This window comes from Meles meles, chromosome 3, assembly GCF_922984935.1.
Source record: "Meles meles chromosome 3, mMelMel3.1 paternal haplotype, whole genome shotgun sequence".
Lineage (NCBI taxonomy): Eukaryota > Metazoa > Chordata > Mammalia > Carnivora > Mustelidae > Meles > Meles meles.
In genome coordinates, this window is record NC_060068.1 from 86,587,690 (window position 1) to 86,731,868 (window position 144,179).

Here is a 144,179-nt window from a genome sequence, read left to right on the forward strand (position 1 = left end):
AGGAAGTGTCAAGGCTCAGAAAAGCTTCAGGAATGCTGAGCCAGCATTGTCTCAGTCAGCCTTCATTGGCCTGTCTTCAGACAGAAGCAGTGACAAACTCATCTTGAACCAATAGTTTCAAATTTCCACCCCGGTAGACCTGTAATCAGTTTTGCCGACAAAAGGCAAGTGCAAGTTTGACTTCCTGTGCTATGTCCTAAATGGTTGGCCAAAGTGGCCAAATTGGAAAGTGTTAGGCCCAGCAACCTCCCTTCTGCTCTGAGCATTGCATTTTTTTTTCTGTGATAGTGAAATAAAATCAAATCTTGACAGAATTTCTCAAAGGTTTTCTTTCACTTTTTGTGTCTCAGTCAAAATTTAAAAATATAAAATGTCAAAAAAGGACATTTCTTGATGGAGGATCCATTCCAGTACCTTCTCCTTGCCAACCTTACACTATAGATGCATAAGTGAGGTACTTTCTTTCCTGGCCTCACCGGAAGCTAGGGGTGGCCACGTAACCCAGTTCTGGCCAAGGAGGTATAAACTCTGCTGGAAGCATTTGGGAAAGTTTCCTTTTCCTTATAAAAGGAACAGGTGTAAGAAGAGGGCTCATTCCTTCCTCTCCTTTCTGCCTTTATTGGAGATACGATGGCAAGAACAGGGCAGTTATCTTGTGACCCTTAACCAAGAAAGATGAGCCCCAAAACTATCTATGCAAAGAGAAGCATGAAAGGACCTCAGTCTTGGATGGCATTGTTGTGCTGCCCACTGCCGGCTTCTAGATTTCTAGTAGTAGTTATCGAAGCCACTTCTAGATGTCTTTTCTCTTATTTGAAGATTATCCTTGACATGGAAGATAGAACTTCAGACCAAATGAGAGTGTTAGGATGTATAGACTGACAGATCAGTGAGAAATGATTTCCCTGGGAGTTGAAAGGCAAGGGAGGGCTGGTTAGAGGAGTCGGAGGCAGTGAGGAGTGCTTGGATAGATGGAAATGGAGCACATGGGTGACGGGCGGCAGTCTAGAGTGGATGTACCGAGACTCTGTTTACTGTTGTCACCAAATCTGTGCTTTTAAAGACAATGTTGTTATGGGTCCCCGTTCCCTAAGATGTGACACGTGGCTGAAGACATTTTATATAATTGGAGATCATATAGGCTTCCGTGTCTGAACAGAGGCTCGGGCATCAGAGAGACCCGGGTTTGGGTACCAGGTCTATCACAAATTAGCTGTGTGATTTTTGAACACTCTGCATAGCCTTATTAAATCTTCAGCATCTTCATTTGTAAACTCAGGGCAAAAAAAGAAAAAGAATAAGGTAACATATTTAAGGCATACAGAGCTCAGTACGAGGCATTCAATAAAGTGAGTGGTAATTATTATCACCATGACTGTGACCAGATATTAATTATGTTGTCCATCTTCACATGTCATCATAGGAATGCTTTCTTAACCCTCTGGAACCCAAATATTCCAGCTTTCCAATAGGAATGTCATCTTTCAAAGGTGTTTTAAATATTAGTGAAAGTCCCTGTGAAATTGTTTTTCTTTGAAGCAAATTTGCTTATAAAGCACATATGTACTTTTCTTTTATTTTATTTTGTTATATATTATTTTGAAGCCCTTTAAGTAGACTTGTGAGCTAAAAATCACATAGTGGTTTTTCTTCCCTAGCAGAAGATATAAGAGTTAGACAAAAAGACAAAGATTAAAACTTTAAACAATGACCTTTAGGTTTGGTGTAGGTTTCAGGGTTGATATAGTCTGGAGTAAATGGTCTTAGATTTTAACAGTTTCCTAAGAAGTTTGGACCTCGGGGCATGCTCTGGAAAATTCAGGGTCATGAAGTAGTCTCTTGTAGTAAAATTTTCTTGTACCATACATCGTCTTCACCATTAACAAAATATGAAGGATAAATAAGCAGCTTGAGAGTAGGACAATGTCAAGAAGAAACCTGGAAGCTGCCGTCTGAATATGCTTTTGAATTCTTGAAAACTCTCCTATGGTCATCCAGATGTGGTGGTTCCTCACGTAACTGAACCTCGTGACTGAACCCTCTGAGGAGTAATGTGAGCAAACACATACACACATACTTTTTCTTACCTCCACACATTTTTTCATGCTTCAAACTTCATGTCTTCCAGAACTTTCTTTGATTCACAGTATCTCTTACACGCCTTTATGACACTCCCAATCAAAACGTGCTACTTTTGCTCTCCCTTAGGTATTTGCTTTTACCATTTCAAAATTCCATAGGTGTTCCAAACTCACTGAGGAAAAACAAATAGATTAAAAAAGGCAAGAGACACAACATCAAAAGTAGGACCCTCTCAAAGAATTGATAAATTAGACTTCATTAAAATTAAAATAAAAAGATAAGCCACGGACTGGGAGAAAATATTTGCAAAAGACATATTTGATAAAAGGTTATTATCCAAAATATACAAAGAACTCTTAAAACCCAACAGTAAGAAAACAACCCAACTAAGAATTAAGCCAGAAACCTCATGCACATCTCACCAAAGGAGATCTACAGATGGCAAAGAAGCAGGCGAAAAGATGTTCCACATCACAGGTCATCTGGGAAATGCAAATTATAACAACAATGAGATGCTGCAACATATCTATTAAAAGACTCTTTCCTACTGACAGGGGTGTGCTGGAGCTGACTCAAAAATCAGCTGGCTGTATTTTCAGTTATGTTGCAAGTTGGTTGTTATACACAGTTATTATTTAGAATTAAGTGATACCAGCTTAAAATCAAATAAGTTATAATCCTAAGTACCATTAAAAATTAACTTGTTTGAACTTATAATCAAGTAAATATCCCAAACTCATCACTCCCCAGTTGTTTTACTGTCTGTTATCATATGTACTGTTGAGGGCATCGTTCGTGTAGTGTATCTGGACGGGTGATACTGGGCTGTCTTCCCTCCTCCACGTTCATTGACATGCAGGATATCTGAGGATTGAACACTTTCCATCATACCCCTGCTGGCCCTCCCTTACCTCTAGTGTCAGTTTCTCTGAACTAGGGAGGCACCGGGGAATCTGTTATGGAGTTCTGCTGAGGTTTAATAGCCGCTTAATTTCCAGAGACACCTTTTCTTCTAATGCCTTTAATCATAGGCTTCTCAGAACCTCCTTCTATCCTATCCCGTCCTCACAAATTTTGGCAAGGATTTCTTTTTTTTTTTTTAAAGATTTTATTCATTTATTTGACAGAGAGAGAGATCACAAGTAGGCAGAGAGGCAGGCAGAGAGAGAGGAGGAAGCAGGCTCCCTGCGGAGCAGAGAGCCCGATGCGGGGCTCGATCCCAGGACCGTGAGATCATGACCTGAGCCGAAGGCAGCGGCTTAATCCACTGAGCCACCCAGGCGCCCCTTGGCAAGGATTTCTAAAAGTTCTAATTTCTAAATGTACTCAAGGCAATTCTTCTTCTCTTATCCCCCTTCACAGGAAAAGGCCAGAATACTTGGCCTTCCAAAGATTCATGAGGGGTATTTAGCTAAAATTCATCATTGACATCTATCTTTGAAAGATGAAGTTCAAAAAAAAAAAAAAAAAGGTGACATTAGAAATGAACTGGAACGCGGAAATCCCACGAAACAATGGTGAACAGAATGTAATGGCACGTGAAGGTGCGCTCCAAACCAGACCGAACTGATGTCTACATAAGAAAATGCAGTGTCTGGCTCCCCGTAGCTTTGAGATTTGGCCTTGCCAGAGAGGTCACAAGGACCTCTTGGAAAGTTGCATTAACTTTGATTACCCACATGCCAAAAGTAACGTTAAGTAGCAAAACAGATTTACCACTAAGATTCTGGCCCAGAACAGTCGACCCTATGAGCTGTGCTCTGCAATTTTGTTGGCTTTCCTCGAGAAGAACTTGCAGATCAGCTTTCTCAGGCATGTTGAAGTGAGTGCTACTCAAAGAGTGCTAGGAAATGGACAAGTACCATGAACAGGGTTTTAGAGCCAAGCCACAGAAACTTCTTCCTAAATCAGTACTCGGCTTCTGCCACAGTTTGAATGAGAAAGCACTATATGGAATGTTCTGAGACATTTTAAAATTAAGAGCTTTGTGTGAGAGCTACTATCATTTACAAAGACCCCTTAGGCAGATTCCTCTCAAGTATCTGGACAAAGGAAATGCTTAAGTCACAATGAACTACAAGTTCCTCCTCTAGCAGCATTAAGACTATGAAACAAAATGTAGTGCTTTTTAATTAATTATTTATTTATTTTTGCCTGACTGATAGGAAGCGCTAGTTTTCTTTATTAATTGAAACTTTCCTTAGAAAGGATTTGTTTATAACTTGAATCCAAGTCAGTGCTGGTCCCCAATCACAGGGCACTTTCGTATTGGGGTATTACTTTCCAGTGGGTTGCTTCTGGTGGCTCCCTCCTGCTTCTGTTTATCCTCCAATATCAGTCCGATCATTCGCAGTACGCTTTACCTGTCCTCATTCCCAGTATGCTTTACCTGTCCACTGGCATCTTCTGCCCCCGTAGAGATCCAGAGATCCATATATAATCCTACATCTCAGGCTGGTTTCATGGGTGTTCAGAGTGTTCTGGTAGATATTTAGCTCACTTTAGGGGACGGGTTCAAACAGGGTCTCTTACTTCTCCACCATCTTGCCCCTCCTCCGGATTTATTTATATTTTTAATAACTTCTCCCTTCCCCTCCTCCTTCACTACTTGTTTTGTGTCTATTTTCTGTTGATCTTTTTAAAAAATTTTGTTATACTTATGTTTAATAAAATGTTACACAATTTTTTTTCAGAATAATTACATAATAGAACAGTCGATGAATCCATGATTTTGGTGTATTGGATTGTGAGTAATCCAACACTGTGTACCTAAGATCCGATAAAAGTTAAACAGTAACATAATTTTTGGAAGACAGTGGAGGTGTAAATAAATACTTAAGAAGTTAAATACCTTTTGAAAGGTCTACCATATGCCCAGTGCTAGGAATGACAGTAAATCAAAAGTTGTAGATACAGTTTATTGACAATCTTACCGGATGGGAAGACTCACCTAAAGCCATAATCATTAGCTTCCGTTTATTAGACACCAGCCATGTTCCAGGTGCATTTTAAACATTATCTCATGATCTCACTTAATTCCACCTCCCCTTCTCCACTCCCCCACCCACGGGACCACCAGACTCTAATCCAGTAGGTAGGGTTTCCTATTAAATCTTTACTCAGGTGAATCTAACCTGAAGGCGGTGTTGAGAGTTTCTAATCCAGAATAAAAGAATGGTGCAAACATATGCAGTTCACATCAAATGCCAAGCAGAGGCAAGTGAGGCCCTCACAGTCTGTCCTTGCGTGGAGGACAGCAGCCTGCCTAGAGCGAGGGTATGAGGTCAGCTGATGGAACCACAGATGGGACATTCAATCTGGAGAACTTGTAATGAAGATAATACCTATGACAGTACTTAAAGAGAAAAACAAAACCACTTCACTTGAAAAGTGATTGTATTAAGAGACGCAATAGCTTTACTACAAAGATACTAGCTCTCCCAAAGGTAGGGGAGGAGTGTTAACGGGCTAAAAGTTTCTTTCCCCTCCATTTCATATGCTGAAAGCCCAGCCCGCAACGTGATGTTTGGAGATGGGAGCTTTGCTAGGTACCTGGGGTCAGATGAAGTAAGGAGGTACTCAGGTGTTCCTTATACAAAGACACACCAGAGGGTCCGTTCCCTACACCCACGCATGCATGCACGCATGCACGCACCTCAGCTCGCACCCAGACACAAACTCGAGGTCACGTGAGCTCTTAACAGTGTCTGTCTACAAGCAAAGAGAAGGGGGAACCTGGCTTGCCATCACGTTATCTTGGATTTCACGACCTCTGGAACGGTAAGAAATCCGTCTCTTTTTTCTCTTGTTTACAAGCTACCCTGTTTAAGGTGTTTTGTGATGGCAGCCAGAATTAAGACAAGGAGGGACCAAGAGCAGAGCCCATTTTTCTAAACTAGGTAACATTTTAAGGTATCTCCTCTCTGAACCTTTGCGCATCCCCTCTCTCTGGCTTTTTGAAACTGACTCTTCATTCCCCCTCTCGACTCTCTCTCTCTCTCTTTTTTTAAAGATTTTATTTATTTGACAGAGAGATCACAAGTAGGCAGAGAGGCAGGCAGAGATAGAGAAGGGGGAAGCAGGCTCCCTCCTGAGCAGAGAGCCTGATGTGGGGCTCGATCCCACATGACCTCAGCGGAAGGCAGAGGCTTTAACCCACTGAGGACACTCAGGTGCCCTCGACTATATGTCGTGATGAAGTTTGCCTTCACCATGAACAGAGAACTTTGAAGGCAGCCGCCTGTCTTCTTTATGCATGGGCTTCCAGAGGGAAGCACAATATCCTGCACATAGTAGGTACCTATAAAGTTTGTCAAATGAATCAGTAAGCTATCTTTAGACCTCTCCGCCTCACCGCCCAGGGAAACAGATCACCCCCACTGTCAGCAAACCTATTTAAAGCCCCAAACCATGTGTTATGGGGCCTCTCATAAGATGGCAGTAAATAGGAAGTAAAGTGACCAGCACGTTTTCTCCATTGTGATGAAGTTATCCATATTTTTTGGTTTGGAAAGGCATGTACTATAAATCACTGAACTCTGAAGTAAGCCCATAAATAAATTGATTCCAGTAGGTTAGTCATGGAATGTATGGTGTATTTTCCAGTCAAACCCTTAATTCTAATAAGCAGTCTTGGTGATGAATGGAACGGTCTTGTAACTTGGCTCATAAGGTGATGAGTTGAGGTAGTTGGAGGTTGACTGTCCTGTTCTCCTACTATGGGCCAAACCTTTACATGTGTCAAGCCAGGTGCAGCTTTAGAATTTTTTATTTAACAATGAGCTAAGCCTGGGGTCATGCTTCAGACGGTTGTGACTGAGAGCTACAGAAAGCAGAGAACTGCTATATTTCCTTCTGGAAAGCAAATGCAGATAAGCATGTTGGTGATGACTCATTCTACACCTCCCCCACCCCAACCAGCCCCCAAAGCATCTTAGCACTTTTCTGTTGAGTTGATTTATGACATCAATGTCCAGCTGGAGATAACAAAGAGCTGTCGGTTTTTATCTTAAGTGTAAATGGTTAACAGTCGATTATATCTGTTTACACTTAAGATACCACGACAGGATTCTCATTTTATTTTGTTTTGTTTATTGAGATATAATTGACGTATGGCACTGCATAAATCTAATGCATACAGCATAATGTTTTGACTTACGTATATTACGAAATGATTGCCACAGTTTAGTTAACAAGCATCTCTCACAAAAATAGAAAAAAATATATTTTTCCTTGTGATTTACTCTTAGGATTTATTCTTAGGATTTACTCTTTTGGCAACTTTGAAATATACCATACAGTGTTAACTCTAGCAGTCATGTTGTAAGTTACATTCCTCATACTCCTTTGTCTTATGGAAGTTTGTAACTTTTGACCACCTCCTCCAATTATCCCTCCCCTTCTGTAATAACCATTCCAGCAGGTGTGAGGTGATCTTGTGGTTTTGATTTATATTTCCCTAATGACTAGAAATGTTGAACATAGTTGCATGTACCTGTTAGCCACTCATGTATCTCTTTTGGAAAAATGTCTCTTTCGGTAATTTTGCACATTTTCAATTGGATTATTGTCACTGTTATTTTGCTATTGAGTTGTGTGAGTTCTTTGTGTATTTGGATATTAACTGGTTATCACATACATGGTTTGTAAACATTTTTTCCCATGTTGTACCTAATTTTTTCATTTATTGATTTCTTTTGTCTGAAGAAGCTTTTTAGTTTGATGTAGTTCACTTGTTTACTTTTGACTTTGTTGCTTATGTTTTTAGGTGTCCTATGCAAAATTCATGGCCAACCTCACAGCAAGGAGTTTTTTTCCCCATTCTAGGATTATGATGATTTAAATGAGTTTAATATTAATGGATTTAAATGGATTAAATATTTAATCTGTCTTGAGTTAATTTTTTGACCGCCTTAAGATAGGGGTCCAGCTTCATTCTTTGACATGTGAATAGCCAGTTTTCCCAACACCATTTATTGAAGAGACCGTCTCTTGAGCATTGGTTGTCCTTGACTCTCTTGGGGTTATTTCTGGAGTTTCAGTTCTGTTCGATTGATTTACTTGTTTTTGTGCCAGCCAGTGCCATACTGTTTTGATTATTATAGCCTTATAGCATAATTTGAAGTCAGGAAGAGCAACACCTCCCATTTTGTCCTTTTTCAGGAGTGCTTTGGTTCTTCAAGACCTTTTGTGGTTTCATGTAAATTTTAAGACTGTTTTTGTTCTTCCTATTCCTATGAAAATACCTTTGGAATCTTGATGAGATTTGCATTGAATGTATATATGGCTTTTTGTAACATTAATTCTTTCAATCCACGAACACCAACACCTTTGCATTTATTTTTGTCATCTTTGGTTTCTTTCATCAGTAACCTGTAGTTTTCAAAAAAGAAATTATTCATTTCCTTGGTTAGGTTTATTCTAAGTATTTTGCTGTTTTTGATACTATTGTAAATAGAATTGGTTTCTCTAATTCTTTGAAAGATCGTTTGTTGTCACTATATAGAAAAGCTACTGATTTTTGTGTGTTAATTTTGTATCCTACTATTTTGTTGAATTCATTGAATAGATACAACTGGGTTTTTGTTTTTTTTTTTTGTTTTTTTTTTATGGAGTCTTTAGGATTTTCTACATGTAAAATCCTGTCATCTGCAAATACAGACAATTGTACTTCTTTTCCAATTGGATGCTTTTTTTTTTTAACTTGATTTCTCTGGCAAGAACTTCTAGTAGTATGTTGACCAGAAATGATGAGACTGGGCATCGTTGTTTTGTTCCTAATCTTAGAGGAAAAGCTTTCAACATTCATTGTTGAGTATGCTCTTAGCTGTGGGTTTATCATTTATGGTCTTTATTTATGTTGAGGGCTATTTCTTCTATACCTGCTTTGTTGAGAGTTGTTGGTCATGAATGGATGTTGAATTTGGTCCAGTGCTTTTCCTGTGTCTGTTGAGATGATAAGATCTTTTTTCATTCTATTAATATCTGTTTCACTTTGATGGATGTGTATGTTGGACTGTCCTTGCATCCTACTTATAAATCCTGCATGATCATTGTGAATGATCCTTTAATTGCTGCTGAATTTGGTTTACTGGGGTTTTTTAGTTTTGTTTTTTAAGTATTTTTGTGTCTATATTTATCTAGGATATGGAGCTGTAGTTTTCTTTCTTGTTAGTGCACTTTCTAGCTTTGGCATGAGGTGGCTGTATAAAATGACTGGGAACATTCCTTCCTCTTCTGTTTTTTGGGAGAGTTTGAGGATTGGTGTTAATTCTTTAAATATTTGTAATATTTACCAGTGGAATCATCTGAACCTGAGCTTTTCTTTATTGGGAGACACTGCCTCAATCTCGTTATTAGTAATTTGGTTAATGCAGAGTTCCTAGTTCTTCTTGATTCAATCTAGGTTGTTTGTATGTTTCTAAGAATGTTGCCATTTCTTCTAAGTTGTCCAGTTTGTTGGTATGTAATTGTTAATAGGGGGCCTCTTAGGCTCTTTTGTATTTCTATGGTATCAGTTGTAGTGTCTCCTTTTTTATTTATAATTTTGTAGATTTGGGTCCTCTTTTTTTTTCCCCCGCCTTGGTTAGTGTAGCTGAAGTTTTGTCAATTTGGTTTATCTTTTTGAGGGAACAAATTATTAGTTTGGTTATCTTTCCTTTTGTTTTCCTGATCTCTATTTTATTTATTTCTCCTCTAGTCTTTTTAATTTTTTTTTACTTTTTCTAACTGGGCTCATTTCTTTTTGTTGTTGTTGTTCCTTAGGGCATAGAGTTACATTGTTTATTGGGCATCTTTCTTGCTTCTAAATATAGGGTTCTTTTGCTAGGACTTCATTTTTAAACTGCTTTTGCTGGATCCTGTTAGTTTTAGTATGTTGGGTTTCTTCTGTTTTCTTTTTTTAATTTTTAAAAATTTTATCCAATATTTTTCTTTAAAGTATGGTTGACATACAGTATTATATTAGTTTCAGGTGTACAGCATAGTGATCAGACACCCAGAAACGTAGCAAAATGATCACCATGATAAGCGTAGTTTCCCCCTATTATATGAAGTTATTGTAATTCCAGTGACTTACTTATTTTATGAATGGAAGTTTGTTCCTCTTAATCCCTGTCACATATTTTGCCCATTTCTCCAGCTCCCCTCCCTTTGGCAGCCATGAGTTTCACCTCTGTATTTATGAGTCAATATCTTTTTTGTTTTGGCAGTTAATTTATTTTTTTTAGATTCTATAAAAAGTGAAATCATATAGTATTTGTGTTTATGACTTACCTCAGTTAGCATAAACCTAGGAGTATCTCCGTTGTTGCTAATGGTAAGGTTTCATTCTTTTTTTTTTTTTTTTTAATGACTGAGCAATGTTGCATTGTGTGTGTGTGTGTGTATGTATATTATATATATATATATCATTTGTTTATCCATTCATCTATTGATGGGCACTTAGGTTGCTTCCATATCTTAGCTATTGTAAGTAATGCTGCAGTAAACATAGGGATGAATGTGTCTTTTTGAATTAGTCTTTTTTTGTTTCTTCAGATAAATACCCAGAAGTGGAATGGCTGGATCACATGGTTCTTCTATTTTTTAATTTTTGAGGAATCTTCATACTGTTTTCCATAGTGGCTGCTTCAGCTTACATTCCTCTCAACAATGCATAAGGGTGTACTCCCTCCTCGTCCTCATCAGCACTTACTGTTTTTGTGGGTTTGATCCTAACCATTCTGACAAGTGTGAGGTGATAGCTCATTGTGGTTTAATTTGCATTCCCTGATGGTGAGCGATGTTGAGCATGTTTTCATGTGTCCTGGCCATCTGTATGTCTTCTTTGGAAAAATGTCTGTTGAGGTCCTCTGCCCATTTTTTAATCAGTTGTTTGCTTTTTTAAAGTGTTCAGCTGTATGAGTTCTTTAGATATTTTAGATACCCATATCAGATAGATCATTTGCAAATATCTTCTCCCATTCAGTAGGTTGCCTTTCCATTTAGTGGATAATTTACTTACTGTACAGAAGTTTTTTAATTTGATGGAGTCTCAATAATTTATTTTCATTGTTGTTTCCCTTGCCTGAGCAGGCAGATAAATAAATAAATATATCTTCTATATCGATATGTCTATCTTCTATATAGATATATTTAAGACCAATGACCAAAAGTTACTGCCTATGTTTTCTTTTAGGAGTTTTAAGGTTTAAAGTCTTAAATTTAGGTCCTTAGTCCATTTTAAGCTTTTTTTTATTACATAGTGTAAAAAGGTGGTCTAGTTTCATTCTCTGCATGTAGCTGTCCATTTTCCCCAATAGCATTGATGAAAAAGGTTGTCTTTCCCCCCTTGTATATTCTTACCGCATTTGTTGTAGATTAATTGACCATAAAAGTGTGGGTTTGTATCTTCGCTCTGGTTACTGTTCTCTTCATCTATGTGTCTGTTTTTGTGCCAGTACCATCTTGTTTTTATGGCTATAGTTTTCTAGTATAGTTCGAAATCTGTAAATGTGATGCCTCAGTTTTGTTCTTTCTCAAGATTGCTTTGGTATTTGGAGTCTTTTGTGATTCCATACAAATAACAGTATGATTTGATCTTGCTGTGTGAAAATACTGTTGATATTTGATAGGGATTGCGCTGAATCTAAAAATCATTGGGTAGTATGGAAGATTTAACAATATAAACTCTTCTAGTTGATGAGCGTGGTGTAGCTTTCCATTTATTTGTGTTCTCTGCACTTGTTTTCATCAGCGTCTTACAGTTTTCCAAGTACAGGTCTTTTATGTCTTTGGTTAAATTTTTTCCTAGGTATTTTATTCTTTTTACTGTGATAACGAAAGGGATTGTTTTCTTAATTTCTTTTTCTGCTATTTTGTTATCACTCTATAGAAATCAAACAGATTCGTGTGTGAGTTTTGTATGCTGCCACTTTGCTAAATTCTTCTAATAGTTGTAATAATATTTTCAGTGGAGTGTTTAGGATTTTCTATTTATAGTATCATGTCATCTACATACAGTGATAATTTTACTTCTTTTTTTGATTTGGATGCCTTTTCTTTCTTTCTTCTTGTCTTTCCAGTATTAGTTGGATAAAAGTGGCCCAAGTAAGCATCCTTGCCTTTCTCCTGATCTTAGGGGAAAGCTGTCAGTTTTTCACCATTGAATATGTTAGGTGTGGGTTGTCATATATGGCCTTCACCGAGTTGAGCTATGTTTCCTCTAAATTCACTTTGTAAAGTTTTTCTCATGAACAGATGTTGAATTTTGTCAAATGTCAAACTTCATGCATCTTTTGAGGTGATCATACAATTCTTATGATTTGTTTTATTAATGTGGTGTATCCCATTGATTTATTTGTGGGTAATTAATCATCCTGCATCCCTGGAATAAATACCACTTGATCTTGGTAAAATATTCTTTTAATGTATTGATGAATTCTGTTTGCTAATATTTTGTTGAGGATTTTTGCACCTATGTCATCAGGGATACTGGACCATAGTGTTGTTTCTTTGTAGTGTCCTTGTCTGATTTTGGTATTAGGGTGATGATGGCCTTGTAGATATTTGGAAGTTTTCCTTCCTGTTTTGCTGTTTCCAATAGTTTGTGTAGGATATGTATTAACTCTTCTTTAAAGGTTTGGTGGAATATAGAAGACTGTATGTTTCTAGGAACTTAACTATTTCTTCCAGGTTGTCCAGTTGGTTTGTATAGATTTTTTTGTAGTAGCCTCATAATCCTTTGTTACTTCTCTTTCATTTTGGATTTTATTTATTTGGGTTCTCTATCTATCTTTTGTTCTTAGTGAGTCTGGCAAAAGTGTTATTAATTTTGTTTATCTTTTCAGTGAACCATCTCTTGGTTCCATTGATCTTTTCTCTCTCTCTTTTTTTAATCTTATTTCATTTATTTCTGCTCTGATCTTTTTTTCTCTCCTCTACAATCTTTGGACTCTTTCTGTTCTTTTTATAGTTTTTAGAGGTTTTTTTTGATTGTTTGTTTCTGGTTACCATGAGGTTCATATATAACATCCTAAGTACATAGTGGTGTATATTAAGTTGATGATCATTTAAGAAGATCAAACACATTCTAAAAAAACTTCATTTTTACTCCCCCTTTCTCCATGTTTTATATATATGTTATCACATTTATTTTCTTTATTTTGTGAGTCCCCTTAACGAATTTTTATGATATAGTTTATTTTACTATTTTGGTCTTTTAATTTTCATCCGTTCATCATTTTATTTAATTTTTTATTAATTTTATTATTTTTATTTATTATATATTTATATATTATATTTATTAATTTTATTAATTAAATTTTCATCCTTTCATCATTTTTAAGTGATTGCTATACTACCTAACTTGTATGTTTGTTTTTACTCATGAAATTATTTTCTTTCATTTTCTTCTAATTATGACCTTTTGTTTTCCACTTTAAGTTTCTTTGGTATTTCTTGAAGGCTGGTTTAGTGGCTATGAACTCCTTCAACTTTTGTTTCTTTGGGAAACTCCATCTATTCTTCAAATCTGAATGATAACATTGCCAGTAGAATATTAATTGTTGTCAGATATTTCCTTTCAACACCTTGACCATATCCTGCCACTCCCTTCTGGCCTGCAAAGTGTCTGCTAAAAAATAAGCTGATAAACTTTTGTGGTTTCCCTTGTACACACCTGTACTTTTCTCCTGCTTTTAAAGTTGCTTTTCTCCTGCTTTTAAAGTTCTATATCTTTAAATTTTGACATTTGAATTAATATATGTCGTGGTGTGGACCTCCTGGGGTCATCTTGTTTGGAACGCTCTGTACTTTCTGAACCTGGATGTCTGTTTCCTTTCCCAACTTGGGGAAGTTTGTAGCTGTTATTTTTTCAAATAAATTTTCATCCCTTTTTAGTTCTCTTGTCCTTCTAGGACTCCTGTAATACAAGTATTTGCTTGATATTCTCCAAGAGATCCTGTAACTTATTCTCATTTACTTATTTATTTATTTCCTATTCAGCTTGGGTGTTTTCCTTTACTGTCTTTGAAGTTGTTGATCCATTTTTCTGCATCTTCAAATCTGTTGATTCCTTCCAGTGTATTTTCCATTTCAATTATTGTAGTCTTCAACTGTGGTTCTTTTTAATATTTTCTGTTTTTCTTGAAGTTCTCACAGAGTTCATTCACTCTTCTCTCCATTCCAATGAGCATCTTTATGAACATGGCTTTGAACTCTTTGCCAGGTAGATTTGTTATCTCAATTTCATTTAGGTCTTTTTCTGAGGTGCGTGTTTTGTTTTGTTTTGTTTTCATATGGAGTGCATTCCTCTGTCTCCTCATTTTGTTTGACTTTTTGTGTTTGTTTCTATGAATTAGGTGAAATAACTACTTCTATATTTGAAGGAATAATCTTGTGTATGATTATCCCTGTGTAGACTGTGTTTGCCTGGTGACTTTGATTGGATGGCTGGAGCTGTGGTTGGCAGGGGCTGGGGGTCCCAGGGAACTTTGTGCTGCCTTGGTGAGATGGCTGGAGCATAAGTAAGCATAGGCCAAGGCAGCTGAAGTTGACATGGGTACAAGTTAGAGGCCCCAGGGCTCTCTGCACAGAGGATGCCCTGGCAGGACAGCTGAAGCTTAAGTGGATATAAGCTGGGGGATCCTAGGGTTGTCACTGCAAAGAACACCTGGTAGGACAGGTGAAGCTTAAGGCTTGAGTGGGCACAGAGCGGGGATTCTGGGGCACCCTACTTGGAGGCACCCTGGCAGAGCAGCTGGAGCCAAAGTGGGCACAGGCCAAATGTTCCCAGGTGCTTTGTGAGGGTGATGCCCTGGTGGATCACCTGAAGGTGAATCAGGCATGGGCTGTGGGGTCCTGGGGTGCTTTATGCTGGGTGTGCCCTGGCAAGTTGTCTGGAGCTGAAGTGGTAGAGGCCTACAGTGCTCCTGTAGGCTTTGGGCCTGTGTCTCTTTGGCAAGATGACTGGAGCTGTAGTGAGCGCTGACTGTGGGTGTCCTGATGTGTACCACCCTGGGGACACCTGGTGGGACATCTGGGTCTGGTATGGGCTAGGAGCCCAGGACTCCTTGAGAAAGTAAGCTGGGTATGGGTTCCTGAACCCTGTGTCTGTCTGTACTGTTAAGGGTGAGAGAAAGCATAAACCAGCCCCACTGACCCACTGAGAGTTTCAGCAAATCCCCCACTGTTTGGGAGGGTTTTAGGGCTAGATCTTTTAAATTTAGTTGTTCTTTTAAACCATAGCTTTTTTCCTATGCCCCCAGGGATCTGGGGCTGGTGTAGGATAGGGGCCAAGTGCTTGCTGGGGTGGGGGGGGGGGTAGATCATCAATGCACCCAGATCCTGCTCCCATGAACACTATTAAGTTGGAGGGGAAACATAAACCATGGAACTCTCTAGCCCCTCCAACCCAAAGGAAGTACAGCAGTTACCTTTCCTTTTGGTACAGTTCTAGGCCTGGTTCTTTTATATTTTAGTTGTCACTTTAAACAGAGGTACAGTTGCTCTGTACCCTGGGGTAGACAGATCTGCTCACAGTCTCTTGGTACTGTTCCTCACCACTGCAGTTCGCAGTGTCAGGGGTGAAGTTTCCCTTCATTACCGTGTGTCTGTCTCGCCACTCTTTTTGTGGTCTGTCTTTTGGTCAGCAGAAACTGTTTGGTTAGCCGTCAGTTCTTCTTCAGGGGGAATTGCTCTGTATAAATCAGTGTAGATTTGGTGTGTCTGTGGAGGAGGTGAGTTCATGGTCTTCGTACCTCACCATGTTAGACTGGAACTCCCCCTTTACCATTTCTTGTAAGGCTGATTGAGGATGATAAACCCCTTTAACATTTGTCTGGAAATCTCTATCTCTCCTTCGATTCTGTATGATAATCTTGCCAAATAGAGTCTTTATGGTTGTAGTTTGTTTTTCTTTTAGCACCTTGAATATATCTTGCCACTCTCTCTGGCCTGCAGAGTATCTGCTGATGAATCAGCTCATAGCTTTATGGGCATTTCCTTGTGTGTAACTAATAGCTTTTCTCTTGCTGCTTTTAAGATTCCCTCTTTATCTCTAATTTTTGGCTGGCTTTCATCTTGCTTGGGGCTCTCTCTACTTCCTCGATCTGGATGTCTCTCTCTTTCCTCAGGTTAGGGATGTTTTCAGCTTTCTTCAAATAAGAATGTAAGCTGAGAATGAAGGGATAAAAATATTTATTTCAAGCTTTTTTGTTGCTTACCATGTGCTTGAAATACCTATTTTTGTACTATCATTGTCAGCGTATGTGTGTCCTTAAGGCTAAAATATGCCCCTTGTAGACAGCATATTATTGGATCTATTTTTTTTAAGTTTGTTCACCTGTTCCATGTGCTTTTATTGGCGAATATAATCCTATGTTTAGTTGTTGATAAGTAGGGACTTACTATTGGCATTTTGTTATTGTTTTATAGATCCGTTGTTCCTTGTTCCATTGTTCCTTGTTCCATCCAGCTGCCTTTTCTTGTGTTTTGATGTCATGTGTTGATCAACTCTTCCTTTTTAAAAAAATTGTTAATTTTTAAAAATTTCAGTGCCAGTATAGTTAATAAACAATGTTATCTTATTTCAGGTGTATGATAGAGTGATTCAGCAGTTCTATGCAGTGCTCATCATTAAGCTTATTCTTAAATGCCTTCACCTATGTCACCTATCTTCCCACACACCTCCTCCCCTTGGTAAATGTCAATTTTTTCTGTATGGTTAAGAGTCTTTTATTGGTTAGTCTTTTTTTCCCTTTGCTTGTTTTGTTTCTTAAATTCCACATATAAGTGAAACCATACAATATTTATCTTTCTCTGGCTGACCCATTCCACTTAGCATTGTGCTGCCTAGATCTGTCCATGTTGTTGCAAATGGTAAGATTTCATTCTTTTTTATGGGTGAGTAATATTTCATTGTACATATGCATATATATTATAACTATTTTTTTTTTAATCCACATATCTAGCTATGGACACTTGGGTTACTCCCATAATATAGCTATTGTAAATAATGCTGCAGTCAACAGAGGGATTCATAGATGGTTTTGAATTAGTGTTTTTGCCTTCTTTGAGTACATATCAATTACTGGAATTACTGAACATACAATAGTTCTATTTTTAATTTTTTGCCGAAGCTCCGAACCATGTTCCACAGTGATTGCACCACTTTATATTCCCACCAGCAGTGTAAGAGGGTGTCTTTTCTTCACATCCTTGCCAACACTTCTTTTCTTGTATTTTTATTTTAGCTATTCTGATAGTGGGAGGTAGTATCTCATTATGGTTTTGATTTGCATTTCCCTGATGTGAGTGATGTGATGATGAATGATATTGAATGTATTTTCATGTATCTGTTGGTTATCTGTATGTCTTCCTTGGAGACATGGTCTTCTGCTCATTTTTAGTTGGGTTAATTTTTTGGTGTTGTGTTGTATAAGTTCTTTATATATTATGGATGCTAATCCCTTATTTAAATATTTTGTTTGCATATGCCTTCCCTCTTTTCAGTAGTTTGTCTTTTAGTTTGTTTTTTTTTTTAAGATTTTATTTATTTGACAGAGGTAGGCAGAGAGGCAGGCAGAGAGAGAGAGAGCACGCAAGGGGGGAACAGGCTCACTCCTGAGCAGAGAGCCTGATCCAGGACTCTGAGGTCATGACCTGAGCCGAAGGCAGAGGCTTACCCCACTGAGCCACCCAGGCATCCTGTCTTTATTTTTGTTGATTGTTTCCTTTGCTGTGCAGAAGGTTTTAATTTGATGTAGTTCTAATAGTTTATTTTTGCTTTTATTTTCCTTGCCCAAGGAGACGTACCTAGAAAAATGTTACGACCTATGCCAGAGAAATTACTGTCTGTCCTCTCTTCTAGGAGTTATATGGTTTTAGGTCTCACATTTATTTACGTCTCCAATCCATTGTGAAGTTATATTTGTGTATGGAATAAGAAAGTAGCCCAGTTTCATTTTTTTGCATGTAGCTCTCCAGTTTTCTCAACTCCATTGTTGATTAGACTGTCTTGTTCCCATTGCATATTGACTTCGTTGTCAAAGATTAATTGATCTTATTGTCGTGGGTTTATTTCTGAACTCTCTATTCTGTTGGATTGATCGCTGTGTTTCTTTTTGTGCTGGTACCAGACTGTTTAGATTACCACAGGTTTGTAGTCTATCTTGAAATATGAGATTGTGATATCTCCAGTTTTGTTCTTGTTTTTCAAGATCACTTTATTATGTGGGGTCTTTTATGGTTCCATTACAATGTTAGGATTGTTTGTTCTAGTTCTGTGATAAATGCTATTGGTATTTTGGTAGGGATTGCATTAAACGTGTAGATTGCTTTGGGTAGTATGGACATTTTAACAATATTCAATTTGTGTGCATTTAACATCTTCCTGTTTATATCATCTTCAGTTCCTTTCATCAGTGTTTTACAGTTTTCATAGCAGTGGTCTTTTACTCCTTGGTTAAGTTAATTTATTGGTATTTTATTCTTTGTGCAGTTGTAAATGGGATGTCTTCTTAATTTCTTTTTCTGCCTTATTATTAGTTTATAGGAATGCAATAGATTTGTTATTGATATTGTATCCTGTGGTCTTACTGAATTTATCAATCCCAATAGTACTTGGTGGAGTCCTTAGGGTTTTCTATGTGTATAGTATCACATTAGCTTCAAAGAGTGAAAGTTGTACTTCTTCCTTACCAATTTGGATGTATTTTATCTCTTTTTCTTGTCATATTGCTGTGGCTAGGACTTCCATTACTATGTTGAATAAAAGTGATGAGAGTGGACATCCTTATCTTCTTCCTGACCTAAGGGAAAAGATGTCAGTTTTTCCACCATAGAGTATGAGGTTAGCTGTGGGATTTTTATATATATATGGCCTTAATATGTTGAGGTATGTTCCTTCTAAGTCTCTTTTATTGAGGTTTTTTATCATGAATGGATGTTGTACCTTGTCAGATGCTTTCTCTGCATCTATTGAAATGATCATATGAATTTTATCCTTTCTCTTCTTTTTTTTTTTTAAACATTTTTTTATTTTATTTATTTGTCAGAGAGAAGGAGAGAGAGAGAGAGAGCACACAGGCAGGCAGAGAGGCAGAGAGAGAAGCAGGCTCCTTGCCGAGCAAGGAGGTCATGCGGGACTCGATCCCAGGACCCTGGGATCATGACCCAAGCTGAAGGCAGCGGCTTAACCCACTGAGCCACCCAGGCGTCCCAATCCTTTCTCTTCTTAATGTGATGTATTACATTGATTGATTTATGAAAATTCAACCACCCTTGCATCCTGTGAGTAAATCCTGCTGGATAATGGTGAATGATTTTTTAAATGTATTGTTTGGTTTGCTAATATTTTATTGAGGATTTTTGCATCTATGTTCATCAGAGATATTGACCTCTAGTTCTCTTTTTTTGTGGTGTCTTTATGTCGTTTTGGTACCAGGGTAATTCTGGCCTCATAGAATGAATTTGGAAGCTTTCCTTCCTCTTCTCTTTTTTTGGAATAGTTTAAGAAGAGTAGATATTTACTCTTCTCTAAATATTTGGTAGAGTTGACCTGTGAAGATTTCTGGCCCTAGACTTGTATCTTTTGGGAGTTGGGTTTTTTGTTTGTTTGTTTTAAGATTTTATTTATTTATGAGAGAGAAAGAATGAGAAAGAGAGGGAGCTGAGCAGGGAGCCTGATGTGGGACTCGATCCTGGAACTCCAGGATCATGACCTGAGCTGAAGGCAGTCACTTAATCAACTGAGCCACCTGGGTGCCCTGTTAGGAGCTTTTTGATGATTAATTCCATTTTGTTGCTGGTAATTGGTCTCTTCAAATTTTCTCTTTCTTCCTGCTTCAGTTTGAGTAGGTTGTACGTTTTTAGGAATTTATCCATTTCTTATAGATAGTCAGTTTGTTGGCATATAATTTTTCATAATGCTCTCTTAGAATTTTTTGTATTTCTGTGGTGTCAGTTGTATTTCTCTTTCATTTCTGACTTTGAGTACTCTCTCTCTCTCTTTTTTGGATTCTAGATAAAGGTTTATCAGTTTTGTTGATCCTTTCAAACACCTAATCCTGGTTTCATTCATCTACTCTATTTTTTTTTCTTTAGTTTCTGCTTTGTTCATTTCTGCTCTAATTTTTTTTATTTCCTTCTACCAGTTTTGAGTTCTGTTTGTTGTTCTGTTCTAGCCCCTTTAGGTGTAAGGTTACGTTGTTTGAGATTTTTCTTCTTGAGGTAGGCCTGTATTGCTATAAATTGCCATCTTAGAACAGCTCTTAGGGCATCCTCAAAATTGTGAACCATTGTGTTTTCAGTTTCATTTGTCTCCATGTATTTTTTGAGGTCTTCTATGATTTCCTGGTTGACCAATTTAGGGTTTGTGTAGCATGTTATTTAAACCTGTATGTATTTGCCTTCTTTCCATATTTCTTCTTGTGGTTGACTTCTGATTTCATGGTGTTGTCAAAACAGATGCATGGTCTGGGGCACCTGGGTGGCTCAGCGGGTTAAAGCCTCTGCCTTCAGCTCAGGTCATGATCCCAGGATCCTGGGATCGAGCCCCGCGTCGGGCTCTCTGCTTAGCTGGGAGCCTGCTTCCTCCTCTCTCTCTCTCTCTCTGCCCCTGCCTCTCTGCCTACTTGTAATCTCTATCTGTCAAATAAATAAATCTTAAAAAACAAACAAACAAACAAACAAAAAACCAGATGCATGGTCTGACTTCATTTTCTTTAAGTTTCAGAGGTAGAATTTAGTGATATATCAGTAGCACTCATTACATCAGGTGCCATCCTTAATACCCATCATCCATTTATCCCTTTGCCTCACCCACCTCCCCTCCAGCAACCTTCAGTTTGTTTCCTACATTTTAGAGCCTCTTATGGTTTGCCTCCTTCTCAATTTTCATTTTATTCTTTCTTCCCTTCCCCTTTGTTCATCTGTTTTGTTTCTTAAATTCCACCTATGATTTCATCCTTTTGATTTTATTGACATTTGAAATTTGTAATCTATTCTGGAGAATGTTCTGTGTGACTTGAGAAGATTGTATATTCTTCCATTTTAGGATGGAATGTTCTGAATATCTATTAGATCCACCCGGTCCAATGTGTCATTCAAAGTCACTGTTTCCTTGATTTTCTGATTGGACAATCTATCCATTGATTTAAGTGAAGTGTTAATATCCTCTGCTATTACTGTATCACTATCAATTACTTTCTTCATGTGTATTTTTAGCTGCTCTATGTATTTGGATTCTCCCATGTTGGTTGCATAAATATTTATAATTGTTAAATCTTTTTTCTCACCTATTTATTCCCTTTATGCTCTATATTGTCCTCCTTTGTCTCTTCTGGCCTGCAGAGTTCCTGCTGAAAAATCCAATGACAGTGTTATGGAGTTTCCCTTCTATGTAATTGTTTTCTTTCCCCCTGCTCTTTCAAAAATTCTCTTTTTGCCATATTAATTACTATGAGTTTTGGTGTGGACCTCCCTGGGTTCATTTTGTTATGTGTTTTCTGTGCTCCTAGATCTATATTTCTGTTTCCTTCTCCAAATTTGGAAAGTTTTCAGCTATTATTTCTTCAAATAATTTTTCTGCTCCCCTTTGTTTCTCTTCTTCTTTGGGGATCCCTATAATGAGAATGGTATTACACTTGAGGGTGTTGTTGAGTTCCCTTAGTCTATTTTCATTTTTTATTTTTTTCTCTCCCCTGTTCAGGTTGATTGCTTTCTATTACTGTGCCCTCCAGGTGACTGATCCATTCTTGTGCTTTTGCTAGTTTACTACTTATTCTGCCTGGTGTATTTTAAATTTCATTTACTGCATTCTTCATCTCTGATTGGTTATTTAGTTTTCTGTGTCTTTGTTGAGGTTCTCCACTCTATATTCTCAAGTCAAGTGAGTATCTTTATGACCATTATTGTAAATTCTCAATCAGACATACTACTTATCTGTTTCATTTAGCTCTTTTGCTGTGATTTTTGTCCTGTTCTTTTATTTGCGAGATACTCTTTTGTTTCCTTATTTTGTCTAACCTGCTTTTTGAAAGTAATGGCCTTATTAAGAAGAGTTCTGTATTGGCCTGCTGTGCAGTGTCCCTGTTCACCCAAACCTGGCACTTGAGGAACGTCTCCTGTGTGTGTTGCCTGTGCCCTATTGTTGTGGCCGAGCCACCTTCTCCTTCAGTCCAGTCTTCTGCAATAGCTCACTTTGTCTCTTGTGGGCAGGGTTTAGTTCCTGGGTTGTTAGTGGGCTAGTCTGGCGCCACACTGGCCCTAAGTTGTCAGATCAGGCATTTTGCCAGAGATGCGATAGCATGGACCAGCAGGGCATTTTCCCTGTGTTAGCCCTTGAGATGCTGTCACTGCTAGGCAGGCCCTGTAGTTAGAGGAGATGCCTGCCACCAGCGCACTGTGGGGGCCACATTTGGACAGGTGTGCGTGCTTATTTTGCCTTCTCCCCAGGCTAGGAGTCACTTCCTAGTGGTGCTCGCCCCTGGTGGGGCTGCTTATGCTGCCAGGCTTATGGCATTGGTTCAGATGGGCTCCCACTAAGGGCGCATTGGATGGGGCAAGTTTGCAGGAAAACTCAGGAGTAGGGTGGCAGTGTTACCAAGGCATTCACAGGTCTGCTGTGGGAGGGGACCTAGGGACCCGGACCAAAGGCCTGGCTACAGGGGTCATGTCTGTTGGAGAATGCAGGGGCAGGGCACTGGTAGCACAAGCTAAGGGGAGAGTGTTGGTGCTGCCTTGGTTCCTCTAGGTGTCCATGTATCTAGGCTGAGAAGCAGGGGAGGAAAACCTCTGTTGTTCTTGGAGAAGTGTCTGGACAATCCCTGCCCACTCCCCACCAGCACATGCTCTTGAGAGCTGTGGCCTCTATGTCATATTTCAGCAGGCCTGTCTGCTGTGCTGTCTCTGGAAGAGCAGGGACTCAGACTCTGTTTCTGCTCACCCTTTGGGTCTCCAGGAGCCAAGACTGCAGATTTTTAAAGTTCCAGTGTTAAGCTTGCTTACTGTAAAAACTCCAGAATTTTGGCCCCTTTAGTTTTCAAAGCTTCAAATATCACTGGGGCTTGTCTTCCCTGTGTAGGTTCCCTATGCCTAGAGTGCCTGGTGTGAGGGTCTGTTTCTTTCACCTTCCTGTGCCCGTGATGTTCTTTCCTCCTGTGGAACATCCCATGGGCCTCTTTAGCTCCTGATGTTATCTCTGCCCTTCCTATGCACTTTGATGTGGCCTCTTCTCTACATTTAGCTATGGGGAATCTGTTCTGTCACTTTTTGCTGTTTTTTTTCTAGGTTATGTACACTGATGTGGGTGTTTTCTAGTTGAATCCATGGGAAGAGGTGAGCACAGGATCTTCATACAATGCCGTTTTTCCTGGGAGTTTCTTGTGAAATTACTTCAGATTTTTCCCAAGTTACCATGAGTTATTCATAAAACATCTCAAAAAACTACAGTGCCTTATTTTAAACCAATAACTTCAATAAAATTCCTAACCTTCACACTATTATTTCTCCTTCTCCTCAGGTTTTAGATTAGCAATGTTACAGTTTGTGTATTTTTTAACTCTGTTTAATAACAGAAAGCTGTATTTGGATTATTGTATTTTTTTTTTTTTTTTTACTTTTAAACTAGAATGGTAAGTGAATTACAACCATTGCCATATTATGGAATCCACCTTTGACTGTGGTTTTACCATTACTAGTGAGTTTGACAGTGCCTTCTTAAATTTTTATGATGTTAAATAGTGTCCTTTTAGTTTCACTCAAAAAACTCCCTTCAGCATTTCTTGTAAGGAAAGTCTAGTGGTGATCTCAGCTTTCGTTTGTTTTGGAAAGTTTTATCCCTCCTCCATTTCTGAAGGACAGCTATGGTAGGTATAGTGTTCTTTGTTAACAGGTTTTTTTCTTCCAATATTTTGGATATATCATTATGTTATCTCCTGGCCTCGAAGTTTGTATTTAGAAAACTGCTGGTAAAATTTATTGTAGTTGGGGCGCCTGGGTGGCTCAGTGGGTTAAAGCCTCTGCCTTCATCTTGGGTCATGGTCCCAGGGTCCTGGGATCGAGCCCCACATGGGGCTCTCTGCTCAGTGGGGAGCCTGCTTCCTCCTCTCTCTCTGCCTGCCTCTCTGCCTACTTGTGATCTCTGTCAAATAAATAAATAAATAAATCTTTTAAAAAATTATTGTAGTTAACTTTTCTCTTGATGCTTTTGAAATTCTTTGTCTTCGACTTTTGACTTAATTACAGTGCATCTTAATGTAGCCCTATTTGGCTTCAGCCTTTTTATGGTCCTTTTGCCTCTTGGATCTTAATGTTTTTTCTCTTCCCATTTTGGGGGAGTTTTCAACCATTATTCCTTTAAATATCCCTTTTGTCATTCCCTTGTCTTGTCCCTATGGGATTCCCATAATAATAATAATGTTTCTTTGTGTTTTCTACATTTTGTAGGCTTTCTTCACTCTTCTTGGTTCTTGTTTCTCTTTGCTCCTCTGACTGACTGAGCAATTTGAAATATAAGACATTTGAAATTAACAGTCTTTCTTCTGCATGGTTTAGTCTGCTTTTGAAGCTCCTTATTGAATACTTAGATTTTTTTTTTTTTTTTAGATTTTTTTTATTTGAGAGAGAGAGAGAGAGAGATTACAAGTAGGGAGAGAGAGAGGGAGAAGCAGGTTCCCCACTGAGGAGAGAACCTGATGCGGGGCTCGATCCCAGGACCCTGAGACCATGACCTGAGCTGAAGGCAGAGGCTTAACCCACTGAGCCACCCAGGGGCCCCTTCACTTATATTTTTCCATTGTAGAATTTCTATTATTTTTTTTAATGGTTTCTCTTTTGTTGTTGACTTTCATGTTGTCCATGCATTTCATTTAGTTGTTCATTCTTCTAATTCCTTAAAATTCTTTAAGAGGATTATTTTGAATTTTTTGTCCGACACTACGTAGATCTCCATTTCTTTAGGGTCAGTTATTAAGAGTTTTATTAGTTCCCTTTGGTGGGGTCATATTTACCTGATGTTTCATGATCGTTGACTTCTTACACCAGTGTCTGTACATTTGAGTGACTGGTTTCATTCTCCAGAATGTAATGGTTCGCTTTGGCAGAGACAGGTTTTCATGAGTCAGTTCAGCTCAGGTTTTGGGACATGTCTGCCGGTAACGTTCTTGGGCAGATGGAGCCTGGTATTAGCGTCTATTTTGGGGTGAGGCAACTGTTCAAGCTCCGAGGTCACCAGGAGGAGTGGGAGGGATGGTATGACACTGACTGAGAACAGCTGGATAGGACTGCTGTTGTGTTCCCTGGCCAAGTGAGGCTGTAGGAGGGGCTCCACAGTTGCCTGGATTTTCTGGTCAGGCTTACTAGACAGTGGGATTGGGTCCCATACTCAGCAGTACGTGGGGCTGTGAATTAATTTCCCTGCCCTAGCAGGGGAGCCGGATGGGTCCCAGGGCCTGCTTGGCTCATTGTTTTGGGACCCAAATTAAGCAAGGTGTACGCTGAATGTCTTGGTCAGATGAGGCTGCTGGAGTGATTGTGCAGTCAGGGAAAGCCATGACCTGTGCCCTCTATGCAAGTCCACCTGTAAGCAAGGCTATTGGATGGGCTGTGTAGCTTCCTGTGAGTTTTGGTAAAGTTCCCTGGTCAGGAGGGCTGAAGATTATATTCCAGCAGTGAGACGGTATATGAATTAGTTTCTCTGCCTAGTGCCTTGGGTGAAGTAGCTCCAAGGCCGTTAATGTTTTTTTGTGGTCTTGACTTAAGCAGACCTGTGCCCCAGGTTTCCTGGTCAAACAGGGCCCCTGGCTTTGCTCTGAGGGAGATCTGCATGGCCTGCAGTATTCTCAGCCCTTCCTGTTAGGTGGGCCTGTGGACCATGCTCTGTAGTGGAAGGGACCGTGACTCAGTCTTTCTCTGCGGGTGGGGGCAGACCAGACTTCAGGGCTGGCGAAGACTTTTGTTTGAAGTCCCTAATAATCAGGTGTCCCTGCACCCTGCCAAGTACCCTGGTCAGACAGCACCCCTGACATGGTTCTGCAGAGAAGCAGAACTCCTGGGTGAGAGCTACTACTTGGGCGCTGCAGGTAGCAGTTTGGTCTGCCAACATCCATGTGTTGGTTGAGGGAAACCCCTCCTCCTTTCTGTGTTACAGTTCGGTTGCCAGTGGCTGAGTCCTGTAGAATCCCCTGTGATCTCTGTGAGACAAAACCAGAAAGAGGCTCTCCAGAAATGACCGACCCCCCAGTGCTGTGAGGGGTGGATGTCACCCATGGCCTCCCTTTCTGCGCTGGAGGAACTGTAGGGTCAGGGGAGATCTCTTGGCCTGGCGTCGCACTGGCCTGAGTTGGTCCTCTCACCCGTGCAGGGCAGTCCGCCTGGTTCTCTGTGGGGGCACTGAGTACTTCAGCCCCACTCCCGGGTTCTAGGATTCTTTCAGGGGTGTGTTGTTCACGAATGGTTGTTACGTCATTCCTTCCCCTCCCAAGAACAACCATGACCCTGTCTCGGTTATGTCACTTGCTATTCATAACCATTCTAACAGGTGTGAAGTGCTATCGCATTGTGGTTTTGACTTGTATTTCCCTAGTGGTTAGTGACATAGGCCACCTTCTCATGCACCTTCAGCTATTTGTTTTCTGAGGAAAATTTTCTGTTCAGGTCCTCTGCCGATATTTAACTTGGATTCTTTAGGTTCTTTTTGCCATTGAGTGGAATGAGTTCTTTATGCATTTTGGACATTAGCCCCTTATCTGATCTATAGTTAGCAACATTTTCTCCCAGTCCGTAGACTGCCTTCTCATTTTGTTGATAGTTTCCTTTGCTTTGAGGAAGCTCTTTAGTTGGTCGAGTCCCACGTTTAGCATCTACTTTGTTGCTTGTGCTTCAGGGGTATGGCCAAAAGATGTTTGTCAAGACCTCTGTCCAAGAGCTTTTTCCCTATGTTTTCTTCTAGGAGTTTCATGGTTTCTAGTCTTACATTTAAGTCTTTTCAAAATTCTTAATTTGTACTCAGACTTTTTAAGGGAGAAGTTGAGAAGAAAAAGTTTTTAATGGGTTGATATGGTATCTGTTCTTAACATGCCACACTTGCTTGCCTCCTGCCATGCCCCACAGGATTTTGAGGGCTACGTCCTCTGGCTCGGTGCCTCATGCTTTAGATAGATAGACAAATGTCATTTCCAAGTATACTCTTCTTCACATTATCAGGAATGTGACTTCCATTTTGACTCACCTGAAGTGTAGCTTTAAGACATCAACCAGTGAAATGGGCCCTAATTCTGCTAATGCATGCTTGGCCATGGTCACTGATGACACAAGGGACCAGTTCTTCTTTTTTTTTTTTTAATTTTAAGATTTATTTATTTATTTGACAGAGAGAGATCACAAGTAGGCAGAGAGGCAGGCAGAGAGAGTGAGAGGGAAGCAGGCTCCCTGCCGAGCAGAGAGCCCGATGCGGGACTCGATCCCAGGACCCTGAGATCATGACCCGAGCCGAAGGCAGCGGCTTAAACCACTGAGCCACCCAGGCGCCCCAAGGGACCAGTTCTTAGTTGCAGTGCTCTGCAGTCACCAGTTATGTTGTGGGTTGTCACTGTGGAGAACCAGGGGATTGAGTAGTCTCACTTATTCCACTAAATCACATCACAGTGTCTGCCACTATTTAGATTCACAACTTTAGTTTTACAGATAGGGAGATAGAGGCCTACATAGGTAAAATGACTTGGCCAAGTTCTCACGGCTGGTTAAAGACAGAGCTAAGACCAACCTAGGCCTCCCTAACTGAAAATCAGTCTATTTTCTATATAGAGTTAATGCTGTGAATGTAAATTATAAAGTAAAATATATTTCTATCACTCATTAATGTGGTAGCTTTTAATTAAAGTACTGGCAGCACTCTTTCAGCAATTAGGTGATCTTAAGTAGTGATCATCAAACTCTGGTATGCATTAAAATCAATCTGAGAGCTGGTTGGAAGAGATTGCTGGGTCCCGCTCTCAGAGCGAGTAGTTGAGGGCTGAGGATCTTGGATTTGCACTTCTGACAGGTTTTCGGGTAGTGCTGGTACTAATGCTGTTTGTCAGGAACCCACTGGCCTAAAGCCAACCTCTGCCAATTCCTGCCATTCATTCCTGGCCTCTCGTGCCCCATCCACCAATGGAGAACCATAGTTAGATCCCCATCAGGAAGAGTAACCAGTGAACTTTTCTCTGAACCTCCTAGTGTTTCCCAGTGGAAGGCTGTTACAGCGTCGGGGTGGAGAGTCTTGGCTTGAGTCAGACCACTTAGGTGTTGGACTCTGTGCTCTGATTGTTGCCTGATCTGAGTAAATCATCTAACATCGAATGGGAATATTTTCTTTAAACTCAAAGCTGTGTAAGGATTAAATGAGATAATGCATGGCACGTGTTGAATGGATACTTACATGTGTTATTAATCAGATCAGCCAGGGAAAAAATTCTAGCTCTTATAGAAGGGACTGACTAAATCAAGAGAATTGCTTACTCACGTGATGGAAGGGCTCAGAGACCAAACAGGTGCTGGTGAGGGAATGCAAAGGATTCGCAAGAGCAGAAGGCTGCTACCACTCCTTGGGCTGGACTGAAAATGGGAGGAGGCATGGATGGTATAGCTCAGAAACCAGAGGCTTCTACTGCAAGGGAGAGCTTCGGGGGATGGCTGAAACCTTGGCGAGACGGTTTGTCTGGCAAGAGGTGGTGCCACAGCAAGACTCAGGACCTAGAGGCCAGAGGGCCACAGATCCTGGGGATTAGTATAGCTCTCTGAGACACAGAACTGGGGGGGTAGGGACAGGGGGAGCAGGACGTGAGTTTGGTATTGCTGCGCTCTGTATGCTAGTCATTGCTGCCCTGACTCTATTTTGGTGCCCTGACTCTATTTTGGTGCCCTGCTCATTTCCATTACTGGACCATGCCTCGCAGTTCGGGACCCTTGCTGTGCTGCCACGTTACGTGAGCCCCATATCCTTGCAAAGTAGCCTCACTTTAAATTTGCTCAGCAGTGAAAACAAATAGGCAAGTTACTTCACATTAAGAATGATGTTTAATTATTAACTAGACGCTACTATGAGAAACCTTGATCTTAAGTGTATTTTAGCTCCCCCTCCCCAAGCCGCATGTCACACTGGCCATGGTGAACATGGCCTCATGCTGTCCCTGTACCGTGGGTGTTCAGTACATGCCGACCACAGAACAGGGACAGAAACAGCTCCCTTAACAAAACATAGTTTGTCAAGAACAATCCTGAAGGTTTGGGGATGTATGGGGGACAAGGGAAAGGACTGACGGACAGTGGCCATTATAGCAAGAACATGCTTTGAAATGACATCACCTAGAGGTATTTGTTTTTGTCATTAAGGATGTAGTGCACTTTTGCCAACAACACTAACCTGTCGTTCTTGTGACTACTTAGTGTCTTTCTCACTTCACAAAAATGAAATAATGTGGTAATAGGATGAAAACAGGTAGGTGGGAGACTATGGGAACTGCAGCAAGAGGAAGAGAGCAGGTTTAAAATACTTCTTCTGTGATAATGGAAATTTCAAACCACAACGTAAGTTTCAAAACAACCTTTATTCTGTTCGAAGACCTAATACAATGCATCAGAGCAACTTAAAACAAGACATAGCTCCACTGAATCTATAGCTTGAACAAAATGTCAAGGAGGCACACTCCCCCCACCCCCCAACCCAGTTGCCTTGTAAAGGCAAAATTACAACTGACCATGACATCCTCCCTCTCGTCAAAAGACCAACTTTATTTTAACAATGTCATATAAACAGATTTGTAAAAACATTGAACAAATCATAGCTTTAAAAAATACACACATATAAATGAGTTTTTTTGTTTTGCATTTTTTTTTTTTTTTTAAATAGCAGCATCCTGGGCAGCTAATGCTATCTCATGGTGACAAGTTTAATGTTAAGTTGGATAGTGTTTCCAATGAACCCAATTCTGTTCCTTTGCTACTCATAATGCTAGTATTTTATACAAGTGGATTTGTAAAAAATAAGAATTTGGCATTTTTGAACTTTGTCCCATGTGAGGCATTGTGCTTTCAACTGCCCCTTTCTTAAAAGATCCTGAACTCAGATTTCAGGGTCTGCTTTCCAACTATTTGGATACCATGCATAGCAAAAGCACAGGTGTTAAAACCAGCTGAATTTTTCTCCCATTAAGGAACATCAGTAGGACTCCCAAACACATTACTAGCTCATAACCAGCTACATGACAGGGCACTTGGTTCCCCACAGTGACAGCTCACAGAAACACGTTTTGACTTGACACACTGAAAATGAGGATTTCCAAGTAAAGCAAGTCATCTAGACCAGCTCACCAAAAGGAGGAACTTTACAAAGCAGAGAAAAGCGAAAGAATTATGAACTTCTCACTTCACTTGCAAACAGTTTTCACCTGTAGGAGACAAAACAAAGCCACTTCAAAGGAAAAAAAACAACCCATACACGTACACAAGAATTGTACTAGACATGTGCTTGTTATGTAATTGAACTCAACGACTGTGGATCTGTTTTGGCTGAAAGGTGTACTGGAAACAGTCCATGCACATATACATATATACATAGATCAAGGGCTGTGACCTTGTCAGATGTTGCAAACACATACTTTTTGCCTTCTTACACGGTTAGGATTTTTCTCTTGTGGGTAGTGGGTAGCATCGGGTCCCCGAGCTCCCACTGTCCAGTCCCCTCACAGCGTTGCTGCAGCTAGCTTAGCTTCTGGCTTTTATCTCTAGAATGCTACAGTGCGTGGGGAAAGTCACTGCGTGCATAAAAGCGTGTTATCAGGAGTGCCTCTGCTGTATCCATTCATACTCATGAGCCAATCAGTGTTATGAGGAGATGACCAATCAAACCCCAAGAGCCCTTCTGGTCACCCGTAGAAGGACGGTTGTGGTGGGCCTGCACCAAATTCAAAAAGGCATTTGGCAGAGGCGTGACCTCATAGCTACATTGTAACTCACTATCAACAGGGAATGATGAATCTTGCCTTCGCTCTTCAGAGAAACCTACAGCATTTGTGTCCGTGTGATGCAGAAACAAGGCAGGTGCCTGAAGACCAAGCCGCCTTGGGAGAGTGGTGACCCCAAAAACATGAACAAAGCTATCTTTCAATGAAACATTCAATCTTAGATCTTGTATTTTCAATGTGAAATGAAAATTATATTTAACAGCATCCATGGGTGTGCTACTAAAAAGACCCCACTGGAACTAGATTCCTATCAATCACTAGGAAAGCAGCGGCGGGCTCACGTGGGAAGTGCAAGGATAGTTTTCAAGACAACACTTACAGGCTACAAGCAGGGCAGTCCTCCGTCATGTGGAGAGGAGAGGGAGACGGTCAGGTCTCAGGGCTGACAGTCTGGCTGTGAGACCAACTCCTGCTATTGACAGGAATAGCCCCGTGTAAAGAAGAAAATAACACATTCTACAGATGATGACGTCAGTTGCTAGACCGGTTATTACAAAAGAATTTTGAAAACTACACTGGAAAACAAAACAGAAAGCCCTCCCCGCAGTATCTGAAATAAAGCCGCGTTTGAATCAATCCTGGCAAAGGAAAACTGCCAATTATGAGATGCCACTGGAACCTGCCAGGGTCGGGACCGTCACACTGATCCTTTATCACTCCCGACACAGGGACGGTGGCCACCACGCAGAAGGGGATCGGCCTGAATCAATCCGGGAGAGACCCTCCCTCTCGCCCCAAGTTGGACAGGATGCTCTAGGATCCCTGCCTTTCTCCCACGTTGAAGTAGAACACATACAATGACTTGGATGAGCCAGAAGGACCGTTGGGATCCCTGTGGTGGCCGTGACTTTCATGAGCTCTCCACAGCCCAGCACAGGAGCAGCTCGGATCATGGGTGCTGGCCGTGTGGTCTCAACTGAATGGAAAGGTCAGAAAATAACAAATGCAGATAAAAATCTTTTTTCAGGTCCGGCTTTTTCTGAAATGAATGTTTATTGGTTGTAACGGGTAATCTCATGTTAAAAAGACAGATAATCTAAATGCAGCAATTATACCTTGCGATCAGCGTTCCAAACAAAGGTGAACACTGCCCCAGGAGGCTGCCTTTCTTCCTACGAATTACGTTCTCTGACCCGCGGCCACACTGCCTTAGAGTTCCAGTAGGTCTGTCCTTGTCACTCATGTCTAATAACAAGCAGATCAGAGTGGGAAAAGACTGAAGTATAAGTTACTCACTTCTCCGTAATCGTGAGAAAGTGCACACCACCTCGTCCCCCGCCCCCCTGCCCCACCTGTACAGCCCTTTGCTACATCCCCCTCCCTAGATTCAAGAAGTTCACAATTCTTTATGAAACATTACCAGGTACCGTATTTTAAGAGTCTGGAAACAACATTGTTGAACTCAGTGATACTTTGTCATATTTATATATCTTTCTCTTTTTTTATTGAATAAAGCAGCTTTGAAGCTTATCAGGCACTGCCCAACAAAACATTTAGTCCAAAAAATCTGTTAGGAACTTTTTAACCTTGGGCTAATAGCCAAGTACTCTGTACAAGAAAAACTGTAAAATATTTCATAGTTTTAATTCTGAAGCCATTTTTTTTAAACTGGCATCCTGTACATTTCTTTTTTAAAAAAGGAAAAGAATCACAAACGAATATTAACAATAACAACAAAAAATCAGGGACAGTATTTTCAGGCAACAGAAACTAGGGTGGGGAAGCTTATTCTGAAGGTACATTTAAAACGGAGATAACAATGACAATTAAAAATTGCATAGCACTGTGAATTTAGCTTTCAGCAAAACAAAACAGAAGCTATTTGGTATTGATACAAATCCATCTAGTTGATAGTTAGTCATCCACTGTTATGTACATATTTTATATAATGAATGTCATTTAAAGTCCTGTTCTCCAAGCTCCGTTTCTCCGTCGTTGGTGGGGTCATTTTTTTGTTTTTTAAAATCTAAACAAAACACTTCTGGCACTCTGCTATGACAGAATTTCCTCTGACTGTCCGTGAGTGGACGTTCTCCTTAAATGTCTCTTGTGAGCCGAAGTGCCTTTCTGCTACATATCGTTCATTTCTTAGGAAATAATCCACAGTGCGACGTGTCTGGGTCCACCGTGCACAGCAAGGCCCAGGCCCAGCCAGCCTGGCGCGAGCATTTGCAGGCTGGGGCTCTAGAGCCAGGCCACCCTCTGGTCTCCAAGGTCCCCACTTTGAGCTGGTAAAGCTTCAGAAAGCATGAACAAGCACCATGGTTAAAGGCCTCTTTGTCCCTGCACGCAGAGATTTTTGCATTTCTTTTTCTCTTTGTGTTGTTGTGGCTTAAATTAAACCAAAAGGAAAAAAAAAAGAAAGAAAAAAAAACCTCCAAAACTGTAAGGAAGGACAAGCGCTCCAGATTAGAAACGTAGGGTCACTACTCGGTGCTAGGCTGCGTGTCTTCCCCTGTACTCTTTTGTCGGAAGCTCGAGTCCCATCTGAAGGCAGATGGCTTCGTTTCCGCAGCTCAATGACAGGTCAGGCTGGAGAGGAGCCCTGTGCTTTCCAGAGGCCTCAGGGTGGTTGAACGTCAGGAGCAGGATCCGAGGACAAGTGCTTCATCGCCTCTGCTGTGCGTATACCGGGTAGGCTAGTGTGACGTTGAGCGAGTCATTGTGCTGCACGAGGGACGTGTGTTGGTAATGTAGCACCAGTTCTTTCAGGGAGCTGTACAAGTTATAGGGTTCGGCGAAGCCATAGCCAGTGGCCGTTTTGTTGATGACACAATGCTTGACCTCGCCGTCCACCCTGCAGCGGAGAGAGAGAACACATGCCTTTGGAGCTGGTCCTAGACAATTCTCGACTCCACGAGGTGCTGCTCATAAAATCATCATCATGGAAAAGTACACTCTGCGGGCCATCCTCCAGAACGGGAAGCCTCCCAGGCTGGCTGTCGACTCGTGGCTCTGTCACTCACTGGGTGAGTGGTGGTGGGCTGCTAATCCTGCCTCCCTGAGCCCCTGTATTTGCATCTTTGACACAGAGGCTTTGTGTAATGGGGCTCTACTATTACCGGCATTTGTAGGATTCTCTCAGGCTAGCCTCTCACTTTGCATTTCCCCTATATACTCCTATTCTCTTGGCCTTAACTCCAAGTAAGAGCAACTTTGAGTTCCTCCTTCCTGTACAACTATTTCTCTGCTGAAGTGGAGGGAGACCACGAATATGTGGCATTTTTGGAACCTTTCTTTCCTAGAGGACACTCTTTTGAAATGATAGGAATGGGGAATCGTAGGAAAAGTAAAAGGAAAATAGGCCCTGTGACAGAAATGTCATCTCCTGGGTGCCCTGATCTCAAGGGCAGTGACATTTCTCTCGTTTTTGGCCTGTTCCTGCTGTGGCCTTGACCTGGGGGTGGAGCTCTCACAGGAATTACCTCATATTCTACTGCTATTAGCCTTGGGAAGTTTAAAAAAAAAAAAGGGGTGGGAGTGGGCAGCGAGTAGGGCTAGTTTCATTGCAAAGATGAAAAGATCTGGACTACTGCTGATTAACCAGTTCATGAATTCGGCCCCAAAGCCCAGTCTCTGAAATCCACAGCAGGTTTCTACACTTCTGCGTGGACTTGAAAAACAGCATGTTTTCTTTCCTGTCCTACACTACTGCACTGTGAGGTTCTTCCACATCCTTGCCCTGGCTCGGGTGGTCAAACGGACAGAACTGAGCACCCCGTCTAGAGCGGCGTGCTCGGGGCCCAGCGGCAGGAGCTACATACACGACAGAGCAGGCATAGCAGCCCTGTTTGCTGCTCTCCCGGACCAGGAAGGTGCCGTCTCGTTTCCCTCGGAGTAGGTTCTCAGCTTTGTTCCTGTTGCTGCTGCCCACATTCCAGGTTTTCTCGTCGTGGTGCGGCAAATCCTCATCATCTTCCACCAGCGAGTATTGGCTAGAGAGCCAGGAGAGAGAGGGTCTCTGTGAAGTACCCACCGGGGAGGGCCTGCCCTGTCTCCCAAGCCCCGTGGGCCAGCAGTTGCTGCTCTGACTCCAGCAGCTTCTCTGGCCTGCTTTCCTCATCCAGCTTCAGCCTTCAATGTGCACCCTCCCCGCCCCGCCCCGGACCAAGAGCACCGGTAAGTTAAACTGCAGTCAGGAGCTCCACTGAGGAACCCGGGCAGAGAGGAAGGTGTCAACCAATCCTGTTCGTCCAGTTCAGATCAGGAAATGTATTGACAAGGATGACTGCCAGTTTTCAAATAATTCAAACAAATCAAACAAAACATATACTTAAGCTTTGGGAGATCCACTGAATGGAACTGTGTTGCTCCCCCCCCCCCACCACCAACTGTTTGAGAAACCCATGGGGATTTTTTTTATCTAGGTCAGCATCCCCCTTCCCTTTCTTAACATTCAGGATAAAGAGACGTCTTTTATAGAGGATGTTCCAAATTCGGTAAAATTGCTTGCTGTTCAGCAAACAAAGCAAGTCGTGCATTTCCCTAAAATGAAAAACCTCCTTTGCTGCCTCCCACCTGCAGTAAGTACTTACTCTTCCGTATTTTCATTGCCTAGCCACTCATTCAGCTTCTTCTGCCGAACACCTTTCTGAGTCAACCACCTGGAAAACAGAAAAGGAAAACGCATTAATAACGTAGCCTTAATTTTTGCAACTATCAGTTGGTGGCTTCCAGGGTTCGGCTTCTGGGACTTACATCAAGTATTGGTCTCTTGTCTTTCTCAGCTGAATGAGGTCTGGTTTAATGCTGTTCATGCGTTTGTCAATCTCCCGGTACTCAGCTGCCTGCTTCTTCAGGTCTTCCTCCAGTCTCCTTCTACTGTCCACAATTTCACTGATTCGGGACTTTAACTTCTCATAGTTATGCATAATCCTACAGGCAAGTGAAAGGCATGGGTCATTACCTGCTTCATCATGATGGTTTCCCAAAGCTTTCCTCAGGTTAAGAATGCTTTCTCGGGCTGTCCTTTTTTTTTTCTTTCAATTATTCAAAGCACAGAAAGCAAGACAGACCATCTTTCAACAGTTCTGGAGGATTCTGCTTATCTTTAGCACAAAGACAACCCTCCTGATTCACCAACCTTTGTATTTCTTTCTCATTGCCTTCACGTTTAAATTTTTCTATGTATTCTTTGCTGTACCGTTCCTGGCTTTGGCACTGTTCTTCAAATATTTTTATGGTTTCATTAAATGCTTCAATAGCTGTTCTTTTCATTTGGATTTCCTACAATACAATGTTGAATAAAACAATGTCATACCTTTCATGGAACAGATAACATGCTGCTGTGAGACACTGACAGGACATTTGATGCAATTACTATCCCACATCTGAGTATTCTGCTACCAAGCAAGGCCCCTAAATTCATAAAACCCAGGAAAATAGTATCGGAAGCACACATTTACTGTGGGAATTTTTCCAGTCCATTGCCTGACAATTTCCTAGAGTTTTCATCATTTTTAAAGTCATTTCCCTTTATCAGCAATTTAAGGAATCCACGTTGCCTTCTACTCCCTCTGGTGGTCCTAGATACATCATAGCCTAGAGAAGATTAAGCCTCTAGGAAAATACTGCAGGGAACGGAGCTACTTTTTTATGACAGGGTATATAATAGTTAAATCTCCATTTTGGAGGTTAGACAAGTTTGTGTGTTGGGGGAGCGGGGGGGGGGTTCAATCAGGAATTATGTCAAATCCACTTAAAACTCACAGCAACCTCTTCAATTAGCATGAGTACTTATTGTGAAATCTTTAAGAGCTTCATGGGAAAGCTTATGGAGATATACTACGGTCTAGAGAGCCTATGAATAATAGTGATTTACAAATATTGATCTTTTCCCCTCATCCGATTAGCAGAAACCGAAAGGACATGTCTTAGACTCTAGTAACTACAAGTTCTGAGCCTACAATGTGACTTTTGCAGAAAACTCACCTGGGAAGTACGGGTATAATCTTCATATAATCTATCATATTCCCGGCTTTTTTCTTGAAATTGAGTGTTATATTCATGTAATTTTTTCCCTACAGCTTCAATGTTATCTTCTTTGACAACTTGATCCTAGAAAAATGAGAGACAGAACTTCAGCTGATGAGGTATTTAGTCAATGTTTTGGCCGATATCAAACTGTAGTAAAAAGTTGTTAAAATCTCATTACATGCAATTCATCTGCTTCACAATGTTTCTGAAACATTGCGAAGTATCTTGTCTGAATACTGTAACATGAGTATTCTAGTTTGGATTACCTGTTGGTATTTGGACACTGGATAAAGTAATTTCACGTCCAGTTTGGGATTATACTGAGCTAGAGACTCATTCCGGTAGTGGTTTATTAGTTCAACCACAGAGTTGAAGGTCAGTGGGTCAGAGAAGCCATATTTCCCATCTCGGTGAAATATTTTGATTAATTTGTTATTTCCTCCTTTCCTGTAGATACAACACAATAAATGGCATTACAGTCTTCTTTAAAGAAATGCGTTTTGATGTCTGCTTCCACAGCTCCAACTTTGCTATGTTCCCTGACTCACCGTAGTGTAAGAGTATAATCCCCGTGCATTTTAGTAGATGCGTCTCGTACCAAAAAGGTCCCATCAGCTGTATCTCGAAGTTTTTCATTCACTTCTTCCCTGAAAGGAAAATGACACAAGACAAAGCTCATTTTGAGGATTCAGTAACTGCTTTCGTTTTTGGAGTTTTAACTTCACAGCAAAACTAAGCACACAGTAGGTAGAGCTCCCCTATATTCCCCTGCTGCGGACAGAGTGCATGTACTGTTTATACAGAAATGTTATAAAGTTCATCTCCTTACAAACTGGGAGCAACAAAACAAAACACCCACTTTCAGTACTGGTAGCTGTGGTACAAAGTTTTATTTTGTAACCACTTATACTGAGTACAGAAAGACATGATCCCCAAAGGGACTCCTTAGTCCCCCTTCAAAAAAAAAGCGACAACTAAAGATGCCTTTGTAAAGTATGTGTCAGATAAAAACACAAACCCTGACAGTTTTCTCTAATGGAAAGTGACTTTGGACCCTGCCTTTAGGCAGTGCCACTCCACCCGGGTGCTTTCCTGACATTTCTGTCCAGAATAAAACTTGTCGAGTATTTAATTTCCCGTGGCATCCGACACCCACGGTCCCCCAGCACTCAGGGATTTCTCTGGTCTTCTCTGGAAGTTGGTTGCAACTATGCTTCGTGCTTATGTTGGAGGACGTCCTAAAAATGGAACTTAGCACGCTGGTGCGTTTCTCTAAAACGAGCTCGCTCTCTCTAGTGAAAACTCAGAGCGCTTATATAGCCTTACCTTGAGATATCTCCCCAGTACCACTCAGCATCTTGTAAGGACATATTGTTATTCATACCGTTGTTGGCTACACTAGTGGGTTTTGGTGGTTTAGGAGGCAATGCTGCAGATGAAAAGAGAAAGAAAAAGTTGTTTGCAATCTCAACTACAGTTGAACACTTAGGTCTAATTTATGTTTCTTTAGAATACTGTGAAATACAGCAGTAATTCACAATTCTATGAAACCAGATCATTATGTTAAAAAAAAAAAAAAGACATCTTTCAGAATATGGGTAAAAAAAAAAAAAAAAAAAAAAAGTGGAAAAAGAGAGAACAGCTTAACAAATAAACCCGGCTGGCAATGTGAATGAATCCAGAGTCCCGGCATTTTCTACTTCTAGGCTCTAGTTATATTAAAGTTTCAGGCCTGATCAAATCCAGCTAAAATAAGAAACCGTGAACATATGAGCAGGAGGAATCACATGGGTTGGCTTTAATTTCCTCCTCTTATTTAATTATAAAAGACAAATTTGGTTTCTGTCCTCCACAAATGCTGTTGCTGTAATAAAACTTATCTACAGCAATATGTTTTAAGAGGAGGAACTGGTTTTCTCTAATCTTAGTATTTCAGGCACTATTCTGCCAAAAGCCACTTTAAGAAACTCATCTGTGACCTAAATCTCTTTAGTATTCATGTTAATATTCTTTTGGACAAATTGTGCTCTATATGCCAAGACTGAGGGAAAACCATATCCCTCTTCTTCAATGTCAAATCAGTATTCATACAGCAATTGGTGACAAATAAAAGACTGCAGTGTTTCTGAATTTCTTAATTGGGAGCAGGGCTAATATTGGAATACAGTTCAGGAAGCAAAATAAGTCTAACATTTTAACTGAATTCTAAGTCATAAGTTTTAAAGGATGAGTAGTACTTCATACAAAAATTTCTGGAGTCTATCAAGAATACTTTGTAAAGCCTAGGACTAAATAAATAAGGGGAAGCCCACTCCTTTTCTCATTACAGTATCTCAATATAAGAGCAGGTAAAGTCCCAGCGTTTGATTTAGAACAGTTTCAAGTCGCCTAGGACTGAGTTGCAATCACTGCTAGGTTTTGCATGCTTTCTAAAAGTACCAAGTGTTATCACTGCAAAGTACCACACTGTCCTCATCCACTGTCAAAAGAGAAAAGCAGCACAAAGGACACATCCTTTTAATTAAAGGAACAGTATGAACGATACACAACACTATAACCCAAAGAGCAAAGGACCCCGGTTAACAAAAGACACCAGTGAAAAACTGGAATTCAATTCCTGTCTGTTCAAGTAAGAAAAAGCATTCACCACATACAGGCTGATCTGCTTGCTTCCACAGGCAAACAATTTCATGTCCAAGCTATGATCAATCTAATTTTTATTAAATTACAATAAGTTAATAAATAGAAATCTATAGAGGATCAGTTACAGTAGTTGTCAAAAAAAAAAAAAGCCACAAAATAAACTAGCTTTCTAAAAGCATACTGCAGTATTACCTGGTGGATCCATTTCTATATAAAACATCAAGTCTGTGCCACAATTTCTATCTGTCTTAGCATATTCTAAATCCAGGTCTTCCATATTCCAAACAGTGTTGTACATTTGTGCGAGAGTTTCCTTGGCTGAGCTCAGTTATAAGAAAAGAGTCCGGCTTTCTTTGTAATGGTGTCTTGGAATTCATTTTAAAACCTATAAGGGGCTGCACTGTAACCTATTACATCACACACCCGAGCCAATCAAGTCAGAAAAATGTCACCAGACCACTCCTGCTTCATCATTTCTCTTCAACATCCAGCCCTAACACAATCCCAATCTTGCCGAGAACCAACATTTACTAGACCGGCAATGTATGTACATGCTCGTTTCAAAAAGGTGTTTAATTTGACTCTTCTCCACCACCAGTGAGTTTTCTAATTCCTTTTTTATTACTCTTTGCAGCATGGTACGCTCCGCTGTTGGCAGGTTGACAAAAGCTGATATGCTGCAGCTTCCCCCCACCCCCGCCAGTGCATCTGGGTTAATAGAGAGCCTGATCATGCCTTGGTTTAAAAATCTTACAAATGCATTAAAATGGTATATTTAAGGTATATTCTACAGTCCTTAAATACCTCCTGTATATATTAAAAGCAGAAGGGATCAAGAACTCTGGATATTTCATTTCATTCCTACCGAATTCACTGACAACTCAGAACTTAAACACTGTTACAAATGTACACCACATGAGAAAGCACAATTAAAAGAAAAATCTCCTACCAAACATAGTAAAGTTAAAACTAGACCTTAGGGAATAACAATGAAAAATCTTAATAGGAATGAAGACATGTATATTCTTAGCAGACATTAAAATGTCATTAACAAGACTAGTCAAGCTAAGTTACATCTTCCCAAAAGAAGCCGTATATCAGAATGCAGAGGTAGCACGATGTTTGCAAACTATTTCTCACCAGCAGCACCAGAAGTCTGATGATGGGCTTAATAGTGCTTGAGGGGGGAGAGTGATGTAATCACTTTTGAGATTTTTTTTTTTTCCCTTCCATCTCAGATTCCTCCCTCTGGGGACCCTTACTCCTGGTTAGCAATATGTAATGTAAAGAAGTCAATTCCCCTATAAATCTATTAATTTTAGTTCTCTAGAGCCATTCTGCATATAATCCTACTACCCTTACTAGAAACTAATGCACATTCCCAGTGTAAACCATCTCTTCACGATTACAATATAAATCAGAGAAAATAGTGGAGCAAAGGCAAGGCATTCTCTGAGCACTGTTCACTTGGACCCCATCTAGGTGAATTCATTTGCCCATTATTGAGGAAGGCAGACTCAACCCATACCCTGCAGCCCGCCGCTCCCGGGAACACTTTTCTATTCCTAAACTCAAAATCACACACACACAAATGGTCAAAGTGGGGGTGTGGGATATGTCCTTCAGATAAGGTTCAGAAGAAAATTTTTTTAATACAAATGCATTTCCTCCCCACAAAAGGAGTCCTGCCAGCAGCTGCTGACAGGCTAATAGCCCCAAGGGCCACTCCATGCCCATGCCGACTTCATAGTTGGGAGCACTTGGTGTGAACCAGTCCTGCTGCTGGATCCCCTGTGGCAAACCAACCCAGGGAGGAGGGGAGGGAGACAGGTGATTTTCCACGTCTCTCCCAGGCCTGGCCCGGTCCCAACTTCCAGCCAAGCACGTTGTAATTACCTCCTTCCCCACTTCTAACCCAAACCCCATCTTTTCCTCCCACCGTACCCCTCCAGGAAAGGGGGGAGTGTCTCCGCTCATCTCTTATCTGCCCTCCCCAGACAGCACTTAATCAGCCTCACTCACACACCCGCAAAGACAAACTACACAAGTGAACCTTTCACGGAAGTACACAAAGCAAAGCGGGGCAGCGGTGAGTGGGGCACCAGGGAGAGGCAACTTACTTTGCAGGTTATGCATGTCTGCAGCCTCCCGCGGCCAGGCCGGTATCCGACGGTGAGAACAATGCCCCCGGCTAGTCCCGCCGTGCCTGCTCCCAGGCACTGGTCGCGCCCGCAGGGTGCAGCAGCGGCGGCGGCGCGGGACCCTCGGGCTCGCGCAGCGCGACACGGACGCCGGGATGGGACCGCCGCAGCAGCGCCGCTCCCCGCCCGCTCCCCGCCGAAAGAGCCACTGGATGCTGGGGCTGCGGCCGGGAGGGAAAAAGCCCCGGCGCTCGCACGTCTCGCAGATAAAGATCACGGCTTCATGATTAACTTGGGCAGGTTCAAATATTTGCTGAGCTAGGGATTTCGGGTGGGGGAGGGGAGCCCGAGTCAAAGTCAAAGTTGTCATCGGCTAACAAGTGGCCACCGCCAGCCCCGAGCGCTCATGTTCGCCGAGGAAATGAGAAGGCCATTGTGGAGGGACCTAAAATAGTCTCTCTGACTGGCTGCGGCAGCGCGCGGGGCTCAAGTGGCCACAGTGAAGCGAGGCACTATGCGCGGCCAAACACAGGAAGTGGCTGAGCTAGTTCAGCAAAAATAGAATCAAAGCCTTGCTTGTAAAGGCCTGAGCCGCTCCGCGCCGCCCAGAACACCGTGCCTTGCTCGGGGGCGCCTCCTCCCACACAGCAGCACAGACAGCCCCTCAGGTGCACCGCGAGACCCCGCGGGGGAGCTCGCCAGGGCACAGGTTTGGGAAAGGCCTGCTTGTGGGAGGAGAGGATCCTCCGCTGGGTACTCTACTCCACCACCACGTGAGCACTGGCCGAAAACCCCCACTGTGCAGCTGCCTCTACCCAGCCGACTTCAACCCACGCTTAACAGGCCACAGGAGTGTCTGACAATGAAAAGGTGTGTCTGCATGAAGTTCACGTGACCGCTAAACGGCGCAAAGGACAGGGCCAGGAGGCCCGTACACCTTCCCAGAGGATCTCTGTCCTCTGAGAAAATGGCAATGAACCACACTAAAACTTGACCTAAGAAAATTTTCACTGGCCTCAGGGTAAGATGGAGGGGTTTCCTGATATCCCCAGAACCCGTAACAATGTAAAGTCACAGAATCACTAACTCTAAAACCAGACAGTAATTCTAAAGAGCACTTCAATCAAGTCCCTCAAGCTACACTCTGGTAACCCTGGTCCAGAGGGCAGAGGGGTGGTTTGCCCGGGATCAAGGCCGGAGCACCACAACCTAGCCTGCAGACTTCTGGTCCTAAACTACTTTTTCTCCACCCACTGGCCCTGGTCTTCACTTCCTTCTTCCAGAGAAAGTTAAAAGTAACACATCAAACTGAGGTTAAATTCTTTTAGGCCACATGTGAAAAATTTCACACCTACAACAAAATTGACTTTTTCTGTTTTCTATTTTTAGCTTGTTTACAGTTTTTAAAAAACTACCTTCTAATTCTCCATGAAGAAACACAGGTCTAGCCATAGTATTTACCCTCAGACACATGACCCCGTGGTCCCATACGGAGCTGAAGGAAGATCTAGGTGCTGACATCACATGCACGCAGGCAGGCCCCAGCTGCAGGATCACCCGCAGTATCTGGGAAGTGTGCTAACCTCATGATGCAAGTGACTTTATAAACTTTCCTCTGGTGCACCTGATAGAGCATGAAGAACCTATTTTCCAATGGAAAGAAAAAAGTCTTTAAGTGGATCTTCCAGCTCCTGCCTGCTGATCACTGAGACATACGGTTAGTTCTGAGAATACCGTTATACCCTGAGCTGCAGAATCTTGGCCTACTTTTAAAAATAGTCTTTCTAAAACTAGAAAACTTGGAAACATCAGTCTCTTCAGCATACCTGATTCTACATGATGTTTCATGTCAAAACCTTCCAAGATGATAGTGTCTTCTAGTCCAAAAGTGTATTTTCCATCTCAGAAAACTGTCCCCTGGAAAGCAGTACACTCTCAACTTAGAGAAAGCAAGTCTTAGATTTGAGAACTTTGCGTCCTTTCTCACAATATGTACAATCCTCTACCATAGAGCTTCTGTTCTATTACTGAGAGTGTAAGCTGAGTCTTTTCCCATTCAGTTTCAGTCTTTGAAAAGTGATGGACAAGACGCTCTCTGGTCTTCATTAGCTTAAAAAGGGAGCCCTCTGCTGGTAGAACAGAATCAGTAACTTCTCTGGGAGAAAACGCTCAACTTTCTGTGTATTTCGCACTATATCCAAAACTTCACACAAATTAAACGGAAGATTCATTTGCAAATAACCAATAAATCAAATGTACAGACATCATATCAACTTAGGAAGTGTTTTTCATCATGTGGCTGCTAAGTTCTTTAAAAACAAAACAAAACAAAACTCGTATTTTAATTTTGGCATGTATCTGAGACCCAAAAAGACTCAGCCACACTAGAGAACTCACGCATATATTTGAAAACTGACTTTACCTTCTGGATTCCTTGAAACAGTATGCTTTACTACTTTTCCTTTCCTCAAAGTTTTTAAAAACTCATCTTAGAGGCAAAAAAACAGACCACACTTCGTTTCTCAGCAGGTGTTATCTAGTCAGGAAAATACTGTTAATCGTGAAAACATGCTTGAAAGGTACAGACTGCCTGAACACTGTCTCACACGTGCAAATCCCCATCAGAGAGTGGGTGTTCCCTACCCAGCTTCCATCATGCGCAGCTTCTTTACAAAGAGAAATGCTGTGACAAGAAAAAAAATAAAGGAACCCAAATCTTCTTTTTTTTTTTTTAAAGATTTATTAATTTTGACAGAGAGAGATCACAAGTAGGCAGAGAGGCAGGCAGAGAGAGTGAGAGGGAAGCAGGCTCCCTTCAGTGCAGAGAGCCCGACGTGGGACTCGATCCCAGGACCCTGAGATCATGACCTGAGCTGAAGGCAGCGGCTTAAACCACTGAGCCACCCAGGTGCCCAGGAACCCAAATCTTCAAGGGTTAAATGAATGCCTCCCTTCATTTTAACTTAAGACAAATTAGGACAGAAGGGCCTTTCAGTATGATGCAAATTCTTTACTCCCTATCCAGTGCTCTTACGCCACACTAAGGAAAATGTCCATTTGAATTTATAAATAAACCCAGACTGACACAGGACACATTCTACAAAATGCATGAAAAGGTGTGACAGTTGCTTAGCAGAAGGCGGCACTGCTCCCCTCTGAAACGCTGTCCCTGGAGAGAAGGGGTCTGCAGACAGTGGCTACCCCACCAATATACGCACCCTGAAATATGCTGCTTTTTCAGAGCACAAATAAAACTTCCTATTTTTCGTTATAACCTAGTATGGCTTGCCTCTCTGTTTATTCCGACCCATCTAAATATATGCATTTTTTTCAAGGTTTCATTTCTCACCTTTGAAACAACCCTCTAATGTCAGACCACATTTTAAACCCAATAAAAAATAAATCAGAGAAAAGTAAAACTCTTTGAAAGTCATTTCCCTCTACCTTAGTGCTTGCTTTCGTCTTGGTTGAAAACCAAGCCCAGAGCATTTAAAATAAGATTTATGAATCGGGCTCTTCAGGAGGAATGTTTTGCAATGCGCCAGTGGTTAAACATTAACTCTGACAGGTGTAGAAGGGCAGGAGGGAGAAAGAGTCATTTATTTTCCACTCTGGGCTTGAGGGTGCAATACTAGACTTCAATTATGCTGCATTAATATTTCTGGATATACCCATGAAATCTGAAATATGTAAATACACTTATAATGGGTTTCATTCAGAGCTACCCTGTGTTAAATGGTCCTGTTTGTCCCTTAGTGGCCCTATAGAAATCTGCTTTAGCTACCCAAGTATCAATAGGGTAAACACAGCACATAATGAGTCACGAAAACCTGCTGTTCAGCTTTAGGTATTTTTAAGACTTTTAGGAACAAAGGGGACGGTAGATTATCCAAGTGCTGAGAACTCAGTGACTCTGTGTTTAACCTTTCAAACCTTAGTTTCCCTCCAAATGCAGGAGATGCCTGCTTCACAGGTTTGCTGCATGCACTAAATGAGTGGGTATGCCAAAGTTCTTTGAAAGTTGCTTAGTCTGTCAAGGAACTTTTGAAAATTCATGTGGATGATTATTATCCTTTGCTTAGCTCTATGCTAGGAGAAGCTCAATAGGAGAAGCAGCCTTTGTCCTTGAGGAATGGAGCTGAGCAGAGGAAAAGAACAGGCAGAACTACAGAACAGTTAAGTCGAAGAGGACAAGGTCTCGAGGGCATAAGCCTATGGAATGGGTCGATCACTGCACATCCAGCATTTCCTGTAAAATGAAGTAGATGGCACTGTTTGGGGCTGTTCTGTACAGTTGTGTGTTTTGTGCACTGCAGAGAGGCACATGGCAGGAGAAGGTGCTACTGAAAACCAGGTCCTCCACTCACCAAGCCACATACACGGGAAGGGGCATGAGACTAAGTAAGGAACCTTCCTTCCTCCAAGCAATGCACCCACTGGGCAGCAACTACCCAGTGAGTGTGTGTTTTGCAGATTAGCCATGAAGCCCATGCAGGCACTTCGAGGCCTGGCTCCGCAGGCTGGCAGTGTGAGCTCAGTGGAGGGAAGGGCCGGATAGGACTGAGGAGTTGGAGCTGCAGAAGGGGGCCTCCTCTGGAAGGTCCTTAAAAAACCAGAGTTGAGCAATGGGTCATGAGTTTCAGTACTTCTCACCTCATTGAAATCTCAACCACCCCAGGAGAGAGGCATTGTTTCCATTTCACAGACTAGGAAACAGTTTAGAAAGGTTGAGTTATTTGATATGACCTTGGCAAATAAGCAGCCAAGAGCTGATTCAAATCCAGATCCATTTGAGACTCTCTCTTCTTACCAGCGCACGATGGATGGAGTGACTGAGTTTTATCCACCACAGCTACGGAAATCGCACTGGGTCTCTTTACTGCAAACTTCAGAGGACTTCAGACTGGACACTAAAAGCAGCCCCATTCCTCATGAAGGTTTCCCAAACCCAGGAAGCAGGTGCAGTGCTGAGACCCCAGCAGGAGTCCGGGACTGTGTCCCTTCCTCAGGGGGCCTCCCTGGGGTGACCTGGTTCTGGCACACACTGGTTAGCACCACATGAACGTGCAACCTCTGGGGGTGCTTCTGTCTCTTTAAGAGCAAAGTCGGTGCTGGGCAGTGCTTTCAACTCTAAAATGATGCTTTTTACAATACTGTCATTTAAAACATTTACTACTTTTTGTATCAAGCCACTCTTTTTGTATTTTGCAATTTATTTTGAATAAACCTTTGAAACTCCTTGAATTGAAATACTGTTTCCTCTTCCCCTTTTCAAACTACCAATTCTTCAAAGCCCATTCAGGTACCATTTTTTTCTCTAAGCCTTTTCTGTCTACTTAATTGCCCTACAGTCACCCATCACATCTAAAATTCTTTTCATATTTAGAGTAAGCACCCTCCCCCAGTACTTAATTAGATACTGTGTGCTAATGGTCTTCTATGAATCGACACACTGCCTCTAACATCATCAGTTTTGCCTAGCGGTTCAAGTTCTACCAGGTAAAAACTATAAGAGGTCTATCTATCCCATAATAGCCTTGCTTCCCTGTCTCTCCACACCCACCCCCCCCCATCATTCAAGCAGTCCTTCTATTCACAAGAATAATGTCATTGTAAATGAATGATTTATGACTGTTCACTGGAGATACCCCGGTGCTGTGCTTCCAGAGCCCTCTGGTAACAGCACGTCCTTGGGCAATGATGAAGGAGTCTAAGAAAATGTCAGATTCCTACCAGGCCTAAGAAATCATTTCTCTAACCAAGAGTGCCCCGCCAGTCATCGGCACGAAGCCATTCCTGAATACGAAGGGGTTCGGCATGAGGACGTTCTTCCTGAGGTGGTCAGTACATTTCCACAAGGCAGACACACTGAAGCATTTATTTTATTCCCAAGGGCCTGAACATTCTTCAGAATAGCTAAGAGATACCAAACAAAGGGAAGAATGGCTCAAACTAGCATTTTGAGATGAGTCAGATACAATTTTCTTAAAGAGGCTGCATGAAATCTCGGGCAGGTCTAGGAAACGTTCAATGCACTGCTCACCATTCAGCATGGCTGGCAGCACTAACCCGCCTCTGACATCAGTTTCTTCGTAGAGGAAAGCGTGGGGTCCATGCCTAGTAGGCAGTCTTAGGTGCATTCAGTGAAAACGGTTGAACGTGAATTTTTTTTTTTTGGGGGGGGGGATGGAATTAGACTCAAACTTGTAAGGACATTTAACAGGTTTATACCAGTCAGACTAATTAAACTCCAACTGATTCTCCTTGGTGTGTAGCAGAAATTCTCAAAGACTCCATGATAAATTCGTTGGCGGTTTATCTATCAAACCCTGTCTGGCTTTTAAGCTTCCATGTCTCCCTGTCTCCAGAGGGATGGGCGCTGAGAAGATGGGGACCACCCTCAGCCCTTTACTGCATGGGGGGCTCAGCTGTCCCTAGTCTCTGAGACAGACCTCCACACCGGCCACCAGAAAGTGGGAGGCAGGGCTCCACCCTTTGGCCCAGGGGCCTGTTTTGTTGTTACTACTCTTCCTTCTCCACTCTTGTATTTAGTCTGGGGTGGGGCGTGGGGGCAGGGGGACACTCAATAAAGGACACAAGTGTCACGTTTCACACCTGCCCCCTGTCCCCTTATCACAGGGTACTTTTAATCTACCATTGAATCTTTTCTGTTGGGCCCAAAGGCAGCCTGTGAACACCAACACAGAGTTCCCAAATCCATTAACAAATGTGCCAAGCAGTCACAGGACCTGAAACCTTTGGGCCGCCCCTGGACTAAAGTCCTTGGCCACTGTTGACAGACTTCTCTGATGCCATTCACCTACAATTCGGAGTATCCCTGCTGAACATCCTGCTCTGTGATCTGCAACATTTGGAACATAACCACGCGTGCCTTATGTACTGCTTCTGCTGCCCCTCCTACTTGTGGATGCCGTATTCCGGTCCTGTCCACAGGAGCCTTTCCAAATACACGCACCGTGAGTGGTTACCTGTACCGTCGCGCAATCCACACCCCACCGAGCCTCGCTGGGTAACACCTACAAAACCCAATCTAATTCCACTGCTCAACGCAGGGGGACCCCATGCCTGTTTGTACAGAGAAAAACTGGGCAGTCTGCATGAGTTACCGATAATAAAGAATAAATTCATGATGTTTTGTTTTAATTCTAGGCATAAATTAAGACTATAAGCAACATCTCCCCCAGTCCTGAAACTTCACTTCACCGACTAGACCCTACTCATTATTCCCAATGACCAGCTTCTGTTAGCTAACTTTTAACAAGCATATAGGCAAAGTGTTTAGACTTTCCACAGTAGAAGAAAAATATATCAGTTTAAATTAAATCCACTGCTAACGTGGTCTACATTTCCTGCTTTGTTAAATGGCTAACCGAATGCCAGCCTGCTTTCAAAGAAGTGTCTGGCCTGCTCTAACTTGCTCCGGTGAACACCCTGGTTTCACACTGCTTGCATTCTTGAAAATGTTTATTTGGACAGACATTTCTCAGCAGACCTCCTTCCAAAACACACATTCCAAAATATTTCAAATTATATAGTAATTATAAATCCCCTACTTCATAAGTATTAGAAAGAAAAACAAGAATGTCAACAACTAAAATGAGCTCCGTAATTTATGCAACAACTGGAAGCATCAAAGTTGAGGGGATGGGAGAGAGCTCCCCACAACCCACGTCTAAAACCAAGACCATCCACAGATACTGAAATCCACAGATACTGAAAAATCTAGATACTGAAATCCAGATACAATTTCCGCATACACTACCACTCAGCCACTCTTTCTGTAAATTGCAAGGATTTACAGGATCCATGTTATGGATCGCAATTCTACCAGAAACTTATGTTCCTTCAGAGAAGGTCTAAAGCCACCATTCTAAAAAAAACAAACCAGGACAGAATTTTAAAAGTTCAAGAAGCCTTACCTGGTGCAGGCTGTCGCTCATTCCACTCAGTTGAGATTAAAATTTCTATAACTTTAATGAGGTGTTCAGTATTCTCAGAGCTACAAAAAAAGAGAGTTTTACTAGAAACTTTTTTTCAAAACAGCAAACTCATGTTCATTTATACACATTACAGTCACTGTGTCTGGTAGGAAGGTGCGCACGCATCTGTGAGCGAGCATCTGCAGAATAAGTTGAATGATCCATCAGCTCAGGACCTCCCCCACCACCCCAAAATACACGGTTCTCCTCCTTTCACCTTACCTGGCTGCTGGGAATCTGAAAAGCAGAGGGCTGAAAAGTTCAGAGAGTACTCTCGCATTCAGGAGATTCTTGCTGGAGGTCTGACAGAGCTTGAAGAAATGTTTTAGCAAATACTGAAGCGTCAGCCAATACTGATGAGGTATGTTAGGTGCCCTAATGAGCTTCTTCAACAGCTGGATGTAGTCTTCAGAGCTTTGTACTTCTACAGAGTTTAAAAAAAACAAAACAAAACAGATTGTTTCTAGATATCAGTAACTAAACACCTAGAACGTTTCTGTTCTTCTAGCTACAGAAGAATGAGTCCCTTTAAACGAAGTCCTCAGAAACAGAACATTTGTTCTTCTCATCAGAAAAGGCACTGTGAGAAAGGAGAGGTCTCAAGTCAAATGGAAATGCAAGAGACTCTTGGTGTAAAAAGCCACAAGAGGATCAGGGTGTGCTGGCAAAGAACCGCCCTCTACTGAGCAGCTTCCAGTGTGATTGGCGGATTTAGAGGAGCATCAGATAAGTATCACACGTTTTGACTTTGAAGGTTACGAACCACAATTTCCTGTCCCCAAAGCACTTTAACTGAGCCTTAGCTCCTCAGCATGAGAGTCCTCGTCCCTCAGCACATTCTGTAATGGCCACTCAAGGAAAATGATAAGAACATCCCCAGTCAGTGGGTCCCGGTCCCAGGTTCCCTGAATCCAAAGATGGCACTTGGAGCACCGTGGCCTTCCCTGACATAGTGAACTTTGTTAATGCTGATAAAAGGTTAACAATTAGCCATTTCAACATGTGGAGAATCTTCCTAAGCAAACGAGAACCTGGGTCTTCTATTGGATGCCCTGGTAAGGGAGGGAGTTGGTGCTAATGGGGAGGGAGGGTGTCGGGGAGAGGGCAGATTCCTACTAATATTTTCTAAAACATCGCTCTTTATATCTATGACAGAAACATTTTAAAAAGGATTTCAGACACTGTGTATATTGGTTGGGCCCATTTTTCTGAATATGTGACATTTATTATTTATATCCTGCATTTAATAGAGTTTACATACATCTGCACGTCTCAATACATGCTCATTGAGGTTTTCAGAACAGAAAACAAACCTTGGGCTAAATAAATCATTTCATTGTAAACGGCTACTGGAATGACGGGATTCGGTAAGTCCATAAGATAGCGTTTGAAAGCGTCTCCCAAAACTTGCACATCGATCATTTCCAAGTCCATGGAGGTGGCATCTGTGACAGAAACATTTTAAAAAGGATTTCAGACACTGTATATGTTGGTTGGGCCCATTTTTCTGAATGTTTGACATAAACACGACACAAGAAAGGAAGCAACAGGAGGACAGTTATAAAATTATTGAGTATTTATGAGCAGTGTTTCTCACAGAGGTTGTTCCTGGCATTGCAAACAGACCACTTTTTCTTTGTGGAAGTCTGTCCCCTAAGTGGTAAGCATTTCGCATGATGTCTTCTGCCCGTGCCACGGGCATGTTCCCAGACGGTGAGACAACAATAATAAAAAAATCATGTCCCCGTTTTGAGCTGAATCATGTCCCCCACAAGTCACAGGTTGAAGCCCTAACTCCCACTGTCTCCAAAGGTGAACATACTTGGAGACAGGGCCTTTAAGAAGGTGGTTTAGCTAAAATGAGGCCATTAGGGCCACGCCCTGATCCAACCTGGCTGGTATCCTTTTAAGAAGAGGAAATGTGGACACCCAAAGAGACACCAGGAGCAGAAGCACGGAGGAAATGCCTCGTGAGGACACAGTGAGAAGATGGCCATCAGTAAGCCAAGGAGAGAGGCCTCACAGGAAACCAAACCTGTCTGGACCTGGGACTCCTACTCTCAAGAACAGGGGGAAAACAGGTTTGCATGTGAAGCCAACCAGCCTGTGCAATTTTGTTTACGTCAGGCCTAGCACACTAAAGGAGCCCCCCAAATATTTCCAACTACCTTCTGGAAGGTGTTTCTGCTCTGAGAAGGGCTCTGTCTAGGGATGGCTAATCATTTAGTAAATGCTTCCTAAAACCTCAACAGGAAAACATGAAATGCAAATCCAGAGATTGCCTAAATTTTGAGTTGCTAAATACTGCATCTCGGAAGTCATACAAATTTAGCTCAAGAGAGTGACTGAACAAACAGTAAGATACACAGAATTTTAACAATCTCAAAAATAGCCATAAAAATATTTTTAACATTTTCTCCCTAATTCTGACAGGGTACTCGAATTAGGATATAACTAATCTAACCTGTGGGCACTGAACTAGCTCCTAGGAAAGATGAACACATCTGTCCAGTAAATCCTTCACCCAGATAAGAGGTCAGGTAATTCAATAATAGGGTGATACTAACGAACTAACTAACTCAGGGTACAAAAAGGCACAGTGTCCGGCAGAAAGAGGGATGCCTGGGCAGGAAGGGCCATGGGCATCTCTGCGTGAGGAGAAGCATTTGGCTGCTGCTGAAGGACGCACTCCAGTGACGTGAAGGACGCACTCCAGTGACGTGAAGGCCAACCTGAAGATTACCTGCAGACTTGTGTACTCGGTGGAGAAGTGAGCTGATGAACGAAATGCTACATTTTCAACAGCTTTATTCTTTTCAGTGTTAAAAATCAGTTGGAACAGGGGCGCCTGGGTGGCTCAGTTGGTTGAGCAACTGCCTTCGTTCGGCTCAGGTCATGATCTCAGGGTCCTGGGATCGAGCCCTGCATCGGGCTCTCTGCTCAGCAGGGAGCCTGCTTCCCCCCCTCTCTCTCTGCCTGCCTCACTGCCTACTTGTGATCTCTCCCTCTCTGTCAAATAAATAAATAAAATCTTTAAAAAAAAAGCTGGAACATAAAGTTGCTGGAAGTGAAGGGAACACTTCTGGTAATTTGAATTATAATGCAGGAGATGTGGGAGACATTGTCAAGAACTGACACAACCTGGTGACCGACTGGATCATGTGGAGGCCTGGAGTCCTCCTAGGTGTGGGAGCCGGAGGAGGAAAAGGTAGCATCCTGGACATCCACAAAGTGAGTGTGATACTAGATATTACTCTGGGTTCAACGTGAAGCTACAGAAGTTTGTGGGACACATCGTTACCATACACCAAACCTGGCCCGCTCACCAGGCAGACCTTACGAAATAATCCCACACACCAATAAAGCTTAGGGAAGTGCATCTGGTAGAGAATGCACATAGGTGAGCTGAAAGAGGAGAATTCTTAAACTCAGAGAGTGAAGGGGCACAGAGTTGTACCCCACAGAGCGAAGGGCACACATCGCATCCCCAGTAAGGCTGGGGGAGGCAGTCCTGGGGCTGGGCACAAAGGGCCCACGTGAGAAGTAATGCAACCACCAGTGTGCCTGTCAGCCAAAACTGTGTGCACCGCTCGAGCACTGCACAGCCACTGACTGCCTGACAAGCTGCTGGGCCTGGGCCCTTCACGCCCTGTATGCTTCATTTACGAGATCTCTTCGCCTGGGGGGATTACTATTACCTAATTTGTGTATCCTCAAGAATGAGACAAACTGTTCAGTGATGGTAAAAAACAACTACAACAAACACACATTAAGATGCTCACTACTTCACAGGCCCCTCCCTCAGGCAGGGTTTCTACTGCCTTCGCAGCAGTACTAAGGATCCCGGTCTCTATCATGACACTTCCCAGACAGTACAGTAATCCGGTGTCTCTCTACTACACTGAGAGTACCTCAAGGGCACGGGCTGTGGCTTTTCCCTGCTCTTCCTGCTCCTCTCCATGCCCAGCACGTGGGATATGCTTGCTAAACGTTTGTGGACTGAGCCACAGCAGGTCCTCAGGGTAATGTTAATTCGCCCAAGCCCTTCTCTAACACAAGAGGTATGTTCCCAAGAGCCTTAAGCCTTCGAACAAAATCATCTCATTTCAAGTCTCAGGATTAGCCTTTGGATAAGCTCACTTTGTCAAATCCACTAGTGCCGATGACATAGTATATTATTTTTTTAATATAGCTTCTAAAGCTCCTTAGAGTTCCTCAATTTTATTGTGTAAGTCTCCTTTTCTTCATTCAAACTATCCTAATGAGCTCTTCTAAGAGCTGTGGAAATCTATCACGTGATAACTTCTGAGGTTAGCTAGGCAAGAACGACACAAACTTTAGGCCTAGAATGGAGGAGTTTATACCCTCTAAACCTCAACTTTGCATGGAGTCTGCTCATGACAGGTCAACTAGTAAGCTCGCCAGCATGTCACCCCTCCTCCCAAAGGGATGGAGTCCCCTCCCCAGTTCACCTCTACCTAAGCTAGCACTTCTCAGTTAGGTTTTTCCATTTTATTGCCCCACCCCGACCCCAACCCCCACTCCCAGGAGACATGTGGCAATGTCTGGACAATTTTTGATTGTTAAAATTCAGGGGCCATGCTATTGTCATCTAGTGAGTAAAGGGCAGGTGTGCTGAGGCTGCTTTGAAGCCTCATTTTTTAAAGTGAGGTATAACTCACATAGAACTCTATCATTAGAGCAACACGATTTGATATTTATATATGTTACAGATGATCACCACAGTTAGTCCAGTTAACATCTATCACCACAGTTACAGAATTTCTCTTTCCTGTAATGAGAACTTTTGAAGAAAAGGCCTGTTACGGGTCAGGAGAAACCAAAAAGAATTAGGAGAAAAATCAATGAGAACAACAAAGATAGAATTCACTCTAGGTCAATACAGCAGAAAAAAAAGAGTAAGGGCTTTTGGAGTGAGACTAATTTGGGTGCAAATCCCAGCTCTGCCATCAGCGGTGAGGAATACTGCTATCACACGGGCAATATGGAGATGAACAAAATAACTTAGGAGGGTGCTAATAAAAGTGGGATGCTGTCCTCCACATCCACCCTGTTTAGACGCTGGTAATTCACAAGCTTGGTCAAAAGCCATGAATTCTCTTCTCTCTCTTTTTTTATCCCTGAGCTTCCTCCAAGGTATTACAGTATTTTTATGGACCGAAAAATCCTCAAGCTATTAGAGTCCTTGAGGACCCACTCCTAAATCTATATAATATTTACTCTTCTTCTGCTCACAAAATTCACTTTTATGACACAAAATCCACAAGAAACCAGTTTTTTACGTATGTGTTTTGATCTCAAGTGGTGAGGAAAAGCTGTCTATCAAAATACATTGCTGACGTGATTTTTGGTTACTTATTCCATCTTAAAGGTGATGTGAAGGTTTTTTTCTAAAGCTAAAGTGCATCATTTGTATTCAGTCACATTTAAAAGCTTAACCGCTGTTTCTCAAATAACTCCCATCTCATCAGTCTCTGATGTCTAAACATTTCCTGTGACTGTTCTTCAGTCTGACCAATTTTCTGACCAAAACATGTATCTCAAGTTCAACTGGCTAAGGACAAAGTTCAGTCTCCTTACCACTCTGGTCAGGCTGTGAGAAAGAAAGGACATGTGTTTCACCTTGAGTTTGCGGCCAGTCAGCTCCTCCTGACCTGCTCTAGGGGGAAGGCAGGAGACCAGCTGCCAGGGCCCATGCCCTGCACATGTGAGAGGCTGGCTTCCATGCACAAAATAAAAATGAAAGTTTGAAAAAAAAATTTTTTTCAAACTTCAAACATTTGGGCGGTGCATTTCAGGTGAAACTATTTACTGATAGAGATAGAATCTTTTTTTCCCAGAAACATCTTTTCTAGAAATTGTCATGAGCTGCCTCGACTTCACATTTTCACTTACTGCATTCTTTGCATAAGTACCTCGTCTAAAAGAGCTTCTTCCCGAACGAGGTTACATTCTTTTGGTTTCAGAAGTCCAAATTTAATTTAAGAACGTGAGGCAGAGAATTATTTTTCCAAAAGAAAAATTCTGAGAGACAGTGAAGAATCTGAGAGATTCTACAAGTTGCTACAGAAGGTGACTGGCCGAATGATGGCCAATAAATTTATTCACGTTTGTAGTTTTATTCCATTTGGCAAAGAAGAGAGGAACCAATAATGAAGGCGCCACTAAGTTGAATTAATTGATGTCATTTAACCAATGGTGCGCTGTAGCTGGCCTGCTCTAAGGGCCACCTGTGCTCAATTCTTTCCAAGTTGGGACTTTGGTGATAACATGCTGGCAGTCTGAAACTGACCACAGCGGGCGTAGTTACACCGTGGAAATGGCAAATGCTACAAACCAGGCTTCCCCTACCTCCCTGAGAGTTCCGCACAGCACTGAATAGAACAGCATCATGGCGTTACTTAATATAAACATGGCATGAGAAAGCGAAGAAGCATGAAAGGAAGGAAAACTGAGACAGTAAAAAGAAAGAGAAGAAAATGGAAAGGGTCAGAAGAGAACTCTATTAAATGACATAGACTTATAAATATTTTTTAAGCTGATCCAGATGAATCAGCTGTAGCCAACTGCACAGAGAAAGACAGTCAACATGCAGAGCCAGAGAAATCCCATGGGGGTGATCCTCTCCTCAGCAACTCCGGCAGGACCCAGAGGCTCTTTGCCGTGAGGTCAGACCACACGCCTGCAGGCAGGCAGGCACACACACCCCAACTCAGGAGACAAACATCAAAGGTCTGGGCTGGTCTGCACTGTTACCTTAATAGGGCAGAGGGAACTGGGTGTGATTTCTGAGCTTCCTTCAAACTTAGAACACTGCACGGCTACGTTCCAATTTTTGGTGCTTTACCTGAGACCAAAAGGTAAGAGCCATGCTTCCCATCTGTCTTTCCAGTTCCATGACACTCACCACAATCAAGAAGCTGTCGCAAGTCGGCGGGGTTGCTGGAGCTCTGTGTTCTGTATAGAGTTGAACATTCCAGACCTAAGACACAAAACAGACTGAGCATGCAAAACACAGCTCTCTGGAGAACCTGTGAGCCTGCTGCCAGAAAGACATTCCAGCTTCCATCCATATCTACTCTAGATGTACCAAATATTCTTGGAAGTGAACTCCTACTATTAATCTTAGCTGGCATGTCAATAACTTTGGCAAAGTCATCTGGCCACTAAAGAGCAAGTTAATTATATTTATTAAATTATGGAGAATTTAATAGTTTCCATACAGTAAGTACATGGTAACATGGGGTTAGGAATCAGACCAAGATTATTTCCCCACTGCACGGCAACAAAGAGCTCATGTGTCTAGCACAAGGGGCAAGAAATGTATTTAATGAATGCCCAACAGACAAATGTAAATCACAACACCCATGAAATAAGAATATAACAAGGTAAGAGAGCCCCTCTACCAGCTGATTACCTTTCTTTTCAATGGCTTCCAGGAGCTTCACCAGAAGAGGCGGAGCAATGTCGGGAGGGGCAAACTGCTCAGCGAGATCTGGAAGAGCCAAAGCTGCAAATAAACAAAATCCTAGGATTATACTTAATTGGGGTAATCAAATGCATGAGACAGCAAGGAAGAGAATTGAAATACAAAACAATGTAGTTCTGACACTGGCAAACTCAGGCCTGAGCAAGACCGAGCCCAGTGCTGGGCCATGCACTTAAGAAGGCTTCTCTCCCGAGCCCTCTTCCAGCTGGGCCTCTTTCTGTACCTTAAGGTTTGGGGGCCCAGCAGACAGGCCTGCTTCTTCCCTAGGACACACTCGGAGTACCTAGCTAGAACCCAGGAATTCCCTGCCCAACTGGCCTCTCAGGGCCTCTACCCTAGGTCCATCCTCCCCAGGGCAGAAACTCCCTTGGGAGTTGCCCCTGGGCCTGAGGCACCTGGCTTGGGCCGGGGACAGGGGGCGGTGGAGTGGCGGTCCACTCCCCCCCGGCCCCCGCCCAACACCACCACACTCTGGGGCAAAACCTAGAACCCAAGAAACCTAAATTCAATTCATTATGAAGGAATAACTGTGCAGGTAGGAGGATGGGACAGATTTGACTCAATAGGTCATGAACATGATTTCTAACTTTAAAATACTTAGACACAGGGCACTTGCAAATGATCACTGGCCCCCTGATGTTCACATTAAGCCCCTGTGTACCTGCCACCCAAGCCTTTGTTTGCTGACACGTATTTGGTCAATTAATATCTTAAGAAATGTGACGCTTTCACAACGATTTTTCCATGCTTTCTCTCCGTGTTTTACCAATTGCAATGATACAAGAAGAAACTAACTGGATGACACAAACAATGGCCTTCAGCTTCACATTTATAACTGTAGTCTCACTCCAAAAATCCATAGCCATTTTAAGTAAAAATATTCATCTCGTAATACACCAGAAGAGGGAGCTAAATATATTCACCTCACTTTTCTCACAAGCTGCAAAATACACCTAAAGGAATGTCTCTATAAAAATATCTGCAGGTGTGAACTTCTCATTAGCCACCAATACAGAACGTTTTCGACACTTCAGGTTCATTCCTGTGCAAGCCTATCTAGGAATTAGCAGTTTATATAATTTAAGAAAGATGAAATATTTTAAATTTTGTTTCAGTGAGATCTAAAATTTTTTTTGAATCGTAATTCAAGGCATTTATTATGTCATTAAGCAGATTTCAAATGAAGCCCATCTTCCTAATACTAAGAGTCATCACTGAAGAGTCACGATACAAAAGTCAGCCTCAGAGAATGAAGCATGATTTATGTCACCTTACAAACCCTAAACCCTGTGGTTTAAGAGCCCTCTGCACAGCAGTCTGCCCTGGGAGGGACAGGCGCATGTGATCGTGCCACCTATGTGAACAGGATAAAAGGAGAAGAGCGAGAGGAGGGAAGAAAACCCCACAGCAGTACTGTGCACTACAGCTTTCTGTGAGGATGGAAATGCCCTATTAGCTGTGCTCTCCCAAAAAAGCAGTGACTCGTCAACTAGCCACATGTGGCTACGGAGCACAAGAAATGTAGCCACCGCAGCTTAGCAAAGGAATTCTCTCTTACCACTTTAAACCGAAAAAGCTGTGTGCGCTAGTGGCCACAGCATCAGAGCGCACGGTCCTGCAGCCTGAGTGAGGCTAGACTCTGTCAAGAGCAAACAAGAGTCCTGAGCTGGCCCTGGGCTACTAAGACCCCACCATGAAGCCATCCAAGGGGACAGGGCTTTTGGGTGTCTGGCTCGACACCTGAGTTCAGGGCACGAAAAGTCTGTCACAGCTTCCTGGTGACTGTTCAACTGCAGCGTCACCAGAACACGTGATGGACTTTGTAAAGGAGGGACAGAAATGCCAGACTTTCTAGACAGTCATGATGCAGAGAGCTGAGTGGGAACTCCATCTCCCCTGGGTTCCCCGTACCGGCCCGAGCCTGTGGAGCACCTGGACAGCTTGCTAGAAGACAGAGCCCCTGGTACGACCACCAAGCCCTGGAATCAGAAAATCCAGGAATGAAGCTAGGCATCGATTTTGGGTTGGCACTACATTTTAGGACATGCTATTATGATAAGCAAATTCGGGTGGGTGACCCCCTAAAAAAAGAACCAGTAACGTCATCCCCCAAATCTCTAAATGTCTTAATGTGAAGTATATCTGAAAAGCACTGAAAATAAAAACATCTTCCAAGTTTCATGTAGTCTTTTTCATTAAAAGCATTGTAATGGGCGCCTGGGTGGCTCAGTGGGTTAAGCCGCTGCCTTCGGCTCAGGTCATGATCTCAGGGTCCTGGGATCGAGTCCCGCATCGGGCTCTCTGCTCAGCAGCGAGCCTGCTTCCCTCTCTCTCTCTCTGCCTGCCTCTCTGTCTACTTGTGATCTCTCTCTGTCAAATAAATAAATAAAATCTTTAAAAAAAAAAAATAAAAAAAAAAAAAAAAAAAAAAAAAAAAAAAAAAAAGCATTGTAATATAAGAAAGGATCAACTGCAAAATGAAAGAGCATATCATTTCATTTCCCCTGATAAACTGATAAACCTTGTGCCTTAGAAGATTATCAGCTCACAAAAACTGTCCTCCCCCATAAATGCCTTCTACGCTGAACAAACTGGCATGTATCGTCCCGTCAGCAGATGTAACAGAGGAAAACAAGGGTCGAGAAATGGTGTGGAGAAGTATCAGTCAGAATTCACTGTAGTGTCTCTCCTTAGCCTTCTCAAACTTACGGGTCTTAACTTAGCACACGCCAAGACACTAAAAGCTAAAGATTAACCAGTAAATACACACTCCCACAGGGCCACTCAATGCTCGTCCAACTACCATGCCCCGTTCCTCTGTTTCCACCCTCAGAAACTACGTAGGCCTTTTTTTTTTTTTTTAGTTTTAAAAAAAATCTTTAAGGTTGGCAAATGAAAATGGAATTACTTAATAAAAGTTTATCTCCTTCTAGAATCTTATCAATACCATCATTTCTGCCGGCAAATTTGAAAGTTAAATTAACTGATAATTAAAGATTTCACCTAATTGCGATTGAAATATGCACCCAGCAGTTGTTTTATGACTGGGCTGGCAAATACTACATAGGAAAGGGGTTTCCACCTCTCTTATTTGTTCCCTTTGGCTTGAAGAAGAAAAAAGGAAAACTGTCTTTTCCAGTCCTCTCAAATGTTTCTGTGGCAAAAAATGGTAGTTTACCTTCAGTATCCCAAGCTACAAAATATCATGTATTTCACTCAAGAACTCAAGGGGCACCTGGGTGGCTCAGTTGGTTAAGGGGCCAACTCGTGATCTCAGGGATATGAGACTGAGCCCCACACCTCAGGCTCTGCACTGGGCGTGGAGCGTACTTGAGATTCATTCTCTCCCCCCTCCCCTCCCCGGGCAGCCCCCCACCCCATTCTCTCTTAAAAAAAAAAAAAGAAAAAGAAAAAAGAAACTTATATGGAGTGTTGGAAAAGCACTGTGCTAGCCATCAGGTACCTACAACACTGGGACTTTTCCCAGAGCACACCAGAATACACAAAAGCAAGCTAGAGGTACACAGAGAGGGTACAGGTACGCTTCTTGTGATAGGTCTGTGAATTTCCCACTGAGTTTTTAACACAGATAAAAGCTGTATTACTCAAATGTCTGAATCTTTATAGCTGATTAAGGTTTTGCAACGAGAGTTTTTTAAAGGAGAAATTTTAAAAGGAGAGACATTGTTTTTTAAATAACAATTCAGGGATTTCCTATTCTCCAGTACAAAATCTGTGATTCAATCCATTTCCCCTTTCAAATATTTAAACATAGGGACCATGAAGTCCTATCTAAGATGTCTTTTTAAAGTTCACATTTTCTACTTTAGGCAACAGGATCCACTGAAACCAAAATCTAAAAACTATTCTAAAGCAAAATATTAATTATTTTAACAATTCCTAAAATCAACTGTTCCTCTAATTTTATTAAGTACAGAAGGATAAGATTTCCTTTTCCATTACACCCCATTTTAAGAAATTCCAACAGGAAATTACAGTTGCGAGGCACTACCAGATTTGGCAAGTTGTTCTTTGAAAGGTCCATGATAAAGCACCCACATCATACATGTCAATAAACTAAGACAGTGGAATAAGAAAAAAAACAGAATATACAGATCATATATGGCGGCTCGCATACAAAACACACAATGACACACCATGTTCATCATGAAGTTTATATATACGTTCTTACTGGGTTTTGTCTTCCAGACAAATTTTTATACCTGAACGAGGAGAGCTTTTTGGCTTTGAAGCCTGCTATAGCCAGTGTGTACATCTGGAGAGCCAAGTCCGCTCTTAAGAATCTGGATGAATACACAGATTCACCTACTATAGTCCAACACCAGTTTCTGTCATTTTTTTAAAAAGATTTACTTATTTTAGAGAGAAGGAGGAGAGAGGAAGGACACAAGGAGAGGGAGGAGAGAAGCAGACTCCCCACTGAGTGCGGGGTCCAACATGGGGCTCCACCCAAGGCCTGGTCCCACCACCCTGAGATCATGACCTGAGCTGAAATCAAGAGTTGGACGCTTACCCAAATGAGCCACCCAGGCGCCCCCCGTCCAAGACCAGTGTTTTTCTTAGTGGGATCAGGTTTCATCAATAGAAATTAGTATTACTTAAGAAGAAAGAAGACAAGAAAGAACAGCAGAAGGGTCGAGAAGTGGGGAACCCAAGACACATATTGTTTCAAAAGAGGAACCGGTCTTTAACACTGACAGGAACGCCAATGAATTAGGTGTCCCTAGTTGCAGAAAAAATTTCTGATGACACATCAGATGCTGTGTTTTCCGTCAGTTCTATTTCTCAACCCTAACCCTGGTGACGACCAACCACATGGAAGAGGAGAGAGTCTTCTCTCCACACTCAGACCCTTCCCAAACCACGAACACGGACAGGCCCGAACAGTCCTCAGGCCCCGGTGGTGTGTGGGAGACAGTGGCATTCCTCACATGTAACACTGCCAACACCGCTACAAAGTGCAAGACGAAACCAGCACACAGCTGCACCTTTTGGAGGCAGTCTCCATAAAACAAGATATTTCAGAGTTAGTGCCTGGCAGGGACGAATGGAAAGTTTAAGCTGAAATTCTGGGACTCCACAGATGGCCCAAGCCAAGTATTTCATTACCGATGGAAGTAGCTTGGAAGTACATGAAAAACTGCCACTTACCTTTTAAAATGTCTACAAATACACAGAAAAGAAAGTGTACATGCAAGGCGTGGGTCAATATTAAATCAAGATGTTTGCTGATTAGCTGTTGGCTGAATGAGAACTTTATTTCTGTCTGAAACAACCACTCTCATTATTTCAAATTAAAAAAAAAAAAGGTAAAATCTGGTGGGCAAAACCCTAACAAATCCCAGTCCTTGTCTGAGATAAACTGTGTAAGCACATTCATACCTATGTCCATAATGGTTAATATCCTGACGTTTAAACGTCTTAAGTTCTCCTGGCAAAATCCCAACAAATGCTGGCTAAGATGATATAGCTAAAAAAACTAAAACAAAGCCAAAACCCGGGGTGGGATCCTTCACTCTGGGAACACACCTGCCCCATCAACAGTAGTGCAATTATTAAAAGCACACGTTTAAAGCCAAAGAGACCTCGGATTTAACCTTGGCTTTGCTACTTACTGAGTGTATTCCTGGACACGTGAATTAGCTTAAACTTCAGTTTCTTCATCTGTAAAATGGGAATAATTATGAATGCAATAAGGACTAAATGAATAATACAGATAAACATGGAAGGCATAGGGCCCAGTATGTAGAATGCACCAACTAATGGGTAGCTGTTATGAATTTACAATTATTTATGTAATCTTTTTCACTATTACAGAATTTTAATTGTAATGGAAAATATTAAGACCAGAAAGTATTATAATGGAGACAGAAAGAATTTTCAGTACATTTTTTAAAGACATTATTTGTTTATTTATTTGAGAGAGAACACAAGCCTATGGGGAGGGGGTGCAGGGAGAACAGAGAGCAGAGAGGGAGAGGGAGAAGCAGACTCTGCCACTGAGCAGGGAACCCAGTGCAAGGCTGTATTCTGGATCATGACCTGAGCAGAAGGCAGATGTTTAAGGGACTGAGCCTCCCAGGCACCCCTCAATACAAGCATTTTGAGAGGGTACACATTTCCATCTTGCCTTTCATTGTAACATATAAACACAATTATCTTTTCAGAAGTCATGCCTAAAATATCACATTATTTTCAATATATTGCACTTTTCCCTATAAAAACTAATCTCTTTGAGTTATGATACTTCAGTTTTCTGAACATGAAAGAAAAATGAGGTTGGAATGATACTGAACTTGGTGGAAACAAGGACTTTCGGGGGCGAAAGGAGGAGAAAAAAGTATGGGCAAGAAAGAAAATTGTGGAGTCCACGTGGAAATAAATCTTCAGCCATAACTACAATATTTTCAGAGATAACTACAGACATAACTAGTCAGCAGGAATTAAAAGACCTGTCAACAGATTTAAAAAGGAAGTTTGCAAATCTTTTCAGACACCCTAAACTAATTAGTCTTTAATATCTTTATCTTCTCCCACTTACCCCTTCTGCTCCACAGCTCAAAAACAAAGGAAAGGGATCTGAGATCTCTGCCCATTTAGTTTTATTTCTAGACCACAGCCTAGTATAGGAAACAAACAGTAGGCAAAAACCTTATTAAACATAAGCAGCCATTATAGCTCTCCTTTGGATGGCCTTAGCCGGAACCTCGGAGTTGGAAGATCACCGATGTGAGAGATTGTACTTAATCTTTGACAGGCTAGCCTAATTAATTGTTGTTGTTACCGCCCAAACTGGAGTCTGATTTGAAGATTACAATTTATAGCATACAGCACAAAATTAAAATGCTGGGTAGGAGGAGGTAAGTGAGGAAGAGAGAGACTCCCCCTTCTGCACCCCAGGAAATAATGCAGAGGTGAGTCCCTGGGACTTTGGGGGCTAACGATTTATAAGGGAAGTGGTCTTTCGGTCTGTTGGCTAAGAAAGATTTGCTACGAAGTGTGACGGAGAAGCCCCAAAAGGGAAGGAAAGAAGAGAAAAATCACAGGACACACCACAGTGGGTGTCTGACCATTTGTGGAATGAATATTGCTGAACGTCCCTTAGGAGCCACACCCCACAGGAAGACATGCTTTCTACTTTTTTATTCCTAGCAGCCCAAGACTTACCGTCCTTATCAACCAGACTCCAGAACAAGGAAGTTGAGCCTTACAGAAATTAAGTCATTTGGTCACGGTCGCAATTCCTGAAGTTGGGCTTGTACCTGTCCCCCGCCCACCACCACCACCATCAGGAGCTGACAAATAAGTCCCAGTAAGGAAAGAAACCTGTGAGGAGTTTGCCAGAATTTGCTGCCAAGGCTCCCTAATTTGAAGAGGACCATGACCATGGTGTTGCATAACAAAGAGATATCTCTGATGCCTGATCCCACCAGTGAGCACCCACAGTACTTCTGGTGTGCGCTAGAGTAAAGCTACCCTGATAACACTCATTTCTGCCCTTGCCCCAAATACGCAAGGCAGCACCTAGTCCCTCACTATCAAATCTTCCCCTGCACACCATTAACACCAGAAAGAGAAAGCAAGGAGAACCCCTGCAGTAACCAGAGGGAGGCAGGGGCTCCAGGAGAACCTGCGGGGGCAGTGGCTTCTCTCCCACTGCCCTCTGGTAATAGATTTCAGTCAAACATACGAAAATATCACGTTAAACATGTTTCAAAGTAAAATAAAGTAGGGTCTTCCCTTGTAACCCGAGAAGCCCATCTCTCAAGAATTAAAGATCCGCTGATCAGGAGGGCACAAAAACCAGAGAGAAACTGGAAAGACACTCCTGGTGCAAGGAGAGACCTGGAAGAAACATCTTGATCTCGGCTAGATCCTCACTACCTGCGAGACAGCAGGACGCTGGGGGTCCCAGGAGGGAGTGCCAGAAGAGGGAGGAACTGCCCAAGAGGCAGATTCGCCCATGGGGGTGGAGGGCAGGTTCTTCACAAAGCCTGGATAGAAATCAGAGAAAAGAACCACCAGATTCCATTCTAGTAACTACAGCGAGAGCTGGGTGGTTTCGCTGACATTTTATTTTATTTTATTTAATAAGATTTTATTTATTTGACAGACAGAGATCACAAGTAGGCAGAGAGGCAGGCAGAGAGGAGGAAGCAGGTACCCCGCCAAGCAGAGAGCCTGATGCGGGGCTCGATCCCAGGACCCTGGGATCACGACCCGAGCCAAAGGCAGCGGCTTTAACCCACTGAGCCACCCAGGTGCCCCAGTTTCGCTGATATTTTAAAACATACCCACACGCTGAAGAAATTGTACAGTGAATACCCATACATTCTCATCCTCGAGTCCACAAGCAACGTTTATCTGTTTCATTACCTATCGACCCATCGATCCATCTTTCTTTCGGTGATGTGCTTCAATGGAGGCTGCAGAAAACGGTTGCTGTGGATGGAACTGCTTTGCACACCCTCTCCCCCCATCCCTACAATGAAGCCTTAACTACTATTATGACGGTATTTGGAGACAGGATTTTTGAGAGGTAATTAGGTGGGGCCATCACAATGGGATGAGTGTCCTTCTCAGACTCTAGAAACCTCCCCCTTTCTCTCTCTGCCATAGGAGCATAGGAAGAGAGGCAACTGGGTGTAAGCCAGGAGAAGGCTGGGACCCAACCATGCCCGTTCCTGGACCTTGGACGTCCAGCCACCTGAACGAGAGTGAACAAATAAAGTCTGCTGTTTAAGGCACTCAGCCTATAGTATTTTGTCCCAGTTGCCCAAGGTGACCGAAACATCAATACGCTCCACCCAAAGAAAGCAAAAGAACTGCAAGTCTAGGGGAAAAAAAAATCAATGTCAAATAGAATTCTACAGGGATTTAGTAAACACCTTCTGTGGGTCAGAATATTCACAAGGGCAGTGCTTTCTAAACTTTACTGTGCATATCAATAACCTGATTGGGATCCAGGTGGAGCTACAGGATTCTGCAGATCCAACAAGCTCTCCGGTGAGGCCCACGCTGCTGGTCTCTGGAACACACTTGAGGAGCATGGGCTGAGGGTGAGCCCACCAATCCCAGAGAGAAGAACCGGGGGGTGGAGGGTGACCAAGCCATAACAAGAGAATAAAGATCAAAAAGCATATGGCAAGAAGAGGATCCCCAACCCACCTCCCCCACTCCTGGCCAGTGACAACCCTTAGTGACAAGAGGTGCATTTGTTTAACACAAGCTCTGGCCAGCAGGCCAGCTTCTCACCATCACCTTATCAGGACTGAACCCCTTGCCAGTCAACTCGGCCAGGCTAAATATTTTTTTTTTTTTTTTTTTTTTTTTTTTAAATATTTTATTTATTTATTTGACAGAGAGAGATCACAAGTAGACAGAGAGGCAGGCAGAGAGAGAGAGAGGGAAGCAGGCTCGCTGCCGAGCAGAGAGCCCGATATGGGACTCGATCCCAGGACCCTGAGATCATGACCTGAGCCGAAGGCAGCGGCTTAACCCACTGAGCCACCCAGGCGCCCCAGGCTAAATATTTTAAGGACAGCATTTATTAAATATTGTCTTATAAGGCTAAACTAAGCACATTCTTCCCCAAAGATGTAATGGGTTTTATTCAGCTGAATATAGTTAGCTAGCTTATCACTTTCAGCAAGGTACAGATGGACTATTCTAGTCAATCATCAGGAGGAGAAAGACCCCAGCGAACGACTGACAAATGCATAGGTGTTTTGAATTGTATTACAAAGGATCCCAAAATGAAATCCTCATAGGATACACTTACGAGTCATACGAAAGGAACCGAAGTGTTCATGATCATAGAGGAAAAGAAAAGGAAAAGGATGACCTGTCTGTGGGGCTGGGAAGAAAAAGAAAATAAGGACAAAAAAAGACAAGGGGCCAGAAAATAATGAACAGAGAATTACCCATCAGCTACTGCAGAAAAATTATATAAGAAAACGTGTATTCAGATTTTTGCAACGGAAAACATTAAAAAAAAATCACTGATATATGAAACTAAACTATTCATATATAATAAAGCAATTATTAGCAACTGCTAGCAATTTTAAGATAAAAGTACACACAACCCTTAATAATTTTGTGAGCAATCAGAATAAAAAAATGAAACAATATGCTTTCACTAGCTCAGACAAATGTGATTAATTCTAGGGGGCTATTAAGTCTCCCTACCTCAGAATATATACTATGATCACTGGTGAAGTGAGCAAGAGATTATTCACCTCTCAGCTACAGAAATCCAGGGACTTACACCGGCTGCAATTTTCCATCTGAGGATACCAGTTTTAGAAGGGTCAATTTGGGCAGCAGTTGGACCCTATCATTACACTCTCAAAAAGCCAGGGTAATACATAGTACTTTGTGTGTGTCACACACACACACACACACACACACACACACACACACATTTTTGTCATATCCATCTACCTTGTTTTAAATATACAGGAGGCCCTACGGATAGAACAAAAGCAAAATATAAAATACATATCAATTACAGAAAGAAGTCTGACCATGTACCCACAAAGATTCTCAGAAATGAGCTTTAAAAAACCCAAGCCATATAGATGGGTGATATCTGAGGAGTGGGTGCATTTGGTAATTGCTTCAAAGTCAGCAGGGGAAAAGTGGCTAAGTCACATAAGCCAGAGAGAATCAATCAAAGACGAGGAGTGAAGTAAAAAATTAAGGGGGACCCAGAAACGGAACTGTTCGGTCAGTGATTGTAACCAACAGTTGGGACTCTTGATGGACAATACTCTGTACAAGTTCGCAGATTTCACACTAAAACTGCCCCAGCCTGAGTGGGGATGGTCAGGACAATGTGGGTCACCTATTATGGATATGACTGTGATGCTGTTCATGAAAAAGTGCCCCGGGGGACACTCCAGAGGGGGAAGCCACCACCGACCACTGAGCCTGTGCCTCTCCACGTTCTGGTCTCAGAGCCACCGCGGTCCTAGCAACCGTGACAGGCTGCGCCCTGCCTCTCCCTCCTGCACCACTTCTGCCTTTGCTTCAAAGGGAAGTGATAGGGCCTGAACCACAGGAGGGAGTTTTGTACATTTTGTTCTATCAGATTAGGCCTCAGTAACTTTATGAATTATGAGCTGTCAACTTCTTCTTCATCTGCTATAGAATATGCTTCTTAGAAATTCGGGCTATAAATAAAACAACAGATGTTTTTTGCTGGCTTCAACAGGAGCCTGGGTCATTTCTTTTAAAAAGGGGCTATAAATTAAGTGAATTAATCCAAAAGGATGTACTAGGTTTCCCCCTGTTGGTCACTTTCTGCATTATTCCAAAAGATTCAGATTCATTTTACTTCATAAAATACTTTTTGGGGTCATTGTATGTAATCTACTGAAGAAACTAGAAAGGGCTTTATAACACACTGCATCCTTTCTGTGACTTCTATTTAAAAAAAAGCTACTAAATGCCTTACCTATGCTTATTATTGGATGACAACCAAAAACAACTGAAAAGCCACTGTTCAGCAGCAGACAAGAGGTGAGGACATGAGTTCTAGATGCTTCTGTCAGTGACAGGTTGGGAACTTTGAGAAAAACAATCCATACCTCTCAGCCTTTACCTAACAGTGATGTGATAAGGTTTAGCTAAATAATTTTAAAATAACTTCTAGTTCTTGAATCTGTAATTTGAAGTTAAAAGTCGAGGAAATCACAGGGCCAACATAAGACCACTGAATTACATTTCAACATGAGTTACTTTATAAATAATCTTATTCTCTTCAGCCGTTATGTTGTTGCATCGCATAGCTGACAAAAATCACAGGAGGGGACCCAGGAGAAGGCTGGAGTTGGTAGCAGGCAAAAAAAAGTTACTTCAAATAAGGGTGGGGCGGGTCGGGGAAAAAAATCAATTAAATGCATTAAAAGAAAGCAAAAATGGCAAAATATAATTATATTTCATTGGGCTACCTTAACCTGTAATTTCTGACAAGGGGTGGGGAAACTTTTCTGAGGTCAGCTTTTCAACTGAGATATAAACTTTCACTTTGTCAGCATGAACACTTTCAAAAGAAGTTTAAACATTTCTCCAATTTGTATACAGATCTAACAGAAGACAACTTACTGTGTGTTCTTAAATGTATTCCAAAGTCATGACTGCTACAAATCAAAGAAGGCAATTTCTACTCAGTTTCTATAGATCACGATTTGGAGGAATGGGTGTGGAGACCAAGAAATTGAGAGCAACATATGAGTCAGGGCAAGGGAAGGGAAGGAGGGAGGGCAGTCAGTGGCCTAGATACTGCTCAAGTCACTTGGCTCACTTCCATGAGTCACGCTGACAGCCTTGGAAAGGACATCAGTCTTATTTTGCGTGTGGGAAGGACTGAGAGGTTAGGTGACTACAACAAGATCACTTGCTCAGTGCCTGGCAGAGCAGACACCAACAACCCACGTCCGTCTGAATCTAAGGGCCTTGCTCTTTCCACTTCCCCTTTGATCTCTCCTACAGGTAGCTTTTCCTCCTCCTCTCCTCAGTTTCCGATTTAAGTTGCTTGTAAATGCAGCCCCTTTTAACATTTTGGAATTTCTGACCAACACATGCTGGGTTCTAGGAGATAGGAGGGAGGGTCCGTGCAAAAGGGGCTCCCCATCTACACGGTCAGTGAATACAAATGTCTGTGATTAAACAAGTAAAGGGGTTAATGAGAAGTAATGATACTCAGAGGAAAGTGCTCTGTTCCCCCAAACCTAGATCTTCGTGAGTTTATTCATTTCCTTTTGAGGGGACTAGTCTTCAGACCTTCAGAAGGTGACACATTCTCAAACATGTGGTAGTAAGAGGCGATCCCAAATCAAACAAGATCACAAGAAAGACACCAAAGGCTGCCCTTCACACCCGAGACTCTCCTTACCAAGATGCTAATAATGGCTAGTGCTTACCATGATGCACTTAGTATATGCCAGGTACTGTGCTAAGTTGTTTTAATGAAATTAATCCCACTATGGGGCAGGTTCTATCCACAGAGTTCATCTCCATTTTACAGAGGGGAACTGAGACTCAGAGATGCTAAGTGATTTGTCTAGGCTCACACAGCGGTACCCGTCAGAGCCAGGACTTAAGTGACAGAGGCGGCAGAGGTTTAGACATAAAGGCTGCTCCCCTCTAAGGGATCCTTATTTACTAATGGAGTGTTATCTCACTGGGTTCCTTTAGGGCACCAAGTTTCCTTAAAGACTTCATCTTTTTTTTTTTTTTTTTTTTTTTTTTTTGGGTACAGCACAGTCCACTACCCTGGCGGGTGGGACTGTCTAGAGCCAAACAACAAAGTTAGAAAAAGAAGAGTTCTCTAGCTCAAGAACAGATGTGGAAAGTTGAGAGCTCAAGAACAACAGCACTCTGCTCCTTGACTGGCCCATTTCTCTAGTTACTGTCTTTTTCCAATTCTGTGACATTCTACAAGATGTTGAACATACCTGCTAAGTGAGGGCAGAATGTGTCAGTCATGGTGACAACCCACCTCTCAAATCCTTGACGAACAGTGTGATACCAACCATTTCCATGGTCCTATGTTCCTACCAGATGATCATTCATTTTGGAAGAAATGACAGAGATAAACATGAATAAGAAAACCACCAGAACTGAGAGAAATGGTCACCACGAGAATGTATGCCAGAATTTCAGAGCCAAAGAGTGACTTTAGTACTCTGTACTGATGCGATCCAAATCTAAGCCATTACATGTTAATTTAAAATTTTTTAGTAGCCACATGGTGGGTAAAAATAAAGAGGAGAAAATTTAATCTTTTATTTAACCCTATTTATCCACAATATGATCATTTCTTTCTACATATAAGCAATATAGAAGTTATCAATGGGATAGTTTACATTCCTTATTTCCTCTTTTACGCTCCCGGCACATCTCCGTTTGGATGAGCCACATTTCAATAGCGTAGTATGACCGTGACATGTGACTGGGGGATCTGTACTGGGCAGCGCAGCTCCAGGAGACACGGCCTTCAGCTCTCCCCAGCGTGCGCAGTCTGCTGACCACAGCTGACAGAAGGGCCATTATCAGGGAAAGGCTGCCACTGTCCAGCTAGTGAGTGAAGCAATTGACGGTCCACTTAGATTCACATCTTGACGGTATGAGCCTCAATAATGTCATTTATAAGACTAGTGATCATTAACATGTTCAACACTGGCTACAAGACAAATGACCATAAAAGGTGCAGAGGGACAGTGATGTCTACGGAGTCTCTTCTATGGGCAGAAGGAGCAGCCTGAGGCTGCTTTCCTTCTGATAAGATGGCCCAAAGCTGTGTATTTTTTTTAAAAGTCCCGTACCTTCAAATTCGAAGTCTTGAATACACCCTTCTTTCCAAAACATGCCCTTTAAGGAATCATTCTTATAAAAACTTGGAAACTCTTTTTGCTCAACTGTGTTGGTAACAATATTAAGTACATCTTGGGCTTCAAAGCCCCACTACAAAGGAAGCATGACAAAGGGCTGTAGACAAGGCTAGAGCAATGGCAGTGATGTCTCATTCATTCAACACCATCTCTCTCCCAACACCTGCTGGTGCTCCCGCCCCCAGGTCTAAAAACTTGACTCTTTCCAAGTACGTGAAATGTGAAGCTTCAACTCAGCTCCTAACTGATGCTTCTGCAAAAAATAAATAAATAAATAAAATAAAAAAATTTAAAAAATGCATTTCACAGCTCAAATTTCTGCTTCTGTTTTGGACCCAGGAAAAAAAAACTCTTTAATAAGTCAAAGCTGATTATCGTTTCCCCCAAATGTAATGTAATGTTTTACAAGTGGTAGAAACTAGAAGTGGGAAGCAGTTCCCAGCTCAGATTACAGGATAACATTACATAAAGCTAAAAGGTACTGAATCAAATATTATTATTTAGGTAAGGCAACAAGAATGTGGATTTATAGCAAGCTCCTCAGACCTCTGGGCTCTTTCTGGGAGAAGGCCTGAGTCTGAAGGCAGTGGCCGTTATTGTGCCTGAATTTCAAAGGAGACTATTAAAAGAGCCTGCCCTTATCAAACACCTAGCATCTTGAGAGAGTTTATCAAGTTGAAGCGGCTTTCAACGTGTCAAGTTCAATGGTTTTAGCACTCGGCTATGCAGGTCAAACCTCCGTGTAAGGTGCTACTTGATGACGATACCCAGGAAACTGGCTCTCAGGAGGAAGTGCATGGTCGGTAAAGTGTGTCCGCCCTGCCTGCACCGAACAGCTAAAGACAGACTAATTTTGAACGTAAACCAGCATTTCAAGAAGGGGGGCTCATGATCGCCAAGAGAACGTAAGCTTTGGAAGTCACTCACAGAATGTGTCCCAAACGCACATCCCCAGGACACAGAGGATGTGATCAATGAATGTTGCTGACTGAATGCTCTGAGGAACGCGTCCATTTCTCCCAAACCGTTCAAGAATTCTTGGGCTAGGAGAACCACCTGAAGATGAGATTTATGACAGACTATGACCCATGTGAGATTCTTAATTAAGAGCTCTTTTTTTTTTAAGATTTTTTTTATTTATTAATTTTGACAGAGAGAGATCACAAGAGCTCTTAATTAAGTTTAACATAAATGAAAGTACAATCACTTTACAAGTAATGTGCCCTGAGTTCAAATGATACGTCTGTTCCTTTTCCCCGCCGCAGGGCGGTGTTTTCCAAGCAGGCACCTAGAGCACAGGTGTTCTTTCCCGCACCTTGTGCTCTGTGCACTGCCTGACACAGGGAAGCTTTTCCATGAACAGGGGTTGGGAATCCTCTAACTTGAGTCTTTCTGGACCTTCGTTTTCTTGGACATATAAACTACACGGACTGGGTTATCATTTCTAAGATCTTCTCAAATGCTCTATGAATACTGTGAATTGAACGTGCTGTCTGAAAATAACTGAGTAAAAGGGACGCCTGGGTGGCTCTATCGGTTAAGCACTGGACTCTTGACTTGGCTTAGGGTCATGGTCTCAGGGGCGTGAGACCGAGCCCCGAGTCAGGCTCTGCATTGGAGCCTTCGTAAGATTCTCTCTCTCCCTCTGCCCCTTCCCTCTCACCTGCGCGCACACGCTCTCTTTCTCTCTCTCTGAAAATAAATAAATAAATAACTGAGCAATTATATTATATATTTCTGCCAACAATACTGAATATAAGCCCTGAGGAAATGTATCATCGCGATTTTAACACCCAAAAGGAATAGCCCTTTCCTCGCCTGGTATGTGAATCTAATACACGAATACTTCAGAGATTACTGGTGAACAAAAAATATTAGGGCGCTGGAAATATAAAAACCCGAACAAAAAAAAACCCAAACAACAGACCATATACAGTGAATATTTGGAAAGGTTAATTAATCTGTTCCACAAAGAACAGCACTCTTTTGCAGGTCACAGGAAAAAGCATCAGCAGAACAGAGTATTACAAATGTAGTAGGCACCTTTCCCCACTCCTCACTGACTGTCATGACTGTATTACTCCTTCTGAAAACATTCACCAGACAGTAAGCCACAAGCAGAAAGGGACCACTGTAGAATCACTGAAGGTTTTAGCCCTGTGTTAATGAGGGTTACTCTCTCATGGTTCTATCTGCCTTTCACCAGGCTCTTCGACAGACAGGAAGAGGTGAAATTTGGGGATAGAGGGCAATTTGTGGCTTCTCTCAATGAGGAGTCAGCCTCTATCACCCATCTGTCTCTATTTCACTGTGTTAGGAATCCCTTTACTTCTTCGTTTCATTCAAAATGCCAAAGGGTAAAGGAACAGGAAGTAGAGGTGAGCCAGACCTAGCCCGGCCATGTGGCTCTCACCTCTTCTGGTTTTCCCACCTCAGACTGTGGCCCACGCAGCACCCCACATCCGTGGTGGTACATCTCACAGTAGGGGCCAAAAAGGCCCCCATCAAGCACGTTGCCACTCCCTCCTGTGCCCAGGCCCCGAGGAGAAGGCTCTCAACCACAGCACACGTGGGGGCAAGGGGGGGGGGGGGCACTGTGTCCCTGGCTTGGCAGGTCACCTACCTACAGCTGGCTGGGTGAATGCAACAACCTTCGAAAGAGCCAGGCCTAGGCTACAGTGAAAAACAGAACACTTCTCTGGAGCATTTCCATCTTTCTTTCCCAAACCCTTCCCCCAGTTTGGCAATATTCTTCTCTATCATCTCACTTTCTTGCTAATCCTCCTCCCTGATCCATGAGATTGTTCAGTGCCTGGTGGTCTCTCTGGTCTCCCGCAGGCTCAAACACCAGCCAGCCACAGAAGGGCCTGACCAATGATCACAGTGAAATGGGAATGACCAGGGAATTTTCATGTGTTATCACACAGAAGCACAGGGTTGATTTTAAAAGGATCTCCAGGGGCACCTGGGTGGCTCAGTGGGTTAAAGCCCCTGCCTTCGACTCAGGTCATGATCCCAGAGTCCTGGGTTCAAGCCCCTCGTCGGGCTCTCTGCTCAGCAGGGAGCCTGCTTCCCTTCTTCTCTCTCTCTGCCTGCCTCTCTGCCTACTTGTGATCTCTGTCTGTCAAATAGTAAATAAAATCTTTAAAAAAAAATGAAAGGATCTCTAGCCACATCTGTCTAATTATAGAATTCCAGGCATAATCTTCTCTGAAGACACACACCCACATATATATGGCTCTTTAGTACTTTGCTGTGAATTAGTCATTAGAATGTGTCTCATTAAGATCATAAAAAGCTCTGGTCAACAGTTGATTTTGCAAAGCTGAGTGGGACCAGATGATCACTGAGGACACTAACCACACTCACTGTTTGTACTTCAACAACAACCAACGTCATACCACAACAGTAAAATTACCAAACATTACAAAAATACCTTAGATTTCTGCATTTAGACAAAATGCTTTTATATCTTTCCTTTTTTTGATCCTCAAACTAGAGAGAGAGAGAGAAAACTAAAGAGAAAAGCAAGAAAAGGGGGTGTCAAAGCAGAGAAAGACACAGGTTAATAAATAAATTCTGGCTGTTCACATTAAAGAACAGGAAAACATGTAGTTGGGATCATCAACATTGCTTTGAAGGATGTGCTATTTTGAATAAAGAGATACTTGGTTTTAAAAATTTCTGTGAATACGCCCTTATGAATTCTGTGTCCCTCCCACTTGCAAGCAGGTGCTTCAGTGAAAAGAGAATAAAACCACACCAGAAAGGCAACTGGTTATCAAGCCGACAAAAAGCCCATGTCTTTGTGGTTTTTGAAGATGCTATCAGCATTTTAACGTGAAATGTCTTGCAGACTAAGGTTCCAAACAATTGCCGCTTTTTGGGAATTGTGCAAAGCGTAAACAGTGCTCCGCATGACAAAGGAACATTCATGAATGTGCATATTATAATCTATTACAAGAACAATTAATGAAAAGAGACACCAATTCTAGACAGAGTTGCTGTTTCACACTCACACTGACAGCCAGTGGGTTTACATCGGCCCTCTGATTCCCTCCCAAGACAAGCAGTGAGAGCTGGGATCTTAAAACCATATTATGAAAGCAGTGAAGCCGCCATTCAAAATAAAGATGCAGCTCACTCCAAGCAAGCTTAGGCGTTTTCCCCAACCGCCCCCTGCCCCCTGTTCTTCATAAAATTACTAAGCCATTTCCCCCCAAGGACTATTTCACAGAGCATGGCTTCATATGAATGCTTGGTGCATGAGGCTCCTGAAGAAGTGGCTAACAAGTGACAATTGTTTACCGCCCCCCTGCTGAAGTACATGATGTGGCTGAACCAGAGGCTAGGCAGATAAAGATGCTATTCGCATATAGCTTGGTCAAGAATGAATACAGTCGAAGACCCTGGAGAAGTCCTGAATTCTCCATTTGTTCCCGTATAACACTAACTTTCCTCTATCAGTAAGAGTGGGTTATTTCTTCCACATCTGTCGCATGGTAAATCTTTATCGGACAAAAATTCCACAAGGACTAAAGAGTGAGTACTTTGTAAATTAGGGGATGAAACGATTCTCCTTAGGTAGTTTTAGAAAATTAGATGCTCCTCAATTTTATCACTCACTTAAAAATCTCAGAAGTTAAGCGCTAAGAAGCTTCTGGAGCAACCCAGTGACTAATGTTGCAGGCCATTCCAGAGTCATTTCCCTTGAAGGACTTCTCTCCCCACCAAGTTAACCACAGAGCAGCATTAGGTCTGTTTGTGGCATGAACCGTGGCCTGAACCGTGGCCTGACCCGTGTCAACTAGGGACAAAGGCAAGAGAAGGATTTCGAGGTTACCCAGTGGAAAATTTAGGAATAAGATTCCAGAACCTCAGGAAACCCTGATTTAAGATACTACTTTGCCTTGTTGAAATAACAAATGAAAAAAGCAAGACTTTGTTCATGCAACTCATTCCCCTATATTATATAAAGTTTTAAGACCTAAAATAAACATAATTACGGATACGAACCATACCCTAGCACCCTGGCTTCTCTTAAATCACATTAAAATTGCAAAAAATTAGTTACAAATGGCAACTAACGAAAACACTTAACGGTCCATTCCGGCCAGCTCCAAAAGAAGGGACTTGACTGTATAATCCAATGAAACATCTACACACTGACTTTTAGATCTAGGATTCTTTTGTCAGCAACAAATCTCTCCTGGTCTAGCTTTCAATTAGCTGACAGTGCCACAAGAACGGGAATTCACAGAGCTATCTTCAGAAGTCTGCTCAAACACAGACTGGTCGACTGATTTGTGTAATACTCAAGCATGCAGGCTCACATTTATTTCCCACATTTATGACCAAAATGGCAATCACAAATCACTCAAGACCCTGGAAAGGTCGTAAAAATACAAAAACCAAAAAAAAAAGGGGGGGGGGGCGGGGGGTTTCATGGGAAGATACAACGTAGATATTTAATAGCTCCTGGAATGGATATAGATGGGTTTACAGTTCATTGTTTTCAGTAATCCCCCTGACTAAATCAACTTTCCACCTGCTTAGTCCAGTGCTGAGAGAACAGGACAACACTGAAGTATGTACAAAGCATGCATTTCATTTACCATAAAGAGCTCTAATAAGGCAAATGTGTGCAGCTGGAACTAACTTGTACCACATTTCACCAATTTCCCATCTCATGGTAGATATTTGCAAACACCTCTCTAAGTCACAGCTGTTTTCACTTAATAGCTAATGTGGAGAGAATCTTGCCTAACTTTCTGGACTATCATTTTATTAAAAAGAGAATTCTGAACCTTTTTTTTTTTTTTAAATAAGGACTAGATCCATTTATTTTCAAGTCAAATATATGACCCAAAGATAAATTTAAGGTTAGCTCTTTTAAAAACAGTAATATTTCACATTGAATGTGCTCCTGAGGCCAGAGGAAATGTTCTTTCCTTTCCTAAAATTTCTAGCCAAGTCCTAACAAACCCAGTTTCTTCCCAAGAATATTTGTTTTCTATTTCTCCAAGTCTAGTTTAAAAGGGCTGGAACCTTTCACAAGACAGAATTATTCCATTTGCTGGCTGGCTCTTTCTTTGAGTCCAGCTCCGATCCTAGGGGACACATAAATCCTCATCTGAGATGTAGGGTAAGTGTCAAGAAACATACTTGGAAACTGGGAAACCACAGTTCAAAGCACAAACACAAAGACAGAAGTGAAGACCCACTTTAAATGAAAGCTCTAACAAGCAGAAATACCGCTGATCATTAATTCTTTAGTCAAAAAAAATCAAAAACACATTCAAGGAAAAACCATACATAGTATTACTAATTTAGGGGGAAAGACAGTAATGCAGATGATAGTTCATACCTCCAGGAAGCAGGGACAAGGTCAGTAAACTCACATTTACCCTGAATGACTTAAGCCAGACATACAGTTCATTTCCCTCATCAAATACTGTGTCAGATGGCATCTGGAAAAAAACAAGACTAGGAGCAGCACAAAGGTGGGAGCTCAGCAGCAAAAAGGTGGACAGCAGGACACGGCCGGTTTCAGTGGCACAGTGCTGCATGGACAGCGGCCACTGGATGGCAGCGGGGTGTCACCCAGGTAAGGTGCTGGGCGCAGGGCAGTCTTGCCCCATGACTCTGTGCTCAGGGGAAATAAAAAGAAGTTCCTCTCTCGCAAAAAAAGCCGGGTACCTCTAGCCTAGGGATGTGCAAACCGTCATTCTGATCATCACCCGTGCCTTTGTCAGAGTATGGACACGGGGACTGAAACAAATTAAAACTTTTAAATGACTTCTAGGATTCTGAAATTCAGAGTGCGTATGCACACACACACACAAACACACATACTCCCTCCCTCCCGTTTACTATTGAAACATTATCATCCCAAACCCAGTACAGCAAATTGAAACCACATTTTATTCTACTTTTTCTTGTTAACTTGATGGCTTCACCACACTTTTAAATGCTACACTCTCTCCTCCCTCTCCCTTGGCATTTGATGCTTGCTTTTTTTTTTTTTTTTGTGAAATCAGTAATCTCACTAGTGACAAGCTTAGCTTTCAGTAAGTGTCTCTGCCAACTCAAACAGCATCTCCTCAGGCAACGGAATAATGAAAGACACATGTAGGTACTTGCCCGTCATTAGACACAAACTCCTCAAGTCGGCCCGAAATTGGGCCTGTAATTCCAGTGATCCTTGGGTTTGGGACAACTGTCCAGAGCGGTCTAGGATGGTCTAGGTCTTAGTCTCAGCACGTCAGTCTCGACTCTCAGACAAGAGACATGAGTGGCCAACCCTTATCTGTGCTGGGCTCACCCGGAGACGAGTCCCAGCTCTTCAGTTCAATGGGGGAGATGTGAAGAATTGCTCAACACTTGGCAAACAGTAAGGTCTCAAGACATCAAATTGTGAATTCTGCCTCATTCCTGCTAGTGAACTTGAGGTAGGGCTTTCCAAGCCCAACCTCATGATCCAACCAGAACATCTCCAAGGTCAGCCATTCCTTCTGCACACAGCCAAGGCTCCACCAACTCCCAACCGAGCTGGAGCCTACAGAACTGATCTGAGTCCTTCCATGGAAGACACAGGGTGCGCTCCTTTCTCCCTCTCTCTCCACACTGTCAACTGGGTACTCTCCTGTGAACACGGATTCTAAAACCTATGAAGTCTGAAGAATGGACTAATAATAGAAAGTCTGGATGACCTGAAAGAAAGACCAGGGCAGGAGCTATATAGTTCCAGCTCACAAGCAGTTTCCTCCTTTTTGCAGCTGGGTCTACCCACAGAAATCAATGGCTGATTAATCCAGCCCTACAGGAACTCCCCTGTTCTGCACAACCCAACCCCAACCTAGAGACTGACTTTAGCACGTTTTTATGCATTTCTCATGAGTGTGAGTCAATGGCTCACAAAGGTCCAGCCGCCTTACTTCTGCCCAACAAGTAAAAACCTGGAGGACTATTATGCCTCATAAAGACTGCTCATTAGTAAAATTATTACTTTTTTTTAAATATAATAAAGTACACTGAAAAACCAACTCAGAAACAGCTGACACCTTTCATCTTCTGAACCAAGAATCTGAGTCTTCTGACTGAAGCACAGCACAGAATCAGGGATGTGTTGCAAAGGCTTTATCAAGAATACATTTCCACTCTGCATTATTAGATAGCTATTTTAAAATCAAATCTAAAATCCAGGAATTTTAACTTTCTTAACGACAAAGGCAATGTTAGTCAACAGAACCACGGTTATCCCATACCACCCTGCAGCCCCCCACCAAATCCTAAATTCTAGCATAAATGGAATCCTTATCTGAAAGTAATAGAAGTAACCCATTGTGTGCTGATAGGTTTTGAAGATAAATCTTTAATAGCTAAGAGTTGATTACTGTGTCAGGAAATGAATCATTTCCCCGCACTTCCCTTCTCCCTTGGAGAGTCACAAGGCAACAAGTTGTTGGAGCACCAGGTTAATTTAAGTAATATGCATATAAGGCAAACACACACTCTTGACTTAAAAAGACCTTTTAGGATATGAATAAGGTTCCCTTTAGCTCAGTGGCTCTGGTAAGCAGGTTTGAAAATGAATGATTAACTTCAAGAACTCCAGGAGAGTCCATTCAAAACCCCCAAGCAGCACAGAAGTCTGGGGACACCTAAGAGCTAACAAAGCTTTCCTAGCATGGCTACATATCAGCGCAAGAAGCCAACTTACATGGGAATGAAATTTCCAAAGCTCATTTCTAAGTTGGTTGTGCAAAACTCGGAACGCATTTGCCCCCAGAGATGTTATAAAGGGTGGTCAGGTCCCAGATTCGACCACCAAAGTCTCTTCCACCCAAGTTACTTTGAATAACTACATGGGTGATGACCACACATGGGCATATCTCAGTGACATTATGGGTAATAAAAATTTTAGTTTATAAATATGGAAACCTAACACACTTGACGATAATTTCTGTTATTTAAGTCTGTCAAGACCAAGGGGAATAATCCAATCCACATCCCTTTGCAAGTAACGTCAGAGGAGAGGGTGTGGACGGAGCAACGGGAATTAGAAGGGGTGGGAGGAAGGAGACAAAAAAGGTCTGGTGACGCAGAGAGCAACACTGTGGCGCGGTGGGGGTGGGATCTCACAGCCTTGGTATCCTGCGCTGGGGCCTGTGGATGAGATCCCAGACCCTGATCCTGCTCTGACAATCTGGGGAGGGGCCAATGCAGCCCCAGCCACCCGAGAAAGGGCAGTGACACAACAGTGGATGAAGAGAGTGAAGGAAGGCTCCTCCCCGTGTTTCCAGGCACAGTACCGCTCACAGAGCGGGAGAGGCTCTCCGCTCATACACCCTGCTTCCCTCCACCAGGTTTTGAGCTTTACAGGAAGCAGTGAAGATACTGTATTTATGATGGTGACCCAGCATCCTGCCTAGTGCTTGGCCTACAGTAAGCGCATAATAAATGACCGTGAACGGGCTGCCCAATGAATCACCTCCAGATCTCCAGGGAAACAACTTAAGTTCAATGGCATATGGACATTGATTCATTCACTCACCAGATAGTCTGTCATCTGCCTTCTACGTGGAATGTTCAAATAGCCGCCCAACTGAGGAAGGAACTGTGTTAACCTTTTCTCCTAGCAGTATCTATTTGGAGAGTACTTGAAACGCCTGGTAAGTGCTGCCTATAAACACCTACTGAAATGCAGCTTTATAGGAGGTTCAGTCGTGACCGAGGAGCACAGCCCCAGGAGCTATACGGGCTAGCAGTACCCTAAAGTGGACTGTTGAGCCAACCAATGTCAACTGGAGAAAGAAATGGTTTTGTTACAAAGTCCAAATGCCCAATACAATATTCTAGAACGTAACCTTTGAATTTAAAACGTTTGATCACATGTGTTTAAGTACAGGATTTTGTGAAAAGAGCACTTAAGTGCTAGAGTAGATAATCTGGACAGCACTGAAAAGGCCCAGTGTATCTGCTTTTATGGAAACACACTAAAAAAAGACCAAGGAGAGATACCACTACACTCACGTGAAGGTGGAAAGAGGAGAACTGAAAAGGGGATACAAGATGGATAGTTAAAAAAGCAAAAGTGAAGAGAGATCAAAGTTTCACATGTACCTAATTCTATTCTTCGTTAATGTTAAGAATAAAACCAACCAGAACAGGAAAATGACTCTAAATTTTAAATAGTGAATAAGCATATATTCCTCTTCCTAAAGGAAGGGACAAAAATAGAAGAGAAAGAAGGTATCATTACTGGTAAATGGGCAAGACTTTACAAAAGGAAATTACACAGACTGAGTATAACAATGCACTTGGACTTTCCTACATAAAATGCTCATGTCTTAAATTCCCTGACAGTGTTCACAAAGCTATCTTTCCCCCTCTCCCTCAAGTTTTCAGAGTACACCGCAACACTAGGTATGAGCTTACTGCTGACATCCACAGGAAGCTGCTGGAAAATATATTTTACTTTCTTCAGGAAACATTTCTTGATTCATTATGGACTCACTCCAACGATTCTTCAGTTTGGTTTTTGCTTTTAGCGAGCCTACTAATTTAAATTCACCAATATGTTCCTTTATGACAGTTTATATACATATTTTCACACATATATAGGTGTATTACATAAAAATTAAAGCAAATAACATATGGTTCTCCCAGTTTCCCAGTACTAAATTCCCAATGCGAAGTGGAGTAAGGGCTGGTGGTAAGTAAACTTTGCCAAAACAATTAACTGAATATGTAATGCCACCAACAGGTATCAAATTATTATTTGGGAGCATCAAATGGCTTAAAATTACAAATATGAACAGACATGTGAGCAAAAAATAAGGACGTAATATAGGAAGAGTGGTGGCTTTATTCCTAAGTTTCTCACACACTATCACAGATGAAACAGTAATTTATGTAGGTTCTAATTTTCTCAAGATCTGAAAAGTATTTAGATATTGGGGACATGGAGGAGAGGTGGACTTAAGATGATCAGCATTAACAGTAAGAGGTTTGCTATATCACTGTTTTACATTTAAATCCGAGTATTCTTAATAATTGAATTCATGTAACCATCCTAACATGGAAAGAATTATTATGAGGAACATTTTCCAAGACTGTAGCCACTTGAGACTTTTCAACAAAAACAATGCACCTTTTTTTTTTTTGTTTTTGGGGGGGGGGGATTATCAGTGTACCTTGATGTTCAATGACTATGGGGAGATGACATCCCTCAGGACAGGGTTCTCTGTATAGTGCTCACGATCTGGAAAAACAGATTCTGGAACCAAGAGGCACAGAAGGCCAATGTCACCAAGGCTGTCCCATTTTGGCTAGACAGAAAATGCTGGACTTTAAAGCATGGTGTAAAGGAAAGCCCAAACTAACAATAAAGTTAAAAAAATGTTTTCAAAATCAAGCCTCCAACATTTGCCTAAGTAAAAATCCATTTATCCACTTAATACTGACGGTCTCAAAAATATGCTTTTAAAAGGAACCATGAGAGCAGTACACCTCCTCTCCTTCAATATCTACTATGATTTCATGAGACGGGCTGTGAAAAAGTGGAAGCACAAAATAAGGGTTCCTCATCAAATCGCACATTTTCAAACACTGCAGCCAAGAGCACCACCAAAATAATTCTGTTCTGATCACACCCACTACCAATGTTTGTTTGGCAAACATCTTTCAGTTTTATTTCTTTTTTTAACCAATAGGTGGCAATCTATATTGCTAAGATTGTTTAAGCCAAACAGTTGAGAAAGATTGTTTTTCCTTCCTCCTGTCAAGATTCAGAATCTCTTTTACTAATGAGCTATTGGATAAATGATTACTAATCATAAAATCGAAATAGTTGTGATTTATTACGCTACTGTAATTTCGGCTTTCTAAGGAAAAAAAAAAAAAAAAGACCTGACAATCTTCTCAATAAGAAACACATCAACAGACGAAGCAAAGTGAGTCTTTTTTCCTCAGCAAGACTTTGATGGTGTTATTCTTACAAAGGAAGGTAGAGAGTAAGTATAGGATAAGTATATTCTATTCTCTGCATATGGCATATTAAAGACTGTAGAATGGCTCTCCACCGATGGCTGAGGGAATGAAGACATACAATGTAAAAAGAATACAGGAGTTGACCAGACTGCATCTTCCAGGGAACAGGACTTGTTAAAGTGAAGATAAAGACACTGTCTTAAGACAGCAAGCATGATACCAGTGGTCTTCTGTTGGAGGGCCACATGCACACAGGTGTTTGGTGATTTCACTGCCCCTTTCACTGAAAATAAAGAAAAGATTTGCTGGAAATAAAGACAAGATTCAAGAATGTGTCTCAGAAAACAGGTCAACGTCACCGCTGGTGCTAACTTCAGTAATTTAATTAACCTCATTACTTCTTGGGAGAGCAGCAAAGAAAGTATCAAAGAATTCATTACTATTCTCCATAAAACACTGTCATGTACAATTTTCAGACGTTTAAATCGGCTCTAGGTCTTTATTTCCTGTGGCTGAACAATTTCAACCCCTTTCATTTCTTTCAGATCTAAACATATCAATTAAGTTCAAGAACTTCTTTGGTGTGTATGCCAAATGTGTTTTTAAAATTTCTGAATGGTATCAATGAGTTGTTGGTTTTCACCAGACACTTGCTTTTTAATACTCTAAGTATCTTTTTAGGGACTTGGTTGTGACCATGATGCCTTACCGAAATCCTTGGTTTGGTAGAGTATCATTAAATTCTATTTTACAGATAAAAAACCAAAGTGAAGCATGTTACTGTCTTTAGGACACACAGCGAATTAGTCACAGTAATTAGGACTAACGGCTGGACAAGGGCATTGTTCAAAGCCCAGCCTATTCAGAAGTGTTCTGACGTAAGCGAGAACAATGAAAAAGGACGTTGAACAAAAGTGATCCTACATAAGTAAGAAACCCCATCTCCTATATAGCTTCCAAATGCCCTCAAACATCCAAACTTAGCATATTCAAACTCAGCTAACTTGAAATCAATGAAGAAAGCAAGCACATTTATCAGAATTCCTCAACTTTCCAACAGGTGCAACGACTGTTAAGTATATCCATTTACAGTGCAATAAATAATTATGAAATATAGTAAGATTTTGCTCATGTCTAAAAGTATTTCAAAATCTTCCTCAAACCACAAGGCTTTTAAAAGAGTAAGACTCATCATAAATTGTGCGCTATGTTCTTTCAGGATGCTAAAATGTCTTTCTCTTCCTTTTGAAGACAGCAGCTGAGTCTCAGAGAACCAACCCCAAGCAGAGTGACTTCGATGTCTGATTTAATCCAGCAATTAACTGTGAGTCACTTCACCCCTGGTTTGTCCCTTCAATGACAAAAATAACTCCTTGGGCCAAAGGCATGCAGGGAGGTTGATCGGACTGTACACTCCTTTGGACTTCTGTAGAAATGATCTATAAAACCCATGGGATGTGTTACTCAATAAAATATTACAGAAGTTTAGGTGATGTTCAGTTGAAGTTATTATTTCTTATCTCTAGTCCCACTGACTGCCACACGAGATCTGAGTTCAAAGATGTGCATTTTTTGAAAGCCTGCACCTTCTTATAATCATTGTTAGAAAACAAAGGGAGAAAACTAAAAATTACCATGGATCTGACCGGTCAACTATTCAGTGAACGGTTGCATTAATACATTCAGCATGAGCAACAATTAGTTACAGCAAAAACTCTTCATCGTACCAAGAAATTTAACTTCTTGATATAAAATACACAGAAGACAAGTTTTCACAAGAACCACTGAGTGAGCTTAATAATCTAATTAAAAGCAATACATCCTAAAGTCTTTAATTAAGACCCATTTAAGTAAGAAACTTTCAACATATGCTGCTAAGTCCCACTGAGTGAGAGAACAAATTTTCCACCACTCACTCCTGCATCCATGCAAATACACTTCTCACGACTGTGTTTTGCGTTCAGATTCTTTTTTCTTGTATCTAACTAGAAGAAAAAAAAAAATCAAGTCTAATTATTTAAATTTGAAAGGGTTTTTATGTGTAAGTAAAAGATCACCAAGGATCAGTGATTCACAGAACACTGGTTTGCTCCTGATAAGCCATAGTGGCTTATATGCCTCTGTCAAATCCATGGGCATGTAATCTTAGTCAAGATATAACTAATGCGGCCATAGAACACTCCAAATTAATGCTTTAATTTAAACTACAGCTGTTTAATCTTCTCATTGTAAGAGACCAGAATACCTAATGCTTCATTCTAGAAGAGTAGGAAGTAAACAAGAGGAAGAGAGGAAACCGAAGTTACTCAATTTTCTATGAAGCTTAAGGAACCATTTCATGTTGTCTCAATTAAGATAGTCACTCATCACTCTGGTCCATGTGATTGTTTAATGGAAGATTATCCAGACTCTGAATCCCAAAGCTAACTCCCATTTCTGCCCGGAGTCACCAAAGTTAACTGAGCACTTGCTTTATGCCTCAAGCGCTGGGCTGGGAGCCAGTCCCCATACAGCTAGCTTCCTTCTGTCTGACAAACCAAACCATCTCTACAACCAGAGAAAGGCTGCCACTGGATGTGTGTGTCTGCCATGGTTGGTTTATACAGATTCTCTTCAGTGAACATTCTGAGGAGGAAAGAAAAGTAGGACTCTTTTTTTTTAATTTTTAAAAGATTTTATTTATTATTTATTATATATTATTATTTATTATATTTTATTTTATTATTTATTATTATTTTATTAAGATTTTATTATTATATTATTATTATTATTATTATTTGACAGACAGATCACAAGTAGGCAGAGAGGCAGGCAGAGAGAGAGGAAGGGAAGCAGGCTCCCTGCTGAGCAGAGAGCTCCACTCGGGGCTTGATCCTGAGATCAGGACCTGAGCAGAAGGCGGAGGCTTAACCCACTGAGCCACCCCGGTGCCCGGACTATTGATACAAACTCCCAGTGGGGTCCAGGCTACCTCTCTCCTCCACTGTGAAGGGAAATGAATGAGGTCTGTGAGCAACAACAGGACTGCCCAGGGTCCAGGCTGAAATGGGTTTTTTCAGCCATAGCTGTGGTAGAACAGAACTTTGGGCTTCCTAATTCTGCCCTCTTTTAATTCACTGAAACTTCCCTTCAAAAACGTTCTAGGTTACGACCTTCACATAGATGGTTCTTCCCAGAGATGTATTTTCTATGAGGAAAATCCTCTCATCTAGTCAGAGTTTGTAAGAGAGGACATGTTTTTTCAAACAGGAAATACAATATCAAAACCTTTCAAAGTTTTATGTGTCCCATCATAGCAGCAAACAAATCTTTTCTTAATCAAAGTTACACTTTAACAGTTAGAGAGCCCAGGTTTTACATGCCTATGAGAGGTTCAAAAATAACCATTCCCCTAATAGCGAAGAGCAGAAACACAAGCACATTTCACATAACACAGAGTTTGCCCTCAAAATGGGCCTTCCTCTTTCATCATGGCCTTTTGTAAAAATTGCGACAGTGGGCCAGTGGGAATTCTGGCAGGAAAAAAGTCCCATCAGAGACTGGCTTTTCGTTTAAAAAAAAAAAAAAAGGCATGCTGATGCAGAAAATTCTTGTTTTTTCCATTATGTGGTGTCTGGGGGAGGGTGGGAAGAGGAAGGCTTTTTTCTATATCTGTAGAGCACTGTTAATTTAAAATGAGTCATGTAAAACATAAATGAAAATGTTAACCTCTGAGACAGGGGTCAGAAAATTTTATTAGTGCTTAAATCCATTTTTCTCTGGCAAGCTTGACTAATCCCAAACCAGGGGCTTTCCCTATTGACACACTCCAACTTACCCAGAAACTGAGGGTTAAGTCTGAAAATGGCCAGCTTGAGGACGAGGCCTCAAGGATTGAGAAATCCTTGGCCACAGCTTAGTCTCGGGCTAACCCTAGGTTAGCCTATCAGTCCAGCAGACCTCCCATTTCACAGCAGTGAATTTTCCCAAACACAGCTACAGAGGATACCCCAACTCCAATGAGGGGTGGAATTATTTTTCTTAGTGTCAACTACAGCAATATGGTTTACCTCTATCTCTTGCGTCGGGCCTGGGAAAGCATCTTCTTGCTTGTCTACCCATGGAAGATCTCTCTTTCTGGGCACCCCGCTGCCTTAAATCCATCTTGCAGGTTTAAAGGAATCTCTTAGCATCAAGGACTTTTATTCTGCCTTCATCCCTCAGGAGTGTGACAGGAACTGAAGTGTGACTGCTGTGCTCTCTGAACAAGCTCAAAGTGGGGATCACATGGAGACGTCCAGATGTCTCATCCGTAGCCAGCCTCACATGCTCTCCACTCTCCATGAGGGCTGATTTCTTCTCTAAGATTAACCTCTTACTAAACCAAGCAATTAAAACACAGGCATTCTTCTAGATTTTAACGGCTATAAACGGGCCCAATTCTAGGTTCAAACACTGGTAACGTTCTAATAACACAATACTTTCACCTGGACAGAGTAAGGTCACTGCTTTAACTTACGGTATTTCATACAGTCTTCCCTCTTTACTGGTAAGAAAACTTTGGGGCGCCTGGGTGGCTCAATGGGTTAAGCTGCTGCCTTCGGCTCAGGTCATGATCTCAGGGTCCTGGGATGGAGTCCCGCATCCGGCTCTCTGCTCAGCAAGGAGCCTGCTTCCCCCTCTCTCTCTGCCTACTTGTGATCTGTCAAATAAATAAATAAAATCTTAAAAAAAAAAAAAAGAAAGAAAGAAAACTTCTAAAGACGGTGATGATTTGGTACAAACCGTCTCATCTAAGTCTCTGGTTCCATATATGGTTCAAGTACAAACATGATCTTTTTTTTTTTTTTTTTAAAGATTTTATTTATTTATTTGACAGAGAGAGAGATCACAAGTAGGCAGAGAGTCAGGCAGAGAGAGAGGAGGAAGCAGGCTCCCCGCGGAGCAGAGAGCCCGATGCGGGGCTCGACCCCAGGACCTGAGATCATGACCCGAGCCGAAGGCAGCGGCTTAATCCACTGAGCCACCCAGGCGCCCCTACAAACATGATCTTGACAGAAATAAGATACAGGCCAACAGGGATTGTTAATACCTAGATCTTGAAGATTTTTAAAATTAGTATGAGAGTAACTGAATATGGCGAAAGATTAGAGCGATGTGAGACTCTACTTAAAAGTCTATGACACACAGGCCACCTCTTCCTAATGTTTACTTAATATTTGCCTCCAGCCTTGGTAATTGGTCTAATATGACATGACCTGTGGGGAAGTTCATACGGCCAGAGGTTCCCTTTCTTACCGTTTCAGTTTGAGGGTGGGACACAGCGTGATGCGGGAAAGCACACACCCTGAAGTCAGAGCCTGCATGCAAACCCCAGCTCTCTACCCTGTACTAGTATTTGCTCCTGGGCTTCTGGCTTTAAACCTCAACCTGAAAACAGCAACAAGTGAGATGACGCAGGCAGTGTATGCAGCCAGTGCCCGGCACAAAGCAAATGCTCAATGCGTACCAAGCAAACCTTAAGAATCATGAGGAAAACATTTCAAACTCTTCATCCCAGATGTAAAACACCTCATGCTACAACACGTGTTTAAGAAAAAGGTAGCAACCAGATGCAATGCACTAAAAAGGGTAATATTTAAAAAAAGGCAAAAATGCAAAGACACCCTTTTTAGCAAATAAAAAATTCAGGTACTCATTCAGTGACATGCCTCTAAGTGAAAGGTCCGGAATAAGGTGGCAAAATTAATGAGAACCTGCACTGCCTTTGCCTAAAACATCAAATATCAACTCTGTGAGATGGATTTCGGGGAAAAGGCTAACCCTATCCATCTTCTTTCAACTCCTATAAGCAAAATATTTGTGCCTTCATTTCAAGCTTCAATTACTGGAACTGTTAACTCCCAACCTTCTTCATTTCCTTCTCTTAGCAGATTATACATTAAATTAACATAATTTGGAGATTACTAACCACATTTGCTAGGATAGAGAATTTTTTTTTAAAGATTTTATTCATTTATTTGACAGAGAGAAATCACAAGTAGGCAGAGAGGCAGGCAGAGAGAGAGAGAGGAGGAAGCAGGCTCCCTGCCAAGCAGAGAGCCCAATGCGGAGCTCGATCCCAGAACCCTGAGATCATGACCTGAGCCGAAGGCAGAAGCTCAACCCACTGAGCCACCCAGGCGCCCTAGGATAGAGAATTTTAAACATTGTAGAATGTGAACTCCACACAGCATGTGATGCTGGCAAAAGATGGTCCCTTAGCGATTCATGAATCAAGAGATTCTTAAGCAAAAGCCTAGTTGTATTTTAAACACGTTTTATTTAGAAAACGGATTGTGTGGGGGGTTGCCTGAGAGGTGGCAGGGACCATGGTTTTGTATTCTAGGAAAAAAGATCATTGTACAACTGTCTCCATCTTTCTCTTTCAGAGCATACACGAAAGGCAACTAGTCTCATAGATAGATAACACTACCCTCCCCCATGAAAAAAAAAATTTTTTTCACCCTGATGGCTAAAGAATATGCCAAATGCTAAATACTAAAAGGATGTTAACAGCTAGGCTGGAATTCACCAACAGCAGTTAAGGGAATAAAATAGTTACGTGATTAGACAAAGTCCCTTATTTGACCACACTGCCATCAGACAGACGGAGGGCTCAGGGTCCGCTGCACAGACTCCGGAAGCCGGCAAAGACAAGAGTAAAATAAACACTGGGTGCATCTTGTGAAACTTGTCCTGAGTGCAGGCCACAGTTAGCTGACTCCAATCACGTAAGAGCTGGATAGATGTGGTCCGACAGGAAACGGAGTTTCAACCTAAACAACTGTGAATTTTATGCTCCAATGTTTAAACTTCCTCTAAATGTTAAAGCTGACGGGGTTTCTCAAGTTTCCCTTATGGGGAAGATTAGACCACAAATGACAGTTACAATATAACCGTACAAGTAACTACAAGCATCTGATGGCTAGTGGAGTAGCAAGTTACAACTAGCTTTCAATCCTTTAAAGCTGATTTTAGCGAAATTAGCAAACTCAATTACAAAGGTGCCTTTGCATCACCAAAGCAACAATGACTTGTCTATATTGCTTTACATACTGTGCTATCAGACATGTTTGTATACAATGTTATGTATGAATGCTATTCTATATATTCAGATGTTATGCCATCTTATAAAGATATAACATCACATCTACATGTATATACCATTTTAAGAAGCGCTAGCGAGTTCAGTGGGTGCTAACTTGAAGGTTAATATTGTAATCACTTATGCCCCAGATATTCCAACACGACTTTAAATCACCTCTTCCCGGCCTACTGTTCTGATGAGGTCCTTCTGCTGAAAAGGAGAGTAACTCACACAACTGCCTCATTCTCTGTCATTTTTCTTGGGTCTATTTCCTGAAAGTGGAAGAATCTTGTTGTCTAACTCACTGTCTAGTATCAGGCCATATCACAGGTCACTGGCAAGCCAGGGGATCATCTGCCTTTGGCTCGGGGGTGCCCTCCTGGCCAATGGGCTGTGTCCGGGAATATTGCATCATCACAGAGCGTGGACACTCCCACCCAAGGCCCATTCGCTGGGTGGTACAGACGCTTAATCCTGCTGGGGTGGCAGACGGTCTGGGGTCAGATCCCAACTTATCCACTAGCTCTGTGAGCCTGGGCTATCATTTAACTAAACTTCAACTTCTTACCCTTTATAACACTTATAATAATAAGGCCAATATCACAGAATTCTTACGAAAAGTAACAAGTTAATGGAGCACAATGTTAGCACAGCCCTTGACCAAGAACTAGCATTTGCTGAAAACACAAATACAGGCAGGTATAAATCCGCACTTCTCTACTTGTATACCTATACACATGTACACGTGCATGTTTACATAGATATTTCTGTAAAATTTTCATACAAGCTAAGGATTTTCCCCATGTCCATAATACTGTCACACTTTCTCTGCAGTCTGTGTTTTCAAAGACACATTTTATTTTTAGGTGTTTGGAAAATACACACCTTAGAGTTTTATTCTTCGGGTAATTATTCTTCAAGGTAATCAACTTCTGCCTTTCTCATTACAAAATTTAAAAGAAAAACAATGCTTAAGTTTTCCCATGAGACATGGGCAGGTTAATGTATCTTTCTGAGCTCTTGCTGATATTATCAGAGTGTGGCTCTTAACTGCCTTTCCATGTCAAATATAAAGAAGCCAGACCCTAAGTTCTCAAGTTACCATCTTTTCTCCTCAAAACTCTGCTACTGTCTTTTGGCATTTACAGCTATAAAGGAGAAGGAAGCCTCAATTTTATTCCTTGGTACTTAAGTAGGTATTGTGACTAGATGCTTTAATGATGTTTTTATACTTAAAACTTTTTTTTTTTTTGCCAACACGCATCTAGACGCGGCTTTCCATTGATTTCCTATAAACAAGGTGGAGGACATGTTCAAATGTGCACACATGCATGCAAGGTTATTTTTATTATGTTGCTCTCTTTGACTTGATACAATTTCCTGTTTATCAGCACTTAGAAGTCTCATGTTAGATCTGCAGGTCCACATATCTATCATCTTTACCCCTCACTTTTCTTTTTCTTTGCATTCTGGAAGAGCTTTGTCTACATTTTTTGTTCACAACACTGATTTTATTTTCAGCTGCATTATTGTCCCTCATATGGATTTTAAAGGTGTTACTGAAATTTTAATTTCTTTACATTCACTTTTTTTATGGTTTCACTCCCATTTCATCCCATCCTACCATTTTTTTTTCCCCCCAACTCTAACATTTAACTGCTTTCTGCCCCTCTTTCATTAGGGCCATGTCATTTTGAAGTAATAAATCATTGGTGGAGATCTGTTTTTTCTTAAAATCGCCTATCTGATCTCCCCTTTCCCTTTCTGGGCCAACACTGTTCAGCAGGCTCAGCTATGCCTTTCCTGATCAGTGATCACTAAGAAAGGAGAAATCGACCCAGACCTGGCATTTTCTCTGAGTTACCCCTGATCCATCAGGTACTGGCTTCAGACTCAAGAGCTGGCTGGCCGGTTAGAATGAAGAGTTCCCAGCCCAATTCCCAATGCGGTCTTCACTCCAGTGTAGTTTCGCTGGCCTGAAAGAAAACCTCCTGCCTTCACTGACTGGCCTTCTGAGGTCTGAATGGTGGAGAACTCAACTAATGCTCAAGCCCCGAGTCAACAGAGGTCTTTCTAACCCTTCCCCACCTCCAACACTTTACTTTTGTGGAGGAAGATTCTCAGGATGTAACAGTAATAGCCCCTGTCCCACCACCCTGCCTGGTTATTTTCTGAGCTATGATCTTCCACTGAATAAAAAAGCATCGCTGGGGGAGATCAGAAAGAGGAAGGGAAGGGCATCCTGAGGACAGCTGCCTAGGCTCTTTCTGAATTACCGGCAGAGAGTCGGGGAGGACACGGCTCTGCCTCCCTGTTTATAGGTGGTCAGAACTTACTCTGCCTATGTTCTTAAACCTGGCTCTGTTTAGTTTACGGTAGACGTTTGCCCTGCTACTTCTCGCTTTTATAACTCTTGAGAATGCAAGTGTTTTTCTCTACCTTTTTAGGGACTCTAGTGAGAAGTCTCACGAGGCTGGGTCAGGCCCACCAGGCAGAGACCTTTTTCAATGAGGAAACTTTCAAATGTTTCAAGGGGAAAAAAACATAAGCAAAAATAAAGGCATACAAGAGGTTCTGCTGGCACTCATCGCCTTTGAGAGACTATCTCTGGGCAATGGCACACTGCCCTTTTAAACACCCAGAAATAAAATTCACCTGTGCCTTTCACGTGCCCTCATTGACCCTCCTGTCCTTGGAATTCTGGAAACAGAAACACAATGTTTATGTTATAAACTTGGCAGTGACTGACTTTCCTGAGAAATAAAGTTTGACATTCAAAGGAATTTAGCCATTTAGCCAGTCTTTAAAATGGCGTTTACTACTAACTCTGCTAGAACTCAGGCTTAGGTTTAAGACTTCAAATTCATTTTAGTCAGCTTGGGATTTCTTGTATTTATGGAGTTCAAGCAGCCACTATCTACATGCCAAAATACATAATTCTTGTGCTGGACATACTCAGCTTTCTGGCTTTTAAACAGGTAACAACCAGCCTGCGCTCCATTTCAATCAAAATGATATAATTATAAGACAAAAAGAAGAAAGAAATTCAGGGAACATTTGAAATAGACAGTAACTTCTTCCAAAATAACAGACACGGAGGGAAAATCATTTATCAATGGTACATAACTTCTGAGGATCTGATCAAGGTTTATTTCTTCTCAAGAAAAAACCACATACACACACGTACCCAAAACTTTATCTTAGTTTCATGGCCTCATCAGTCATGTAACTCAAACCTTTAACTATTTAACAGACATGAGAAAATGCAATGAGTCGTGTGTAAAACAAAGGTAATTTGTTGTGTGGTTGTATGAATGTAATAGCCAATGAAACCTGAAAGATCATACAAACATAATTAAAGACCACCCAAAAAGCTGAAACTATCTGGTTTCTTCAGTTACTGATAACTTCACAAGGGACTACTTAACAAGATCCACACAGCTATGTGTTGGAGGGCTCTGAACCATCTGAATGCCCCTTCTATGAAGCCCCCTTCTTCTTTTAATAGTTACAAAATCATTTGAACTTTAGCTTCTTAATCTGGAAAATGATTTTAACAACGCAATCTTTGCAGGACGGATAGAAGAATCAAATGGAAAATGGCTATGAAATGCCTAGCAGAATGCCTGGCAATCTAAGCCTGCAAATTTTATGGTCCCTCCTCTTTTTTTTTTTAATTTTAAAGCCTTGGTGACCTTTATTTTGTTAGTTTAAGGTACATTTTGAAAAAGGCCTTTTCAGCATTTAAATACATCCATGTATTTAAGTGTGATACAATGACTACACTATATATTTCTGATATATTCTAGCCAAATTCATTAAATCTCATTCCTTGGTACTCAGTAGATGATCAGTGTTATTTAGCAATAAAGTCATCTTGCTCTAACTTTTTTGAATCAATCTTTCTCCTTCGATAGTGGGAAATTTACTTTTTGGCTACCTAAAAAAGCAAGTTAGCCATGTTGTCTAATACTTTCAAATTACAAGGTAATGATACAAACATTCAACTATGTTTCTACAATTAGGACACAGGGACAGAAAGATATATTTCAAACGAACCATTCACTGATAAAGAAGCAACATTCTTAAACATTAAAAATTATTTTTAAAAACATGCTAAAAATAGACCCAGTGGTATTTAATGTGGATTCACGGTAGATTATCTTCTTTGCAACCTGAAGCAACTTTGAAAACTCAATTTTCCAAGACCCAGCAACAAGCTGACTTTTTCTCAGTGTCAATGGTACCATGTGCCAAATCCAAGGGTACTGTGGCAGGTCCCTTCCTGGGGTAAGCTTGGAGGATGAGGATGACTCCCCCCACGCCCACTATCTGGCTGACTTCACTACAAAGCAGCCCTGCCCAATGCCTATGCTAATGTGTTACCTCTTGGGCACACACTCCAATACCTCTATCACATAAATCTGAAGAGCTCTCAATAAACAAATCTTTATAACCCGAATAGACAAACGTTATAACCACCACCCTGTCTACCTGCCTTGAAGAATTTAACAAAAATCCCACAACACAAATCCTTAGGAAATCTGAGCTCCTATCACGTCAAAAAATTTAGTTACACCACAGAGACATCGTACAAGGCAGGGATTCCATGAATATCTCCTCATTCATTCATGAGCTGCAACGTGTCAACCCGGAAGTCACAAACTCACTTAGATGTCAGCCATTCCTGAGAGTCCACCAACAGAGGGAAAGCATAAATTCTCATACTGGTGATATGTACCTTAAGATCATTTTGTATGTAGTTCTGCAAAATCTTGCTACCAATCTGGCACCTTCATCAGCAATAATCCCATCTGATCTCACAGCCCAACCTCTACATCAGGTCTTGCCATGAGGGCGCGTGAGCACATCTGCCCAACCATCCTAGCTTTTTTTTTTTTTTTAAAACCTAAGTCCCTTCTTCTGCCTTCTGGGCAGATGTACTGGGGAAACACTACTGGGGACAACTTAAGTTTCCTGGATTATGTGTCTCAACCATTCTTTATGTAGGAATAAAGAAATTTTTACTGACCAAGTGGCAGCAAGGCTAAAACTAAAATACAGTCAAAAATCAGAAGAGACAGTACCTACCTCTATTTTACAACTAGAGAACACTGGATTAGAAGGGTTAAGGAATGAAAAAAAAAAGGGGGGGGGGCTAAGGAACTTATAGGAAGCAAAGCAGAGTGGAATTTGACTCAAATACTGTATCACAGAGATTTATATTTCACTTATACCAACATCTTTACTATCTTGGATACCAAATTTGGTCACCAAATTACAAAGAGTCTCCTACAATGCAGTGTAATAAATTCACAGTCAGAACTTCAATATGCATCAAACTGTGACAGGATAGAAGAATCTATAGGCACCACATGATAAGTGTGACCAAATGGAAATAGATGAGCAGATGAATGCCAACAACTCCAAGCAAGACAGTGTCCAGAAAGGTATTCCTGAAAATGAAAGCCATACATCAGAAGGCATAAAGCTACTGGGACAAAGTTCTGCATGCATAATTAAACAGAAAGATCTGCTGCTTGTTTTTATTTTTACTTGCAAAGTTCTACTTTATCAGATGATTTAACAATGTATAGTACATAGGATTATCATAGTAAAAACAAAATATTGTGGTCACTTATAGAAATTAGCAAGTAAGAATAATACACTTACAAAGTATTCTGACAGTATTTTGTTAAACTTGACATTTTAGGGAAATTATACCCCAGGAATTAAAATATAGCCAACTTCTAGTACACTCTGACCTCCTCTATTTAGATTAGTTTCAATGAAAGCCTAAGGACTGTTTTGGTACCGAATGCTATAAAATCAACCAAGACCTCAAAACATTAGATATAATCCATCATGCAATTATGCTTCTCATTTCTAGTTATCACACCAAGTTATTTTCTCTCATTTCAGCCTTCAAACCAATTTGATGTCATTCCTCCTGGAAATTCGTTCGCAACAAAGACACACATATATGCAACAGCCAGTTCTACTGCTAACATCTGTTTTCTTTTACTAAGAAAAACATGGATATGTAAATGGCATCACGTATTTGGTATTCTTTTCTGCCAGAGGTACAAAATTCTCCCCTTTTTGGACGCTACTTAGCAGATGTAAGACACCCTTTGTTGTTGAATTTAAGAATGTGAATTGTTTATTTTCTCAAACTCTGACTTACTGGAGAACTGCTTATTAATCAGAATTTCTCCTGTTTTAGACAAAGATGCATTTACCTAGAAACCAGAGAAGACGGACGTCAAAGTTATCAAAGAATCTACTGACAACTAAACTAAAAAAGAAACATTTTCAAAATATAGAGTTCTACTTTTATGACAAGGAAAATTTCATTAGAACATCATCATTAGCTTGGTTGCTAGGAAACAAAATAGGCTCACTCCACTTAACAGAGCTCCCGCTCCAATCAGAGGTGTGAGGCTTTACTTAGGCAGTACAGATATGGACTTTGGACACTTTGCCCATTTTGGGAGAAATAAAAAAGGCACAGAGTGAAATGTCTAAAGCCAGAAGCCTTAATGCAATCATCTGAACAAATATCTCACTTAAGAAAATGCAACCTGTATACCATAGCTCTGTGATTCTAAATGACACGTGTCACGGTAACATGGCAGAAATCTTTTCCTCAGGCAATGTCTTATCTGTAACCTTGAACTTAACTGTCACCACAGCTCCAGGAAAGAGAAATATCACGTTCTTCTGGTCAAATATCAGACTGGAGGAAGGAGGGAGGAATGTCTCCCTCTCTGGGAGTACCAAGAGGAACTCCCTACTAATCCCCCCCTTAGGGTTTGCTTTTACTTTTTGTTATTTATTTTTTATTTTATTTTATTATTTACATTTTCATTCCCCTATCCCTATTTATTTGACAGAGAGACAGAGAGAGAGCACAAGTAGGCAGAGCGGCAGGCCAAGGGAGAGGGAGAAGCAGGTTCTCTGCTGAGCAGGAAGCCTAACTCGGGGCTCGATTCCAGGACCCTGGGATCATAATCTGAGCCAAAGGCAGATGCTTAACCGACTGAGCCACCCAGGCATCCCTAGGGTTTGCTTTTAATTCCTAACATGGTCATCCAGGTTGGACAGGGCAGAACTTTTCCGCTAGTAAGTAGGAAAGATGTGAAAATCTTTTCTCTGTCAGTTTCCTTCTCAACTAACCATGGATATGCAAATTACTAATTAGGGTTACTTTTCTTTCTCTTCAAATTTCTAGGGAGACAAAATAATTAAACTTAAAATTCATGGGGCGCCTGGGTGGCTCAGTTGGTTAAGCAGCTGCCTTCAGCTCAGGTCATGATCCCAGGGTCCTGGGTCCCACATCAGGTTCCCTGTTTAGAAGAGGGCCTGCTTCTCCCTCTCCCTGCTGCTCTGCCTTCTTGTGCTCTCTCTCTCTGTCAAATAAATAAATGAAATCTTAAAAAAAAAAAAAACCCTTAAAATTCACAGGAAAAAATACCTTAAAAATCAAGCATTTAGTAAAAAGATTTGAAACAGGAAAAAAAAAAGAAAAATGCTGGTGGCATTTGGGCAGGAGAACTCTATCACAACATGTAACTTAATATGTGAGTAATTCCTTCTGGGATCTCAAGAGAAGTGGTTAAGCTCATCTGATTTTCTCAAAAATAATTATCACATTTGTTTTCTCCAGACCTACTCTTAATCAGTTACATTTATGATATATTTTAGAAATTAATTTCATTTCGTATTAAAACACAGAGGTCAGACACTTAAGTTTTTATACCTGGGTAAAAGCCCTAGTGTTCTGATTAATTTTTCCAGCGGGTAGTTAGAGGCAGGGCTCTAAGGCTTTATCTTCAAATACCCTCTAACCAGCCCTGCTTTCTCACAAAAGCGGCGTGGTCAATGCAGACCACAAGTCCGAGGTCTCACCCCACCGTTCAGGGGAGCTCAACAGGACAATCCTCTAATTCACAGCAAAGTCTCACTTAAGTCGGAGAACAGGTGAAGAAAGTTATGACATGGCATAATCTCAACCAAAACAGAACTCACGAAGGCAGGAATTTGTGACGCAAAGCAAACTACTTTCACAGGTGCTGTCTGGGTAAGCATCAGCATTATGTTACGACCATGAGGCTCAGCAAAGGTGTATAATTTGGGATCAGGTCGCTGTCTTCTGTGACCTCTGTACAGTGTAGTCAATTTCTGTCATTTACTACAGCCTCGCTTTCTAGACAATAAATGACAACCATGGAGGGGCACCCAAATGCTAAGTGTGAGAAATGTAGAAATAACTTGGCCAGGGAAACCTTGAAAGCAAGGTACATGCTTTTTTCTTTTCTGCTGATAAAGAATTCTAATCAAAATTTAAAATAGGCCTCACCCAATGTGTGCTTTGTGTTTTATATGTGGAACCAGCTGGGACCCGGGACTCACTGTCACGGTCCAAAGTGGGAGCCGGTAAGGGGTGTGGATGGGGGACCGAGGTGGGTATGAACTCAAATTTCTTTTTTTTTTTTAATGTTTATTTATTTATTTGATAGAAAGAGAGATCACAAGTAGGCAGAGAGAGAGGAGGAAGCAGGCTCCCTGCTGAGCAGAGAGCCCGATGCGGGGCTCGATCCCAGGACCCCGGGACCATGACCTGAGCCGAAGGCAGAGGCTTTAACCCACTGAGCCACCCAGGCGCCCCTGAACTCAAATTTCTAAGTGCTCTCTCCAGTTAGCAGATTCCAATGTTCCTGTTACAAAGTAACATGGTCACTAGTCTATGCAATAAATGAGATTCTAGTTACTAGAATCTCACTAGTCTAAATAGTGTGCATTGGTATGACTTTAATTAATGAATCGCAGAATACTGTATCAAGAAATAGCCCTGCTATCCCTACATCTCCACCTCCGTTATTCTTTGTGTACACAGGAAACCGGGACCGTGGCTGAATGGGGCTGGGTGTTTGGGAATGGAATGCCAGTGTCTGAAGAGCCTAATGCAGAAAGAGCTGGAGTACTGTCTTTCAACAGCATGGCTCCCCTAATGACCATGGACGCCCATTTTGCACACCCTTCACCTGCATTCAACACTGAGCAGGTTCTCTCCAAAGTAGGTCACACAGGGCTTCACCCCATTGAGGGAAAGTGTAATGTGACACTCCTCTTGGCAATTTTAGCCCCCAAGCAATGGGAAGGAGATGAAAGGAGGGGAGAGGGAGTCAGAGCTGTGCCTGAGGACACTTGCTGATCCTGACACATGTTCTAATCACTTTGCTTAAGTGGCTGACAGACCCACTATCTTAACACACTTTCCCGTTAGCAGAACGAACTATCCTAAGCACTGGAGTAGGAAATAACAGTTTTGGAGACAAAGAATGCAATGGTCAAGGCCGAGGCTGCAAGACTCCTCAGATGTGAATGATGTGAAAACAAATAAACTGTGATTTCTAATAACAGAATGGGCTGTTACAGCCTCGTGTGCCTGCCCTTGACAGAAAGAGTGCGTGGCTTGCGTGGCTTTCCTTTAAAATCACCTGGGTGGGGGCACCTGGGTGGCTCAGTGGGTTAAAGTCTCTGCCTTTGGCTCAGGTCATGGTCTCAGGGTCCTGGGATCAAGCCCCGCATCAGGCTCTCTGCTCGGCAGGGAGCCTGCTTTCTCCTCTCTCTCTATGCCTGCCTCTCTGCCTACTTGTGATCTCTGTCAAGTAAATAAATAAAATCTTTAAAAATAAATAAAATAAAATAAAATCACCTGGATATGAAACATTTCGATGAAGAACCTCAAAAGCAAGCCTTTATCCACTGACAACCTACTGCACTGTTCTAGATATATGGGATAATGGAAGAACCACCAAGATTCCCACTATCATGGAGCCTACAATCTAGCAGAGGGGAAGATACAACCCATATCAACGTGGGAAGTAAATTCTATAGCCGGTTAGATAATAAATGGTTTGCAGAAGCAGAGGGGCAGGTCACCACGTGAAATAGGGTGAGCAGAGCCAGCCTCCATGATGGGAGCAGAGGGCAGAGTAGGCTGCCCAAAGGATGTGTGAGAAGAGCTGACCAAGGGGAGGGAAGGAAGCACAGCCCTGAGGCGGGAGGGGAAAGGACACAGTATCAGAAGGTACACTACCTCTCTTGAATTTTGACTTCATTTGTCATCACTACTTGCCAGCACAAAACAGCGACACAGCTCATGTTTACTGAATGACTTTGAAGGCAATAAATACAACAATGTCCAATGAACAAATGCAATTCAATCGACAGGCTGGGCTTCCTAAGAGGCTACACGCAAAATGCACGGGTGGAAGGTTTAGCAGATTTTCAAATGAGTTTCAGAAGCTCAACTTCACAGCTTTATTTCCAGGAACACTCAAGGAAAAGTGGAAAAGTGGCTTCTACTATATAAGGAACAATCCCTCACACAATCTACTTGTGGCCAGAGTCCAATCACAACTTTCTTTGAAGGAGAGAAAAGGCTGTAAGAGGAGGAGACAAGAACCACACAATTAGAAGGCAGGCAGGAAGGCAGGCAGGTGTGAACACCCTCTGTCTATCCCCTGGCCATGACTGGGGTGCGGGGTGCCAACTCTCCCCATGACACTGTCTCAACAGGAAACCTGCATGGATCTCAGGCCTCAGAGGTAACCTCCTAAGTAAAACAAAGAAGGTCAAACACAAAGAACAGGCTACATCAAGTATGCGAAGTAAAAAGAAAAAAAAAAGTGCTAAACAATTCAATTACAGTAAGAAAAGAACCATCCTCTCACTGCTCCACAGTGTGTCACTGTAAAGGCTTCCAAATAAACAACCACGTGGGCAAAGAAACCAGAATCCCATAGTTCCAACATATATGTCTGTCTTTACAACTACCTTCCTTATCAATGTGACAGGCAACCAGTAGGAGCTACTGAGTCCTCATTTCAGACAAATCCTATTATTTATTTATTTATATTAGAAGATTTTATTTATTTATTTGAGAGACAGAGAGAGAGCACAAGTAGACAGAGCAGCAGGCAGAAACAGGCTCTCCACAGAGCAGGAAGACCGATGTGGAGCTCGATTCCAGGATCTTGGGATCATGACCTGAGCAGAGGCAGACTTTTAACCCACTGAGCCACCCAGGCGCCCCTCCTAGTTAAATGAGAACAGAAGACTAACATTTCTGGAAAACCTAATGTTTATTATTACACTCCCCTCACAACCTCGCCTTACTCCCTTTGCAACATTTTAGTTACCTCTAATTTCTCATTTATATTTAGGCCCACTCTTTTTAATACCTGAATGCACATTATCATGGGTTTCTTTCCTAAATTCTGCTAAAAATCTTCAATTACTCTATCTTTCCATGTGTTACAAAGAAAAAAGAAAAGGCTGTGAAAAATCTCCATTGTCACCGCACCACATGAGAAAGCAAGCATTATAAAATAGTTTAGGACCTAAAAAAGAGAAAATCATTTTACTTATAATTAAAGTTATACCAAATAGCAGTTATCAAATGCAATTTTGCCTAGAAATTATTTTTACAAAATCTGTATGTCACTAATCTTGACAAGATGCCCCTTCTTTTCACCTTTTAAATAATCTTCTCTAATCCAACACAGATACTTGTAGGATTCTGTCATCTTTTATATTCTGGGAAAATTAAATAATTTTTCCTTTGGAATCAGCTTACTTTAAGTGGTTTTTTTTTTTAACTTAAAAAATAAGCAGCCAAATTAAAATGCATAGTTTGGTTGGGGGTGGGGGGAACAACCTAGTAATGTATACACCCTCAATCTGCTCAATGAAATGCAATGGTTGAAAAAACCGTTATCTACATATGCAGTCAAGGTTTTCTGACTTACCTGTGAAGAAAAATTTACTTTTGCTTTTCAACTGTAGGGTAAAAGACATTTGGACATTATTTATAAAGTTCCGTATCACGTTCATCCAACAAGTATCCCTTTTGGGTCGGGGAGGGGGAGGAAAGGGCATGTGCCCCTTTAGGTATCTCTAGGCAGGGATGATTGACTTTTATAAAAGATTCCCTGTCGTATTATGACCCAGTGCTAAAAGGCAGGCCTTTACCTTGCATTCTGCTCCTTTAACCCCATGTTACCTCATTTGTAAGTGCTATAAGGAGCCAGGTTAAAGAAGGCAGAAGAGTATCAGAATCCCTCCCAGAAACACACTGTAATACCATGGGCAGTTCTACTGCATGCAACCGCTGCGGGGTTGGGGAGCAGGGGGAAGAGAGACCTTTTTTTTTTTTTTAAAGATTTTATTTATTTATCTGACAGAGAGAGATCACAAGTAGGCAAAGAGGCAGGCAGAGAGAGAGGAGGAGGCAGGCTCCCCGCTGAGCAGAGAGCCCGATGTGGGGCTCGATCCCAGGACCCTGAGATCATGACCTGAACTGAAGGCAGAGACTTAACCCACTGAGCCACTCAGGCGCCCCAGGAGAGACCTCTTTTAAACCTACCTTTCCAAACTCTTCTCAGTCTGAGAAGAGAAAAAAAAAATTATGAGGGAAAATAAAGCTTGAAATTTACTAACACGGAAACGAGTATTTAACAAAGGTCCAAACAGCAAAGCTGAGCAAAGGGCCTGTCTCTGCTTGACACTGCACAGCAGAAAAACCTTCAGTGACCAGCTGTGCACAAAGCTCGAGCGTGGCCCATCCAATAAACAAGGAGCGGGTTTTGAATCAAGGTGGTTTCCATTTAAGAAAAGCATTCAGTAGAATTTTTTTTCCCTTTATGATGGCCAAGCACACTAGAGGCAATAGTGCTAGGAAATGGCCCTGCCGTGAAGGGAGAGAACTCCCTCTCCACCTATACTGAGTACGGGATTAGGCATCAGCGAAAGCCACAGTGTTTCTGGAGAGGAAATCAAGAGGGAGACACCAGGTTATAAAAACAATGCTTTCTTCCCTGCTGAGTTCTGTGGTCACTTTATTGTTCTCGACATTTTTCCATACACGTTAAATTAACGTTAAATATACTGACTTACCCTCTACTTTCCCCTAATGATTATTTAAATATATTAATACCAATTACAAGAGGAAGAACACAGTAGTGTTTAATTCCATGGCAACTATAATAACAGGGTTTAAAGATGCTTACAAAACAGGTTCTCACATACCCTCTCCCTCTTTTTACAATGCTCTACCCCACAAACACAAATTTCTAGTCTTGTAATGATTGACCGAGCTTTTACATACCATGCATAAATTCAGATAAAATTGCCAAAATGAGTCCTTCCCTGAGGACAACAGCCCAGCACAAATCTCAGGCTTTTCCCTTAAAAAAAAAAAAAAAAATTGCCATAAAAAGCAATCACTTAGGAATACTGACCTTGCTGTTGTTCACTATCTGCTTCAGCTTTCGAAGAACCTGGTGCAACAGGAAGGGGTCGAGGTGGTCGGGGCTTTGGTGTGGGAGGCGAGATTCTTTTCCTTCCAATATATTCAACATAAGTTCCCGGAAAGTCCCCTCTTTCCCCCGTGGTTTCATTATAACCATTTAACCAGCCGATTTCTTCAGGCCTGGCTTCCTGTCCGTCACTGAATCCAAGAGCTACTAAGGACCCTTTATTCACAGTCAAGACATCACCCAAGTGCAAGTCAATATCTTCATCTCGTTCCTTTTTGTAATCATACAGTGCTCGGTACTGGTAGCCCTCGGCACTCATGGTGGCGAGTCTGGGACCATGCAACAGAGCAGTCCGGTTTCCCGCTGCAGTCTGGTCTTATGTTTCTGTGGAAAGCGAATTCAGAGTGTATGTTAAGATTCCTAATATGTGTCCAGAAGAGGACAAAGGACAACTCTCCAAAGGTTTAAGAGGAGAGGTGACTGGCTGTCCGGCTATCCATCTGTCCTCCATCAATGGTGTGACTGAAGACAGGGTGCCACTTCCTCTGCGGCCCACAGTCCTCCCACTGGCTTCCTTTTCAGCAGCTCGTCAACACTTGGCCTCCAGGCTGATTCTCGCAGCGCGGCCCAATCCTTTCTGACACTCTTGTCTCACTGTCCATCTGGCGTCTGATTTGACTGTGTCACTCCACACGCGAGCTTCACCTAGCAGAGGAAAAACAAGACTTATGAATGAACATCACACTTTGCCATCTGTGTGAATTTGAATTTCTATTTCCATTCAACAAGTATTTAATCAATTTGGCATACACACTCGGGCCAGCGTGCTATTGCTTAACATGATATATACAACAAAGATTAGCGAGACAGTCCCTGCCTTCCAAGAACATTAGGCAGGGGTGGGAGGTGTGCTGGCATGTGGCAATGTCTCTCAGATAAGAACGGGACACAAGGAACCGTAACACTAGGTAAAGTGCAGAAGACAGGCAGAGACGAAATGCTGCTGGGTTCTGGCGAGGGAGAAACTGTGTCTAACTGCAGGGATCTAAAGACACAATGGAATGCGTGGCATGAACTTAGGTACAGATGTGACTAAGCAAATGTCCTATTCTGGGAAGAGCTAGAACAGGCAGTCCAAAGCGTCTGAAGCCAAAGAGGGAACACTAGAACTGGATTAGAAAGACAGGGAGGGGTTATATGACATGACACATGCCTGCACCGAGCTTGGGGCGGGGGGTACTTGGGAGCCACTGAAGACGCTTAGAGAAAGGGGAGCAACACCATGAGAGAAGGGCACTTGAATAATCTCAGTCCAACTACGGGGAATGGGACAGATGGGCAAAAGGGATGCAGGGGGGAGGATGAAAGCTGAACTACGGTGGTGTGGGCGAAAGGCCCCGAGCGTGTGAAGCAAGGTGGCAGAAGGTAGGGAAGGGGAGGGATGAAGCAAGAGACCCTGCAGAGAAAGCTCGAGTGCAGTGGTGATGCTTGAATCAGAGTCAAGACAGAACAGGAGCAGAAGGCCAAACCGGAGTTAACTCCAGTGGGCTTTAGGGAATGCGGGCATGCAACTGCTAGTGTGGTGGGACTCAGGGGCAAACCCAGCCTGTGATTCAAGAGAGGGAACCCGCTACAGATTTGATCAGCTGCAAGTAAGGTGAGACTGAACTCAGTGGAAGGGAGGAACTCCCAAGGAAAAAAACATCGGAGGTTAAAAATGATCCGAGGCTCAAACACACGGGGGTTCACTGAAAGCAGCCTTAAAAGCAAAGTCAAGGTTTGGAGACAGGCTCTGTCGGTCTTACCTGGGAAACAAGGGACAAGAGGATTTGGGTGGGAAAAGGTAATCCCCTAAGACCAAATCCTGCAGGGGCCTCCAGCTGGGGGAAAGTGAGGCAAGGCTAGGTAACCCGGGGCTCTGCACCACCCTATCATCACTGACTTCTGAGAAACCAGCCGCCAGTCTAGAGACATCGAGGACAGTCCGAGAACTGAAGGAGTTAAGAACCTGAAGAGGAAGTAGAAACAGTTGCCCGAGATTACCCTGGAAAGATAGCCTGGTGCAGGGGGAAACCAGCAGTGCAAGTTGTTGCTTTTTTTCCTTCTAACATCGTGGAAGCAGAGGAATTAAAGACTCTCTAGAGAGAAAGTCAGCACGTAGCCTGCCAACAGCACAGGGCGTTCAAGTACACACTTTGCACTCCGGTCACTTCTCAGCACTATCTTCATTATAAAAAGTAAAAGCAACTGAAAGGTTAAAGTTAAGCTGGCTGAGTAGCAAAGCAATAAACGAGAGCCATGTAACATCAGCGTGCTATATCAAAGAGAGCTCCATGAGTTTTAATGAGGGGGCCACTTGAGAAGTTCAGCATTACAGGAACTCGCCAGTGTGTGCACCTTAATATGCAAAATCTAATCACAGCTCACGATGCTGGTATTAGAAGTGTCAAGTATTCAACTTTATGTGGTTAGAGACTCTTCGTGGTAGTATAGTAACACTCTTAGCAGAGTTAGTATTAAAAGAAGCAAAAACAAACACTGGAAACCTTTGAGTAGTAAGAATACTAATTTGCGACAGTAGTCTTAACTTTGCATTTCAGTCATCAGATTAAAAAAAAAACTAAAGCAACTAGCACCGTGTATTAGAAAAATCAACTGTATTATGTTTGAAGACCACCTCTCCATTTGATGGATCCAGAATCAAATTAAATATTCACAGCAGAAATTCACACAAAAATGTAGGACTAGCAAATCTCATTTTTAGTACTAATGTACTCTGTACAAATGAGACACAGAACTCTAAGGAACATGAAAATTTACATATCCCTAAATGCTTGGAAACCAGGCAACATGCCTAAGAATAATTTAATTCCTCCAAATCTGCCTTGAAATTTTTGTTAGCTTTTCCTGGCAATGTAGGTCTTTTGGGGGGGGGGGGGAATCCTCAACTAGTAAGTTGGATAGATCTTTCCACCAGCTGCTGCCTATGGCTTGCTCTATTTCAACAACCCAGTGGGCCAGTTTGGTGAGATTCTTAACAGAATGGGGAATGTTACATCCACCCCCTTGTTTTCCCTTTCTCCCTCTCTCCCTGTCTGTCTCTCTTCATTACTCCCTTCCCTACACAGTCCTCAACAACCACCCGGGCCCCTGGTCGCAGCACGCCTATGCAGATACGCAATGGTCCTGAAGAGGAGACACCATACTAAGAGGCCAAATGACGGGTCAAGGTTTTACCCATCTGAAAACTATGCTTATATTAGCCTGAGGCTAAATCTGTGCAAAGAGAAAAAGAACCCCAAGGAACCCGATGACTGAGAATAGCAATCCCCAACCCAGGTGCCAAAGACCTAGATGTCTCTACTAATTCCCAACCCTCACAAAAAGAGAAACTTAACTTTCTGTGTGAGAAGAGCTGTGTAGAATTCTGGGTCTTCATCTGATTCAAAAACAAAACACAAAACAGGGAGCCTGGGGGCTCAGTGGGTTAAGCCTCTGCCTTGGGCTCAGGTCATGATCTCAGGGTCCTGGGATCCAGCCCTGCACCAGGCTCTCTGCTCAGTAGGGAGCCTGCTTCCCCCTCTGTCTCTGCCTGCCTCTCTACTGCTTGTGATCTCTGTCAAATAAATAAAATCTTTAATAAATAAAAACAAAACAAAACAAAAAAACCAAAATCAACAAAACCCTCATCTTCTGTGATGCTAGGATTATAAGAACACTTTCCTGTCTTCTGGGACTCCACAACATCAAGGCCAGGAAGACCAATCCATACAATTCAAGGTTGGCCAAAAGTTGGCACCAGCTAAGTGGCTGGAGAGCAACGTTGTAAGAGAAGAGCGAGCAGTGACTAGTCATCTGGGCGGCAACTGGACAGTGTCCTGTGGCCAAGTGTACAGCGGCCTTGGCCAGGGAGAAGGGGCGGGCACCTTGACCGCGCTGCCGCCGCATACTTTCTCCTGACAGCCACACCCATTTTGAGGACTGTCATTGTCATCATGGTCACCAGGGGCATCCTCTAACACTTACTGGGAGCAGGATGTGTATTAACTCACTCAACCATTGCCACCTAAAGTTCATTAGGAACTATGCGTGCATCAACATGGTCACTCTTCTCCATAACCCCAAAGCAGCACTATCAATAGTCTCACTTTGCAGAGGAGGAAACTGAGGCACAGAGAATTGAGTACCTTGGCCATGGTAACACTCAGCAACTGGGAGCTGGAATCCCAGATCACATTCTAGCCGTCTGGCTCCAGGGTCACGACTTTTGACAGCACTAGAACCCACTGCCCAAATTCAACATGCTTTGCTGACTGAGGATAGCCCAGGTATGTCCACAGGGTCAACGATGCAGATTCTTTACCAGCACATTCTGGCCCCCTCAGATTAATCCCAAATGTCTGTTTTTTTATTTACTCTCTGTGACAGTGGTCTCACTGATAGTGTTGGTGGCTCTTTCACAAACACACCTGACCAAAAAAGCCACTACAACTTGGCAAGAGTTCCATCAAGTTCAGGACCCAGTATCTTGGACAATGCAAATTTTCTTGCAAAGAGACTTCAGTAAAATGCATCCTTGCCAAAGAAGTTTATAAACTAGTGAATGAGAGAACACTGGACACAAACTTCTGGAAGGCTGCCCGCTTCTGGAATCCTGCCCACTTCGGCTCTATGAGCTAAAGCTTCTGCCACCTGTATCCCTCTTGGCATCTATGCCCTCTATGGATATCCCAGGCCCCTGACTACACAATTTCTAACAACTCAGCTCCTGCCTAAGGGAATACATGGAACATGAATCCATAGTCACACAACTATCTTACCTAGACAATGACAAGTTCTTTTTTCTTTTACCCTCACATTGTCCCCAGGGCTGCAGAAGACTCGGCAGCCTGAGACATTGGCAGCACCTGTGTAATGTAACCCTCCTAGGATCAATTTGGAGCTGAAACTACCCACACATCAACAGGATATATGCTGCCCAGATTCACAAGACTATGCCTCCAATCTCTTTGGCTACGTTCACCAGTCCAGTGAACTAATTCCACCTAGCTCCAACACAACTGTTAACACAGTAAAGGTTTTTATAGGTGGGTAATACCCACCCATCCATAATTTAATGTTTTCAAATAAGCAATGCAATTTTATGATCTAGGTGCCAAGCTAGCGCATAAGTTAAGTTACAGTAACAAAAGATATAAAGGAATTTTATAAACAAATAACTAACTTATTCTTACATAATATTGCATGCAGCAGTTCGAAATTTCTTTGATGGTAATTACCGTGTTCCAGTCCTTCAATCCTTTTAAAGACTGCCCGCCTGCAACACCACTAATCGATGTATATTTTCTCTCTGTGCTAGGATACTGCGCAATTCCCATTGTGTTCCCCAAAATAAAGTTGTGTCTGATGCCTGACAATCAGGAACCCGTGACTTCTTAATGTAGAAAGGTCTGAATGTAAACCTTCGATTTAACCCTATAACCTGCAGGCATTCTGGCAAAGAACCAAATAAAATTCTTTGAAAAGTCCTCTGACTGTGCTGACTTACTCCTTCCCCTTTTACAAAGGACAAGGATTTCGCAAACTTGGTGAGGAGACAGGAATATAGGGTATTTTTAAATCACTTGAAGTAAATTAGGATACGCCTGTGATTCAATGGGCAGTCTGCCACTGGGTCCCAGCACACAGTGGGTCTTCACCTCAGCTGCAAAGGCAACGGAGGGTTACTGGGCCCACAGCACATACTCCCCTGCATTCCATTTCTCCATCCTCCCCCCGATAGCTCTGAGTCTAGGGCAAGCTCCCAACCTAAATTCACTGTCTTTTATTTATTTATTTTTTTAAAGATTTTTATTTATTTATTTGACAGAGAGAGATCACAAGTAGGCAGAGAGGCAGGCAGAGAGAGTGAGAGGGAAGCAGGCTCCCTGCCGAGCAGAGAGCCCGACGCGGGACTCGATCCCAGGACCCTGAGATCATGACCTGAGCCGAAGGCAGCGGCTTAAACCACTGAGCCACCCAGGCGCCCCAATTCACTGTCTTTTAAAGACAAATCATCATTTAAAAATTTCTTCGCCTGCCCAATACAATGTCCTGGAAATCACAGAAATCAAAGTTAGAGCAAACTTAGATTAAGCCTAAAGTAACAGTCGTCAGATATCCTCAATCATTTTCAAACCAACCACAATGTCCTACTGGCTGTGAAGCTCAGGGATGAGTCCATACTGTGGGCAAGCACGCTGCCTAGGGCAAGACTCCTGGCTGCAGCCCTTCTGGGGCTGGAGGAGCAGTGGGGGTGGGCAGGACACAGGAAAAGCCCAGGTGAAACAACACGGAGGCAGGACTTTCCAGAAGGCAAAGTGATGACACAGAACTGGAACACTTCAGGAGGGGCAAAGAAGAGAGGCCCAGGTCCAGCTGGAGTCCTCACTGGAGGCCAGCAGAAAAGATGCTAGTGCTCCTGCTGCAGGTCCGGAGGGGCGTGAGAAACATACCCCACCATCCAGGCAAGGCCGTGGGGTTGACCGTTCCAGTTTCCTGCACCATCACAGGGAAAAGACCCGTGGAAATGGCTGTGGAACTGAATGAGATGATCTGAACCCTCTCCTCTTGTTAAAATACAATACGATTTTGCAGAAGTCTTAACGAGATTAGTATAAGCACTGAGCTTCGGACAAAGGCAGCTGTCCCCATCACTGTCTGGATTTTTAACCTTGGGCAAGTTACTCAGATCTCTCTTTGGCACAATTTTATCATCTGTGAGACAGCTACAATGAGCAAACTTACACCTCCCGGGGTTAAATAAAATTAAATGAAATTACATACATAAAGTGCTTACCTCCATCCTTGATAATTAGAACTTAATATAATTAACACCACCATAGTGTTTACTACCGGCCAGGCACAGCTCTTAAGAGTTTTGCATAGAACTCGATGAACCCTCACAACCATCCTAGATACAATTACTAACCCCATTTTACAGATGAGAAAACAAGCACAGAAAAGTTAAAAAAGTTAAAAGGATTTGCTAGTACACTGCAGCCATGTTATTACTACCACTTATATGATGTTTACTTGAAACAGGAATATTTGCTAGGAGTTTTTGTTTGCACTGCTCCTAAAGGCTTGTGAACTCGTGTAAAGGAATCCTCAAGTTAGCCCAAAATAAAACTCTCTGCTGTCCCTTTAACTCCTTTTCAGAGTAAGCAGACACAAAAAGGCTGCTTGTGGACTTTGCCCATCTACTTCTCTGCCTGCCTGAGGGAAAGGGGTGGCTCTGGAGGTCCCCCGCAGAGGAGAGGTGGGAGGGGCCAAAACTCCTCCCTAGCAAGGTCTGGTGGAGGCTCTACCCAGGAACAGGAAAGAATCCTTCAAGGACTAAAAAGGTAGCTGAGTTCTGAGGCTTCAGCCCTAGGTCCTCTGGGGTCTGAGTTCAGGGTCTGAACCTCTGGGGTCAGGCCAGGAAGGAGAGAGGCGGCATACCTGTCCAGGCAGGCACCTGGCTCTATTAACTCACTCTTGCCCACGGGGGGGGGGGGGGGGGGGGGGGGGGGGGGGGTCTTCTCACACTTTGGGACTCTGGGGCGATCCTGAACCTGAAGACTATTTTGACTACAGGTGACTGTGGGTATGTATTTGATTTACTTTAAGAAAAACAATGCTGGAAAGATAAAATCTCCAAGGGTGTTTTCATAGCAGGATTTTTTTTTCCCCCCAGCAAAAAACTACGCTATGCTCCTTATACACTTGGGGGGAAAAAAAGCAACCAACATAAGCCAAACAGACAAGTTTATGAGTAATTATGTAGTCTATTTTTCAGCTCATTTGGCATAACGCACATGAAATGGCCTTTAATCGCCATTTTTTAAGGCAAGTAATTTCAATAAGAGAGTTGGCAAAAGCATAGTAAGAAATCACATTAGGAAGGAGATGGAGGAGTCAGAGAAAAAAGCAACACCATGAATATTTTAAAAATTACTTACAACCTAAGTTCTCTATTAAAAACAGTCACAGAATTTACATTGTGCCTTCTAAGGTATAAAAACTAAACTGATAAGCTGTTCTTCCACTGGTAAGTAACCTCATTTTCTGAGAGCTTCACTGAGAGGCTCCATTCTCTTGAGTTCACTGACAAATTCCTGTGCCCTCCAAAACAGATCTGTGGGGAGCCCGTCGAAATATGTAACATACAGAAAGAAGCACTTCCCATTTTCTTCTGCACGGTGTATGCCCCACAGGTGAGAGAATAAAAGCAAAACCCCACATAGGCAGCCATTATCTCAGCTCTTTATCATCTACCTGCCCATAAAATTATTTTCTTTAAATCTGCTCATTCACCATCTCTTTATTCAATAAACCGAATTTTGGGAATCACAAAATGCAAACACAACAGAAGATGAACTGAAACTGTCCCTGTTTTAGTGAGTAAGGAGACAATCTTTCAGAGTGGATGCCTTTTTAGAACCTGGCCCATGAACTACCTAAGGAAAAAAAAAAAGAAATTCTGGCCAATACATTACCTTAAAAATTACACGGCAATTATGGAAAAATGTAATTAACACATATGGTCACTTTTAACAACACAAGATTTGGGCAGGCGGTATATGTTTGCATTTAAGATATAAAATCCTTCAAAAATCGCCTGAGGTGCAAGTGGCATTTCCAGAAGATAAATGCATACTACCAGCACCACCACGAACTACCGAAACATCTATTAACTATAATTTATTGTACCACTTCTGTTCCCCAAAACTAACTTTACATCCTGATCTTAATAAATACGAATTTCAAAAAATAGCTAAGAAAAGACAATATAATTAATTGAAGGGAAGGGAAGTGCTTTTTCACCCTACCAGCATCACACATGTGAAAGGACACAGTGATAACATCATTTTACAAAAGCAGATAAAACAGCAGATAGACACATGTACACTAGAGTTGTTATGCAACTGACAAGAACAGGTCCCAAATCAGGATGGAAGTTAAAAAGCAAAAGCACCTCACACTCTGAAAGCCAATATGAGATAGCCAGATCTTCCTCCCAATCACAAAAACCTATACACTGTTAGGAATAAAGTAGGACTATCTACTACCTACCTGTGACAGGAATGTAAAAGCTGAAAGGCCAGCAGTGCCATAACCCAACAGTTCTGCAAGGCAGGTATTGACCTCCACTGACCTTTCCAGTTTAAAGCTTGATTCTGAACCAAACACATCTTCTCAAACTTTAAAGGGACACTGCCCGCCCCCCAACAACTTTTAGCGTATTTTCTTTGTAACAACTGAAACACTTGCTTCCCAAAATTTAAGCAACTTCTGTTTCTAAGAAACTACCCTCTACTGATTTGAACTGTTTATTTCGAGGATAGTGTGAGCTATCAAAAACCTGTATTTTGGCGGGGGGGGGGGGGGCGGGGGTTAAATATAAAAGCTGTTTGTGGTCTTCCCTGCAGAACTCACCAAATTCCCAATGATTTGCACCTTGAAGATCCATTACTCTTAACGGCGTGCCTCAGAAATGAACCTGTCTTCTCCGATCTTTTCTAGCTAATACCGACCCATCTTGATCTTTTCTAGCTAATACCTACCCATCTTCAGAGTTGCAAAACGAAACCCGAGCTAATGAAACATTAAAATACAATTCAACATAAATGCCTGGGTCAATAAGCTCTGTGAATGTCCCGCCTAACAATTAAAACCAGAACCTCATTACACTGAAATGACAATCTTATGCTACACTCAAAACCCGGAACTGCTTTACCCAGTCCTACTTCACACTGAATGACAAAGAGAAAAAGAACAGAACAGAAGAAGAAAAAAGGGGAAAAAAAGTGTTGCTTCCACCGTCATAAAAGCCCCAAATAAAAAGTAAACTCATACTGGGCTACCAACCGTGCTTGCAGCTCCATCAGGGATTAACGGTGGAAGTGAGACGTTTTCGATATTAATAGCTCTCAGAGAAGCCTAAGAAATTCCCCAAATCCAGTTCACACGCGTTCTGCATTCAACATGTAACAGCCATTGCACTCACACCCTTCCAGTTCATGCTCAAATTCTGGTTACCGAAGTATGTATCTGTACAGGAGTGGCTAGCCTGAGCTTTTCAGTTCTCTTTGTCTTGTGATCTGCGGGGCAGTTTCTGCTCTTGGGAAGTGTTAGAGCTGTGGTTGCCAGACAATTCCCCACGATATTTTAGCTCGGGCTTGCCACACACTCGCTCTCCCTAGCCGGCTCCATATTGCGGGGCAGGTCCCACCAGTCTCGACTGGGTTTCCGGGCTGTTCGAGGACCCCATCAAATATGCCTCCAACAACCTGTCCAGGCCCAGCCGGCACTAGACGCCTTTAGGGCCCGAGAGACCAGCCTCCCCGAGGAGCACTTCCCCCACCCCGGAAGAGGAGGAAGGCAAACTTCGGAGGGCGGGGGCTCCCGGCGAGCTCCGGGGACCACCGCCGCCCCACTCGCTCGGAGGAACGGCCGGAGCAGCGACCCTGGTTGCAGCTGGAGGACGCGGCGGGAGACTCCGCTCCTTCCCGCTAACTCAAAGGCAACGGTCTGGGCGCTCTCCTCCCGTGAAGGACCCCGGAAAACTGCAGCAAGGCGACAGTAAGGACCCTCAGAAGTGTGCGGTAACGAAAGGGTGGGGACAAGCCCGAGATCGCCTGCAACTCGGAGGACGAACGAGTCCGACGGCGTGCAGAGCCAGCTCGGTAGAGGACCAGGGAAACGGGAGCGCAGAAGCCGCTAGGGCACGCAGAACCCTGGCCGAGAACCGGCAATGCCGGCGGCTGGCCCGCTTTCCCCCGGCTTGGCTCTGCAGAAGCGGCTGCTGGTGACAGGAAGAGAACGGCGGCAGCCGCGCGCGCACGCACCGCCTCCCCCTCCCGGGCACACACACACCCGGACCCGCTGCCGCCGCCTACCTCCCCCGCGGGCCGGCTTCCTTCCTCTGCGGGGCCCAGGCTGCAGTGGCGGCTTCCGACGCGCCTCTGACCCGGCCCCGACCCGCCCGTCGTTCCCGATCCGAGCTCGGCGGCTCCAACCCGCTAGTCCTCCGCCCTCGTCGCGGCCGCCGCTTCCTCCAACTCCGCTCCAGCTGCTCGCGACTCCTCTCCGTCAGCCCACAGCTCCAGCGCCCGGCCCCGGCCCCGCCTCCGGCCCGGCCCAGCGCGCCCCGCCCCCAAGCCCGAGCCAACCAGCGCGCACGTCTCCGCCCCTCTCCGCTGGCGCCGCGCCCTCCGCCACTGCCACTCACCGCCGGCCTGAGAGCCGGGCTGCCGGAGGGGTGGAGCTCCGGCTCTGCGGACCCTTCCTGCGGCCGGGCTAGCCTTCCGCCCCCGGCCGCGGGGATGCCCCGGGCGGCGGGACCGCGCGCTACCTCGGCGGTAGAGCGCTCTGGGTGTGTGTGCCTGCCCGCGGCATCGCCAGCTGCCGGTGTCTCCGAGACCAGAGACGGTGGGGCTGGGAGAGAGGTGGAGGGCGAGTTCAGACTTAAAGGCTGCGTCTCTAATCAGAGTGTCTGGAAACGAACTCCAGCCTCTTTCGAGCCCCCAGCGCCCTAGCCGAGTGCCAGGAGCGGGGAGGACTCAGATTCCAGGGCTCGTCAAGGCGGGAAGGCCATGCAATTCCCAGCCTCTCCAGCACCGCCTCGGGAGTGGGCGGAAAAACCACGCCACCCGCGTGGCGCCCGGGAGTGAACGAAGGGTGAAAGGGTGAGCCGGAGGGGCTGGTGCCCGCAGGGTGCCGCGAGCTCCAGCAGCCTGGCACCGCTGCCACCAGGAGCCAGGCGGGCCCACGAAAAGGAAGAGAGTTTAATGAGGAGGGCGCACGCTGAGTGATCCCTTCCAACCTCTGCATCACCGAGCAAATGTAGGTCGTTCAAGTGGACCACAGCCCCTCTCCTTGCTCAGGGTGTTGGCAGTGGAAGCTCTCCTAAATTATACTGTCCCATAAATTCGCTTCCAAATGCAGATTAGCCGACTAACAATCATTACTAAGTTGCTCAAAAAAAATCTGATGTTGGTTCAGACCTCCCCATGACGGGTAAGATGCAATGCGAGCAACGTGGGTTTTGTCTGCCCTTTACTATTAAGCCCCCTTAAGAGTCCGCTGTTTAGACCTCTGTTTCCAGATTCCTCTTTCAGCAGTTTTGAGATCCGCACCCACCCAGTCTGCTTGCCCTAGAGCACTTTCTTCAGCTCTCTCCCCACTTTCTTGCAAGGATATTCCTTTTTTCTTTTTTTAAACAAGCATTTAAACTTTTGTCAAGCTCTGAATTTGGTGCTTTATTCCCATGGGTGTTGGAAGTAAAGAACACCCTGAAATGTTTGTCTTGAGTATCCTCAGACAATAAAATCATTTTTAAAGGTGACTCACACTCTGACAGAAGAGTTAGTTCCACTTCAGGTATCAGGTATTGACCTTTCTATTATTCCAACATGTCTCTTGAAATGGAGGCAGAGAGAGAGCTACCAACATGTTTAAGAATCCACTTACTCTAACAGTTTACCAAGCGACGTCCTTTCCACCTACTCCATGAAATGAAGGGCCTCATTTATTGTCTGCCTGAGCTTTGTAAATGAAATGAGGTGTCTCATCCTGTGATAGAATTACTTTGACCCAATCCGATAAGCTGAGCTGTAAGTGGTGTGATGTTTACAGTATTTCCTTTAGAAGCCTAAAGGAAGAAACCTTACCAGCCATCTCCTTTTGTACGTGATGAAATCCTGGAAAGGGACTTAGTGTTGTTAGGATGGGGTTCTAGTCCCCCCAAACCTAAAACCACATGAAATCTTTAATTAAGCTTCCTTTTTTTAGATGGTCTTCAGCAATTTCTGTTATATCTTCTTTCATCTTTTCCATCATACTGGACCACAGAGCTTAAATCCAAAGAGTATCGCATGGGAGGACAATAGGGTTTTTTTTTATAAACTAAGTTCAGTCTTTGTTTCATCTGTATTGATACCTGCCCCCCCCAATCACTAACAATAGCTTTTTTGTTTCCATTTTCCACTGATTTCTATGAATAAAAAGCAACAGAACAGCAGTACCAGACTTTAAAATAAAGCTTTTTTCTAAATAAAATTTTATAAGCTACGTGGTGAAGCCAAGGGGAAGCTCTAGGTCTCTGGGCAAACGTTATTATTCTCTCCTGCGGAAGTGTTGGAAATGCAAATTCTCTGTCCTTACTGAATCAGAAATGCTGGGGCTGGAGCCTTGCAATGTTTAAATAAGCCTTGCAAGTTGCCTCACGCAAGAGGAGGTTTGAGAACCTCTGCTCTAGGCCTGGGGCATCTGGGAACACAGACTGAAAACCATTGCAAGGAAATGCTCAAATGGGCACAGAAACACCACCATCCCATTCAGTAGCAGCCAAACTACTGGCTGCCACATGGTGCTACCACCAAGGAGCTCAAAGTGTCAGAGAATGTACAGTTTCTTAAAGGGATGTCATATACAGTTGGTGACAATGAAGGTGGTTTGAAGTCAGACCTAACAAAGACAAGGACCCCCAAGCAAACTGAAAGGCTTCCAGCAGTCACAGCAAGCTAGGGATCCTCACCAAAGATAACTGGCAGGATACGCTCTCATTTACCACCATCACTCCAGCTACTGTAATAATGTGAGGGCTAGAATACAATTTCTTTAGACTCAAAACCCAAGTATGTAGTTTAGGGTTCAAAAACCAAAATGTAGCAAATACAACAAATGCCTTAGACCCTTACTTCTCAAAGAGAGGTCCATACACCAGCAGCATTGGCACCATCTTGGAGGTTCTTAGAGATGAAGCATCCCAGGCACTATCCCAGACCTACTGAATCACAGACTGCATTTTAACAAAACCCCCAGGTGACGGATGTGCAGTATACAGGTTGCAAAGCTCTGTCTCAGCAGGGGTCCTCAATTCTGGCTACAGCCCTTGTAATTGCCTGGGGAACCTGTACAAATCCTGATGCCTGGTCTGTACCCCAGAGAGATTATATCAAAACCTCTGTGGGCATCCCTCCAGTGTGAAGCTTGGATGAAGAACCACTGCCCTGGAGGACCCAGGTAGGAAAGATGCCATCAGGAAAGCCAGCTGGGAGAGATGGCCCAAATGGCTGATCTTACAGGAAGCAGCTGGTACTAGCGTTCAATGGTTACCACACAGGGGCGTGAGCCCAGATTTGCCAGACCTTCCAATTTTCAGAGAAGCTGGAAACCCAGATTTGTATGGGCAATTTCTCAACTCCTAAATGCTGACAATTAATTCAACATCTTTTGAAACCTAGGTTAGCCCATGCGATGACCACCAGTTTATGGTTTTACGATGCCTTCGTCATAAAATTAGGTGGACCTCAACCAAAAAAGGACACCCAACAGGACAATTAATTTGTTGAAATGTCAAACTTCTGTTCTACAGACCCACGCATTTTCAGTCTTCTGTTCTCTATGGCACCAAACATTGCAGACACTCAATGGCTGAGAAAGGGTAGCAGTGAGATCCCACCACCCCCCCCAAAACCACTGAGCCACGCTGGGGCCCAACACTAAGGAATGTGGCCCAATATTTCTATTCTCCCTTTCTCCTGCCTTGATAGCTGAAATGCTTTTTGGGTGGAGGGGCGGAGGTGGGGGCAGTCAATCCTTGTGTTACTTAGCTTAAGATCTTACCTATTGTGAGTTAACTAGGTTAAACACATGAAAGTGTTTAAGAGAAAGAGAAACATGAAAAGCTGTTACCCATGGTGAAGTACTAGAAAGAGTGGCAACTTCTGACTGCACCCCAGAGAACATGTCAGGTCATAATGACCTGGACCTTAAGTTCTCTGATCACCAATGTTCTCTGGGCATTCCTATCTAATATTTTAGTGTCCAAATCCTCAAACTGTTGGGAAGAAGATTCAACAAATCAACCAGTATGAGATGCAAGTGAATGAGCAAACTTCAGGGTAGTTTCAGTTACATTTTAGTCCATAACTGTTCTCAAAATCCCTTGAAAGAAGAAGCTGGCCTTTAAAAAAAAAAAAAAAAAAAGTTACAATACAATAATCTCAGTAGAGGTGATAAAATGTGAAACATAGAAACAAATCTCTGCATAGTTATTTTCCTGAATGCAAGGGCCACTTTTTACTTTTGTGTAACTCTGGCAGCTAACAGACTTATTGGTACATAGTGGGCACTCAGCAAGGGAGAAAGGCCTGGAAAGCTCAAGGAAATGCGATGCAAATTCCTGTATTTTTGACTGTTATAACACTAATATGCAAGTGTGAATCAGAAAGAACCTCTGAAAGTCCCAGTAAGTCAGAGCCAGGCTGGGGAAAGAGCAGGTCCCCCCACATACACGGAAAAATGAACTTCAGTGCTGATGTCCCACCAAATAAAGACTGAAAATGAGCCATAGACCTAAAAATTTCAAAGACTATAAAACTCCTAAAAGGAAGTATACACTTAGAAAAGATTTCTTAAAAATTAGGACACAAAAGTGTCAACTATAAAAGAAAAAAATTGATAAACTGAACTTCATTGAAACGGAAACATCTTGGGGGCACCTGAGTTGCTCAATCACTTGGGCATCCAACTCCTCATTTCAGCTCACATCATGATCTCAGGGTCATGAGATTGAGCCCCGCATTGGGCTCAACACTTGGTATGGAGTCTGAGAGTCTTTCTCTTCCTCTGCCCTCCCCCACTCATTTTCTCTCTCTCTCTCTTTTTCTCTCTCTCTCTCAAATAAATAAAATCTTGAAATGTTGTTCTCTTCAAATGACACTGTTATGAAAATAAAAAGTCACATCTTGGGAGAAAGTATTTACAAAATGTGTACCCAACAAAGGACTTGTACATTAAGAATGGGGTGCCTGGGTGGCTCAGTGTGTTAAAGCCTCTGACTTCAGCTCTGGTCATGATACTAGGGTCCTGGGATGGAGCCCCACATTGGGCTCTCTGCTCAGCAGGAAGCCTGCTTCCTCCTCTCTCTCTCTCTCTGCCTGCCTCTCTGCCTACTTGTGATCTCTGTCAAATAAATAAATAATCTTAAAAAAAAAAAAGAGTACATTAAGAAGTCTCACATCACAATAATGAAAAAGCAAATACATTTTTTCAAAATCAACAAAGTCTTAAACATGTTACCAAAGATGATATATGGATGGCAAATAAACTCATATATATAGAGAAGTTACACATCTTTAGTTATTAGAGAAATGCAAATTAAAACCACAAGGAGAAGAATCAAATAGAAATTTGTATGCCTATGTCTGTAACAGCATTATTCACAATTGCCAAAAGCTGGAAACAACCGAAGTGTTCATCAACTGATTAATGCATGAGCAAATGTGGTATATCCATACAATAAAATAGTATTTGGCCATAAAAAAGGAATGGAGCTCTGACCCACACCACAATATGGAGGAGCCTTGGAAGCATTCGGTGTAAACTGAGGGATATTTCCTCCTGGCTTTGGAAAGCCTTCTTGAAATGTCGCAGGCACCCAGGGGAGTACACCACCCTCATAAACAGCATGTTTGTATCTCCCACCTCAGGAACTTTCTCCTCGGTGCTGTCTCCCTCTTACTTTCTGACATTCCTTTGCATGGACTCTGTGAAACTACCTCACTTTGATTAAAAATCTTTTACAAAGCTTACAGGACACTTAGCTTTCAGCGTTCTGAACTAACATCACTCCAGGCTTGCCTCTTAGAAACTAAAACAGACTTAGTGGATATAAGATTTTCTTCATGACTATTTACAGGCTCTCTCTCTGTCACACAACCAAGACACACACACACACACACACACACACACACGCACACAAAATGCTACATCATGTGTTGTTAACACAGATTTCTTTCTCAGACTGCCACTTTTTCCCAACCTTCTGGAGCCACCTTACTCTAACACAAGCAACCCACTTAGATCCATAAGCATGTGTCAGCTAAGAAAGCAATTCTGAAACATTCTACTATTTTTTTTAATTTGAAAACGAGCTTGCATTTGAAAAGTGACAAGTGTAAATACAATGAGAAGCAAGCAAATAAATTGTATTTTTTGATGATTCAAGTGAGTGGAAATTTAACCCATAGTTGATTATATTCCACACCCAAGCTCTGAGTGCTGGCATGAATTGTCAGGGTGCTGTTACAGCTGTCTGGGTAAAAGGATTTGCTTAAATATGCTCGTGTTGGCCCTGCCAGCATGAAAATTAAGGGCAAAGTCATACCGATAGATAATGAGCCCTTTATCAAGGAAACTGTGTTGGACAATCTCAGTGCTCAGAAAGAATTTTTCAAAAGAAACTCTAGCCTTTGTTCCCTCCACTGGAGGAGATCCAGAACTGTCAGAGCTTCTGACAGAACCTAGCCCAAGTATTCAGACAGCCTCGCAGAATAAAGGAAACACATTACCATCAGCCTCCCCAATCCAGCTCCAAGCACACAGCCTTTTCTCTGGGTCTTGCCAAGCTGTGTACGCAAAGAAAACACTTTAGATCAGGTAAGACTGTATTCTGACAGGACCAATTTTTCTAAAATTGGTTAGAGTCTTTTACTTTAACACTCAAAATCCTTGCTGGGAGGATATATCATGTTTACAAGGATTTCCTTTCTTCAGTTATGAATAAGATGCATCTTGAAGGAATGACCGACCACTGGGAATTTAGGATGTTTTGTAGATTATCAGTTTCTTAGCCACTTAGGTCTTCTGTTTTCTGTTTTAAGAAGGGTGTGGCTTTTGTACTGGATTTCAGTGTATAAAGAGGACTTTCACGTGAACTATTTTATTTGATGTGCCCTGGCCCTGGGCTGCAGGCAGAGCATGTGTCGTGATTTCCATTTTACAGATGAAGAAACAGACTCAGAGAGGCTGTGTGATTTGGCCCAGGTCCCACTGATGGTAAGCAGCAGAAGTGAATCTCCACTTGGGCCTTCTGCCTCGGGGACTGTAGTCCCTGCTGCCTCACTGTTCAGTGATACCTTCCCCCTTCCCGTTAATGTGCCTCTTATCCTGAATTTGTGACAGGCCAGTTCGAGGCAACTTTCTCCTAACCACTGCAATTATCCACTCATTTATCATCACTACCAATCAAGGAGAAACTCTAAAAGGGCTCCCAAGGGCACCTGGGTGGCTCAGTGAGTTAGGCCTCTACCTTCAGCTCAGGTCATGATCTTGGGGTCCTGGGATCTAGCCCTGTATAGGGCTCTCTCAGTGGGGAGCCTGCTTCCCCCCTCTCTCTGCCTGCCTCTCTGCCTACCTGTGATCTCTCTCTTTGAAATAAATAAATAAAATCTTTAAAAAAAATAAAAATAAAAGGCCTCCCAAAGGATCTGGGTTTATCAACATAGAATTTCACACCTCTGGGACTGCCCGGTCTCTCTCCTTGGGTAATCCTGAATTTCAGAGCTGCCAAGTGCCTTTGACCTCTACCTTACCCTGCTCTTTTTCAGATAAGAAAACTGCGTCCCAGAGAAATTAGGTAACCATCTCTGTGCTATAAAATTAGCTGATGCTCCAAGCCACCAGCTCCTGAGTGCCAGCATCATGACAAGTACCTGAGTCTCTCTGACTCAGGCATTCGCCTCCCTGGTGCAGCTTGTGGCCTCACTGGTACCACGGGGGTTTAGCTAGGGCCTGGTAAATACTGGCCAAAGAGAAAAGGCAGTTGAGTTATTAAAGATTTATGATTCTTATGCATGCTTGAAGACCTGTCAACAATGCTTTTATAAAGATTACTAATCTTGTGCATAACTTAGACACCGTGCCACTCGAAAAACAGGAGAAACTATGCAGGCTGATGATGCAATCTGAGGCAGAACTTCTCCAAACCTGAAATGCCATAAAATACTTGACCACACAGTTCTGTGGCAAAGGAGCTGGCAATTCCTGCTATTTTTTTTTTAAATCACTGAATTCGAAGAGGAAAAAAAAGAATACACGTCTATCCCCAAGCCATTTACCTGACCATGAATGATGGCTCACACACCCTCATGCCCACCAGTACCTCCCTGCCACAGGCCATGGTGGAGCCCATTAAAACTGTGTCCTAAGATTCCCCTCATTTAGGGAATGTTCCCTCACCAACCCTTGTGCAGGGCTAAAACCCCAGTGTTACTAAGTCTGAAAAGCTCACTCTTCTCCCTAACAGAGATGGTTTGGCCACCCTTTTCCCTCTTTGTTCTTTTTTGGAAGGGTGCTCCGAAGCTGGCTTACCAAGAGGCTACCACGCAGAAGGCTGCAAGACCACTCTTCTAGAGTCAAAACAGCATCACGCAAGTGAGCACAAGAACCGCTAGTGGGAGGCGGGCTGAGCTGATGAGCTTTTGCTCTGGTAAGAAGCTTTGACTCTACCTATGACTTTCCACTGGTAGAAAGTTCACAAATAGAGAAGTTTCCTTGTAAGGACAGGTCTTTCTTCACCTGGCAGGTGAGTGGCTCTTGCCTTCTTTCTACCTCCCTGCAGAAGAGGTTGTTGGGCCAGGCTCAGCCACAGAAAAACACTCTACAAAAGCACACGATGAAGCTGAAAAGAGGAAGCAGAACAAGGGTTAATGGTACTTCCTATAAATTGAGCACGGGTCCAAGCGCTTTACACAGATGAATTCAGGGACTCCCCACAGCCACCCTAGGAGGGACGACTACACCGCTTCTCTCACTATTTATGGATGAGGCACCTGGGCATGGAGAGGTTAGGTAGCTGGGAGAGCTGAGCGGTGAATGCAAGCAACTTGGTTCCAGACATCAAATTCTAAACTAGGGGTCTGAAAACTATGCCTCGCAGGCCAAGTCCAGCCACATCTATTTGTGTAAACAAAGCGTGCTGTCTACAGCTGCTTTCACATCACTAAGGCAGAGTTAGTACATGCAACAGGGACCACACGGCCCACAAAGCCTAAAATATTTACTCTCTGGCTCTTTACAGAAAAGTGTGCTGACCCTGCCTCCGAATATCATCGGAGCAAAGGAGGAGGACTGTCCATCTCGCACCTTTTAAAGATACAAATACATCTGAAAGCTGTTGTTATACAGGTTAACAATTTAATATCTGGAAGACAGCTTAGCATCAATCTAATTTTCTCCTGTCTGATTTAATGATGAGAAAGTGGAGGTCTGGGACAGAAAGAAATTAGCCCTAGACGACACTGAGTGATACCAGCAGAGCCAGGTCCAAAATCTGAATCCCCACGCCTCAGTTCTGCTGTGTCTGAGATAACACCTCAATTATCAATTAACACCTTAGCAGAGATTAGTTGAAAATGAGTTGTGAACAAGACTGGAGGAAATTATAGGCACCATCCAGTAGATGGAAGTTAAAGGGAAGTATGGAGAGTCCCAAAGGGAGCAAACAGAGTCCTTGCTGATAAAGGGAGCAAGGGCACCGGAGGCAAACCACACCTGCTTCATAGCCTGGTCAAGGGCCAGTCCTGGCAGGGCCACTCAAGCCTACCTATGCTCCCAGCCTCTGGCTTCTCGCTCAACTAACAGAGATGGTCTGCGGGACACTCAAGAATAGAAGAGTTTATAAATGTTATTGACCATATCATTTGTTTAGTCCTAACTATACATTTCTTAAGGGAAATTTCAAAGGTCAATGAACACATGATGTGTAGAGTCTGCAAAGAGGGCCATATCCTGGGAAGTCCGAATGGAAATACTGGCCTTGTTTTTTCCTAGTTGTCTGCCCTACCCATTCATAAGAAAGCTCATGGAAAATCTTTATTTATGATCATTTTCATCACCAGTAATTAGCACAGCCCTCATTTCATCTTGGAGCTTCAAAACAATACACTGTCAAAACCAGCTTCTTCATGACTTTTCATCTAGCATGTTCTGCGTTATTTCTTAGGGAACAAAAACCATTCTTTTCCCCACTGCAACTGAAATCTCCATTCTCGCTACTTTTGTTCGGGCTTTGGGGAGTCTCAGTGTTAAGAAGATACTAATGAGAATCAAAAGAGCAAGGATTTGTTACAAAATTTCCCATCTACAGAAATGCAAATGATAGCTTAAAATCAGTATAATTTCAGAGTTAGTGCACTGCTTTGTTCAATCAGCTTAAAACTTCATAATCCAAATACTATACCAATGCAAGTCTCCTGACATTCGTCACTAATATAAAGTTTTAGAAAGCTTGGAAACTTCAGATGCCATAATAATAGCAGTCTAGAGAGATGGAATATTTTGTAAAATTATCAACCTGCTTGGAATTGTTTTCACTTACATCTTGTGGTTTGCTTCTGTTAATTTCCTCAATTGAGATATGATGGCAAACCTGCACTATTCACTGAGCCCCTCCTTTTCCAGGACTTGCCACCCCAGTCCTACCACAGTTCCCAAGGACCATCACAGGAGCATCCATTTCAGCCACAGTCCAATGGGGTCAATGAATCAAAGCGGGCTGATCCTAACCTTTCCCTCAGGTCATACTTCCCGGCCATACGTGATTGGTCCAGAGGAGGACACCTGGCCCAGCTGAGCCAGTGAGCTCCTTCCTCAGGACTCTGGAGTTTGTAATCAAAGTCAGGTCCACTTCCCTGAAATCTGAGCTCTAAAACTTATGCCCCAGATGCTATCAGTTGCCAGCTCTAGTACGTTTGACAAAAAAAAAAGTGATGGAATCTGGTTTGTGAGGAGAGAGAAAGATGGACAAAGCAGATGTGCAGGTCTGAATAACTGAGTGGAGATACCATCAAGTCATGAGTTTGTAACTAGATTTTCTTGGAACCTAGCTGCAAATTCATCTTCCTAGTCTGTGAGAGACTTGTACTTGTATGATAAAGTGTTTCTTTTATTTAAGCTTATTAGAGTGAGGTTTCTGTCATTTGGCACTAAACATCTGAAGGAGTACGCAACATGAAAACCGTTAAGGAGAAGACGAAACAGCAACAACTTTACTAGGAAAGGATGTGCGTTTCCTAGGAAGGCTCATTTACTTGTCAGCAAGCTGCTTCAAGTTACAATCCAAGGCAGATCAATCAAGCCAATGACTTGAATTCAGTATTTAGTAGTTTTCTGGTATTGTTGCTATTATTTGTTTTAATGTGTAATAAATAGCAAGGATTGGTGAGTGCCATGTTAAAGGCCTAGAGAAAAGAGAAGTAAGGCACGAGACGAAATGAAAGCAGACTCTCCCTGCCAAAACTGAAGCCCCGCCGTCCCTCTGACCACATCAGGTTCTAGTTCTTGCTGCTATTCCAACAAATATCCCAGTTATCCAGCCCGCCGTGTACACAGCACCCAGCTAACCCTCTTCTCTCTTTCCCCTACACTGACTCCGTAACATCATCATTCCACTGGACCCAGAGGAGTGAGCAAACAGAAATCTCTCCTATTTACCCACCTCTTTTCATCTCCACTGCTGCTACCCCAACCCAAAGTTGCACCATTCAGCAGTCGCAGAACCAGTCTCCTTTCTGAGGGCAGACCTAGCTTTCCTAACTCCAGGGTCCTAGCCGTGGATGCTTTCTGAAATGGAGACCTGATGGTGATGACATCCATCTCCCCCTCAGCACACATGGTACACATACTCCCTTTTAAACATCTTGTGGTTACCCCTGGCTGGAGGGTCATGATTGCCAGTAAAATCACCTGGAAGCTTTAAAAACAAAAACAAAACAAAAAAAAAAAAAACAAGCTATGCTGGGGTCTCAAATCCAGGATTTAATTTTCTGGAATGAGATTCTCCTATCAGTATTTCTAAAATGCTCCCCAGGTGATTCTGAAGAGGATCTGGAGTTGCAAAAAGTGTTCTATATGTATAGGCCCAAATCCTTAACATGGGCTGTGCCGTCTCTTAACCTGGGCTGCTTGCTCCTCTTTGCTCTTCCTCTACCACATCCCCATCCATTGTTCTCCAGCCATGCTGGCCGTCTTTCAGTTCCTCAAAATCACCACGCTCCTTCCTGCCTGTGTGTAGGGCCTCTGAGCAGGTTCACGCTGTGCCACGGTCTCCTTTTTCCCCAGATCTGCGCTTGGTACCACCACCTTAGGGAAAGCTTCCTTGGCCTCCTTGATTAGGTCAGCTCCCAGCTCTGGGCTCAGCATACTCTTCCTTTATAGCACTAGTCACACGGCAGCTTTCTAGGATGTGTGAATGATCTGTGAATAATGTTTGTCTTCCCAAGTAGACTATAAATTCTGTGTGGGCAGGGGCCGTGTCTGCTTTGCTCAGCAGCCCATAACTAGTCCCCAGCCTACCTGTAAGAGAAGGCCCTCTTGGTATGCAGGTGAGTCCCAGGTAAGAGAATGATGTTTACTGAGGATAAGCCAGCTGGCTATGGAAATTAAAATTCTACACAAAGATTTTTTTTGTGACCAAAGCAGCAAAAACTTCAAAACCCAAGTCTGGAGTGGAGAATGCAGTACAATACTCCAAGGGGCTCGTGGTTGATGGTGGGTTGTATGACGGAGGGGACGGGGTATAAAAAAACCTCAGGACAGGTGAAAGGTCTGGAGGAGAAGCTTCTGACCCTTCCAAGTCTGCTCTCTCATTTTATTCCTCGAGACCTCTGCCTCTAACTTAAGCAGCATGGCCAGAAAGCAGAAAGGGAGAGCACTTGCCCAGCAGCCCTGTGGGGACAGTGGGTTTGTCTGGGGGGCAGAGGGAGAAATCACCCAGCTGGACACCTAGTTTGGTAGTTAGACTTGAAGCCAGACTCCCTAGTTTCAAATGCCTATAGGGATCTAGCTCTGCTCCTTACTTGCTATGTGACCTTAGAACAAGTTACTTAGGTTCTCCAGGCTTCTGTTTCCAGGCTGTAGCCTTGGGACAATAACAAAACCTACGTCACAGCAGGCAGGTAAGATTATATCATTTCTCCTCATCATGGTAATGACAGATATATGCATTCTGGCTAATACAAGCACAAATTCTAGCGAACCCAAGCCTTCTTCAGCCATTGTTTTTATAATTTTACGCCTGCTCTAAGAAGTTGACAAGGCTCCCCATTGTTGCTTCTGTGTTGGCAGGTCTGCAGTTGGAGCCCTGGGAATTCTAGGTTCTTAACCATGGCAGCATACAGCCCTCACACAGCCAAACTGTCTACCATCAAATGAGAAAAAGCTACTGGTTTCTGAATAAAATCAAAGTGCAGCACACTGACAATTTCTGCATTTTAGATAAATCGCGACTGTGCAGATGATCTGCTTCCCGGCTGTGTGCACTGAAATGTCACCACTGAGAACACCCCTGAAGCTGTGCTCTCATCTCCAGGACTTGTAATACCCCTAAAGGCATGTCTGTCACCTTCTAGAATGAAGGCAGAAAGCTTTCACCAACATCCCTCCCTCGGAGTGTCACAGACGCAACCATGCAGCACAGAACACCCTCCTCCTTCTGACCCCCCATTGTCACTGCAAATGCATTCCCAGAGACATGGATAAGGGGGCAGCCCATTTATTCACATGCTCTGGAATGGTAAGTTCTGAGCACACAGTAACATCTGAAGGCTCAGAGAACTGGAGAAATTACACATTCTGGTAACACATCCTTTTTAACCGGAAAAGCATTTTTGTTATGATGAAAATTTTACCTACAATTTCAATTTGACGAGCACTTGTTGGAGGAGCGATGGTTCATTTTAGGTGTCAAGTAGACTGGGACATGGGGGTACCCAGACATTTAGTCAAACAGTATTCTGGCTGTGTCTGTGAGGCTGTTCTGGATTGCTAGACTGAGTAAAGCAGATTGTCTCTCTCTACTGTGTGTGGGTCCCGTCTGATCAGTTGAGGAACTGGCTGCAACAAAAGGCTGACTCTCCCACCAGGAAGAGGGAATTTCCTCCTGCCTGACCACCCTGAGCTAGAATGTTATTTTTTTCCCTAGGATTCAAATTGAAACGCTGGTCCTTCCTGAGTCTTAAGCCCGTGGGCTTTTGGACTGGAACTATACTCCTGTTCTCAGGCTTTTGGACTCATACTGGAACTAAATCACTGGCTCTCCTGGGGTCTCCAGCTTGTTGATGGCAGATCTTAGGACCTTCACAATCACATGAGCCAATTCTTTGTAATAAATGTCTTTCCATATGTGTATGTGTGTGTACACATATATGAGTGTACATTTTTTGCATATATATATTCTATTTGTTCTCCAAAGATCCCTGACCAAGACAAGGAGCTTAGAAGAAAGCCTTAGTAAAGCTTTTTCTGGCTCAGTAAATTTGGAAGGCCAACTGTATGACTTTTTTTTTCTCGCTAACCAAGATTCAGAGGATTTTAGAGAAATACTCCACATTGTGAACATGAGTCACTCACTATACAATGCTGTGGGGAACAAAAGGGGAATTAACATGTATGGAACACTACTCTAAGCCAGTCACTTCCAGAAACAGTGATTTTTTTTCTCTCTCTCTCACAAACAACGATTTAATGAATTAAAGTGGTATCTATCAACCTTAGAATTTAGCCTAAGAACAAGTCTCAGCACTAGTTCTATCATTCGTCTTTCGCAGTAAATACGGAATTTACTAATTGGAAAAGCCTCCAATAAGGCCCTGACACAGGCTAAGGCAACAGCCTTCTCTTGCTTAGGGGAGTTAGAGAAACTTCAAAGGAGAAGGTGTGATTTCTTTCATTGTTAAGTTACTGAATGGTGATGTTAAAAATGTTGTTCTTCCTGACAAAACTGGGGTCTTTGTGATGCACGAGACATGGCTTGATATTCTGCTTTCCTGACCCACAACAGCCCCGGATGATGTCTTACCATATCACAGGACCACATGGGGTCACCTCCTGGAAAGACAACAGGTCCCTGTCACAGATTTTGGCAGGTTCTGGGACATTTCTGTTTCCTCACAGGCATTTTGTAAATCACAGGAAGCCTTCCAGACTCAGCAATGCCCCAGTGCAGAGACTGCAAGATTTTTTTGGAACACATGAGGAAAGGGTCATAAAGTGGGTTTCTCTAACCTGTATCTGAAGAGAGTGACTTGGAGTCTTACAGTCTTTCTGAGACTTTTCTCTGGCTGCCCAATGGAATGGATAAAAAGGCTGAGGAGGAAAAGTTCTCTCACTTACCTCTCTGAGCCTCGTTAAAAGATCTAAACCTCAGTGACCCTGCCAAATTCATAAGCCTGAACAATGACTGACAAAATGTTTTATAGTGGAAAAGGTGCAATGGCTAGGATTTATAGATAGAGACTCTACCTCTGTCATTTAGTTAAGCCACTTAAATACTCTGGACCTCAGCTGAACAACTGGAGTGCAGTGGGGTGAAGGAGGGCTAGGAGGGGGGAAAGTGGGTAGAGTAAGGTGGGCTGAGAAGGGGGAAGAGGGTGGGATGAGGTGGACTGAGAAGGGGAAGGAGGGTTTGGGGAGGAGGATTGCGAGGGGGGAGGAGGGTGGGGACACAGGATTTCCGAGTGAGACTCCTTGACTTTTAAAAATCACGCTTTTCTGTTACCTCTATATTAGAGTGGTTTTATCAGCATGATATAAACATTTCAACATATCAAAGGTAAGAAACTGGTAGCCCACAAGTTGATTCTCCATGTGGATGGCAGGGTTCTGAGCTTCTCTGCCTTCTGCTTAGTTTAATGAGTATTTTGGAGCATTTGCTAGAACACAGATCCACGCTAGCTTCTGGACATACAGAATGAACTCAGAAACTCGTGGGGTCTTGAGGAGGACCCAGGTTACTTGTTTAAGATAATATACACTACACTGTTATTGTTAGAGAAAAACACAAAAATACACATGTAGCGCTGTTTAAAAATGGCTTTGATATTCCTTGCAACAAGAGGGGGCCAATCTTAGCAATTTGTTTCTACCCAAATGAATCTTGGAGCTGTGTTAGGCTGGAGGCTAGGTTGGAAAAGGCTTCTGCCTGGTTCTTCTGGGACAATTGCTGTGGTGGAAGCCGCCCACCACACAGGAAGTGTGACTACCCTGAGGCGGCCATGCTGATGGAAGTGCTCTGTTAACTACTCCTGCAGAGCTCCCTGCGGACTCAACTGTGGGCCTGTGAGAGCAAACGGGGCAGCCTTTGATGAGAGCCGCCTTGCCTGTATCCCACTGCGAGAGCACTGCCACCTGCCAGGGCTTACTGAACTCTTTCTGAATTCCCAGCCCACAAGACTGGGAGCAGAATTAAGTGGTGGCTGTAGCTATTGGTTTGGGGGTTATGCAGCAATAATACCCAGAATAATATCCTTACCAAAATTACTCTTGAGATAATTAATCCAGAATCACAGTTACCACAGAAACATTTTTATTACCGTAAACTCTTTCAATGGGTATACAGCCCATGCTTAAATGAGAGAAAGAACAAGGTACAAGTGACCTAAAACCTTCATGAACGGACTCGTGCAATATTCTAAAATACTCAAATATTCTCCCACCTTTTGAAAGTATAACCTTGAAAAGTAGTCTTTGCTCAAACTTGAAACATATCCATGGAATATCAAATTTTAAAAAACAAAAATTTAAGAAAATTGAACCCAAGATGACCCTTTAAATAACAACTATAGTGGAACTATTTCACATTATCAGTGCTCCCCAGGACAACTGAATTTTTCATTTCTGTTTGGGGGGGAAAAAAAAAGTCATCCTGAATCTTTATTTACTCTAACCACAGTGAAACACATTCTGGCCTGGTGATTAGAGGAAAAATACAGGAAGATAAGAATAGACTCCCTGCCTCCAACCCTCTCAGCTAGATCTCATGACCACGATCCTCCCATCATAAATACATGGATATTTTCAACACCAAGACTCAAGTACTTCAAATGAAGTGGTGAGTGGAACATGAGCCATCTCCTAAAAATGACAGTTTCATGACTTGATGAACCTAAATTTTACTGAGGATGCAGCTTCCAGTCACTGCAAAAAATAGCTCCATTTCAACAGGTGACAATTTGAGAGTTCACCTGGCAGAGCAGCTGCCAGCTGACCTCACCTCTTCGTTTTGGATTCTCTATTGCAACGTTGTAATTACACTCCCGACCTACCCTAACAGTCACTATCTCAGTTGGGGAAAGCTGCAAACAAGTTGGGGAAAAAAAAAAAAAAAATCTGAGCATTAAGAACACTGAATCAACTTTGCAAATATGATAGTTTTCAAAACACACTAAACTTTATTTTTAAGTTCCTGTTTAAAATATTGTATTCACCCTGGTCATGTTTGCTGGTGCTACGGCCTCCCTTTTGTCAGCTGGATTTTAGTATTTCCCATAAGACTATAGTAACTGCATGTTTGTGAATGGGGAGGAAGAGGTTAGCAAATAAACATAAAACTCAAGGTCCTTTTGTGCTTGGAAATAATGAATGGAACAAGTGGGGAGACATCTGTTTACGTAGTTGCACTAACCACAGATGGTATATAAAGTCCCTACATGAAAAAGAAAAAAAACAAAACAGAAAATAAGGGGTTATCTAAACAAATTCACAGTAGGGCTCCTTTAAATAGCAAGTGCCATTGTTTATTTTTGAAATATACTTAGAAATATCAAAGTCTGTCCTGTGTAAAACTTTTTAGGAATACTTCTTCAAAAAAAAAAAAAGAATAGAAAAGAAAAAGAAAAAGAAAGAAAAGAAAAGGCCTGTATCAGATAATTTTGGAAAAGACATTTTAAAATACAGTTGCTTTCCTCTGCTAACCCAACTGTGCAAAGCTCCCCAATTATTTCTCCTTTTCTCCTCTATTTGTGAGGTCTCATTCTTCTCAACTTGGCTCCAGAGTTGCTTTCTCTTTGAGACCTTCTGATCTTCTGTGAAACCTCTTCTCTCTTTTGCTGGGCTCCTACTGGACTTCATTCATTTCTCTCGATATGCAATTCCAATGCTGAGCTAAAATGGCTTGCGAATAGCCTGTGTCCGCCCTTAGACTGTGGCTGACGCACCTGCCTTCATATCCAGCCTATGGCTGGGTGTGTAGGGGGTGCTCAGCCGATGCTGACGGACTTGTCCTTGCATCTGTGTGCCACCGCTCTGTTTCCTCTGCATTTCTAGTGCCCAATATTCCTTTTCCTCTTAATACTTGTGATTTTCACTGAATTCTTTTTTGAGTTTTGATCTTACAGTTCCTAATTAAAAGACAAGATCACATCTGCTGGTGCAAGGCCTGCAGAACTTGGGTGTGTGTGAGAGCTGAGTCACTACCTCCCCTTTCTGCCTTTGCTCTTCACATCCACGCCCCACCCTTGTGCTCTATTTTCATTCCTTCTTCTCATTTCCCTTCCGGAGGCACATCTAAAGGTGAGAAAATGGCATCTTACTATTCTATTTGTACTTGCCAAGTACTATGCTGAATCTGGCCGCAATTCTTCAATTATTCTGAAGAAGGGGGCTTATCTACTGCAAAATAAGTTTCCTTATAATCTCTGGTTATAACAATCCTATTCTATTTTGTTCAAGTATGGCAGGGTATATAAAGCTCTGTTCTGTACTTTTTCTGGCACCAAGAAATACAGGGTGAAAATATTCCAAAGTCATTACAAATCATTTTTTGAAGAAGATCCAGTGGCATGGGGCATGGTCACCTTAGGTAGAAAAAAAAGCACCGTATAAAGGAGAATTGGATTCCACTTAAGAATATTGAAAATTTCTCTTTATCTGTGTATGTTTGCAAATACAAAGATAAGAAAGGAAATCATAAAAAAATCAACGGTAATTCAAGGACATGGGACTTAGACTTTCTCGATTATATTTCTTTTCTGCATTTCTCAATTTACCACAATTATATTTTCTCTCTATAACCAGAAAAAAACCCAAATTCTGACAGTTAAAGAAAGACAACTGAAAAAGTTAGAAACAGAATAGGGTAGACATTTAAAAGAAAACCCATGTTTTGCACTTGCCTAAGAGAAGGGGAGACTAAAGGGCCTTTTTATTGTAGTACTTTTTAAAAAAGATTTTATTTATTTACGTGAGGGAGAGAATGAGAGAGAGAGAACATGAGAGGGGAGAAGGTTAGAGGGAGAAGCAGACTCCCTGCTCAGCTGGGAGACTGATACAGGACTCCAGGATCATGACCTGAGCCAAAGGCAATCGCTTAACCAACTGAGCCACCCAGGCGCCCTGTAGAATTTTTTTTAAAACATACTTGGTCTCTAAATTCTCGAGAGTGGACAAGAGCAGACACAGTAAGGTTCTGGGTACCCATCACTCACTTGGCTTAACCCACTAACCACACTGCCATGTTTCCTCCCTCTACTTTCCCATTCCCCAATTTTTCTTAAAAGCAGTTTTTGTAGGATTCCAGTTGTCTTTTCATTTGTTTGGATCTGTTTTATTTTGTATAGCTTGGATTTTCTCTTTTGGGATAGCTTATAAAATCACAAAATTCTGGACACCCATTCGGGGGGCAGTATCTCGATTCTCCAAGTTTGTGCCCGTCAACTCCACTCTGAGATGAATCCTACTGCGGGTCCCGCAAGCAAACAATCTAGCAAAAGCAAAATGATATGGTATTTACTCAACTTTACTTCTGTCCGGTGGGTCAGAGTACAGACTCCAGGGTCCAGGATAAAGCCAGGCCTTGCTGGGCTCTGGCAGCTCAAGCCGCTCCATTGTGATTCCAGATTCGGGGTGTAAACACATGCAGTGTTTAACCATCACCAGTTTGCTTTGAATGTTTGATAGCCGTGACTGGGGCTCAGGAAGAACACAGTAGTGACTTCTTCGCTGGAACTGAAGCTGAGGCTTTATTTAGTATTTGGGCAAGCGGCACTGGCAGCTGCAAACCCTCAATGGGCGCTTTCTAGTCGCAGAGCGGGCAGTGTTCCCTGGAGCTGAGGGTCCAGGGCCCCCAGAGAGCCCGTGGCAGGCGGGGGGAGGGGGTAGCAGGATGGCTCCGGCTGGGCCATCCCCCAGACAAGACTGGGCGACAGGTGCTGAGGAACGAGGAGCAGGAGGAGGAGGAGCCCCTCCCCACTCTCTCCCAAGCTGGGGCCTGGTGTCTAACACTAACTGCCAGTTTTATTGCATTTTTGATTCAGGAACACAGGACCTTGGCAGGCAGAGACGTACCCTGTGGTTTGGGCTTTCTCTGCGTGGCCAGTGGGGATGAAAACGATAACAAAGACCCTGACTTCGCTTAATGACCAAGACACACTCAGATAACAAACCAACACAGGGGCTGGCAGAGAGCCTTGCAGACCCTTGACTAGAGTGGGCAGGAGGGCTGCGTGGAAAGAGCTCTAAGTTGTATTTCTGTGCAACCAAAGGAGATTATCTTTTCCTTATCTGGACTAACGACCACATGTATTAGTAACTACCATTTACTGAGAACTTTTATGTACCAGGTACTGAATTAGGTATTTTATGTTCATTGTCTTGCTCACTACAACCCTGGAAGGGTTTGCTGTTGTTTTCCTTTTTTTTTTAAACAAAAGAGAAAACTGTGTGCCAGAAAGGTTAAGTAATTTGTTCAATATTATGAGACAGTTTATAAATGGTACAGCCACAAATCCAATCTTGGTATGACTATAAAATACTCTTTCCTCTTTCTTGGGGAAACACATAACTTATGCCTTGTAAATTTTCAATTCAAGGTCCCAAGTGACTATGGCCTAGAACAGGTGAGCTGGCTATGGGAATACAGAGTTAAGTACATATATACGCAACAGTATATACTCTTCATTACAGAGAATAAGAGAAAGATTCAGATGAGATAGAATTGTTAAAACAAACAAACAAACAACCCCCCACCCCAAAAATCCCACAAAGGGCGACTGACTCTGTGATGATGATAAAAAAGGGGACAAAGATGATAAAGGAGGAAAGAAGTTTGATATGGAATATCATTTCTTCCCTGTCCTTACATTTCTACACTGTAAATACACAACATTTCCTTGGATGCCTACAGTATTTATAAAATAAAAATAAATAAAATAACCTCAGGTGTAAGCACAACTATTATCTAGCAAAACACTTTAAATTTTAATCACCTCTGTCTCTGGACTAATGAGGACACTTCTTTGGTTACTCCTATCTTGTGTAAGTATTTTATAGTATATTTTTATAAATTAAAAACATTGCAACAACTTTGCTACTATGTTAGAAATGTCTAAACTAAACTATCTAAAAACAGTCGGATAGTCAACTTACTTTAGCAGGGGTAAAAAAATGAACAAAGTCAGCAGTGTGCCTTTGACCTTGAACTGTTCTTTAACTAGCAATCGGAGAATCAAGCTTTTTAACTTCTTATCAAGGTCCTAGATTACTTAGACGTATCTTCCCTGTAGGTCACATTTGCCTTTTTTTTTTTTTTTTTTTTTAAGGGGGAAGATTCAGAAAGCAGAGCTCAATTTGATCCAAAACAATATGCCTCCAAATCTACGTAAGGAGAAAGATGGATTAGGTAAGAGGGGTAAGGTGAATTCACCCCAGGGAAAAACAGAAAAGATTTTCCTCAATGGAAATATACAGAGAGATATATATATATATTTTAAAGATTTTATTTATTTATTTGACAGAGAGAGAGAGAGAGAGAGACATCACAAGTAAACAGAGAAAGAAGAGGAAGCAGGCTCCCTGCTGAGCAGAGAGCCTGATGTGGGGCTGGATCCCAGGACCCTGAGACCATGACCTGAGCTGAAGGCAGATGCTTAACCCACTGACCCACCCAGGTGCCCTACAGAGAGAAATTTTAAAGAAGTTTTTAACCGACATATTTATCTCATCCAGTGCTCCAAACAAGACACCAAATAGATACTCTCTGGTGGTGGAGGTGGTAGGCAAAGGAATTGCATTCATAAACCTATGTATGCCTGAAGCCCATGGCAGTGGTCATAAAAAAGCAATGATAGATACAGTCCAACGTTTCAGTTCTTTTCAAGAACAAGAACCTCTTTTGGAAGTCAAAAAAATTTCATGGCTCCCCATATGATAGTAGCTGTATTCACTGACAAAATAAATAATATTAAATTAGGGATGATATTAGTCACATAACCACATTGTAACTTCCACATACATTTGGAAAAGCAGTGGCATATATGTGTGAAAAAATGTATCTATTAAGTCTGTAGGTAGTGCATAAAACCTTACGGCAACTTCAGAGCCCCTCAATAGGAAGACATGTACTTCTGTTCCCTCACCCTCCCCTCCTTCCATGCCATTGCTGGGTTCCTGACCTAGGTCTTCTCTTCTAGCAGATGAGCTATTACACCCAGACTTCCAGTTTCTATGGATCCACTTCCTCTTCCTATCTCCAGAGAACAGTGTGAAAAGGAAGTACAGAGGGAACTCCCTCTGGGCTGTTGTGTTGACAGGGCTGTAGTTCTGGAGCTGTTCCAGCATCCAACCAGCTCTTAGTCACACCGGCCAACGTATCTCCCAACTCCCACCCCAAGCTCTCTGGAAGGTGTACCAACTCTAAAATGACCAGGAGTGTGGGATAAAGAGGGTTTGTGTCTTGGTGTCTTGACTTTGTTGGTGCCCCATAGCACAGACTAGGCTCGAGTAAAAGAAGGGTGTGAGCTCGGGGTTCGGGCTCTCTCCTAAGGTCACTCATGGGTCACTCTGTCCTACTGTGGCACCTCAGATCTGATGCATGCCTTTTGTTCTCAGTAAAGTCTTTGCTTCTTGGTAGAGTTGCCTTCCACCTCAACCCCTTGGTTCCCCTGGAGTCGATTCTGATTTTCCACCCTAGCTGGGCTACCTCAAGAAGTCTTAGGGAAAATTCAACCCTTCTTTCCCACCTGCTCACCTGGTTAGCTCCCTCTCAGCCTGGGGTGGGGAACCTGAATTTTTCAGAAAGACAAGGGCTTCCACCCTCTCCCTTATCTCACACTAGCGAAATAAAACGAAAATGCAAACCTGTCCCACTCTTGACTTATACTAAAACCGTCACATTACAGATCGTTTGGTTTAGGCTTTAACTTTTGGTAAAATACAAAATGCAACTAAGAGCAGAGGTCACTGGTTAAGCCTTATCAGCAAGTTGCCACTGAATGAGCTTATCAGATTTTTTCCTGGTGGCAAATCTCAAGAGTGAGAGGATAGAAAGGACAGAACTGAACCTTGCTCTTTAAACATCTACCAACAGTCAGGAAAAGGAAAAAAGAGAAAACTAAAGGTTATATAGATTAAGAGTAAAATTAAGGTCTCTCTTGTGTAATACCAGTCAGACTGTGATTTATTTTACCTTGGATGTAACCAGAGTCTAAGACTCCTGAGAGCTGCTGGAGATTGGCCAGGATGGGAAAAGAATCAATGCCACTGAAGTGGTGAGCTGTGAGCTGGTCATGGTAGGAAGGACCTAGCGCTCAGGACATTTCTGATACTGCTGTATGTGACTTCTATCCAAGAGACAGATGCTATTATTATGCCCCCATTTAACAGATGGGGAAGTCAAGGTCCAGAAAGATTAACTTGCCCTACCCACTTAGCAAGGGGCAGGTAAGCACTGAATCCAGGCAGTGTGGTTCCCAAATCAGAACTCTCCAGCAACAGGATGTTATGGAGTAGAAGTGGAAGCAAAAGCACACTCTGGTTCTAGTTTAAGCACTGCCTCTAGCTATATGGCTTTAGGGAAAGTCATTTCAGTTCCCTAGCCTCAGTCCTATCAACAATTAAAAAAAAAAAAAAAAAGGTAGAATGCACAAGGTTCTCCCACTGCTCCAACATTCAGTGATTCTCCATGGAGCACATAAGGCCAGAAGACCGGATTAGCCTATGCAACTCATACATGTACGCTGAGGGTACGTATTATGCTCCAACTCCTGTCCCCAGAGATTTACGCGCCCAGAGGTGCTTCCTTACCCTCACTGATAATGGTGGGTGATGGCAATGACAATGGAACTGTCGTGAGAGGTGCTTCTGGAGTCGGTCAAAGGAGAAGGGGAGGGGAAAAGCATTGGTGACAGATGGAAAACCTGCTTCCTGATTACTAACATGATCCTGCCTAAGTTAATTATCTTCTCTGAGACTCAGCTTCTACATCTGCTGTGGTAAAAGTAGCTACACAAAGGGTTTTTGTGGGGATTCAGTAAAATATGTAAAGAACCAAGGTCAGCACCTAGCACATAGTTAAGTTTTAGTTCCAGTTCCTTTTTCCGTCGTTCTGCCTTCCCCCAACAAGTAGCATACGGAATCCAGAGTTGTAGTGGCCACAGGGATGCCATGTAACTTCATGTGCCCTTCTATCACCCCAAACTTTTATGTTCCAAGATAGCGCTGGATCTAGGTGAAAGGCAGTTACATCACTTTTTGTGGACATCTTGGGGTATCTGCTAGCTCAGGGGGGACCCGGTGAAGGTGCTTAATAGGTACAAACCTCCAGTTATAGGATAAATTAATGTTAGGAATATAACATATAGCAGACCGAGTATATTTAACAATACGGTATTGGGTATTTGGAAGTTGCTGAGATAACAGACCTTTAAAGATCTCATGGCAAGGAAAAAAGTTGTAACTATCTGAAGTGATGGACTTTAATCGTATTGTGATAATCATTTTGCAATATATACATATATTAAATTGTATTTTATAAAGCTTAGACTTCTATAATGTTATGTCAACTATATCTCAATAAAAAGAACAATAAATAACGGCAAAAAAGGGTCATAGGGCCAGCCCAGATGTGGGCCTGTATAAGGTCACAAATACTAGGAGATATGGTTCATTGTGGGCTATCTATGGACACTAGTTATTGCAATTTGACAATGAGTATTCTTCTAGTAATTTCTATTTGCATTCCTTTGAATAAAACAGAGTCAGATTCTGCTGCTTATAACAAAAAATCTCAACTAATATATCCCTAATCAACCTTAAATATAAAAGGGTAGAATCAGCAGAAAAGTATGAGAGGTTAACAGAAGTCAGTTATAAAAAAAATCAGCTGTTTCTGTGTGTGCATGCATGCACACAAGTGCACATGCTCATCTTCAAAGACCTCAACATCTTTGACAACATCAAATTTTATTATTTTAATTTTTTAAGACCTATCCTTTCAATTTACCAACATGTCTATATGTATTGCTAGGATATAATCTTTTTAAAAAATCCATGATATCACAATCACACTTAAAAATTAGTAATTCCTTAACATCAGGTCAACATTCAGGTTTCCCTGATTATCTAATACACAAACTGAGGGTTGCTGCAGGGGAGTGGGGTGGGAGAGATGGGGCGGCTGGGTTATGGACATGGGGAGGGTATGTGCTATGGTGAGTGCTGTGAAGTGTGTAAGCCTGATGATTCACAGACCTATACCCCTGAAGCAAATAATACATTATATGTTAATTTAAAAAATTTTTTAAAGGACTTTAATTTTACATTTTAAAACCTTTGATATCTAGGAATAAGGTGGGTGAGAGGTTCCAGATCATATAATAAACTCATAAATTAGATAGGAAATCAAAATATTTTTTAGGGGAGTGGGTCCCTAAAGGGGTCACAGTCCATGAACTCAAGGAAGAAATAAAAGAGACGCATGTAAGCCTAAGAACCTGCCTTTCTCTACCTGTTGCACTCCTACTCGTTCTTTCTGGTCAGCTCAAACCTGACCTCTTCTCTTACCCTAACTCCATCCCTTCCACTAGGCAGACTTACTTGTCTCTGGCTTCTCATAGCTCATTGCTGCAATTTTCCAGATATCATTTACTCTTGTAGATGGGAGCTTTTTGCTGCATGGGGCAAACAGAATTTTATGATGTCCCCTAGTGAGCTCCTTACATGATTCCCTCCCATTTTATGTGAGCAGGACCTATGACTGTGAGGAGATATTACCCTTGTGACTATGTAACACTATCTGGCAAAAAGGATTTTACAGATGTCCATATGGGTTAACCTTAAAATGTATGATTACCCTTTCTTTGGTTGGACTGACCTGATAGGACAACTTTGCAAAGAGAGAAGGCTCTTCAAAAGATGGGGAGATGGAGAGGAGAGGGAGTTGAGGGAAACTGGAAGGGGAGATGAACCATGAGAGACTATGGACTCTGAAAAACAACCAGAGTGTTTTGAAGGGGCGGGGGAGGGGGTGGGAGGTTGAGGAACCAGGTTGTGGGTAATGGGGAGGGCACGTACTGCATGGCGCACTGGGTGTGGTACAAAAACAATGAACACTGTTACGCTGAAAATAAACAAAAAAAAAAGACACAAAGTGTGAGAGGGACTTGAGGCAAGGGAGATTGCTAGTTTGGCGATGGAGGGGACCACATAGCAAGGAATGCAAGCAGCCTTCAGGATCTGAGACCAACTCCTGACTGGAGGAACTTTAGTCCTATAACCTCAAGGAAATGAATTCTGTCATCAGCACACAAGCTTGGAGTAAAATCCCAGCTCCGGGTGAGAATGAAGCCCACCCGAACCCATGAAATTAGCCCAGAGAACCCATCTGTGCTATACCAAGATTTCTGACCTGTAGCACTGTAAGCTAACAAGAGGGTACTGTTCTAATCTGCTAAATTTGTGATTTGTTATATATCAATTGATATTGATATGTTATACATCTCTCTTCTCCACTGAATTGTGATCTCTTAGAAGGCAGGATCCGTGTCTTAGTCATTAATATAGGCCCCTCTGAGAAAAGTGTCTGACTTGGAGCAGTGGTCTAATAAATGTTTACTGAACAAAATTATAAATTAATCAGAAGTGTGGCATCTGCAGCACTGTACAGGCAATTAGAAATGAGGATGCACTGTACTGAATTTACTTCATTAGGTGTCCTGCAAATGCCCACTAGGTGCTTAGCACCATGCCAAAGTCAGGTTCCTCTCAGGTAACATCACTGATTCTCATGGTCTTCCAGGGAGCCTTGTTATGTAATACTGAGTTTTGAAACAATACGGATACAGACATAATCAATCATGGTTATCATAATGATAGAGGTAAGAACTGATGGGGAGATGAAAATAAGAGGTAGGAAAAGGTCCAAAAGTTATTTTGAGGAATAGCTTTATTACACTGCCCCGAAAGAACTTCTGATTGATGCCTCTCTTGATTACAACTCAGGGCAATGCATTTATCTCTGAGTTTCGGTTTCCTAATAAAGAAGAAGGATTATATCATGTCCATGCCCAGCCATGCGATTCTATGTAGTCTATGAATTTCCTGTGTTCTTTCCATCCCTGCTCACTGTGTAAGGAGACATCCACACGCAAGAAAGGGCCAGGCCACAACCATCTACAGATTAACTGCATTATTTTTTTGCCCATGGGTCAAAGGTGCATCTCAGAAGCCTCAAGAAACAAGAAGAAAACTGGCTCGTCTTTTTAAAAATCTCCCAACATCTTAGCACAAGTGTTTTAAACAAAACAAAACAAAACAAAATAGCAAATATACTTTTTTACTCTGAAAAAGTTGAGGCATTATAGTGTAACTGGAAGAATTCCAGTCTGAAAGTCCTGACATTTGACTATTTGGGCAGCAACAGAGCATGCAGTCAAAATGAGAAGACAATGACATGATGCTTCAACTATGCTTTAAAGTCCCCCACACCACCCATGGTGGCAGGGTGTGGGCAGGGGAGCTCGCATGATGTAAGAAAGAGTCTCTCAAGTGTGGATGAAGACCCTAAAAGTGAGCAATATCCAGAAGCTTCCAATTGGTCAGTCTGTTTTAATCCAAAAAAATAACATGCATTGGTAATTTTGGTCCCCTGTACAAATGGAAAAATCCTCAGAGAAAGACTTTTCATTCATTTAGCGCACCCACTATATGCTGGGTACTTCTATAGGATAAGGATACAGCCATGAACCCACCTGGGGAGCCCACAATTTTAAGTATATTAAGTAGTGGTCCCTGTGGCCGGGGAATTCAGTTTTACCAATGTCCACTATGTGCCAAGCATGGGGTGTAGAGGTAGCTTCCCCCCCCCTTTTTTTTAAGATTTATATACACATGAGAGAGAGAGAAAGAGCATGTGCATGAGGGGCAGAGGGGGAGACTCTCCAGCAGACCCCTCTCTGAGCATAAGTGAGCCCAAGCGGGACTTGATTCCATGACCCTGAGATCATGACCTGAGATGAAAGCAAGGGACACCAAACCAGATGAACTACCCAGCAGCCCCTAGGGGTGAATTCTTAGTAAAACTGATGAACTCTTGAGTTTCACAGTGGCTTACTTTCATGGGCCCCTTCTGAAGTATAGTTCTCTTCCTCAGAAACCCGGGGCTCATCTGGGTGTTTGGCATGCTGCCCCAGATAGGGGCATCAAGGAGAAAGTTCTGATTAAGATGCCTCTCCACTCTCTGTGTAGCGCTCTCCAGACTAAGGGAGCACCAGGAGCACCTTGTGTTCTGCAATCTCCCTTCCCCTGTCCAGTACCACTAACAGGATGCTGGACCTGGTTGAGCTGGACTACCTCCTGGGACAATGGTCCAGCGACATCAAAGATCTGAAGACTCTAAGGGTTTTTCCTAGGACAGCAGGCACCTCCAGAGCAAGAAATTATTGCAGCTGTGGCATGACCAACAAATTTCCATACTGAAAGAACCTCTTCTAAACCATTAATAATGAAAAACATAATTCTATCTACTATGCAAGAAGACTAAATCTATATTTCTCTCTACATGAAATTGTATTATAAAATTTTTACTATGTAAAGAAGGATCAAAGAGTATAAAGCCAAAAACGTAGGGAAAAGATTTACTATATAGGTGGGTCTAGCAGTGAAGGTGTAATAGTAACAATCATCATTAACACTAATAATAATAATACTCTTTTTCTGGATGCCTGAGAAAATTTGTAATACGTTATGGTTTCTTTTTTTCATTTGAAATAAATACGTATTTTTTAAAAAAGATTATTTATTTATTTATTTGACAGAGGGAGAGACAGAGAGGGAACACAGCCAGGGGCAGAAGGAAAGGGAGAATCAGGCTCTCCGCAGAGCAAGGAGCCCCATGTGGGGCTCGATCCCAGGACCCCAGGATCATGACTTGCGCCAAAGGCAGATGTTCAACAACTGAGGCACCCAGGTGCCTCTGAAATAGATACATATTTTTGAACCTAATTTCATAGTCTCTTTCATAAAAGGGCTCCATATTTGATAAGCTTCAGGACTCATAAGAATCTGGATCTAGCCTGACAGCTTCTTTTCCTAAAGAAGTGAATAGGAGGAAGGGCATTAAAAAAAATATCACT

General features: G+C 42.5%; 1 protein-coding gene across 3 annotated transcripts; it reads right to left on the bottom strand.

Moving 5' to 3' along the window:
- Positions 1-29,632: 29,632 nt before the first annotated feature.
- PIK3R1 (phosphoinositide-3-kinase regulatory subunit 1) lies at positions 29,633-115,347 on the bottom strand. Of its 3 annotated transcripts, XM_045999220.1 has the most exons (16): positions 115,107-115,347; positions 104,167-104,889; positions 57,266-57,358; positions 56,756-56,830; positions 51,141-51,272; positions 50,050-50,251; positions 49,768-49,847; positions 38,370-38,472; positions 37,592-37,690; positions 37,310-37,490; positions 36,999-37,124; positions 36,151-36,293; positions 35,766-35,942; positions 35,603-35,671; positions 34,832-35,002; positions 29,633-33,864 (listed from the first exon to the last, which is right to left on the bottom strand). In XM_045999220.1, the coding sequence occupies exons 2-16, from the start codon at positions 104,501-104,503 to the stop codon at positions 33,675-33,677; spliced, it is 2,178 nt and encodes a 725-aa protein (XP_045855176.1). In that variant the 5' UTR covers positions 104,504-104,889; positions 115,107-115,347; the 3' UTR covers positions 29,633-33,674. The 3 variants fall into 3 exon arrangements, with proteins under 3 accessions (XP_045855176.1, XP_045855177.1, XP_045855178.1); XM_045999221.1 differs by lacking the exons at positions 49,768-49,847; positions 50,050-50,251; positions 51,141-51,272; ... (2 more) ...; positions 104,167-104,889; positions 115,107-115,347 and adding an exon at positions 41,807-42,542; XM_045999222.1 differs by lacking the exons at positions 49,768-49,847; positions 50,050-50,251; positions 51,141-51,272; ... (2 more) ...; positions 104,167-104,889; positions 115,107-115,347 and adding an exon at positions 39,879-40,213.
- Between the last annotated feature and the right edge of the window lie 28,832 nt (positions 115,348-144,179).

Coding starts and splice junctions, on each gene's coding strand:
- PIK3R1 (XM_045999220.1), bottom strand. CDS start 104,503: ATGAGTGCCGAGGGCTACCAGTACCGAGCACTGTATGATTACAAAAAG. Junction 50,252..51,140: donor AATGATTTATTTAGCCCAAG/GTTTGTTTTCTG, acceptor TAAACTCTGTAG/AAGTACAAAGCTCTGAAGAC. Junction 37,491..37,591: donor GATTATACTCTTACACTACG/GTGAGTCAGGGA, acceptor TTGTATCTACAG/GAAAGGAGGAAATAACAAAT.